General features: G+C 40.8%; 1 protein-coding gene across 1 annotated transcript; it reads left to right on the top strand.

Moving 5' to 3' along the window:
* Nucleotides 1–14,406: 14,406 nt before the first annotated feature.
* CDK15 (cyclin dependent kinase 15) lies at nt 14,407–103,166 on the top strand. The gene is made up of 14 exons (XM_060152316.1): nt 14,407–14,600; nt 15,321–15,470; nt 15,675–15,769; nt 22,299–22,378; nt 36,880–36,974; nt 37,729–37,791; nt 45,862–45,985; nt 47,586–47,706; nt 60,775–60,868; nt 67,438–67,501; nt 81,980–82,028; nt 89,040–89,179; nt 99,765–99,906; nt 102,314–103,166. The coding sequence occupies exons 1-13, from the start codon at nt 14,478–14,480 to the stop codon at nt 99,872–99,874; spliced, it is 1,308 nt and encodes a 435-aa protein (XP_060008299.1). The 5' UTR covers nt 14,407–14,477; the 3' UTR covers nt 99,875–99,906; nt 102,314–103,166.
* The last annotated feature ends 702 nt before the right edge of the window (nt 103,167–103,868 follow it).

Genomic DNA, 103,868 nt, shown 5'->3' with positions numbered 1-103,868 from the left:
GATATGTTGAGACATATATTAATAAATCCTATATTATGACATAGAAGTAACCATTAGAGCAAGCATATATTAATTAAAAAGTAAATATCTATATTTAAATGAAATAAAACCTTGCCTGAATTTCCTTTAAAAAAAATTCTTCTGGATTTGAGTTATTGTTATGTAATATGTGCCTAATAATGTCACACTTCTCTCTCTCTTTCCTTACCTTAGTTTTTTGACGAAACCCATTCTACTGGCATAGCTTAGCTTTCTGATCTCAAGCTGGGCATTACAAGTCACTGTTTTTCCTAAAAGTAAAGAGCAGTAGTTTGGGCTAAAGGGCCACCTTCCTTAGTGTGTATTACACATATAACATGTAAATTGTTATCAATATTTAAAGAAAGCATTTAGCCCCCAGCCTACAAAAGATAGCATCTCAAATATGTATTTGCAGATGAGTTTTTTGAAACTTAGAACATGCTTTTCCATAGTAACAGTGAGGTAAATAATGGATTAGTTCCTGGACTAATCTACAAATGTTATTTGATTTATGATGTCATTCAAATAATGTGCATTTACAATTAAAAATATAACTGAGGTGGGACTTCCCTGGTGGCACAGTGGTTAAGAGTCCACGTGCCAATGCAGAGGACACAGGTTCGAGCCCTGGTCCAGGAGGATCCCACATGCCACGGCGCAACTAAGCCCGTGCGTCACAACTACTAAGCCTGCACTTTAGAGCCACGTGCCACAGCTACTGAAGCCCATGCACCACAACTACTGGAGCCCGCGCACCTAGAGCCTGTGCTCCACAACAAGAGAAGCCACCACAATGAGAAGCCTGCTCGCTGCAACTGGAGAAAGCCCACACACAGCAACGAGGATCCAACGCAGCCAAAGATAAATAAATAAATTAATTAATTAAAACAAAAATATATATATATGTATATATATAACTGAGGGACTTCCCTGGTGGTCCAGTGGTTAGAACTCTGTGCTTCCAATGCAGGGGGTGTGGATTGGATCCCTGGTGGAGAACTAAGGTCCCACATGCCATGCCATGGGGCCTATGTACATATATATATAAATATACCTGAAATCAATACTTCTGCAATATTTTACAATTTAAAAAACAAGAAGGAAAACCCGTTGGTATTGAATGAATAATTTTTCATGAATGCTGGTAGTTAAAGAAAGGCAGGTTTTAAGGGTCAAGGAGAAAAGTTGGATGAAAGTTTTGGATTTCCAGAGTGGGAAGCAGCGCCCCATACTGGAACCCGAGCAACAGGAAAACCCTGCGCCCTTATACCTATATAGATCTAAATATCCTCCCAATCAGAAAAAGTTAATAAAAACCGTATAATTTGGAAAAACATAGATAGATAGATAATAGATAGATAGGAAAAAAATCCCACATTGCCAATCTGCTTACACACCCCTGTCAATCAGCCCTCATAAACTGTCACAGCCGGTTGGGGGGTGGGAGGAAGGGCAGGGGTCAGCAGCCACGCTGTAGGGGCCAGGGGTTGATTGGAAATGACTGCTCTGTGTGTGCAGAGATGAGAGGTCGTAAATAAACAAGCAACAGCTTGTCTTTGTTTAAAATGTTAATACTGTATTCTGTTCATCATGGATTTTTTGCATTAATTTTTATTTTAATTAAAAAAATTTTATGTTTAAAAATATTGCATCAAAAAATATCGCATCAAGATTATTTATCATTTTAATTTGTTTTGATTACTGAGGGTTTGTTTGTTCATTTTTGGTGCCCCCCTTCTTCCCCACTTATGCCTCATCCCAATCGGGCACTGGCTGGTGGGAAGCAATGAGAAAGGAAACTGCACAAGGGTCTCCCCAGGTTAAGGTTTTCTTCCTTTTTTTCTTTTTCTCTCTGTGTCTCCCTCTCCCAACATTTTTTCCTTCTTCCCTCTCTCCCTCTCCCCACCCCCACCTTTCCCTCCCTACCTTTCTTTTTTGTTGTTGTTGTTTTTGGTTTTTTTGCGGTACGCGGGCCTCTCACTGTTGTGGCCTCTCCCGTTGCGGAGCACAGGCTCCGGACGCGCAGGCTCAGCGGCCATGGCTCACGGGCCCAGCCGCTCCGCGGCATGTGGGATCTTCCCGGACCGGGGCACGAACCCGTGTCCCCTGTATCGACAAGCGGACTCTCAGCCACTGTGCCACCAGGGAAGCCCCCTACCTTTCTTTTTAATTTTTTTTAATACCTTTCTTACTCTGGGTCTCCAGCCCATCAGCTTTCCCCTAGCTGTTACTGAAGGCTCTGCCCTGGCCCGGAGCTAACTGGCTTCTGGGGGTCTGGGAGCTGGGGAGGGCTCAGTATTTCTGAGAGGAAGAGGCCTAATCGATTTGCACAGGTTTAAAAACACTTAATTTTTAAAAATCCTCTACATTTCAGAGCCTTGGAGCCAAGTTTGGTTTGCCCAGCCCTAGTAACTGCTAGGCTTTTGTATATGATAAAGGCAATTGGAAGATTAAGAAAAACTTATGAAGTAACTGGGTGAGGAGAAGGAAAAAAAAAGATTTTTTAAAACGGATACATGTAAACTGGAGAAAGATCGCCTGAAGTGGAATCACCGTGGCTGAGTGGCAACGTCCAAAGAAAATTGAGGTGAGTGTGTGGTGGAGGAGGTTGGGGCATTCTCTTGAGGAAAAAAAGACGTTTGGAGGGAGGAAAAGTCGAGTTGGCCAGTTCTCCACCCTGGCCACCTAGTGGTGCTGTCGGTACAAGGCTGGCTGCTTTCCGGAATGAAAGACTAGGTGGGGATCCGGCATCCTGGAGCAGAGATGGGGAGAGGGAATCTCAGAGTGGCCCACACAGTTTGTGGGTATAAGAAATTTACAAGTCAGGTTTTTGTAAGTTGTGTTTATTTGTATTTACAGACCCACAATATACACATATTTTAAAGTAATAGTAAATTGCAGGAGACGGTTTCAAACAGTTCTAAAGCTACTATAATACTTTTAGTACTCTGGAGAGTGCTACGCTTCAGCATGAAAAAGGATGGGTTTTCGGGCTAGACCATTTTACTCTGACAGAGCAAGAAACCTTAGGACAATGTTAAAGAAGATTATGGGAGCATTTTAATCCATTTCACAGAAATTAACAATGGCACGTTGTACAGCGGTAGCATTATTTTTAGTCACCGGCCTGAGCACTTCTTTAGTGGACTAATTGTTCTCATTGTAAACTGACTGTGAGGGGCTACTGGGAAGAGATGCAGATTGTGCTGAAGACCACAGGAGGAAGACACTCACTTCAGCCTCTGCTTTCAGGGATGCATGTTTCCTGTCAGAGAGGAAGTTCTTTCACATGGCTTAGAGTACCATTCTGGGTACCAAGAAACAAAATTCTTGTCCATGTACAAGAGAACACTGTGCTGAGTTAATGGACCCACTGTATGTCAGGGAAAAGGGTGCTCATAGCACCTGGGTGCTCATTGTGTGGAGACATGGTTAAGAGCACAGATCCTAGAATCAATACCAGTGGGTTTAAATTCTAATTGTGACACTTTATACTCTAAAAAATGTGGGGCAATCCTCAGTTTTCTCATCTAAAATTGAGGGAATAAATATCTATGTCACAGAATTAAATGAGATAATATATATGAAGTGCTTGGTTAGAACAGATCAAAAAATGGTAGCCGTATTAGGTGGCAATGCCTGATGAAAGAACAGAGGACCAGGAACAGGCGTGATAAGTCTTTGGTGTGACATTATCTCCCAACTCTTAATTTATATCAAGAAGGAAAATGGTCAAGTAGGTTTAAAGTACAGACATCAGAGCTTTTCTGCTTTGGTTTAAATCCTGGTTCCACCACTTTTTTCTTGTGTGGCCTTGGGCAAATTGTTTAATGCTTCTGACTACAGAACTGTTATGAGTAAATACAGGTAAACCATGTGTTTGCCTTAGTATTATTGTCATTTGTTTTCTACCTTTAGGCAGAAGACTTGGACTAAATGTGTGACTAGTTGCCTCACCATGCAACCTGTTTATGCTATAAATACAAATCTATCTTTATAAAGAGAACGTGAAATCACTCTTTTTGAAAATCATATTATTATTTCATAATATATTAAAAATCAAAAATAAAGGATAAAATTGGTGTCCCCCATTTTATTGGGCACCAAATCATCTCTTCAAGTCATTTCTGGAATTTTCCCTTAATACATTCAGACTCAAGAAATTAAAACAAACAATCATACAAATGCAAATAACAACAGAGAAAACATCTAGTCTGTAGAAGCATAATTTTATTTTTTGCTTATACGGGAAATAGTGTCTTTCCATTTTCCCTGCGTCTACAGATATGCCAAGGATTCCTACAGTTTTAGACAAAGGGTCCTCTTTAGGTATAGCGTTCAGTGTAATTTTATACTTTCATAGGCTAAGCCATTCTGTCACAGGAACACCTTGCAATTAGATTTCTTTACCTGCTTGTGAAATGTCTCTTTTAACCTGTCATTGCTTTCCAGTGGTTTTAAGATATGGACCTATACATATGGAATCACTCAGCATTCCTCAGCGTTCTATCTGTAGTTCACAGTTTTGATTCACAGCACATAAGGCCAGGATGCGAGGAGTCTAGTATCAGAGTCAGGGGCACAGAATTTAAGTCTAGAAAATTGTGACTGGGGCATTTGGCATTTCTGAGCAGAAATTCCCGGGACTCCAAAATTGTCTTAAATCAATGAGAACTTGTGAAATTTGGAAGTATGACCATCTTGCTCCACATACTTCCTAATTAACTCATCAGTTTTGAATTTTACTCTTTCTTGAAGGCAATAGAAATAAAATATAACGCTAGGATTTACACCATCAGCTTCATTGTGAAAACTGAGTACAAGTAAACAAATAGCACACTAATAGGCAATAATAGTATGATGTAAATAAAGACCACAGATGCATGTAAAGGTGCAAAGGAGACCAGATGCCATGTGCTTGCAGTTCTGCTTACTGTCAGCAGACAGCACTCTGAGCATGTGGAAGTGTCAAGTTAAAGAACTCCAGGAAGAAGGAAGGTATGGGATTTCAGAATCGTACTCTAGCTTGTATTGGACCGAAGATGATGTCACATGCCTGGTGATTAACAAACTAGAGTCACTTACCTATTACTGATTTATCCTAAATATAATAACTAATTTAAATGTAAGCCTAATAATGAATAAAGAATGAGGCCAAACAGACAGATTTTATGCTCTTTATGCAGCTACAATTATCAGTGTGTCCTCATTAAATAAAATCTGGGGAGTTTAGTAGTCTTTGAGCAGCTTTATTATCTTCTACTATTTGCTAGTTTAGTAATCTTGGGAAAGTTACTTAAACTCTCTAAGATTCGGTTCCCTCGTGACTGAGTGGGAATAATAATGGTACCTTCTCATTGTCATGGAGTTGGGAGGATCAGCATGGAGTCTGGCACAGAGCAGGCACTGACCTGGTAGCTGTTGCTGTTACTATTACTACTTGACTTTTATCTAAAGCCTCCCCTGCCCTGCCTTGTTGGAAATAGGCAGGGATATAAGGAAATAAATAAATAATCAGAATACATGGATTTCATGTGAATGTATTTTCAAAACTATTATTCTTATTCTACTTTCTTGTTTAGAAAATTCTTAAACAAAAATGAACCTCCATATAGCCATCACTCAGCTTAATCAATTATCAACATTTTTATCAATTTTGGTTTTTTTGTCTCCAGCATTATTTTTCTGGAATATTTTAAAGCAAGGAAATTAAATCATTCCACCTGCAAATACTTTAGCATTCATCTTTTTTTTTTTTAAGGTAGATTTTCTTTTTTTTTAAATTCATTCACTTATTTATTTATTTATTTATTTTTGCTGCATTGGGTCTTTGTTGCTGCGCCGAGCAGGGGCTACTCTTCTTTGAGGTGGTTTCTCTTGTTGTGGAGCACGGGCTCTAGGCGCACGGGCTTCAGTAGTTGTGGCTCGTGGGCTCTAGAGCGCAGGCTCAGTAGTTGTGGTGCATGGGCTTAGTTGCTCTGTGGCATGTGGGGTCTTCTGGGGACCAGGGCTCGAACCCATGTCCTTTGCATGGGCAGGTGGATTCTTAACCACTGTGGCACCAGGGAAGCCCCCTAGTATTCATCTTTAACCATAAGATTGTTTTCAAAACATAATCATCGTGCAAAATTGAAAATGAATTCTTAAGGTCATCTAATACAATATTTAAATGTCCATACTTGTCTAAGAAATGTCATTTTACAGTTGTTACCAGGTGTTAGGGAGTGGGGGAAATGGGGAAATGTTGGTCAGAGGGTACAAAGTTTCAGGTATGCAGGATGAATAAATTCTGGAGCTCTAATGTGCAGCAGGGTGACTATAGTTAACAATATTGTACTGTATACTTGAAATTTGCTGAGTAGATCTTAATTGTTCTCACACACAAAGGTTAACTGTGAAGGGACTGATATGTTAATTCGCTTGCTTGTGGTAGACATTTCACAATGTATACATATATCAAAACATCACCATGTACATCTTAATTACATGCAAATTTTTTGGTCAATTATACCTCAGTAAAGCTGGGGGGAAAAAAAGAAACATTGTTTTACAGTTAGTTTATTCAAATCAGGATCCAGACAAGGTCTACATATTGCATTTGTTTGTCATGTCTCTTGACTGTTTCTTTTTTTTTTTGCCATCAATACTTTAAGAGAAATCAGGTTATTTGTCCTTTCTGATTTAGCTGTTTGCTTCCTTGTGGTATTATTTAATTTTTCTGTCCTCTGTATTTCTCGTAATTTGGTTTTAGATGTAGATATTTAATTAGATTCGGGTTAAACTTTTTTCCGTAGTCAAAAATACTTCTCAGGTGTAAGTCAGACAGGGAAAGAGACATATCACATGATATCCCTTATATGTGGAATCTAAAAAGAAATGATACGAATGAACCTATTTACAAAACAGAAACAGACTTGCAGACTTAGAGAACGAACTTATGGTTACCGGGTGGAAGGATCGGGGGAAAGGATAGTCAGGGAGCTTGGGATCGACATGTACACACTGCTATATTTAAAATGGATAACCAACAAGGACCTACTGTATAGCACAGGGAACTCTGCTCAATGTCATGTGGCAGCCTGGATGGAAGGGGAATTTGGGGGAGAATGGATACATGTGTATGTATGGTAGAGTCCCTTTGCTGTGCACCTGAAACTATCACAACATTGTTAACTGGCTATACTCCAATATAAATTAAAAAGTTAAAAAAAAATACTTCACAGGCAATGCTGTGCAATTTTTGTTGTATCACATCAGGAGGCATATACTGTCTGGATGTCCCAAATTTAGTGAGGCTAAAATTGATCATTGGTCTCAGATGGTGTCAACCTGACCCTTCACTGCAGAATTCCTTATCAATCTTTCACCTAATCATTTTAGCATCCATTGATGATTGTTGCTTAGAACTATTATTGCATTAGGGATTGCATAATAGTGAATTTTCTACTTCTGTCATTTCTTCTGCACTTATTAGCTGGAATTCTTCCATGAAGAAGAATTTCCCCCTCATTAACTACTTGATAACCCTGGAAAAATAATTTGTATAGAAAAGACAAAATAAATACTTGATTTTTTCCTTTTATTTATCAATATTCTGAGTAATGAATTGCTGCACTAGAAACCTCCAAGTGGTCATTTTTATTTAGAATCACTATGAAGTTATGGATTTTATGTATTTGGTGTGTTTCAATCCATTGCAGTCATTATTCTTTTTGGTGTTCAAATTGTCCCATGTTAAGGCAAATGGGAGTCCTTTCAAGTTGGTTCCCGTGTCCTTTTTTTTTTTTTTTTTTTTGTGGTACGCGGGCCTCTCACTGTTGTGGCCTCTCCCGTTGCGGAGCACAGGCTCCGGACGCGCAGGCTCAGCGGCCATGGCTCACGGGCCCAGCCGCTCCGCGGCATGTGGGATCTTCCTGGACCGGGGCACGAACCCGTGTCCCCTGCATCGGCAGGCAGACTCTCAACCACTGCGCCACCAGGGAAGCCCCCGTGTACTTTTTGACGTGACTCCACTGATTTAAGATGAGCATTGGACAAATTCTTGATAACTTTCTAGATTTCATCCTCCACACATTCAGTCACCACTTCTCCATGGATCCTTGATTCTTTTTAATGGAAAATGGCATTTAGAGATCACAGATTGAGCGCCAGAATTGCTCCTTTCTATTGAGTTGTCATTGTTTCTAATATCTCTTTTTGGTTGACAGAGTTTGTTTCTTTTTTTTTTTTAGGGAAAAAATCATAATCAAAATCAAAATATGTATACCAATATTTCCAAATCAAATTTAAGATCATATAATTTTTTTTAGATCATATAATTTTTACTTGATTTCTTCCATCTGATATTTATGTTTATTTTCTCTTAAGCTGAAAAGTTTGGTTTCTAATGACATTAGCATAATTACTTACTTGTCTAATCCTAAAATACACCAATAACAGTTTCAAAATAGTAGTAGTAATATTGCTACTATTAGTAAAACTAACGACTACACTTTATTTTCCCACATTTCTTTGCCACAAAATGTAACACACAAAAGCATTTTGCTTTTTTCACTTAACAATATATTTTGGGGCTTCTCTGGTGGTGCAGTGGTTAAGAATCCGCCTGCCAATGCAGGAGACAGGGGTTTGAGCAACTGGGCCCATGCGCCACAACTACTGAGCCTGTGCTCTAGAGCCCGCGAGCCACAACTACTGAAGCCCGTGTGCCTAGGGCCCGTGCTCCGCAACAAGAGACGCCACCACAATGAGAGGCCTGCACACCGCAATGAAGAGCCCCTGCTCTCTGCAACTAGAGAAAGCCCACGTGCAACAACAAAGACCCAGCGCAGCCAAAAATTATTTAATTAATTTTAAAAAAGAGAAAAGAATCAAAATAAAATAAAATAAAAATTTTAAAAAACCAAAAAAATATATTTTGATGACCACTGCATGTCATTATATAGTTTTTGTTTTCAACTTTTTATACTGCTTTGGACTTTTTAAAAATTTTTTATTGGAGTATAGTTGCTTTACAATGTTGTGTTAGTTTCTTCTCTACAAAGAAGGGAATCAGCTATATGTATACATATATCCCCTCCCTCTTGGACCTCCCTCCCACCCTCCCTCAAGCCTCCCTCCCCAAGCCCACCTATCTAGGTCATCACAGAGCACCGAGCGGAGCTCCCTGTGCTATACAGCATGTTCCCACTAGCTATCCAGTTTATATATGGTAGTGTATATATGTCAGTCCTAATCTCCCAATTCGTCCCACCCTCCCCTTCCTGCCCCCATGTCCACACATCCATTCTCTACGTCTGCATCTCTATTCCTGTCCTGCAAATAGGTTCACCTGTACCATTTTTCTAGATTCCACGTATCTGTGTTAATATACGATATTTGTTTTTCTCTTTCTGACTTATTTCACTCTGTATGACAGACTCTAGGTCCATCCACATCTCTACAAATGACCTAATTTCATTCCTTTTTATGACTGAGTAATATTCCATAGTATATTTACACCACATCTTCTTTATCCATTACTCTATTGACATTTAGTTTGCTTCCATGTCCTGGCTATTGTAAATAGAGCTGCAATGAACATTGGGGTACATGACTCTTTGAATTATGGTTTTCTCAGGGTATATGCCCAATAGTGGAATTGCTGGGTCATATGATAGTACTATTTTTAGTTTTCTAAGGAACCTCCATACTGTTCTCCATAGTGGCTCTATCAATTTACATTCCCACCAACAGAGCAAGAGGTTTCTCTTTTCTTCACACCCTCTCCAGCATTTTTTGTTTGTAGATTTTTTGATGATGGCCATTCTGACTGGTGTGAGGTAATACCTCATTGCAGTTTTGATTTGCATTTCTCTAATAATTAGTGACATTAAGCATCTTTTCATGTGTTTCTTGGCCATCTGTATGTCTTCTATGGAGAAATGTCTATTTAGCTCTTCTGCCCATTTTTGGATTGGGTTGTTTGTTTTTTTGACATTGAGCTCCATGAGCTGTTTGTATATTTTGGAGATTAATCCTTTTTCAGTTGCTTCAACTGCAAATATTTTCTCCCATTCTGAGGGTTGCCCTTTCATCTTGTTTATGGTTTCCTTTGCTGTGCAAAAGCTTTTAAGTTTCATTAGGTCCCATTTGTTTGTTTTTATTTTCATTACTCTAGGAAGTGGGTCAAAAAGATCTTGCTGTGATTTGTGTTAGAGTGTTTTTCCTATGTTTTCCTCGAAGAGTTTTATAGTGTCCAGTCATACATTTAGGTCTTTAATCCATTTTGAGTTTATTTTTGTGTATGGTGTTAGGGAGTGTTCTAATTTCATTCTTTTACATGTAGTTGCCCAGTTTTCCCAACACCACTTATTGAAGAGACTGTCTTTTCCCCATTGTATATTCTTGCCTCCTTTATCATAGATTAGGTGACCATATGTGCGTGGGTTTATCTCTGGGCTTTCTATCCTGCTCCATTGATCTATATTTCTGTCTTTGTGCCAGTACCATAGTGTCTTGATTACTGTAGCTTTGTAGTATAATTTGAAGTCGGGGAGCCTGATTCCTCCAGCTCTGTTTTGTTTTTCTCAAGGTTCCTTTTGCTATTTGCGGACTTTTGTGTTTACAGTTTCCATACAAACTGTAAAATTTTTGTTCTAATTCTGTGAAGAATGCCATTGGTAGTTTGATAGAGATTGCATTGAATCTGTAGATTGCTTTGGGTAGTAGAGTCATTTTGACGATATTGATTCTTCCAATCCAAGACCATGGTATATCTCTCCATCTGTTTGTATCATCTTTGATTCCTATCATCAGTGTCTTATAGTTTTCTGAGTACAGATCTTTTACCTCCTTAGGTAGGTTTATTCCTAGGTATTTTATTCTTTTTCTTGCAATGGTGAATGAGATTGTTTCCTTACTTTCTCTTTCTGATCTTTCAATGTTAATGTATATGAATGCAAGGGATTTCTGTGCATTAATTTTGTGTCATGCAACTTTACCAAATTCATTGATTAGCTCTAATAGTTTTCTGGTGGCATCTTTAGGATTTTCTATGTATAGTATCATATCATCTGCAAATAGTGACAGTTTTACTTCTTCTTTTCCAGTTTGTATTCCTTTTATTTCTTTTTCTTCTCTGATTGCCATGGCTAGGACTTCCAAAACTATGTTGATTAAGAGTGGTGAGAGTGGACATCCTTGTCTTGTTCCTGATCTAGGAAATGCTTTCAGTTTTTCACCATTGAGAATGATGTTTTTTGTGGGTTTGTCATATATGGCCTTTATTACGTTGAGGTAGGTTCCCTCTGTGCCCACTTTCTGCAGAGATTTTTTTTATCATAAATGGGTGTTGAATTTTGTCAAAAGCTTTTCCTGCATCTATTGAGATGATCATATTGTTTTATTCTTCAATTTGTTAATATGATGTATCACATTGATCGATTTGTGTATATTGAAGAATCCTTGCATCCCTGGCATAAATCCCACTTGATCATGATGTATGATCCTTTTAATGTGTTGTTGCATTCTGTTTGCTAGAATTTTGTTGAGGATTTTTGCGTCTATGTTCATCAGTGACATTAGTCTGTAATTTTCTTTTTTTGTAATATCTTTGTCTGTTTTTCACTTAAAAGTATATATTGATGATCACTGCATGTCATTATTTAGAGTGGTGTTTTTTTTACAGCTGCACTCCATTGGATGTAGGTGGATTATTTTTAATGTTTCTGACACAGACTTCACATTATTTTTCATGTTAATATCTGTTGAATGTTTATGATTATCTACATATTCTAGAAAGGTTATAATTAGACCAAAATTCCTAATAATCTGGCTAAATCAAATAAAGACAGAATGCAAGATTAGAAAAAGTGCAAACTCTCAACTAAACTTAGCTGTTTGAATACACACCAATTGAGATAGGAAAAAAGACTCCAAAATTGTAGGATGGGAGTATCTAGCCTGAAAATATTAATAACCTATAATTTTACTGCTAATTTAAAAAAAATGGCTACCATTTGTCAACACAGATTCCTTGGAAACAGAACCTCAAGCAAAAGCTTACATGCAGGGCTCCCCTGGTGGCACAGTGGTTAAGAATCCGCCTGCCAGTGCAGGGGACATGGGTTCGAGCCCTGGTCCGGGAAGATCCCACACGCCGCGGACCAACTAAGCCCATGCGCCACTACTACTGAGCCCGCATGCCTAGAGCCCGTGCTCCGCAAGAGAAGCCACCACAGTGAGAAGCCCGCCCACGCAATGAAGAGCAGCCCCCGCTCACCGCAACTAGAGAAAAGCCCACAAAGACCCAACACAGCCAAAAATAAATAAATTTATAAAAATTAAAAAAAAAAAGCTTAAATGCAAACACTTCATTTTGAGGGGGAAGGGTCATAGCAATCCCAGGGAAGCAGAAATGAGAGGGAAAGGGAAGTAAAGGAGGGAAGAAAGGAGAGCATAAATGGAGCATGTTTCTGAGCTGGCTTCAGCTCCACAACAAACATCGCTGGTTTCATAGTGGAAGTCCTTCCGTGGGACTTCCTGCATTCCTTGATTGTGTCACCTGGCCCTTGCAAGTAGTTGCTAGAGAAGCCAGAGCTTCTGTTGGTCCATTCAGACTGGTGGCAAGACACAGGGGTCTCTCCTTGTCAGCTTCTGGTGTGAGGGATCTTTGGTCTATGAGTAAGAGTGGCCATGCTTCAAGACAGCATAGTGGGTTTCTCCCATTAAGAAGCCAACCAGGCCCTGAGGCAGGTCCAGCCAACCTGGAGTGGCACATGAACTGGGTCTGATTCACAATTCAAAATGAAATCATCGAAGTCTTCTGTCCTTATTCAGAAATCTTTGGTAACAAAAATTGTTTATCACATAGAGCTAGAAAATATCTTAAGTCATTTCCTTGACTTTAAACAAGACCATAAATTATTTTATTTTTGAAAATTCTGAAGGGTATTTCACAATTTCCCTCAGTAGCCCATTCTAGTATCTAAACATACCGTTTTAAACTTTAAAAAAATCAAACTATTCTGTTTTAGCAACTTGAGACTTAGGTCAATTACCCCTAGGCTAATAAAAATGCTAATCTTTTAAAAATTCTGAAACTTACAATAATTAGAGGGTGATAAAGAATAACTGTCTCAAACCTGGTCTGGGGTATAACTTTTGTATAACAAAATTCACACTCTTTTAGGAAGAAATCAGCATTTCTGATAAAATGTATTATAATCAAATTATGTTCAATTCTAATGGAATTTAACATTTTGAGAAACTAGCTTCTCTCACTCTCTGTTGATTATCAGGCAAAAAGTTTAATATTAAAACAAAATATTTTTTTGTATTAGTGTTAACTAGTCTGTTTGTTGTTGCTGTTGTGTTTACTAAATGTCTCTAATTGGAATGAATCTTTGAATTGACTTGTTTTAGGTCTCTTGTGGCAATTTTGAAATGAAACTTCATACATGCTTATAATTAAATTATCTGAAAGGCTTTTCTTGTAAGGTTGAGATATCAAATATATATAAATATTGTTGTGATAATAGACATGATTTATTTTTTCCTTAATGACTGTGTGTGTGTGTTTATATGTGTCTTATTTTCCATCTCACTCTAATTAGCACATTATAGTGACAATGACCTTAGGAGTCTATGAGGGAGAAAAGTTCTGTTCAAAGACTGCAAACTAGCTTGAGGTAGTTCCTTGACATGTCATGGTATTAATATAGTAAACGTTAATTACATTTATGTGGAAGGAAGGAGGCAGGGAGAGGAGAGAGGGAGAGAAGGAGCTATTTCATGTAAACTTCTCTCTCTCCACCATTGTGTAACATTGTTACCTGTTTAGTAATAAGAACAACACAGGTGCTCACCAGATAGTATTTGAATTGGTGAATGAATGAGTACCCGTTGGGACTCTTAGTTACACTATTGCTTAAAGGCAAAGAGATGGAGTAGATATCTAGCTTTCTTCCTGTTTTAGGGTTCTGTGGTTTCTTTGACTACTAAAAGTTGGCTAGGTTGCAAATTTATTTTGAAGTCTTAAAAATAAAATACTTTCAGATGAAGGGCAGGGGGAAAATACTCCTCAACATATCCACTTTAGCACCAGGAAAGCCTAATAAATATTATCAATAATATGGATAAGCAATGTAAATTCATAAAAACCGTGATTACCAGTAGCACAAACTTGTGACTGGAATAAGAACTTTAATTGTGCCAAATTTTATTCTTTCCCAATATTAGCTGTCCTGGTTTCAGTTGCGCACATATGAATGCAGGCGGCCGCCTTTCTGATGTGTAGTTTCTTGCGATGAAGAAAAACTGCTGAAGTCATGAGGCTGCTCCAAGCAGAGCCCTCATGTGAGTCATATGAAAGCTCCAGCATTGCTGACCTCTGGTAAAAAGGGAGTGAATAAGGACAGGAGAGGCAGAGGGAGAGAGGTTCAAGTGCCGGGTTTTCTCCTTGAACCTAGAAGATTATGGGCCAAGAGCTGTGTGCAAAGACTCTGCAGCCTGGATGCAGCTGCCATTGCTGTTGGGAGGGAGGAGATGCACACAGCCGTCAGAGGAGTGCTCCGGTGATGATGGAGGCTGCGATCAAGGTATTTGTATTCCAGGAGCAGCATCCTCCTCTATCCATAAACAGAGGAGTTCAGAGGCTCCCTTTCTGTAGCAGGGTCTGGTTTTCCTGCACTAGGTCTAAATCAATAAAAAGAAAATTCTATTAAAGTCACAGAGAATTTGTGATTGTTGTTATCAAATTTGGAGATTTTCTTTTAAGCCAAAAGGGAAAAATAATCCTATGCTTTGGGCTGCATGAAACTCACTTGACTTGAAATCGAGAAAGTTATTCTCTTGAAATCTCTGAAGTACTAAATTAGAGAGCTGAACCTCAAAAAGCAAGCTGCAGTAATGGTACCCTACGGATTAAAAATTTCAGTAATTAGTTCATGTTTATTAGCAATGTTATACTAGAAAATTTTTCCCCTAAAAAGAGAAATTAAGGGGACATAAAAAAAAAGAGTGTAGGTTTAACAGAGAAAAATTTGAAACCACCCATCAAAGAAATTTAGGTTAATCTAAGTGTTTAAAGATATATTTTTAGGTGAAGAGAAAATGTTGTGTTTCAGCAGTTGATATCATTATTTTATTTATTTATTTTTTAAGGAACTGATGTTCAGGAAAGGTGCCTTTTGGGCGTGTAGGAAGCTTGGAAACCATTTGAAGAGTTAACATCAGGCAAATAAAGAAAAGTGGTTTATGCTAGCCATTGAGTCTTGACTTTGCATAAATTTTATTCCTGCACTTTCCTTTTTCTCTAGCTAACAGACCTAAAAGAAGCATCATGTTCCATGACTTCATTTCACCCCAGGGGACTTCAGGCTGTCCGTGCCCGGAAGTTCAAGAGTAAAAGGCCACGGAGTAACAGCGATTCTTTTCAGGAAGAGGATCTGAGTCAGGGTTTTCAGTGGGTGAGTGAGCAGCTGATGTTGATCAAGAATTTAATGTGTGCTTGTCTAGAGAGGCTGGGCCTTATTTCCAGGGCAATTACTGAGCAGACCTTCCCAAGTACATTCTGCAATGCTGTCTAATTTCTCTGGGGGAAAAAAAAGGCAACACTAAAAAAATGCTCTTTTCTTTCCCCCCTCTCACTCCTCCTCATTCCCCTTATGCAGAGGAAGAGCCTCCCCTTTGGGACAGCCTCATCTTACTTGAACTTGGAGAAGCTGGGTGAAGGTTCTTACGCTACAGTTTACAAGGGGATTAGCCGGTGAGTGACTCATTAGCTGGGAGAGACTAGAGATGAGGATCTCACCCCCAGGATTTGACATTATGAAGCCAGCTGACACAGGACAGAAGTTCAGGACCTATGCAAGACTCCATAGTCAATAGGGAAAGACATGATTATTGAAGTAGCCTTGAAAGAAAACAAACTTCTCCTGCCCCAATTAAAATCAGCCCACTAATTTATCAGCTTTTCCTTTTTTTGATTCAATTCAAATTAAACTTTCTCAACTACTGACCCAAAGAACAATTACTGCTCTTCACCTGGTGGGAAGTACAGTTGATAAGGTGTCTCTACAGATATTTTCATATCCCCCCATTCAGCACAAAACACAATGACAGAGGTTTGCAATGGCAGCCTTGGGTTTTCTCCTTCCTTCTTCCACTTGGCCTTTGTAGAAGAAACTGAAGTTGGTTTCTACAAAGTATGACATAGTATGCAAAGAAGGATTAATCCTGGGTATTCTACACTTGCAATTCTACACAAAATGGCTGGAGAATAAAAAGATTGTTCATCCAGAAAGCAAGTGCCCATTTTGGCTAATAAAAACTTGGTTAAACGTATTTGGAAGATTCACGAACTCCACAGCTTTTAGTCAAGGTGGGATAGTCAGAAGGTCTGATTTCTTTAATTTATGTTACTCCAATGGAGAAAAATAATGGCTCAAAGTAGTTAAATGTTAATTTTAAAAATTTAATATAAATACAAGACTATTATTTATCTTAGGACTTGTGTTATAATTTTTACTTGTTAAAGAGGATATGGGAGGAGATACCATTTTAAATATATTATGTAAAAACAGGATTTAATTCACTTCCATAAACTGTCTTAGGTACTAAGAATATAAAAGATTTCCTTCAAGGGATTCAGCCTAGTAATAGAATGAAAAATACATTACAAATATATACCCTGTCCAAGTGCACAGAGATATATGTAACAGTGTATTAACTGCAGCAAGATTTATAATAGAAAACGTAAAAACCTGGTTACAAATATCCATTAATGGAGGACTGGCTAAATTATCACTATATAATGAAATAGCACGCAACCATCTAGAGTATAAGATGTATGAAAAGATGCCCAATATTTTATGAGAAACAAGCAAGTTACAGAACAATATAAGATCTCATTTAGAAAAAAAGCACTGTTCATGTACAAATTTGTATGTGCCTAGAGGAATCTGGAAAAATATACAAGGGATTATTAAAAGTAGCTACTTCTAGTGGTTGAAACTGGAATGGAGAAAGGTCACTCAAACTTTTCACTTTATTCCTTACCACAAAAGCATTACATTTATAAGCTTGAAACATATAGAGATAGATGTCAAAAAGGCATTTGATAAATTCAACATCAATTTCTAGTTTTTAAAACTCTGAACAAAATAGGATTAGAATGATAATTACTCATTATGTTGTAGAATAATTTCAAATCAATAGTCTACATACTTTTTCTTTGTTAAATACTAGAGACATCACCATTAAGTTAGAGGTAGGGCAAGGCTGCCCACTATTCTCTGTTGTTAAAGCCATTAAGTTAGAGGTAGGGCAAGGCTGCCCACTATTCTCTGTTGTTAAAGATTATCATAAGCATTCTAGCCAATGCAACGAGGAAAAAAAGACTGAATATAATTTTTGTGGATTATAGAATTGTCTACCTAAAAAAACCCAAAAGAGTCATTTAAGAAACTATTAGAAGTAGTGAGATAGAACAATAAGGTGATCAGTTACAAAATCAAAATATACTTATCAAAAGTTGTCTTATGTATTAGCAATAACCACTTAATAGAAAATATTGTAGGGGAAATTATTCTCAAAAAGCAACAACAAAAAAATCATTACAATCAAAAACGGGCAGGATTGGGACTTCCCTGGTGGCGCAGTAGTTGGGAATCCACCTGCCAATGCAGGAGACATGGGTTCGATCCCTGGTCCGGGAAGATCCCACATGCCGTGGAGCAAGTAAGTTTGTGTGCCACGGCTGCTGAGCCTGCACTCTGGAGCCCGTGGACCACGGCCACTGAGCCCGTGTGCCACAACCACTGAAGCACACGTGCCTAGAGCCCGTGTTCCACAACAAGAGAAGCCATTGCAATGAGAAACCTGTGCACCGCAGCTAAGAGTGGCCCCCACTCAACGCAACTGGAGAAAGCCCACGCGCAGCAGGAAAGACCTAACGTGGCCAAAAATTAAAAAATAAAAAAAGGCAGGATTTATATAAAGATTTAGTAAGGGATATAAAAGACTTGAAGAAAAAGCCAGAAAGGCATTCATTCATTCTACTCATATTTATTAAGCACCTACTCTGTGCCAGGCACTATTTTAGCCAATAAGGACTCATTGGAAAACAAAAGAGACAAAAATCCCTGCTCTTATGGAGTGTATGTTCTAGTGGGGGTGAGAGAGGCAATAAACAAATGAACTCTTTGACTGAGTTTGTCAAAGAGTGAAAATGCTTTGGAAAAGAATAAAACAGGGAAGAGGAATAGGGAGTGCCAGAGTGCGGTGGTGAATTACTGTTTTAAATAGTGAGAGAGGAGGCCTCACTGAGAAAGGAACACTCGAACAGAGACTGACAAAGGTGAGGCATGAGCTGTGTGAGTGTGTAGTGGAAGAGAGTTTCAGGCAGAGGGAACAGCAAGTAGCAAATCCCTGAGGCAGGAGGAGGCCTGGCACTGGGCTGGGAGAATGGAAGGATGTGAGGACAGTGAGGAGCTGCAGATGCAGTAGGGCCTTATATAGGGTCTTGTAGATCATTTCAGGGACCCTTGTAAGGATATTTGGATTAGAATATCTAGTAGCACAAAGATGTCAATGATTCTGTAATTTAGAGTTTTAATGTATTCTAAATATGTTCAAAAGCTACGATAATTAAAATAGTGTAGCACAAGTATAAGACAGATCAAAGAAATACGATTTGTAAAAGTTCAGAACAGTCCCAAATCCAAGTATTAGTAAGATCTAATATACAATCATGCTGGCATGTCGAATCAGCAGGGAAAATAAATAAATAAATAAACAGTCCAATAAATGGGACGATTGTTAGCAATTTGGAAAAGGTAAATATACAATATAAATTCCCAGTGGATTAAAGAGTTAAATGAAAAAGGAAACATACAAGAGCTAGAAGAATAAACAGGGAAGTCTGTGTAACTTTTGGACTGGAAAGGTCTGTCTATATGTAACACTTAAGTCAGAACCTGTAAGGGAAGATTGGACATGTCCATGGTGCCCCATCTATCCAAGTACGTTCTAGGGACGCCCCCCGGTTCTGAGACACCTTAATAGAAGTTTCACTGAAACCATTACCATTGTGCAATTGACACGGGTAACCCTAGAACAAAATAAAATGTGATCCTTTATTGTAGCTGCTCTCAGCATCTTTAAAATGTTGATGTATACCATGACTCTCTAAAAAAGATGAAGAGGGCTTCCCTGATGGCACAGTGGTTGGGAGTCCGCCTGCCAATGCAGGGACACGGGTTCGTGTCCCGGTCCGGGAGGATCCCTCATGCCGCGGAGCAGCTGGGCCCGTGGGCCATGGCCGTTGGGCCTGCACGTCTGGGGCCCGTGCTCCACAACGGGAGAGGCCACGGCAGTGAGAGGCCCATGTACCACAAAATAAATAAATTAATTAAAATTAAAAAGATGAAGAAAAATTTTGAAGTGTAAAGCATTTTCTAAACATATTTGAACAGAAAAATTTAGGGTAGGGGATAGGGAGAATTTCACAGAGCTATGTTCCAGGTAAAACATTTTGGAAAATACTGAGCATCATAAAAATTTTTAAGTTTAAAATTTCAAAGATATGATAAGGCAAACAAAAGAAATTGGTGAAAAGTATATGTAAAATATTTCAGTAAAAAATGGGCAAACAGGTAAACCACAAAAGAACAGAAAAGAGGGGGCTTCCCTGGTGGCGCAGTGGTTGAGAGTCCGCCTGCCGATGCAGGGGACACGGGTTCGTGCCCCGGTCTGGGAAGATCCCACATGCCGCGGAGCGGTTGGGCCCGTGAGCCATGGCCGCTGAGCCTGCGCGTCCGGAGCCTGTGCTACGCAACGGGAGACGCCACAACAGTGAGAGGCCCGCGTACCGCAAAAAAAAAAAAAAAAAAAAAAAAAGAACAGAAAAGACCAATAACCTTATGAAAACTCAGTTCCACAGTTATTTAAAGGAATAGAAATTAAAGTGTGATAATCCTTTTTACCTATTAAATAGGCCAAAAAATGAAGATAAAAACATGCCCCCCAAAAAGAAGCCCCACATTTATGGGGATAAAGATACCTAGGAGCCAACTGAAAAAGCTCCCAAAGAACAAAGGTGGAAAAATGTGAGCAACAAAATTAATAAAATAGTATTTATTGGGTTGTAACCCAAAGTATAAAGTAACTATGAGTCCATAGTGCTGTAAATAAGTGGTTCAGTTAATTAATAAATGGGAGAGAAGAGACAAATTTCCAGATAATTTATGCAGATAACCCACCCTCAAGGTGGTGGAGCATAACTTTCCAGTGCTTAAGTGTGGGCTACTCATAGTGACATTCTCCCAAAGTTCAGTATGGAAGGGGGTGGGGGGAGAATAACTTTACAGTGAAGAAACCTGATAAGTATTACCTGAGCCAGGTGATTAAGGCCACATCAAAAGCCATAAATTTTGATGACAGTATGTACCTTTAATATGATGTGATGAAACCAAAACCCATAACTGTGGTCTAATCATAAGAAAAACATCAGAAAAATTCCAATAGAGCGGTATCCTACAAAATACTTGACCAGTACTCCTCAGAACCTTTAATGTCATCAAAAACAAGGAATGTCTGGGAAACTGTCACAGCCAAGAGGAGCCTAAAGAGACATGACAACTAAATGCAATGTGGTGTCCTAGAAGAGATCCTGGAATAGAAAAGGGACATCAGTTAAAAACTAAAGAAATCCTGGTAATCATATTGCAATATGTAAATGTATCAAATCAGTTTTTTCTCCAATGTTGAACATTTCAGCTATTTCTATTTTTTTCTATTGTAACTAACACAGTGAATGATATCTTTCATGCACTTGGAATTATTGAAATCTTTGTTAAGTAACTATTGAGAAAAATTCCTGAGTGTGGTAGTTTTATGGCTTTTCACACATATGATCATGTTGCATTTCCCCAAATTTTACCAATTTACAATGCAACCCACAACAAGCAATACAATTTTACTGCACAAAAAAAAAACCTAAAGAATTCCTAATAAACTAAGGGCTTTAGTTAATAATAATGTATCAATGTTGGCTCATTAATTTTAACAAATGTATCATACTGATATAAGATGTTAACAACAGAGGAAACTGGATGTGAGGTATATGAGAATTTTCTGTACTATCTTCTCAACTTTTCTGTAAATCTAAACTGTTCTAAAATATGAAATCTTAAAGCAACAAGAACAACAAAAAACAAACAATGCTGCCCACTGTTGGCGAGAGGGTGCTAGAATGGCCAGGCTCACAACCAGTTAGTGGTGTGATCACTCTGCGGCACAATTTGGGAACATGTGTTCAAAACAATAAAAATTTGTGCACTGCATACTCTTTGATTTATCAATTCCACCATGACCCTAAGAAAATAACAGAGGCTGTATGAAAAGATTTATCTACAAATATGAACAAATATGATCGTCCAGGCATTTTTATAATAGCCAAAAGTTAGAAACAATGTTAAAATATTTGGAATTGGCAAAATACATTGTACATATTTATATGATGAAATGTTACTATTAAATGTCAAATAATACAAGAATGACTAACAGAAAAAGTTAAATGGAGAAAAAACAGGTTCCTAATAATACGATGTGAATCCCACTGTATTAAAAACAATATAGTTATACTTACTTTAAAATCTTCTCTGTTCTCTGGCATTTAGCTTACGTCAGCAAACAGAACAATGAATAAGGAGAGACTTAAGAGATGAAGAGAGAGAGAATGGTGTGACTGGGCAGGTCAGGTAGCACCTAGGAGGCAATTGTAAGAATTTGGCTTTTATTCAGAATGAAATGTGGAGATGACGGTGGGTTTTGAGCACAGAAGTGACTTGTTTTGACTTTCACTTTAAAAAAGATGCCCTGGGCTACTGTTGGAAGTAGACAGTAGGGGTACAAACATATAAGCAGAAAGACTGCTAGGAGGTCATTACAATAATTCAGATGAAAAATAAGAATGGCTCAAACAAGTGCACAAAGGGAAATAAAAGAAACAATATACATCAAAATATGAAGCTGGCTTTGTGGGGTTATTTTTTTCTGTGCTTTCCCATATTCTCCATATTTTCTGTAATAAATATATATCACTTTGGTAAAGAGAAAACAATGGCTTGATATATACATATGACTTTTTAAACTTTTTTATTTTGAGAAAATTGTACATTTCATATACTGGAATAAATTTTGAAGGAAAGCTACTTTTGTTAAACCATCCTTAGTATAAATTGCTGCTATGGGCCATGTCAACAAATCTGTGCCCTTTCCCCCGACTCTTCTAGGATAAATGGACAACTAGTGGCTTTAAAAGTCATCAGCATGAATGCAGAGGAAGGAGTCCCATTTACAGCCATCCGGGAAGGTAAGAACAGTAGAGTGGACCCAAGAGATATTTTAAGTTTTTGATTTGATAAAAATGCATTGAGCCTATCCATTCAATATCTAGCTTTTTTTTTTTTTTTTTTTTTGCGGTACATGGGCCTCTCCCGTTGCAGAGCACAGGCTCCGGACGTGCAGGCTCAGCGGCCATGGCTTACAGGCCCAGCCGCCCCGCGGTATGTGGGATCCTCCCGGACCGGGGCACGAACCCAAGTCCCCTGCATCGGCAGGCGGACTCTCAACCACTGCACCACCAGGGAAGCCCTAGCTTTTTATATTTATAGAAGTAATGTTATAATTGCAATTTTATTCTTCACACCAGTTTTCCAAATCATTTTATTACTTATTCCTGAGGAAATTAGAATTCAAATCTATTATATTAGTTGACCCAAAGTATGAACTCAGTGAGTATTTACTAAATATCTTCTGCAAGTTTGCTCCCATGCTAAGTGCTAAGGCTGTATCTATATAACCCTAGAAAAAGCCATACAAAAGAGAAAGTAAATAATATACTCACACAAATTCTCAGTAAGCAGTTTGTCTGAAAAAAAGTTGTTGAGATAGCATTTGAAAAACTCCTTAGGAAAACGTGTATTTTTAGTGTTATGCCTGTATTTTCTCTGAACCCTGGACAGTAGAGCAAGTGGGTGAGAAGTGTGGTGGCATCAGATAGACTTGAGCTTGAATCTTAGATATACCAGTTACTAGTGGTGTGACCATGGGTAGATTACTTTTCCTATTTAAGACTCAGTTTATTGCAGAAAGAGGATAATAATACCTATTTCACTGAGTTGTTATGAGGCTTAAATGAGAATATACATATAAAACACTAATCACAGAGTTTTATCTTCATAGTTCAACAAATGTTGGCTATTATTATTATTCCATTTTTTTTACTTTCCCTTAGTGATGTCTTGTTCACTATCAAGATAACTAACAATTTATAATTTAAAAATCAAGAAGCCAGTATAGTGAAAATAAATCATTAAAATGCAATTTATTAACCTTTTTACATAAGCCATTTGAAATAAAATGATGACAGGATTGCTATTCGTTTCATCAAAAACCCAGAGAAATGGCTTCTCCCTGGTCTTTCTTTCTTCCCTTTTAACTACTTCATCTTCCCTTCTTTATGGAGCACATCCTATATGCAAAGCATGCTGCTGGGTGTTGTGAAGAATGAGAAGAAAAAGCCTGATCTTTGCTCTCTATCTTTTCAGTTGTAACAGAGCAGATGATTCAAGTTGCAACCAGTGTTATGATGGAGGTAACAAAGACCTTGTAAACTGAGATGAGAACAAGTCAGTCTCAATGTGGCTAATAGAGTTAATAGATTTTGAACTGAGCTTGGGAGGATGGGTCATGCAAACAGGCATGGAAAAAGGAATTCAGAAAATGAGTTTATAATTGAATTTGATGCCGTTTTCAAAAGTCTTCCAGAGCCCCTGGGAAATACATCATTTTGAATTTTTGCAGAAGGGCCAAATGGCTATCAGGTTAGCCAGGGATTCAGCCTGGTAGGATCAGGTGCATTCTGGAGGAAAGTGTGGCCTTAAGTGTTTAATATAATGGAAGCTGTACTTACTGATGTATGTATTAGTGGTCCCCCTGAAAGGATAATCAGATTTAGAAAGAGATGTGTGGATAGGCTAAAGAGGATTTCTGAGCATAATAGACATCCCCAGGTCACCAGCATAAGGGGAGGGTCTCTAGGCCCAGGTTCACCCTGTTCTCCTGGTGTTTCCTTTGTGAGCTGAGCTTGCCTGTTGCTTCAGGCCTGCCTCGCTCAGATTTTGCCCACAGCCAACTTTTTCGGGATGACATTTGACTTTAACAGTGAAAACTTTTGCCAGTTTTGCTAACAGATGGTTCTTAGCATGGTTCAGAAAAACTGGATGTGTATTGCTCTGTATGCTCAATGTTTCTTTTATTGCATATTTACCGAGGAAGTGCCTCTCCATCACAGGTGTTTGCAATTACATTTAGTATTCAACTTTGGACTTTCTTGGTCTGTTTTATGGACTTACCTTACTGAATGCTTTGCTTGTTTAATATGAAAAACCACAAAGGATTTTTTTGACACATTTGAGGTTGTTAGGCATCCAGTTTCCAACAATGAATGTTTCTTTTTCCGCCAGGGTAAAAGCTGAGAGTCCTTCATAGAGGAGCCCTCTCCCCTCAAGAAGACATGAGGCCTCATTTGAAAACTTTGGCACTGTCCCATTTTTCCTGTAAGAACTTTAAGGATGTGAGACCAGGGAGACAGGAGGTTAAATGAGAAGGGCTGAAAGGCAAAATAAGAACAGCTGTGGGCTTCCCTGGTGGCGCAGTGGTTGAGGGTCCGCCTGCTGATGCAGGGGACGCGGGTTCGTGTCCTGGTCCGGGAGGATCCTGCGTGCCGCGGAGCGGCTGGGCCCGTGAGCCATGGCCGCTGGCCCTGCGTGTCTGGAGCCTGTGCTCTGCAGCGGGAGAGGCCGCAGCAGTGAGAGGCCCACGTACCGCAAAAAAATAAATAAATAAGAACAGTTGGAGTTCATTAGTTAAAATCCAGGGTCACTAGCTAAAAAGACAACTGAAAGCCATGTGCAGCAAAACTAAATGAGCAATACAGACTTCTCTAAAAATCCTTGAAGTAGGAAATACTTTTTCTGAACACTTTGATTGTTCTAATGGTATATCAGCCAAAGATTTATTGAGTAGGATTTTACTACATGTACAGTCTCTCTACATTCAGGTAGAAAACATGCAGCAGTTTATTAATCTTGTCATTTGGAATACTATTTGATTGTAACATGTAATGTTATGAAATTAGCAAAAGTATGAACAGCACTAAGGAAAATACATGTGCCAGATATTTTTCATGTGTTACCTCTTTCAATCTTCTTAATAACCTTTGGAGATAGAGATTATTACGATTCCAGTACAGAGCTATGATTCAAACCAAATCTCTCTGATTCAAAAATCCATACAATCCCTTAGCATTCATTCCATGAGTATTTACTGAGCACCTATTTTGGCCAGGTACTCTGATGGCTGCTAGATACACAGCAGCAGACACAGTAGGCGTGTTCCCTACGCTATTCCTCTGCTAATTAAAAAGATTAGCCACCTTCATAGCAACTTAGAGGATCTTTCATAACTAGCTCTATAATTATATATATTTTTTCAAGTTTGCAAACATTTTCTTTGTTTTCTTTTTTTTATACATCTTTATTGGAGTATAATTGCTTCACAATGCTGTGTTAGCTTCTGTTGTACAACAAAGTGAATCAGCCATATGCATACATATAGCCCCATATTCCCTCCCTTTTGAGCCTCCCTCCCACCCTCCCTATCCCATCCCTCTAGGTGGTCACAAAGCACCGAGCTGATCTCCCTGTGTTATGAGGCTGCTTCCCACTAGCTATCTATTTTACATTTGGTAGTGTATATATGTCCATGCCACTCTCTCACTTCGTCCCAGCTTCCACCTCCCACCAACCCCCGTCATGTCCTCAAGTCCATTCTCTATGTTTACATCTTTATTCCTGCCCTGCCACTAGGTTTATCAGTACCATTTTTTTTAGATTCCATGTATGTGTGTTAGCATACAATATTTGTTCTTCTCTTTCCGACTTCACTCTGTATGACAGACCCTAGGTCCACCCACCTCACTATAAATAACTCATTTTTGTTTCTTTTTATGGCTAATATTCCATTGTATATATGTGCCACATCACATATACCTAAACGTTTCGATGGACGTTTAGGTTGCTTCCATGTCCTGGCTATTGTAAATGAACATTGTGGTACATGTCTCTTTTTGAATTATGGTTTTCTCAGGGTGTATGTCCAGCAGCGGGATTGCTGGCTCATATGGTAGTTCTATTTTTAGTTTTTTAATGAACAACCATACTGTTCTCCCTACTGACTGAATAAATTTACATTCCCATCAACAGTGCAAGAGGGTTCCCTTTTCATCAAACCCTCTCCAGCATTTTTTATTTGTAGATTTTTTGATGATGGCCATTCTGATCGGTGTCAGGTGATACCTCATTGCAATTTTGATTTGCATTTCTCTAATAATTAGTGACATTGAGCATCTTTTCATGTGCCTCTTGGCCATCTGTGTGTCTTCTTCGGTGAAATGTCTATTTAGGTCTTCTGCCCATTTTTTAATTGGGTTGTTTGTTTTTTTGATATTGAGCTCCATGAGCTGTTTGTGTATTTTGGAGATTAATCCTTTGTCCATTGTTTCATTTGCAAATATTTTCTCCCATTCTGAGGGTTGTCTTTTCATCTTGTTTATGGTATCCTTTGCTGTGCAAAAGCTTTTAAGTTTAGTTAGTTCCCATTTGTTTACTTTTGGTTTTATTTTCATTACTCTAGGAGGTGGGTCAAAAAAGATCTTGCTGTGGTTTATGTCAGAGTGTTTTTCCTATGTTTTCCTCTAAGAGTTTTATAGTGTCCGGTCTTACATTTAGGTGTTTAATCCATTTTGAGTTTATTTTTGTGTATGGTGTTAGGGAGTGTTCTAATCTCATTCTTTTACATGTAGCTGTCCAGTTTTCCCAGCACCACTTATTGAAGAGGCTGTCTTTTCTCCATTGTCTGTTCTTGCTTCCTTTGTCTTAAATTAAGTGACCATATGTGCATGGGTTTATCTCTGGGCTTTCTATCCTGTACCATTGATCTATATTTCTGTCTTTGTGCCAGTACCATAGTGTCTTGATTACTGTAGCTTTGTAGTATAATTTGAAGTTGAGGAGCCTGATTCCTCCAGCTCCGTTTTTTTTTTCTCAAGATTGCTTTTACTATTCGCGGTCTTTTGTGTTTCCATACAAATTGTAAAATTGTTTGTTCTAATTCTGTGAAGAATGCCATTGGTAGTTTGATAGGGATCACATTGAATCTGTAGATTGCTTTGGGTAGTAGAGTCATTTTGACAATATTGATTCTTCCAATCCAAGACCATGGTATATCTCTCCATCTGTTTGTATCATCTTTGATTCCTATCATCAGTGTCTTATAGTTTTCTGAGTACAGATCTTTTACCTCCTTAGGTAGGTTTATTCCTAGGTATTTTATTCTTTTTCTTGCAATGGTGAATGAGATTGTTTCCTTAATTTCTCTTTCTGATTTTTCATTGTTAGTGTATAGGAATGCCAGAGATTTCTGTGCATTAATTTTGTATCCTGCAATGTTACCAAATTCACTGATTAGTTCTAGTAGTTTTCTGATGGCATCTTTAGGATTTTCTATGTATAGTATCACGTCATCTGCAAACAGTGACAGTTTTACTTCTTCTTTTCCAATTTGCATTCCTTTTATTTCTTTTTCTTCTCTGATTGCCATGGCTAGGACTTCCAAAACTATGTTGAATAATAGTGGCGAGAGTGGACATCCTTGTCTTGTCCCTGATCTTAGGGGAAATGCTTTCAGTTTTTCACCATTGAGAATGTTGTTTTTTGTGGGTTTGTCATATATGGCCTTTATTACGTTGAGGTAGTTTCCCTCTATGCCCACTTTCTGGAGAGTTTTTGTCATAAATGGGTGTTGAATTTTGTCAGAAGCTTTTTCTGCGTCTATTGATTTGATCATATGATTTTTATTCCTTAATTTGCTAATATGGTGTATCACATTGATTTGCGTATATTGAAGAATCCTTGCATTCCTGGGATAAATCCCACTTGATCATGGTGTATCATCATTTTAATATGTTGTTGGATTCTGTTTGCTAGTATTTTGTTCAGGATTTTTGCATCTATGTTCATCAGTGATATTGGTCTATAATTTTCTTTTTTTTGTGATATCTTTTTCTGGTTTTGGTATCAGGGTGATGGTGGCTTCATAGAACGAATTTGGGAGTGTTCCTCCATCTGCAATTATTTGGAAGAGTTCGAGAAGGATCGGTGTTAGCTCTTCTCTAAATGTTTGATAGAATTTGCCTGTAAAGCCATCTGGTCCTGGGCTTTTGTTTGTTGGAATATTTTTAATTACAGTTTCAATTTCATTATTTGCTATAGGTATGTTTATATTTTATAATTCTTCCTGGTTCAGTCTTGGAAAATTGTACCTTTCCAAGAATTTGTCCATTTCTTTGTGGTTGTCCATTTTATTGGCATATAGTTGTTTGTAGTAGTCTCTTATAATCCTTTGTATTTCTGTGGTGTCAGTTGTGATTTCTCCTGTTTCATTTCTAATTTTATTGATTTGCGTCATCTCCTGTTTTTTCTTGATGAGTCTAGCTAAGGGTTTATCAATTTTGTTTGTCTTCTCAACCAATTTTTAGTTTTATTGATCTTTGCTATTATTTTCTTTGTTTCTATTTCATTTATTTCTGCTCTGATATTTATGATTTCTTTCCTTCTACTGACTTTGGGTTTTCTTTGTTCTTCTTTCTTTAGTTGCTTTAGGTGTAGGGTTAGATTGTTTATTTGAGATTTTTCTTGTTTCTAAGGTAGGATTGAATTGCTATAAACTTCCCTCTTAGAACTGCTTTTCTGCATCCTGTAGGTTTTCGGTCGTTGTGTTTTCATTGTCATTTGTTTCTATGTATTTTTTTATTTCTTCTTTGATTTCCTCAGTGATCTCTGGTTATTTAGTAGTTCACTGTTTAGCCTCCATGTATTTGTGTTTTTTACAGTGTTTTTCCTGTAATTGATTTCCAACCTCATAGCATTGTGGTCAGAAAAGGTGCTTGATATGATTTTAATTTTCTTAAATTTTCCATGGCTTGATTTGTGACCCAAGATGTGATCTATCCTGGAGAATATTCCATGTGCACTTGAGAAGAAAGTGTGTTCTGCCACTTTCAGGTGGAATGTTCTATAAATATCAATTAAATCTATCTGGTCTATTGTGTCATTTGAAGCTTGTGTTTCCTTATTTATTTTCTGGTTTGATTATCTGTCCACTGGTGTAAGTGGGGTGTTAAAGTCTCCTACTATTATTGTGTTACTGTTAATTTCCCTCTTAATGGTTGTTAGCATTTGCATTATGTATTGAGGTGCTCCTATGTTGGGTGCATAAACATTTATATTTATTATATTTTCTTCTTGGATTGATTCCTCGATCATTATGTAGAGTCCTTCCTTATCTCTTGTAACAGTCTTTATTTTAAAGTCTATTTTATCTGATATGAGTATTGCTACTCCAGGTTTCTTTTGATTTCCATTTGCATGCAATATATTTTTCCATCCCTTCACTTTCAGTCTGTATGTGTCCCTCGGTCTGAAGTGGCTCTCTTGTAGACAGCGTATATATGGGTCTTGTTTTTGTATCCATTCAGCCAGTCTGTGTCTTTTGGTTGGGGCATTTAATCCATTTACATTCAACGTCATTATTGATATGTGTGTTTCTATTACCATTTTCTTAATCGTTTTGGGGTTGTTTTTGTAGGTCCTTTTCTTCTCTTGTGTTTCCTCCCTAGAGAAGTTCCTTTAGCATTTGTTTAAAGCTGGTTTGGTGGCGCTGAATTCTCTTACTTTTGCTTGTCTGAAAAGCTTTTGATTTCTCCTTCGAATCTGAATGAGATCCTTGCTGGGTAGAGTAATCTTGATTGTTGGTTTTTCTCTTTCATCACTTTAAGTATATCCTGCCACTCCCTTCTGGCCTGCAGAGTTTCTGCTGAAAAATCAGCTGATAACCTTATGGGGATTCCTTTGTATGTTATTTGTTGCTTTTCCCTTGTTTCTTTTAATATTTTTTCTTTGAATTTAATTTTTGATAGTTTGATTAATATGTGTCTTGGTGTGTTTCTCTTAGGGTTTATCCTGTATGGGACTCTCTGCGCTTCCTGGACTTGGGTGACTATTTCCTTTCCCATGTTAGGGAAGTTTTCCATAATCTCTTCAAATATTTTCTCAGACCCTTTATTTTTCTCTGGGACCCCTATAATTTGAATGTTGGTGCATTTAGTGTTTTCCCAGAGGTCTCTGGGATAGTCTTCAATTCTTTTCCTTCTTTTTTCTTTATTCTGCTCCTCGGCAGTTGTTTCCACCATTCTGTCTTCCAACTCACTTATTCGTTCTGCCTCAGTAATTCTGTTATTGATTCCTTCTAGTGTATTTTTCATTTCAGTTATTGTATTATTCATCTCTGTTTGTTTGTTCTTTAGTTCTTCTAGATCTTTGTTAAACATTTTTTGTATTTTCTCTATCCGTGCCTCCCTTCTATTCCTGAGATTCTGGATCATCTTTACTATCATTACTCTGGATTCTTTATCAGGTAGATTGCCTATTTCCTCTTCATTTATTTGGTCTTGTAGGTTTTTACCTTGCTCCTTCATCTGTGACATATTTTTTTTTCTGTCTCTTTGTTGTTGGGTGGGATTGTGTTCCTGTCTTACTGGTTGTTTGGCCTCAGGCTTCCAACACTGGAGTCTGTAGGCTGTTGGGTAGAGCTGGGTCTTGGTGCTGAGATGAGGACCTCTGGGAGACCTCACTCCAATGAATATTCCCTGGGGTCTGAGGTTCTCTGTAGTCCAGTGGTTTGGACTCGGAGCTCCCACCACAGGAGCTTCAGCCTTACTGAAGCTTGTGAACCAAGATCTCACAAGTGCATGGGGTAGCAAAAAAAGAAAAAAGAAAAGAAAAAACAAAAAAGGAGAACAATAACAAAGAGTAAAGAATAAACTTAGACTAGGAAACTAACAGATATGTTAGAAAGAATATAAAAATAAAAATATAGTTGAAGGTAAAACAGAACCACAATTGTAAAAAAGAGGAGAAGGAAAAAAGAAAAAAAAAAAGGTGGAAAAGGCCTTGGCTGTGGAGGATGATGCCTACGCAGGGGCGGGGTTTGGGCAGTGGGCAGGGCCTATGCTTAGGACCCAAAGGGCTGGAAAAGGCCCTGGGGGGTGGGGGCAGGGGTGAGGCTTAGGCTCAACAGAAGGGGCCCAGGCATGCCTCTGGTCTCAGAGGGTGGGGGACCCAGCCTGGGAGGCCAGCAGGCTTCCTGGCCCCGAGTGGGTGGGGCAAGCACCCTCTCCTGCTCCTCCGGTCCTGGAGGGCCCCTCCCACCTGCCCCTCCTGTTCTCCCCTGCCCTCCCTCCTATTCCCCCAGGACCACTGTGGCCTGGAGGGGGCCTCTGAGAGCATAGGATCTGGCCTGAGAGCCAGGCAGGCTCCCAGGCCTTTTGGGCAGGGGAAACGCTCGTCACACTCCCCCCGATCCAAGACCCCGAGGGTCCCTCTAGGCATGGGAACCCCTCCCCCCTTCCAGCCACCCCTCAGGGGTGCTGGTCCTGTCTGGCCTCCACTTCTCCTTCCTTCTCGGTTCCCCCATGTCCTACCAGTTTGCTTGGGGGTTCCTCCCATCTCCTTGGGCATCGAGGTCCCCCACCAGCATCTGGCAGGTTCCCTATTGTGGGGAGACACGAACTCCGTGTCTTCCCATGCTGCCATCCTGACTCTGCCCCCCATAATTATATTTTAAATGTTTATTTTTGCAACTAGGAGATAACACTTTCATTTGAACAGGCAAATGTTAAAAGTTTTTATATAAGAACAAGTTCCCTAGTTTTATTAACCTATGTATAAATGTCTTAATAATGTGCATTATTTTGAATATCTTTCTGTAAAAATAGAAACTTGGTTTAAAAAGAACTTCCAGGACTTTTAGCCTGTTAGCAGCATTAGTGAGGAAGCAATCATAGAACTAATCTTTTTTGAAGGCTAGGCACATGACATAATCTTCCCCCCAACTCAATCTTTTTTTTGAAACTTTACATCAACTCTAGTTGGTAAAGTGTTATTTTTGTCATAGTGATGAAGGAATATGAACTTCAGAGAGGTTAGGTAACACATCTGAGGTCACAGAGCTAGTAATCAGACTCATTACTTATTCAAATCCATTCTATTATATTCAAAATATCCTTTCTACTTTATTATGATAAATTTAGAAATCCTTAACTCAAGCATTTTTCCTTTTGAAACAGTTAAAATAAAAATAGAAATCTATTTTTATGATACATTTTGTATAAGTGTTAAGCAAAATGCAGGAGAGACATTTTAAAGAAAATAATATACAATATTGTATATTTGTCAATTCTGATTCTTTCGTCCACTCTACAGCACTGTAATTGCAAGTCTTTAAGTTAGAAAACTGTTTCAGCTGAGAATCTTTTAATATCATTCTCTAGTAGAAAACATTACAAAGTAATTATTCCCAGTCCATATATGAGAAAACTGAGCCAAAAATAGACAGAGGCACCTCTGCGAGGTCATACAGTGCGGTGGAGGATAGCAATTAGAAGCACTGAGTTGCTGGTTACCACATATAGATTACGATAGGCCTGGTTGTCAAGAAGTCCTCCGTTAAATGCAATCAAATAACATCAGAGACATAACACATTTATATGTGTATAGTTGTATTTTTATAAAACAAAATAATGCCGTGTGATTGGGATAACAATTCCAAAGAAGTCAGATGATAACTATTATCTAATATTTGTCTTCATATTTTTCTAAATCTATATAGGTGATTTCTTAGAATGTATAACTCAGCTCATTGACTTGATTTGTGACACTCAGGCCAGAGAAAACATGGCATCAGGAACTACAAATTCTTTTCAATTCAATGCCCAATGTGGGTTGGGCCTGAGAATTGACTCCATTATTGACTCCTGCATAAACTCATGACAACTGTCTGGTCTTCATTAATTCACAACACTTACTGAGCACCACATGCCAGGCGTATGCTAGGTGCTCAAGGAGTTCAGAGCCTAGGAGGACTTTGACTACCAGGCACTCACTCTATATAGCTGTGCCCCAGGACTTTGAGAATCAGCCTTGTTCTTTGTCATTGTCGTCTTTACATTTTCTTCTAAAGTAGAACAGAGAGTAACATCAAACATCCTGACCCATTTCACTTGCAAAGCTTCAATTTTCCTAAAACTTCACTAAACCACAAACCCCAATGAAATTAACAAAACAAAGAAATTAAATATTCTCATATCATTGCAAGATGAAAATGATAATTTTTTTTCTAAATTATTACTCTCTTACATATATGAGAATCAGGTTAAATTTCATTAGCTGGAATTTCATTGGTATTTAGTTGGTCATATTAAACACCTTTTGGGACACTTAAAGAAAGAAATACTTTACATTTTTTAAATGAGCTGACTGACGTTTCGTCATGGGTCATTTTTTCTGATTTTGGGTTTATGTTGTTTTCTTCAGGTTTTCTCTTTGGCTTTCTGGGTGTTCTCATGATCATACCAAGTTAGTATATGTAAAATTCTTAGACCAGTGCCTGGCATGTAGTAAATGCTCAATGAGTGTTAGCCATCATCATCATCATCATTATCATTATAGAAGTATTTTAGAAGCACTTAAAGTAATTCTATTGTGATTCCATTCGTCTGGAGCTTTAAAGACTCCCTTGTTTATCTTTGTGTCGACTTTGAAGAAGAACAAAAATAAGTATATCTAGACTACGTGAATTATAAAAACAATAATTTTACAGGAATCAGAATGCTCTGATTTTAGGATTTTTCCTCTTCTCAGTTGGCTTTGCATCCCTCAGCTAATTATCCTGTAGAACACACCATATTCGGCGGTGAAGTTTATGAGGTAGCCTTGAAATTAGAAAAAAAGACCTTTCCTTCCTGGGTTTAAGACCCACACATCTGAGGTGGTAGGCATCTTAGATATCTCTGGTGGATGGACCAAACAACATACCAATATCATGAGAAAACTGCTTTAAACATCATCTACTCTTTCACATAAATTCCCTATTATTACTCGTCAAAAGTCACAGTTTCCGTATAAGTATTTCAGTGGTTCTGGGGTGTTAAAAAAAAAAAGCAGTAGTAGACATGTCATAACACACACGACATTTATAACTAAAATAAACATGGAATAAAAGCATCTTCGGGCTTCCCTGGTGGCGCAGTGGTTGACAGTCCGCCTGCCGACGCGGGGTACACGGATTCGTGCCCTGGTCTGGGAGGATCCCACATGCCACGGAGCAGCTGGGCCCGTGAGCCATGGCCGCTGAGCCTGAGCGTCTGGAGCCTGTGCTCCGCAACGGGAGAGGCCACAACAGTGAGAGGCCCGCGTACCGCAAAAAAAAAAAAAATCTAATTTGGTATATGCTTTGTAGTGTGTGTGTGTGTGTGTGTGTGTGTGTGTGTGTGTGTGTGTGTGTGTGTGTGTGTGTGTGTAGAGAGATGAGAGAGAGGGAGGGAGGGAGGGAGGGGGAGAAAAAGAAAGAGAGAGAGAAGTTCATGAACATAATTTGTAAATAAAAATATACATAAAATACAAGCATTCTCAACCGATTATCCGAAGTCAGTGTTTTAAGTATGGATGGTGTTGAAAACTCTAGCAGAAACATGATATAAACAAAATTTTAAGATGTTAATCTGGGAGTGGAGGTTTAGTGAGGTTCACATTGATAGGGAGGCTTAGAAGCTGATGGCTGGGATACTTTAATTTGCAACAGGGGTGATGCTTTATATTTACACATGGGATCTGATTCCATCCACATGTCAACCCTGTGAAGTCAGGTCAGGAAAGGCATTATCTCCTTTTCACAAGGAGTGAATGGAGACTTGGGTTGGGATTCTTTCCTGAGCTCGCTCGGGTAGAAAGTGACAAGGCCAGGATTCCCATTAGGCCTGTGGCTCTACAGTCAGTTCTCTGTTAAGACACCCAGTAAATATATTTGAAAACATGAAGTGCTTACTGTTGGCTGAGCACTGTACTAGGTAATGTGGCAGCATCTGAAAGAGAGGGAAAGTTGCTCCATTTCCACGTAGTCTTTGGTCTGCGACTAGGGACAGTAAACAGATGCCTGTGAAACAATTTACTACGTTTACAAAGCAATGTACTTGTAAAAGTGAAATAATAAATTTAGCTCATAAGAATTCGGGGGAAAACTATAAGTTAGAACATTAGTCATTCAAGCAGGGTAGGGTTAGCAGGTACAGTAGGGCTCCTATGATGGTAAGATTCCCAGCTCAAACCGAGGTAAAGAAGGAAATTCACTGGCTCACAGATCTGATAACTACAGGCTTGCAGGGTGCAAAGGACGTCACCAGGAATCTGTCCATCACCCAACACTGTTTATCTCTGCCTTAGGTTTAGTCCCAGGCATTGGTAATCTGACCACAGCAGCTCCCGGTTAAATCCTACAAACTCAGCCCTTATACTGGAAAAGAAAGCATGTCTTTCCTAATGGCACAAGCAAAGTTAGAGCTCTCTTAAGGCTTGGATTTTGTGCCTGTCTCTGAACCAATCACTGTGGCTGGGGGATGTTGTGCTCTGATTGGCCAGACCTAGGTCACATGCCCAATCTTAGGTAGGGGTGGTATCAGCCCCATCAGAATAGCATGGGCTGGGTAGGGAGAGGGTTGGTTCCCCAGAGTAAAATAGAAGTGTCCCCACTAGAAAGGAGAATGGCTGCCAGGACGTAAAACAACAGGATCATTACAACAGGATAAGATTCCTGAAGGAAGTAATTGTAAACATTTGAGTGTTTGAGTTAGTCTGTTTTTAATCTTATGGAATTCTGGGAGAGAGTAGGTGGAAGAGATTCATGATATGCAGGCAGACCCTGCAGAACACTGATTTGAGTTTTTACACTTCACTTTTCCTTTCTTTTAAGTCTTAAAGACACTATTTCTTCAAGCAGGGATGCCCTGAGCTGAGACTCACCATCTCCTTATTGTGCCTTTTCTGGTCTCCACCCTCCTGAAGGTCTTCCTATCTCTGGAGCCCCCAGAGTCATCCTTTCAAACCCTCTCCCAGCCACTCACTGGCCTTTTGTGGTGACTTCTCCCCTTTAGAGCTGCCTTTAGTGACCTAATAATAACCTGTTATCGAAGATGCAAGAGACAGTCCTCAGCCCTTCCCACTCATCCGGGCTCCCCAAGTTTGGCCCTCTCCTCTTTTTAAGTGTGAATTTCCTCCTTTCCACAGGTTTTCAATTCTCCCATTAAGAAATCCCATCCACTGTCTATATTATGATTCAGCAATCCTTCATCCCATGTTCTTATTCCTGCCTTCCATCAGTCGTATCTACAGGCCCTGCTGGCCCTCTGTGGGACTTTGAATTTTAGAGAATGGTCATATGTTGCAAAGTCCTACTCTAGAAGGCACAGCACTCCTTTTCCTGCTCCTCCAATGGCCTTTATCTCTCCAGGCTTCCTCTCCTGTAGCTCTGAAGCAGAGATGATAAGCTTCCCAGAGGAAGGCATTTGCAAAGTGCTCTGAGTGCTCTGATGAAATGGATTGGGTAAATGGAAACATATTTTTTGCAACTGCTTTAGCCTGTAAGAAAAATAAGTTATGTAAATGCAATGATTCACCATTTAATAAATAATGAAGATTGTTTTATAGCTTTAAATATTATTTCACAACAAGAGATTTTTTTCCAACATTAAAAAACCAGAATGGTTGATTTGAAATGTTTAAAAAATAAATAGTGCTTGATATTTTTAAAGCAGTACTTCATGATCAATGATTGAATTAAAATTTTGTTTAATTTTTCTAGCTTCTCTCCTGAAGGGTTTGAAACATGCCAATATTGTGCTGCTCCATGACATTATCCACACCAAAGAGACACTGACATTCGTTTTTGAATACATGGTGAGTTGCCCCAGAATTTTATAAAGCATAAGGGAAAAGCCTGGTGCTTGTGTAATGAATCTGTTAATATTTTATGGCATGATAAAACTTCCATTACAATGTGGAAAGTGTCATGGAACTTTTCATTATTGTGAATAGTGGAGCCTATTGTTCTTATGCTCATTCTTTAGTCCTGCTCCTTTACCCGCTATATTTGCTGCCTTTTCCCCCACCTCACCAGCAATAATAAACACTTTGAGTTTGCCTCCTAAATAAAACTTTTGCACTTATTTTTTTAATCTATTTTTAATCACTATCCGAGCAGAACCCAACATTTTTTCATTGACAATAAAGACATAAACCACAAGGTTTTAAAAAATTGTATACAAGTTTACTAAAGAATACATCATTTTGTATTTCTGAAGGAAAAAATTGTTCAAATATTAGCAGAAAGGAATCATAAGGCATGTGTACCTGACTTGCCTCCAAGGACAGTGAAGAGTACAAAATCCCCATGTCATTGTGTTCAGGGGCAGTCATTTAAAATGAGCCTCTCTTGTGCCAAGAAACAGGCTTCCTTCTAAGAGCTTCCAGTTAGGAAGGCACACTGTGTTTGACTTTAACAGTGGTGTCTCAGAAAACCTGGTTGTGTACCTCTTGCACCTTATTCTCAAAAATTCTGAACTTTGTAATACCTTTGAGAGTCAAGTGTGTGGTCTGCTTTGTGACACTGACCAAGCACTGCTAATGTCACTCTCTCCACCATTTTGTGTAGCACACAGACCTGGCTCAGTATATGTCTCAGCATCCAGGAGGGCTTCATCCTCACAATGTCAGGGTGAGTACTTTGAGGGTCGGGACTCTCCTCTGGCTTGCCCACAGCAGAAGAATCTTGAAACAGACTACCATCACAAACTGAAGTTCCATGATACTAATAAGAAGATGGATATCATTGATATTCTAGGGGAAAGTAAAAAAAAAAAAAAAAAGATTTGCCTCAAGATATGGAGCAATGTCTGGCTGTTTTCTGGGCAGCCTAACCTTGTCAGTCATTGTCATCATGCAAATGTGTCTTTAGAAGTATAAACCAATGAAAAAGAATTGCATTACAAGAAAAACTGTGAAGTTAGGCCATCGTAAAATAAATACTTTCTTCATAGCAGACTACTGTGGTCTGTGATAGTTTGTGTTGTACCTGTAGTTCCCCACTACAACTAGCAAACAAAGTACCTTGTTGGATCTTTATCGGTTATCCTTTTGCCTGTTCTATCAGATCCGATTACATGTGGGACCAACTTCCATTTTTCCAGTCATTGGAATAGAAATAATAATAAACTCTTAACTAGCTGTAATTCTACATCTGTTATAAATTTTAGAAAGCATTTGTATTTCATACTTTTCATTCCCTAAGGTTTTATTGGCATTAATTAATAGACTGGCCCTTAACATAACCATATGAGATTTGTATATGATGTACTCATTCATTTAACTAATATTTATGTGTTTATTAATTCATTCATTCAAGAAATATTTATTGACTACTTAGTGCCATGTTAAATCCTGAGGTTTCAATAATGAATAAGTTGTGTTTCTTATTTTCAATGAGCTAAAGCCCAGTAGGATATATGGACTTAAATAGGTAGTGAGAAGAAAAGTTATAAGGGCTATGGCCATGTTAACTAGGAATACTCTGAGGACTCATAGTAAGGGGACCTAATCCAGTCGTGGAGGCAAGGGGGAAAGGAAGGTTTGAAGACAGGGGTTTGAAAAGAGTGAAAACATTTTAAAATAGTTAGAGGAAAATGAAATAGAAAACTAACTAGGGAAACCAAGAAGGAATGTCTAGTAGTGTGTTAAGGACACTGGTGAGGATGAAATCCATTAAATTATCTGCATGATCATGAGATTTCTTTCTTTCTTTCTTTCCTTCCTTCCTTCCTTCCTTCCTTCCTTCCTTCCTTCCTTCCTTCCTTCCTTCCTTCCTTCTTTCTTTCTTTCTTTCTTTCCTTCCTTCCTTCCTTCCTTCCTTCCTTCTCTCTCCCTCCCTCCCTCCTTCTTTCTTTCCTTCCTTCCTTCCTTCCTTCCTTCCTTCCTTCTTTCTTTCTTTCTTTCTTTCTTCTCCTCCCTCCCTCCCTCCTTTCCTTCTTTCTTTCTTTCTTTCTTTCTTCCTTTCTTTCTTTCTTTCTTTCTTTCTTTCTTTCTTTCTTTCTTTCTTTCCTTCCTCCTCCCTCCCTCCCTCCTCCCCCTCCCTCCCTCCCTCCTCCTTTCCTTCTTTCTTTCTTTCTTTCTTTCTTTCTTTCTTCCTTCCTTTCTTTCTTTCTTTCTTTCTTTCTTTCTTTCTTTCTTTCTTTCTTTCTTTCTTCCTTCCTCCCTCCCTCCTCCCTCCTTCCCTCCCTCCCTCCCTCCCTCCCTCCCTCCTTTTCTTTCTTTCTTTCTTTCTTTTCTTTCTTCTTTCTTTCTTTCTTTCTTTTCTTCTTTCTTTCTTCTTTCTCTCTGGCAGTGCTTAGCAGTTCAAATAGAGGAGCAGAGAAAGTAGATAGTTGGATTGATTGATAATTGGGTTTTGCTAGACATGTGAGAGAAAAAGACCAAGTGGGCAAGATATTTGGCGATTGTCAAGAGAGAGGTTAAAGGGATGGTCAGAGGCTTCTAAACTGAGTCCAATCTGAGGGAAGGAAATGAAGATAGGCAGGTTGCTGATAGCTAGGGAGAGGGCAGAAGAGTCAAGGAACTAGAGGTTTGATTAAATAGAAGAACAGCTGGAGAAAGAGTAACTGTGAGAAAGATAGAACATTTTCAGGCTTGAGTGACTCTCATTCCAAACACTGTGCTAAGTGCTTAGCAAAATAGAAAGACATAGAAAACATGATTCCTCAAGGGACATAGAGCCAAAAACAGGAGATAAGACATACACACCAATACTATTACAGGACATTTGTGAATAACACCAAGTAAGAAATAAGACCTAACGTGTAGACATGCAAAGAAGTAAAAGATATCTTCTCATTTTAAGAGGTTTTAATAAGCCAGACCTTTAAAGTTGCAATGCATTTCAAGAGGCTGGAATAGGGGAAGATGTTAGAGGAAGAAGGAATGTTTTCAGCAAAGGTACAGAGCAGGGAAGTAGAGGATGCATTCAAGGAAGAGGACCCCAGAGCCATAGATTGTTAGTGTTGAAGGGACCACAGTGTTTTTCACTCTTCAGGTTCTGACCCACTAGTGGGCTGTGAAATCAGTTGGTGATTAGCAACCAGCATTTAAAAAAATGAAATGGAATGGATGAGAAAAGAATAGAAAATATTATGGTATATTACATTTAGTAAGAATAAGTATTATTTTGTGCAACTTTTTTTCCATTTGAAGCTGTGCTTCTATCTATGTATGAATGTGAAAACTGGAAACATATATATTTCTTAGTGGGGGGTGCAATAAAAAAAAAAAGGCTTCAAAACACTGGGTTGGTCTAACTTTCTTTTTCTGAAGAATTAGAATCCAAGGTTTGAAAGGACAAATGTTTTGCCTGAAGTTGTAGAACCAGCTTTTGCCATTGCTAAAAAGGATTCTTGGTTAAGATTCTTTTCTACCAGTGCCATACTGCATCTCTGGTCCTGTTGGCCTGAAATAGAGACTATCTTAGTGAAATGGAGTGTATTAGTCCGGAGAAATAGATTGGGTAGGTGGCTGAGAGCCTTACTTTCTAAGATGTGGACTTTATCCCTTAGACAGTAGAGTCATTAAAGGGGTTTGATTGAAAAAGAATGACACGATCAGGAGGAAATGTATGTAATTGTGGTCTGTGGGATGGATTAAAGAAAGGAGACTAGAGTCAGGGATTCCAGTTAGGAGTTTATTGATGTGGGCTAGCCTAGTGCCTCTCAAGCTTCAGTGAGCAGATGAATGACCTGGGGATCTGATTCAGTTAGTCTAGGGTGAAGCCTGAGCTTTGCATTTCTAGCATACTCCAAGGTGATACAGATGCTGCTGGCGGAGGACCAAACTTTGAGTTAGCAAATTTCTAGGTAAGAAGTGATAAATTATGGTAGTGAAGGTACAAATAGAAAGGAATGTGAAAAACAAAAACAAGAGTTCAGCCAGGACATGGTGACTAACTGGGCTTGTGGAGGGAAAGGGTGAGGTCAAACATGACTGATTTGGGGTGTGATTTACCTGGAGAATTATAGCTCTATTAACAGAAATAAAAGAAGTCGACTTAGAGAGAAGGCAGAAGAGTCCTGTTTTAGACATGCTGAGCTTCTCATTGACGTGGGATAGCCAGAGGAAATGAGCAGCAGGCAACTGAAGAGGAGACTGGTTCTCAGGAGGAAGGTGTACGCTAGAGATGTAGATTTGCGGGTAACTGATGCATGGAGTTTGCAGTTAAAGACGAGAGAGTGGATAATCAAAAGAGCAAACACAAAGAGAAAAGAACCGATGTTAGAACTTTTGCTTTTGGGGGTGAGAAGAGGAACAGGACAGCAAGGGGCAGAGGGAAGCAGCTTTTAGGAATATAGAAGATCCAGAAAAATGCATTTTTATGGAAGTCAAGGCAAGAGACAGTTTCAAGGAGGGCATGGTTGAGAGTGTCACAAAGTTGAAAATCATATTTGATAGCAAGGACTTTGTGGGTTTGTGAGGGGTACACTAATAAATAGAGGAATTTATTAGGGGTATATGGAAGCACAAAGGAAGAAGTTATCCAATCAAAGCAGATAGGACTAGGGATGTGTTCCCCACAGTAGAGGCAGCAGTGAAAATGCTGGGATGCCAGGGAGGGTATGGTATATTCCAAGAACTGAAGATAACTTAGGAGTTAAGCCTGGATTAGAATGAACAGAGTTGAGGGTGGTTAGAGCTGAGACTTGAAAGGTAAGTAGGAGCCAGAGCATGAAGGGCCCAGCTATGTCATGCTATTCCATATGAGGAGCCATTCAATCATTTTAATAGGAGGTGATAAATTCAGATTTCCTTTTTGTAGAGCTCATTCTGATGACACTGTGGTGAATAGATTGGAAGGTGAGCAATACTGTTTTTTTTGAAATGTTATGGTCCCCTGACCTCACTCTTCCCTTGTTTTTTCTCTACTCCCACCCCATATTCTCATTTCCTCCAGTCATTCTCTAAATGCTGGTGTCCATTAGGGTTCCAACCTTGACAGTGAGGCTAATGAGGACAACAGTGGTGCAGATGTGAATTGATGGTGGAGGAAACTGGATATATGTGCAATTAATTACTTGGCCAGAATTAATGGGAGATGGAAGAGTCAGCAATCCTTTTTCTAACTTTAAGTAATTAGGTGGATGATAGTGCCATTCACTGAAACAGAGAAATGGGAAAATCGATTTTGGAGGGATACAGTGAGTTAAGTTTTGGCATACTGAGCTTGAGGTGATTATGGGATGTCCAGGTGAACTTCAGACTATAGGGGTCTAACAGTTCAGGAAAGAGATCTGAGGTGGAGCTAAAGACTTTCAAATAATCAGAATACAGTTGTTAATTGAAGCAATGTTAGTGGATAAGATGGCTAAGGGAGCATGTAAAGTGATAATAGAAGGTCAAGGATGGAACCCTAAGGAATATCAATATATTAGACATCAGTAGAGAAAGTGGAACCTATAAAAAGAACAGTCAGAGAAGTAGGAGAAAAATTAAGAGATTGTGGTACCAAAGTGGGGAGAGAGCTTCAGGAAGGAAGACGGTCAACAAAGCCAGATGCTGCAAAGAGAAGGAGTGAAAGGTATCCATTGGATTTTTGTAGCAAAAGACATTGGTGACCACAGTAAAAACATTATGAATAAAGTGATTGTAGCAGAAGCCATTTTGTAGGGGGATGCATTTCACATTTCAGAGGAAAAACAATTCCATATGATGGCAAGGCCCAGTGTGTGACCATGGGGAGTGAGGGGCTAAAGTGTGTTGGAGAAGCAGATCGTCGGAGTGTGGAGGGTGACTGGACATGTCCACATGGGCACTGATGTTAGGGAAGCAACAGCTGGGATCCGGGTGCCCAAGTCTTGAGTGAATGATGGAGAGCGGTGGGGAGTCGTGTGGATGACAGTGAGAAGAGGGATAGAGGAAGATGTGGCTCAATGGCATGAAAGTCCAAACAACAAGGGTTTTTACTTGAGGGTGGAGAAGCAATGGTTTTGAAGTGGTATTGGGAAGTCACCCAGTACCCCACCTCGCAGTAATCAAAGGTATGAGCAAGTTGTAGAAGAACTAACATCCACTTGAGAATGCTGTAGGGAAGCAGTGAACTCAAGGTCTAATTTAAGCCAAAGGAGACAGAGGGAAGTTCATCAGAGGGTGGGTTTTAGGAAGTTTTAAAACCAGGATTGAGGAGTGAAAAGTGAACAGTGAAAAAGTTTGGGGGAGAGAGGGACGATGGATGCTGGGTTAAATGAGAGGAAGCAGAGAGCAGTATGGAGATGAGCTTTAGGGAGGAAAAAGGAATAGTCAGAGAGGCTTATATTTTTAGTGACCACAGAAGACAGGATGGGAATCATAGTGAGATTAGCCTGTGTCAGATTTCTAATAGAACAAATCCCAGGAATTCCCTCGTGAGTGGAAGGACTCGGGCTTCCCTGGAAGAGTTGGCTGACTGATCTGATTGTGTTTTTGTGGGACTCCTAGCCCAGAAGGTACTAGCCCAATGGAATTATTTTGTTCCCAAGAGCCTCATTGTGTTGGAAACAGGACTAACCCCTGGGCTATGGGAAACCCCTCTGGAAAGAGTCACGATGTGGATGGTGACTGAGCAAACACCATCAGACTGGGTCGTATTACTGGTGAAGTTTTGGCAGTGGGAAAGGAGGAATACAGGTTGTAAGGGATTAAAGAGTAAGTGGGTGGTGAGGTTACTCAGCACACACTGCAGTTTTGACAAGTGTGGCTATGAAATCCCATACCTTAAGACTGCAGTGTTTTGCCATTTACAAATGCTTGTAGACATGCGGAGCCAGGGAAGAAAGGAGCTAAAGAGCAAGAAGGTGAGCGGCAGGTGTGTGACTAATCAGTGAGACAGTCTATGCTTGGGACGTGAAAGGGATTTCAGGCTGGCCCACTATGAAGCTCTGTCTCTGACTCAGCTAGCCAATTCTCTCCTTCCCTGTCAGGTTTTAATTTTCTAACTTTTCTCTGGTTTCTCAGGATGGTGTCATGGTGTCAGGCAGGTCTGAATTTGAGACCTGGCCCTGACTCTTTTTAGACATGTTTTTAATGTTTCCCTGAGCCTTATTTTTCTTATATATAAATCGAGGACAAGCGTATCTTCCTCACAGGGTTGTTTTGAGGATTACAAAAGGTCCTGGGTATTCAGTACATGTTTTTTCCCCTCCCTTCCTTCTGTCTCTGTCCCTTGCTGGTCACCATCTCTCTGTCTTCTGTCTCTCACCTGTCTTCATCTCCCTCTTTCCTTACTACTATCACACTGAAAAACATATGTTTAAGCACCTACTATGGCATTTTATCTTTTACCTGGAATTTAAGTTGGTCCTTTTTATTGTCTTTTCCATGAACATTTATGTTTATAACCGATCGGAGGGTTGAAATGTCGTTATGGGATTTTCGTGCTTTGGCAGCTGAGTGATGTGATGAGCGATAAAATGAATAATACAGTGTGTGTGTTTGAAGCACCAGGAAGAGGAAGAATTGGGATGAGAAAGACTCATAGAACCAGTGAACATTTGAAGTAGGAGCCTCAAGAAAATGTTAACATTCTTAAACCGCTTGGGGACCCTGATATGGGAACTGCATGGAGCCCATGCAGCCACAGCTGTGCAGTGGGAGGTAAGCTCCCCAGGATCCTGCTTTGGTCAGACCATGGCACTCATCAACTTGATTCCAACGTGTCCAAGTCATTGTTAGGTCATAGCAGGTTCGAGCATCTCTGAAGTTCCTAGTTTCCAAGATGTGATGGAAAAAGTGGATTTATCTGCATGGCTCTGCATCTACTATTTTGCCCGTGTCCCAGGAATGCTGGGGCTGGCCTTGTCTTTTCAAAACTGCCAGAACGTGTTCTCAGTTGGCATAGGTCTTTGTAAACAGTAATGTTGGTGTTTGAATTCTCAGTTGCCAGTGGCACTGGAAAATAGCAAAAGACACTTGGAATACTAGCATTCTTTTTTTTTTTTCCTTAAGCTTGTGTTTTGGTGGGAACCTAATAATGTCTTTCGTTCCTCTGCCTTGTAACCACAAGCAACATTTTAAAATTTAGGCCTAGAATGTATTTTTCCTTTTGTTACCCCCCGCCCCCTTTTTTCTTCTCTATACTATTTATTCCTTATTCTCTTTTGATTTTTTTTTTTGGTCTAATTTATTTTGGTATCTTTTCCCTCTGAATCTCTACTGTATATTTCCCTTGTTTTCACTTTGAACTTAATACTTTAAAAATTCGTTTAAAAAGATAATGGTTCCTTTATTTCCTAATTCCATCTAAGGATATATTTCCCAGTCTGGTCTCCCTGTGTTCTGTTTTTAAAAGGGTTTTATATCAGAGAACCTGGAAAACTTAAGCAGTTGTAAATGTTAGAATATCATTTCCAGGTCAACTTTGATCTTATATGCCAAGTTCATCAGTGGGGAAAAAATTAAATCTTTCACATCTAAATCAATAACTAGTGTTCCAACGGAAACTTCAAAGTTTCACTTTAGATTTTTAAGGAAAGGTAATTCCTTCAGTGTCAAAGGAATGAGATGTCAGGAAAAGCCAGAATCCCTTTGTTTGGGACATGGTCTACTTACTTGACTTTCCTTGTCCTTCTTTTCCTGTTCGAATGCAAAATCTTCCATTTTTTTTCGTCTCTCAAGAGACCCTTTTACTATATTCTTTCAGATGACTGTTTTTGATTTAGAGGAGAAATCAACACATAGTGGCTCAAATCTGCTTAGATAAGGTGTTCATTCCTTCCAGCTTTTCATGTTTCAACTTTTGCGGGGCCTGGCGTACATCCACCACCAACACGTTCTCCACAGGGACCTGAAACCTCAGAACTTACTCATCAGTCACCTGGGAGAACTCAAAGTGGCTGATTTTGGTAAGTCGCCTCCCGAGTCTCTTCCTGGGCTATGAACAATGATGCTTTTGTGTGCACATGTTTAAAGCATCAACTAGGGCTGGCTTTTGAAAAGTGGGAACCGGGGAACATGACGCTTTGTCAGGATTTCAAACAACCATATAGGAAGATTGAGGCAAGAAATAGGACGAGATTGGTAACTTCTTAGGGTTCCATCAAGCCTCAGTCTAATCAGATCCTAAAACTTGGTTACCCCTACTACCTCACTGCCATTTTTGATGTAAAGACTTTTGTAGAGTGAACGTACTTGGTAGGTTTACCTAAATCTAGGTGGATGTACAAATTCCATCAGACTAGATCAAAGTTATCCCAGGATGACATGATAAAGAGGTTAAGCCCAGATTGTAGGATGGACTCCTTCTGGAATGGAGGCTCCAGGACACCTGTTCCTGCTCACCTATGTATCTATATAGTGGGACTGTATGGGTACCTGAGGCTTTTATTCTCATCAAAGTGATGCAGATTTCCCCTGAGTATCACTGTGTCTTTCCATTTTAGCACGTATCACAGTTTATAATTATACATATATACACACATATATACTTCTGTGATGATTCTGTCTCCTCCACTAGACTATAAGCATTATGAGGGCAGCCTGGATCCGTTTTTGCTTATCATTATATCCCTAGTGCCTGGCACCATAGCAGTTGCTCAATAAATTTTTGTTGAAAAACTGGTTCTGTATAAGCTGAGGAACCACCCTTCTCTGTTTGGCAGATGTCAAATGATGCTACTACAGCTGCAGTAAGCCTTTAACAGACATTCATTTATCAAATTCCCCACAACAGTGAACTCATCTATTCAGGTTTTTTTCTAGCTGTAGATCACGTGATCCAGTGAGATAAATAGCTAACTGATGAAAGTACTCTCATTTTGTAGAGGAGCACTTGAGAATGATCCAGCTAAGGTCCTGCCAAATAAGTAATGTGGATCAACAGCCCTCACCCTGTATCTACTAAACTGGGAATTCCTGGACTGCAGAAATGGAGGGTGGCCCTAGTAGTAGTGAATCGATTTTCCATTGCTGTTACAGAAAGCCCAAATTACAGAGGTGTATACATGCTCGAAGCTTCACGTTCTCTCATGTAACAGTCTGACCTAAGCAGTCAGAGCTCTGCAGTGGCCCCATGGTGTTTTGGTCCACTCTCCTTCTGTCATGAGGCCCCACCACCCCTAGGTATTGCCCCACGGCCTATTTCAAGATGGCAGCCACTACAGCCTAGAGGAAGGAGAAAAGAGACCAACACTTAACCCCTCCATGAAGTTCACACATCACTTCTATTCATATCAAATAGGCAAAAATTTAGTTGCCTTGCTACACTTAGCTGCCAGGAAGCCCACATCTAGCTGCAAAGTAGGCCAAATTTTGAGAAATTCATTTGATGAAGAGGTACGTAAGAATCAAGATAGTTGAGTAGCTCTATTAAAAGCACCAAAGTTTGTGTATTATTTTTTAAATGTTGTTTACCCTGCCAATTATACTCTCCTTGGCAGACTGTATCACTGTGGCTCTCCAGAAGGTCTCAGGACAGTGAGTTCTGTGCTTTCCCCCTTCGGTCAGGTCTTGCTCGGGCCAAGTCCATTCCCAGCCAGACATACTCTTCAGAAGTTGTGACTCTCTGGTACCGCCCTCCTGATGCCTTGCTGGGAGCCACTGAATATTCCTCTGAGCTGGACATATGGTAAGAGCTAGTGCCAAGAAAATGTGAGTCATCCTACCCGTGAAGGTTGTTTTATTACCTGTATTACATTTTAGATAATCATTCTAATAATGACAATCACATTTGTATACAGAAATATAAAGTACTTTCAAATATATATCTCATTTGATTTTTACAATGCCCCTCCTTCTAGCTCTTCTCTTCAATCCTTTGTCTTCTCCCTTGTCCTCAGGGAAACATACATATACTCCCAAACCACACACACACACACACACACACACACACACACACACACACACACACACACACACACACACACCTGTCTGCACATGCCCAAACACCGTTCAGAGCCTGGTGAAAAAACCGTAAATACCAAGACTCGGTAGACCTGATTTTCATGCCAATATTTCTAATCAGTTACTCTGCATTACGTTATCTTCAAAAAAGCCATGTATCCTCTTTGTGTCTATGCTTCTTTGTTTTTAAAATAAGGGTAATAAACTCTCCCCATGAGGGGTTAAGGGGGACTGTAGTGCAAATGCAAGAACCCGATAGCGGCTATCAAGTAGAGCCACACTGTTGGAGAGGCTCTTGGATCAACTGGGTGCAGTGGTGAGAATGGGCTCTCAGCCACTCATCATCCTGGAGCAGTGGTGTTATGTAATCTGGCTCTGATCCCTGGAAATATCCCAGTCATCTGTGTGGTAAATTTGTAGTCACAGCCACCTCCTCAAAGGTAACAAAATGTATGGGCTTCCTTCAACTCCTTAGATGGTCTTATATAAATAGAAGGCCCTGCTTAAAAAAAAAAGCAACACTAAAAGGCTAAACTAAGCTTTTGAATTTCCCAAAGAATTGAGAAAAGTTGAAGAGAATTTCCTCCAGTGTATCTGGAGCCATTGATTTCCTGATACCCAGTCGCACTTCTTGAAATATCACCTGCTAGTCAAACCCCCCTGAAACTGTCAGCTCTCACTGCTCTGCACTGTCACTTCAAAGGCCTTCAGCAGGCTCTGGCTTTCTCAGCTCTTAATGATCACTTCCTAGTTGTGCTTCACAGACAGTGAAACTTCTTCTCGTCACTTTTAAACTTTGTTTTATTATAGAACATTTAAAACATTCAAAATATATAAATATGTACATCAGTGATTCTTAACCAGGATCAATTTTGCTTCCCAGGGACCCTTGCAGTGTTTGGAGACATTTATTGTCACAGCTGGGTGGTGGTGGGGTGCTCCTGGCATCTAGTGGGTAGAGGCCAAGGATGCTACCAAATATCTTATAATGCACAGGACAGCCCCCTATGACAAAGATGTAACCAGCCCAAAATGTCAATTGTGTCAAGATTGAGAAAACTGATGTAGATTAAAAGCATAGTAAAGTGAACTCCATGAGCCCACTACCCGATGTAACAACCAGAAACATCATCAGTACTGTCACATCCACTCGTGTCCCTTTCCCATCAGCCTGCCCCTCCACCAGAGGGGCTTCTACCCTGAATTTTTTTCCTTGTCGTCATTCCCTTACCCTTTTAAAAAATAATATTTCTACATTTTTATATATTTTAAAAATATTATTTTATTTTACTTGCTTTTGAGTTTTTATAAAAATGATATTACATTGTTTTTAGTCTTTTGTGACTTGTTTTTTCTTTAACTCAGTGTGTTTCTGAGATTCATCCATGTTGATCTATGTGGCTACACTTTATTTTCTGTTGATGAACATTTCAGTTATTTAGTTTGCCTTTTGTTTTATTTCTTTTTGCTATTTTGAATATACTTGGTACTTACATTTAAGGATATGTCTAGAGTACTTACTTAAGAGTAGATTTGCTGTGTCACAGGGTATATGAATGTTCACCTTCATGAAATAGTGTCAAATTGTTCTCCAAGTGGTTGTAACAATTTATGCACCAGCAGTGTATCATAGTCCCTTACCCACATCCACACTAACTTCATAAAATCAGATTTCTTAATTTTTGCTAAGTTAGTGGGTAGAATGGTAGCATGTTGTGATCAAATTTGCATTTCCCTAATTACTAATGAGGCTGGATGTCTTTTCATGGATTATTTGCCATTTGTGTTTTTTCTCCTATGAAATACCTCTGTGTGTCTTTTGTTTATTTTCTTTTGGTCTCTATGTCTCTGTGTCTCTCCTTTTCTCTCCCTTCCTCCCTTTCTTTCTTTATTGATTTATAGGAGTTCTTATACTCTGGATACTAATCTTTTATCAGTTATGAATGCTACAAGCAGGCTCCCCAGTTCATATTGTCTTTTTAAACAAAAGTTCTTAATTTTAATACTGCTGACTTTATCAGTCTTTTCCTTTATGGTTAGCCCTTTTATTTCTTGTTTTAAAAAATCCTTCCCTCCTTGAGGTCAAAATGATATCCAGTACATTCTTTTAAAAGTTGTAGGGCTTCCCTGGTGGCGCAGTGGTTGAGAGTCCGCCTGCCGATGCAGGGGACATGGGTTCGTGTCCCGGTCCGGGAAGATACCGCATGCCACGGAGCGGCTGGGCCCGTGAGCCATGGCCGCTGAGCCTGCGCATCCGGAGCCTGTGCTCCGCAACGGAAAAGGCCACAACAGTGAGAGGCCCGCGTACCGATAAAAAAAAAAAAAAAAAAGTTGTAAAATTTTTCCTTTCACTTTAAATCCTTAATACATTGGAAATTGACTTTTTCTATGCTAACCCAATGGTCTCACCCTAATTTCTTCAGCAATCTGCATGCCAAATCTCTCATATATCAGGTTTCTATAAATGCATAGGTCTGTTTTGAGCTCTCTACTCTGTTCTACTGGGGTCAGTTTATCTGTCCCTGTACCAACATCCTAATGTGTTAATTTCTATAGCATTATAATAATACTTGATATCTGCTAGGATAAGTCTCACCACTTACTTCATCTTCTTCCTCAGGAGTATCTTGCCTATTTTTCCCGTTTGATTCTCCATATAAATTTTACACTCAGTCTTTCAAGTTTCATGAAAAACCCTAGTGGGATTTTCATTGGAATTGCATTGAAATTATAGAACACTTTGAGGATAATTAACACCTTTGTAATATCCTCTTCCAATTTTTAAACACGGTGTAATTCTCCATCTGTTTAGCTCATTTTTAATGCCGTTTAGTAAAGTTTTATAATTTCCTCTCTAAGCTCTTATATATCTAGAGCAAAGGTCCTTCCTTGTAAGTCCGTTTCTGTTGTTTATTGTTTCTTTTGTTTCTTCCATATGGTATCTTTTTTCCATGTGTGTTTTGTTGTTTTTGACAATGATATGCTAATTATCCTTGGAATTTTATTTGTGGGATTTTTTTTTTTTGAGGGCTCGGATGAAGTGTGGTCTCTCAGAGAGGATTCGCGTTTGATTCTCCTAGGTACATTTTTTAAAAAAGAAATATATTATTGTATTTTACATAAGTGTTGGTCTGCTACTCAGATATTGCTTTCTTAATGCCATTTGCTACTGAAAAGAACTAGGCCTTTTTGGAGAAGTAGCCAATACTGAGGCTGGGTCAGGGAAAGTATAAGATGAGCTGGGAACATCTTGTTAAGCCAGAACATTTTTTAACAAAGTGACCAAAAAATGATGGGAATATGTAAAAAAATGTGGGAAGCAGCTTGAAGAGACTCCCACTGGCCAAAGCTGGTACCTTCTGAGCATCCTAATAGTGAGAGTAATGTAATGTGTTATACCACTGAATAACATAAGAATACATAAGTCCATACTGAAGGTAAACAGATAGATGGAGGGATGGATGGATCAACAGCTAGATAGGAAGGGAAGCTCCTTTATACAGTAGAATGCCAAATAATAACTGGAAAAGAAATGACAGAATTAGAAAATCACTATTTTGCAATATAGTAGTAATTGGTTCAAACAAGAAGCATCATAGCTAAACTAGAGGGGAAGATTTGATGAGGAATAAAATATTTATTTACATAGTTTCAAAGTACCTCTCTACAAACTACTTATTAATTACAAAAGAAAAAAATAGTAACTATAGTAGGGAGGCTTGGCAGACATCACCTTAATCAAGTGATTAGAGTTAGTATTGTTGATAATGGCACTGACTGACATCGTGTGCCCCCTAATAGGACACACTGGAGAGACAGTATCATATACGTGGTTTTCCTGCAGAAAAAGAGCATAACCTGAGTCACATCATGAGGCAGCATCAGATCAACTCAGTCTAAGGAACGTTCTACGATGTAACTAGACTGTACGCTTTAAAAGTGTTGTAGGGAAGGAAGAAGTTTCCTCTGTCCTCTGAGGTTCAATGGATGGGTCTGTGAAATAAACTGACAAAAGACAGATTAACAGGAGAAAAACACACACATTTTATTTTATGTTAAAAGTTTTATGTGACACAGGGGAAGTGACTTCATGGAAAGAAGAGACAATCCCCAAAGAAACAGCTAGCCTTGGAGGCTTTTATACCATTCTTACAAAGGACAATACACTTGTAGAGAAGTAACAAGACAAAGGAAAGGGGTTTCTTTTATTATTATTCTTTTATTTATTTGGCTGCGTCAGGTCTTAGTTGCAGCACACAGGATCTTCATTGCGGCGTGAGGGCTCTTCGTTGCGGTGCACGGGCTTCTCTCTAGTTGCAGCTCACGGACTCCAGATAGCATGGGCTCAGTAGTTGCAGTGTGTGGGCTCTCCAGTTGTGGCACGTGGGCTCTAGAGTGTGTGGGCTCAGTTACCCCCTGGCATGTGGGATCTTAATTTCCTGATCAGGGCACGAACCCATGTCCTCTGCATCGGAAGGCAGATTCTTAACCACTGGACCACCAGGGAAGTCCCGGAAAGGGGTTTCTGGACTCTTTAGGGGTGGTAATTGTGGAAGGTGAATATGTATCTGGAGCACCCTGGTGGTAGATAAGGGTTACTTAGCAAGGTTTGCTTACATAGATCCTTCTTGGTGCCATCTCTACATGTGTTGATAAGGTTATTCTCCCCTCCTGGGGTGGGAATGGGGGAATCTTCATAAGGGGGTTTTATGCCCTCCTTTCAGGCAGCTAGGGAGAGGCAAAGAGCTCATCCGGTGTTTGCTTTTTCTCAGTTTCCTTCAGCTCATAACAGTTCTTATGGCAGGGTGGCATATTTTGGGGTGACATTTTCCGTTCCCCTACAGAGTCAAGGTTTTAAAAACCAAAGAAAAGCTGAGGAAATGTTCCAGACTAAAAAGAGATATGCCAGCTAAGCACAATGCATGGTCCTAGATTGGATGCTGGGGGAGATGGAGCTAAAGAACACTACTGGGACAATCAGTGGGATTTAAATATGGACTGTAGATTAGATAGTACTATTGGGATTGATGTTCAATTTCCTGATTTTGATAATTGCGCTGTTATTATGTAAGAGAATGCTTTTGTACTTAGAAAATACATGTAGAAGTATTTAAGGGTGAAGAGTCATTGTATCTGCAACTTACTCTCCACTGCTTCAGAAAAAATAAATGATAGATAGATAGATAGATAATATGATAAAACCAAAGAGGCAAAATATTGGCAATTGGTGAATCTATTTGAAGGATATAAAAGAGTTCTTTCAGGCTTCCCTGTTGGCGCAGTGGTTGAGAGTCCGCCTGCCGGTGCAGGGGACACGGGTTCGTGCCCTGGTCCGGGAAGATCCCACATGCCGCGGAGCAGCTGGGCCCGTGAGCCATGGCCGCTGAGCCTGCACATCCGGAGCCTGTGCTCCGCAACGGGAGAGGCCACAACGGTGAGAGGCCCGCGTACCGCAAAAAAAAAAAAATAGAGTTCTTTCTACTGTTCTTGCAACTTTAAATTTTTTCAAAATTAAAGGTTAGCAAAAAATTGAGAAAAACCTGGTGTTTCATCAAAGATAGTGAACTAGCACTAGCTTTGTTAGAAGTACTGGCCCAGTACGTGATCAGTGTTTTCAATTATTTCCTATGTGTTCGAGAAGGGTGTGTATTCCTGAATTGTTGGGTACAGGTTTTTACATACGTTCAAAACTTCAAGGTTGTTAATTGTGTTATTCACATTGTCTTTATATAATTTTTGTCTGCTTAAGCTATCAGGGAAAGATGTATTGAAGTTGTTTGATATATTGTTGATTTGTCAACAATGAACAATTCTATTCATTTTTGCTTTATATACTTTGAAGCTATTTTCATTAAGTGCAAATAAATTTAAAACTGTTCATCATTCCTTCATGCACTTTAAATCTTACTTTTGGAATAATTTTCCTTTCTTTGGATATAAATCTTTTAGAACTTTCTTTAGTGTGGGCCTGTTGGTGGCAAACTCTGCTTTTGTTTCTTAAGGTAAACTCTCATTGTTGAAAGGTAGTCATGCTAAGGTTTTAATTGTAGATTGACAGTTATTTTCTCTCAGAACTTTGGCGATACCATTTCCCCAGCTTTGTCTTCCATTGCTGCTCTTGTGAAGATTGCTCTTAGCCTAATTGTAGAGAAGTTTACTTTTAGCCTTCTTGTCTTTCCCTTTTTTCAGGTGATCTCCCATTTTCTCTGGATGTTTTAAAGAATTTTTTCTTTGCCTTTGTTACTATGCAGTTTTCACTATAAGGTGTCTAGCGTGGATTATTTTTTTTAACTTACCCTGCTTGTTGCATATTGTGCTTCTTCCAATTATCAATTCATGTTTTTCATCAGCCATTTTCTTTTTGAGTGTTGCCTCTATTCCATTCTCTCTTTCTGGAGCTCCAATGAAAGATTATTAGACTATGTCTTTCTATCATCCATGGTTCTTATCCTCTCTTTCATATTTTCAGTCTCCTTGACTTTCTGTGCTGCATTTGGATAATTTCTTCAGCTCATGTACCAATTCTTTAAATCTCTTTTAAACTATGTATCCCTTACTTTTTACTACATATACAAAAACATATGTTATTCCATTGATGAATAATGATGACACTTACAGAATAAAAATACAGTTGTAAGTTAAAGTTATTGTCATTACTCTTATTGATTTCATTATTGTTGTTTGTCCAGTAAAACTCAAAAAGTAATGTAGAAATAGAATAATAGGCATTTTCCACTGTTTACTATATTTGCTTACTCTCTATGTAACTGTTAGATATTGGGTGTTTACCCTGGGATTCCTCTTCCCCATTTTTTTTTCTTTTCAGAGTGATAAGAGGGAAATGGGCAGGGAAAAGATTACAACAGAAGAAAAGGGGAAAAAATCCTATTTTGCTAGGCATGCAACCCTGTAGGGTACAAACTGAATGCCTTTGTAGGAGGCAGGTGACAGTGGGTGAGCATTAGAGCCTTTGTCTTAATGAAACTAATTATAACACGTATTGCAAGAGCCTCTCATTCACAGTAAACCCTGGGGAACAAGAGAGTCCGTGGGAAGCCCAGAGCAAACAGTTAGATTATGGAAAATATACAAGTAAGACATATTGGCTATTCCCAACACTTACAACCAGCATCCTCTAATCTCCCAACATCTTTTCTTCTCTTTCTGCTACTTTTTCAGACCTTAAAAGATTCCATTAGCAACTTCGGTGAAGAGAAAAACTCAGTGTTTTAGGATGATTACACTGTTTTTGGTTTTGTTTTTACTTTTTTGTATTGTGTTAAAATATATATAACATAAAAATTACCATTTCAACTATTTTCAAATGTACATTTCAGTGGCATCAAGTACAGCCATCACCACTATCCATCTCCAGAACTTTTCATCATCCCAAAATGAATCCCTGTACCCATTAAACAATCACTCCCTGTTACTCCCTCCTCTCAGTCCCTAGCAACCACTATTCCACTTCCTGTCTCTATGAATTTGACCATGCTAGAACCTCACATAAGTGGAATCATACAATATTTATCCTTCCATGTCTGGCTTATTTCACTTAGTATAATGTTTTCTAGGTTCATCCATGTTGTAGTAAACTGGGTTTTGGGTTTTTTTAACATCTTTATTGGAGTATAATTGCTTTACAATGGTGTGTTAGTTTCTGCTTTATAACAAAGTGAATCAGTCATACATATACATATGTTCCCATATCTCTTCCCTCTTGCGTCTCCCTCCCTCCCACCCTCCCTATCCCACCCCTCTAGGTGGTCACAAAGCACCAAGCTGATCTCCCTGTGCTATGCGGCTGCTTCCCACTAGCTATCTATTTTACATTTGGTAGTGTATATATGTCCATGCCTCTCTCTCACTTCATCCCAGTTTACCCTTCCCCCTCCCCGTGTCCTCAAGTCCATTCTCTACGTCTGTGTCTTTATTCCTGTCCTGCCCCTAGGTTCTTCAGAACCATGTAAACTGGGTTTTAAAGAAGGGTTTATTTTGGTAGACAAGTCCTCTATTCAAAACTAACTGCAGGCAGCTGCTGGATTTAGGACTATGGAAAGTTGTCACTGCCTGAGAGATTCTTTATGGTCAGATTTCTTGCTGCAAACTTCCAAATATAAAGAGTGGCCCAGGGAAAGCAAATGGAAATATCGTGTCACTGCCATATATCATGCTGTTCTGAATTAATGTCAATAGTGAAAAATGAAATACTGATTCACTTCTCCCAACAATGTTCTTATGTACTCCTTGCACCTCCCCAAACCTAAAACTCCTGAGATGGTTTATTTCTCCAGAGATTGCCTAAGGAATTTGAGGAATCTTTTTCTTTCTTATGGAAGAATTTGTTCATGCTCAGAATAGAGAAAAGACTAGGAAGAGAGCCAGAAAAAGCAGAAAATATGTAAGCTGTCTCGTCTAACTTGACTGGAGAACCACAGTTGGAGCAATAAAATGACCCATTGCATCTCTCCCTTCTGGAAGGGTTCACTCTTTGATATCACCAGGTCTTTTTTTCTCCTGCATGTGAAGTTCCACTTCATCTACATGAGCTGCCCCAAGGGTATCTCCACAGAGCAGAAATCCTCTGAGAAGCCTAAAGATATGTAGGGTAAGAAGAGCCACAGGAATGAAGTTTTAAGAGCAAAACAGAGGAATAAAAGGAAATAGGAACTGGTTCCCTATCTAGACCTGAATGTTCAGATTATTTAAAATGTTTGCTTTAAGGCTAGTCTGGGGTGGGCAAAATAGATGATAGCCACACAACTTGTTTAAGAAGCAAATAAAAAATATGAAAGCCACACTACTTGTTTACAAAGCAAATGAAAAAAAAACAGTTCTGAAGAATAAATGAAAAAAATAGGAAGATGAATCATATAGTTTTTGAAGAACAGTGCTTACCTGAAAAATATCTTTCCTTCTCAGACTTAAGGGGTACAGCCTTGTTTTCTTACCAGTGCACTGATATTTATGGTACGGATATTCTAGGTCCTGAAATACAATTGATTTAGGAATTTTGTTTGTCTTGTAAGTGTTCTAAGTGCATTGCACATGTGCACACACACACACACACACACACACTATATATATATATATATATATATATATATATATATATAAAACCTTAGACTCCAGATTGTTAGGTGAGAAAGGTTTTAACCTGCCCCTAAGTGAAGCTTAAAAAGAAAGACTCAAGAGAATGCCTATATGGCACCAAACATACAAATGCAAATACAAATGGGAATTTCAACCAAATATTAGCATTTTATTTCTTAGTGCAAATATCTTGTGTTAGACTGCAGTACTTGCACAATGGCCTTAAAGTCCAGCTTTCTCCAATATGTTTACACCGTTGTGTACACTGTCCTAGTGGTACAGAAGGTAAAGGGCACTAAGAAACTGTGTAACGAAAGGGGCTTCCTTCTCGGCTCCCCACAGCCACCCGTATGAAAGGACATTAAAAAGGCAACAAGCTTTTTCTAAGCCATGAAAGCCTTTTGAGGGGAGAGAAAAAAGTGGACTACAGGTTTCAACCTAGCAATGACTATGATTTGAACCTTGTTTAAAATGCCCGCAGGCCTTCTGGTGATTGTGAGCCCCTGGGTTTCTGGAAGGTGTTAGGGTACTGGATGGAGGGTTGGTTTAAGTCTTCAAAAGCTGTTACATTTCCATTTCTATTTTGTGTCAGTTAATAAACAATTACCTGTGTTTCATACACACAGATACATAAATATGTGTGTGTGTGCGTGGGTGTGGGTGTGTTTTTTGCTTCAAAATGAAATGATTTGAGGCCTTTCAAGTATGCATAGACAAGGCATGAGGGGAGGTGGATGGAGACCGTTTGACGGTATTCACCACCTCAGTTTTTCAGCTGGCTTATCTCACTGTTGACCATTGCTAGCAACCAGGATGTTTTTTAACCATTTGACAGTTTCCTATTACTTTTATTATTCTCCATGTATTGTTTAATTTTTACCTTTTATATCTGTTGCTTTAAAGGCAAGAAGCAAAAAGACCATGGATATTTAAAAACAACCTAGTAAGCAGTCTTAAAATGATAATAATTCTAAAAATTCACCTCAAGATACTGTGCACCAGATTCTTAAGCTATATTTGCCTGATCAAAATTCTTCTCTTTTTTCTTTTTTTGGCCATGCTGGCTTATGGGATCTTAGTTCCCCCACCAGGGATTGAAGCCGGGCCCCAGCAGTGGAAGCGCTGAGTCCTAACCACTGGACCTCCAGGGAATTCCCAAAATTCTTATGTCACATATCAAGATGTCTCTTGTACATGAAAGATCAGTAAAAAGAAAATATCGTGGCCATTTAATCTAAATTAGCTTTTTAACAACTAGGGGTAAAGACAACCTGTTGTTTGAGGGAAAAAAACAAAAAACTACCTGCAAAACTTAGTCTGATACCTCTAATTTATATGTATACAAAATTCTAAGAATTAGCTAATTGATTATTTTACATGCAAACCAAATATTAGGTCATGAAAATAGTTTTTGTGTCTTTTGAGGTGATAAGATACAGTTAAATGTCAGTCTTTCTTTTAATATATATTCTCTCCCCAAACCAGACACAAGATAAAAATTATTCTTAAACTTGTTTATCAAGAAATCTGCTTTCTCCTACACAAAGTAAGTTAAATAGCACGTGTCTACTGTCAGATGGAAAAAGTAAAAATTTGTCATATGTAATAAATACATATGAATAATATTAAAGACCATTTTAAAATGAACTTCATAATAAATCTTTAATAATATCATGATCTATAATAAAATATTTTACTGAGGGCTTCCCTGGTGGCTCAGTGGTTAAGAATCCGCCTCCCAATGCAGGGCACACAGGTTTGAGCCCTGGTCTGGGAAGATCCCACATGCCGCGGAGCAACTAAGCCCGTGCGCCACAACCACTGAGCCTGCGCTCTAGAGCCCGCGAGCCGCAACTACTGAGCCCATGTGCCACAACTACTGAAGCCCACGCGCCTAGAGCCCGTGCTCTGCAATAAGAGAAGCCACCGCAATGAGAAGCCCGCGCACCGCAACGAAGAGTAGCCCCTGCTCACCGCAATTAGAGAAAGCCCACGCAGCAATGAAGACCCAACACAGCCAAAAAAAACAAAAAAAATGTTTTACTGAAATTTTCTTCTTTATCATGCCACAGCAAAACGTCTAGACGATTAAGGGAGTTTGCGAGATTATGTGTTATGGTGAAAGGGATTTGGCATCAAAACTCGGGAAGTATTAGACCATGGGGATAATCTCTGTAATCAGTCACCTGAACCATTCTCAAAAGATTTGTAAGAGTTGAGACTTCCCTGGTGGCACAGTGGTTAAGAATCTGCCTGCCAATGCAGGGGACAGGGGTTCAAGACCTGGTCCGGGAAGATCCCACATGCCGCGGAGCAGATAAGCTCGTGCGACACAACTACTGAGCCAGCGCTGTAGAGCCCACGAGCCACAACTACTGAGTCCACGTGCCACAACTACTGAAGCCCCCATGCCTAGAGCCCGTGCTCTGAAACAAAAGAAGCCACCTCAATGAGAAGCATGTGCACCACAACGAAGAGTAGCCCCCGCTCGCTGCAACTAGATAAAGCCAACGTGCAGCAACAAAGACCAAACGCAGCCAAAAATAAATAAATAAATAAAGGTTTGTGAGAGTAGAAATGTGCATTATTAGCAAAATAAATCTTACTTCTTACTCTTCCTGAGGAATTATCCTCCAGTTTGACTGAGTAGGAAAGAAAATTTATATTTCTCCCTATTTAATCTATTTTAAGTTGCACATTCTCTGTTAAATCAGGATGCATCTTAAAATCAGTAGCATCTTACAGTAGCCGTCAGCCATGCTTCAGTTATGACTGTAGTTACCATTGTACATGTGTGGACATCAAACATGGCAGCATCAAAACTTGCAGAATGGGTGTCAGTAACTTGGAAGACAGGAGACCTCTTTTTTTTTTTTTCTGGTTAACCCCTAGGAACAATGGTTGTGGAGAAGGCGTGAATCAGATATGTTTAGCAACATTCTTTAAGCTGGAGTCAAAAGTGGGCTAACATGTAACTGCAAGGTCAGCTTAGGAGCCCCAGCACCAATGACTCTTGGTTGTTTTATGGCTTATTCTAAGAAATGCTGTATCATCAAACTCCTGACGATACCGTCAAAGGACAAAACCATGGATAAACACAGACATCAAAGAGTCTGAGTCAAATGCTGAATGTCAAAAAGTTTGATGAGTATCTAAACCAATTTCTTCCACTTAATATTCCATTTTTTTTGCATGTACAAGTATGATATATGGTGAGGTAATCTGTCTAATTAAATTTGTAACAGCCCTTTCAATGAATATGTAGGAAACATTCTGATCATCACAGTTTAACTTGTGAGGTTTTTTGTTTGTTTTTCTTTTGGTTTCTTAAAAGTACATACAATAATGATGCTTCTTACAATGATAGCATCTTAGTTTCAGTGAAAGAGGGTATTCAGTTTGGAGATTCAGTACTTTCCCCTCCTCTCAGAAAATAGATTGTTAATGAGCTTGAATGAACTCAAATGCTTGCTTTCTATACTGTGTTCCTAAATGCCCGTTGCGTTCCATTTTAACAAAAAGCTGCAGGCTGTTTTTATTTTTGTTTAACATAGAGACTTTTTCTGCCAAGACTTTTCATACTATGTGGTCCCTATCTAATTGTCCTCAGAGTATTTCTTGGGAGGTGAAATGCTAGTAGTTCAGTTTTGCATGTATAGGTTCCTTGAAAGCATTGGGTTGACTCTTATTTCTTTGTTAGGGGTGCAGGCTGCATCTTTATTGAAATGTTCCAGGGTCAACCCTTGTTTCCTGGGGTTTCCAACATCCTTGAACAGCTGGAGAAGATCTGGGAGGTAAGAGAAGAATTCCTCTTAGAAAGAAAAAAATATATGCATTACAAACTTTGAACCAAATTTTCCTTAGAGACAAACGAAGCAGTCCATCTGCTTTGAGAGAGTAAGCCATATTTTAAGGGTTGTGGAAACTGTGGTATTTGCCAGGGGCATAAGCACCTTGGGAATGAGTGGTCAGGACCCCCCCCCCCCACGTTGTCCCGTGGCAGCCCATGAATCCACTTGCTTCCGGTGATTATTGTCTCAACCTCCCAGGGCAATTTCTGCCATTACTAATTAAACACATCCCTGCCCTGCCACCCCCAGCTCTAAGTCTACAATATATTTGGCCCTGGATCTTTGTCAACTGAAGACAAGGCACTGAATTTTCATAGAACCCTGATAAAACAAAGGCTTCCTGTGTTAGTGTGAGAGAAGTATGCTGTGTATCATGCTCCTCCAAAGCCAGATTCCTAAGGTAACAGGGTGCTTTTGTGTGTGTGGTTCCATTTCTTTATTCATTATTTATCCCTCCCTCATTTGCACCATTATGTACTTCATTTTTATGTCCCTGGTAGCTTATATGCCATGTACTACAGTCATTTATATACTGCTGTCTTTTTTTTGATGATTTTTAAATTGTGGTTAAATATATATAGCATAAAATTTACCATTCTAACCATTTTTAAGGATACAATTCATAGCATTAAATGCATTCACATTGCCATGGAACCATCACCACCGTCCATTTCCCAAACTTTTTCATCATGCCAAACAGAAGCTCTGTATCCACTCAGCCAGCTCCCCATTTTCCCTGCCCCCAGCCCCTGGTAACCTCTCATCAACCTTCTGTCTCCATGAATTTGCCCATTCTAGGTTTTCATATAAGTATAATCTTAACAGGATTTGTCCTTTGTGCTTGGCTTATTTCACTTAGTGTAATGTTTTCAAGATCCATCCATATTGTAGCATGTGTCAAGTGCTTTAAACTGGGGTGGGGGGAGGGTATCGCTTGTATCCTGGATTCTGCTCCCTTTCAAGTTTGCTTGCTTCAAGCAAGCATCTAGAGCATACTTGCTAACAGCTTCCCAATCGGGTATCTTGGGAAATATTGCAGAGTAGGATTTTTGTGTGCAGGTGAGGAAATTTGTCTTTTCTCAAACTTCTTTATGATTTTGATTCAGTGGCCCCAAATATTTTGCCTTTCCAGGAATGGTATAAAAGTTTCATTTTCGAATTGTGTCTCCACTGTGGAGTCCTTCATTTATTAAAAAAAAAAGCTGAGTTTATCTTTAATACACACATGCAGGTGAGGAAAATCCTCAGGGAACATTTAGGAAAAGGGAAGAGCTAGTTGCTAGTGTCTGGAGGGTCAATGGCTCACCGTTATGAAGATGTTCTGTGCAAACCAGTCTAGTGCTACAGGTCCATGACCCAGAAAACATTGTGCTTTGTGAATGTCAAAATAAAGTAAAATGTCCTTTGTGAAATTAAGACATTTTATAGAGATTAATCACTGCCATTAAGCTTTCTTTTGGAAACATTGGGGATATTATGGAGGAACATAGGAAAAACTGGGATGCATTCACAAACTAAAAAAAAAAACACTTTTCAAGCCAAAAGTTTTTTTTTCTCAAAACTACCCTGCAAGACCAAGAACTGCTACCTTCAAAAACTATCATTGGATGATATCATCGTCTAAACTGGAGGCAGCCTAATGTAATTAATGGCTTTAGAGTCGAAGACCAGCATTTGAATTCTAGCCACTTTTTAGCGAGACGAACGTGTACAAATTATGTAGTCCCTCTGAACTCCAGTTTCCTCACTTGTTAAATGGGGCTAGCGATAATGACTTTCTAACCTTTCTGTGAGAATTTCATAAGATCAAATGCATAACAAGCCCCATGTGCCATAAGTGATCGATAAATGTTTGCTTTCTCTCTCATAGAAATTATTTTCATAGAGATGTTTCAATGACCAAACCGTTAACAGGCATTTCCTAATACTTCACCTAATTGTTCTGTTCTCCCGCTTAATATTACTTCTTGTCCACATTAGAGGAAGCTCAGCTAGCACTGCCTAGACCAGACCCTGCAGTGATCTTTTACACATTTGAAAAGTTTTTCCTAGCCATTAAATGAGGACACAATATTTATTGGACACTCATTGTCTCATAAGATGTTACAAGGCCTGGAAAAATGGGAAGAATAGGAAAAATGCATGATCTATGCTTTCACCGGTTGTTCAGTCTAGGTGGGGTGATGGGTGGAATATAAGTAAATATATGTAAAACAAACATAAATCATGTATAGATGCAAAAAGATGTATGTATATATAGATAGTTAATAAAAATTATAATACTAGCTAAATTATAATAATATATAACTTATAAATCTATAAATATTAATTATAATAATAGCTAAGGTATGCTATTAGGATATTTGAAGAGTTATATACAAACTGATTTTTTTACATTACTTCCTATTTTTAAATGATAGTTTTCTTAAAAGCAATCATTTTACAGTTCTTTGCATTTAGCATAGCACTTAGAAATCATGGGACAGAAAGAATGAGTTAGACGTTTCCCAGGACCTGATGGCTCTCTAGTTATTGGTTCAAGTTTCCGGGACTGGTCTTGGTGGCTGACGCTGGCCATCTGAAGATGTTTTAGGTAATTCAGTAAGTGAAAATTTTGGACTTGTATCTGGACATAAAGGACCAAAACATGAGTGATGCAGCCAAAACAAATGTGTCTTAACAAATGGGTCCAACAGGTCCTGCCCAGGAAGCCATGTTCATGTCTACCATTATTCTTATCACACTGCAATAAATCAGAAGGACTTCATTTTGACATTTATGACAATTCATTACAAATATAAAACAAGTAAACACATTAGAAATAACACTGGCTTGGTGTTAATAGACTTGAGTTCTGAACCCAGCCCTAACTTCAGGTTAGGTGGTAACGCAAGTCTCATAATTTATCTCCCTAGGTCTCTAGCATCTTAAAGTATATTTGATTTTCTGACTCCATGAACTTGTGACCTCTTTGAACAAAGTGTTAAGAGAATATTGTAACTGCTCTCTCTTTTTTTTTTTTTTTTGCGGTACGCGGGCCTCTCACTGTTGTGTCCTCTCCCGTTGGGGAGCACAGGCTCTGGACGCACAGGCTCAGCGGCCATGGCTCACGGGCCCAGCCGCTCCGTGGCATGTGGGATCTTCCCGGACCGGGGCACGAACCCGTGTCCCCTGCATCGGCAGGCGGACTCTCAACCACTGCGCCACCAGGGAAGCCCAAGGCCACAGTTTTGTTACCACACATCTGTGGTTCCGTGCTCTGAGGACAAAGAGAGAACCACATTCAGCAGTGTGTTATCTCTTACACTACTACATCCCAAGCAACTTGGAAATTCAAACATTACAAATGGCTCCTGAGTTGTGCTTTACTAAAGGTGGTCTATTTCGGGTTCTATGATACTTGATGTAGGAATTGCTTCTTTGAAAGCAATGGTCTAGTCTACATCTTCCAACCTCTAATCACAACTTTTCTTTACTTTTCTTTTCTTTATTCTGAGATCTCACACTTAGGAATAAAGACATAATAATAAGTCCCGAAGTTTTATTTTACCATCTTTCTGAAATGCCTCCGTGTGTGTGTGTGTGTGTGTGTGTGTGTGTTTACATCTGAATGGCTGTCATCGATTTTTAATCAATTTTTTAGAAATCTAATTCTTTCAATAAGTATTTTTAGCAAATAATACCAGATGTGGTTCTAAAATCAGAATAAAATAAACGATGCAGACTTTAAAGCCATTAATCAAAATGCCTTCAGTTTCCATTCCAACAAAGGCAGAAAACAGCCCTTGCAGCCCACTGTGGTTTCAAACACAGCACTCACTAGCTGCCTTTTAAGAGCTTTCAGGGAGGGAGTAAATCAACAGTTTTTGGTTTTCAGCTTCCCGGTCAGTGAAGCGGAGATTGAGTAATTTTCTCAAGTGAAAATGAATTCAATAACTTTCAAATAAAAACTGAGCATCAAATTTCCAAATAAAGGATATTGAATTTTTGTTTAAACTTTTAAAATCTCAGGCTTAAAGCTTTTAGCACAATATTCCAAAATTGTTGGTACCCATTTTGTTGGCTTTAATTACACAATAATACAAAGTAACCAACAATTCTGGTAACTTTCACCTTAGTGAAAATATGGATATGGTCGTTATTTATTTCCTTTATCGCTTTCTCTTCATTATCTTTACTTTCTTTCATTGTGCTTTGCCAGGCAACAGAAGACGTAGGGGTACATGTGAATCATCCCACCCACTTGTTTACATGCACATCTGTGCAAATACATAAGATGGTAGGTTAACAAAGAAGAATTAGCTTCCCATCCTCTGGCCCTCTCCCACAAAAGAAGAATTAGTCCAGTTGGTTTTTCAAAATGGATTCCAGGATTCTTAGTGTTCCCTCCGGCTCAGGGTGGCTGCTAGGAAAAGCCTGTAATCCTCTCAGTAGCTTTTCAGTTTGTTTAGGGAATGGATCAAAGAAAGAAGCTTCTACCGGGTGGCTTAATTTTTTTATTATGGGAGGGAAAATGGCGCTTCAGTGTCTTTTGTTTGAGGACAAGCTTAACAGACACCAAAGAGTGTACTTCTCGGCTAGAGTCCTGGTCAGCAAGCTGGTAAATATTAAGAGGCTTCTGGATTCCTCATTGATTATTATCAGTCATTGTTGGGCAGTTGACTTCCTGCCATAATAATTGGGCCAGCATCTGTGTCCAGCATTTTACAAATGGATTCGCTAGGCTTTTTCTATGAGAGATGCTTCTATAAAGACTTGTACTGAGATATGCTTCTAAAAAGAGTTATATTGTAGCTGTGTACGAAAACTACTAGTGTTTTATTAATATTTCACAAAAACAATATTATTCTGGCTCCTAGATATAACTGACATTGGGCTTTTATGACTATCTTAAAAGAATGGTAAGATTTTGCCTACAACGGAACTCGCAGTAACAGCACCATCTAAAATCTGAAGTGTTTGTCTTTATACTCCAAAAGACTTTTCATAGTAATTAAAAACTAAAGCTTCAATTTGGTAATCCAAAGCACCCGTGAGCTCTTTTTCAAGTGATGTTGTTAATATTACTATCCACCAGTTAAAAACCAAATACCATATTCCAAGCTGCTGGGCCACAGAGAAAACAAGCAGATGAGATGAATTTGGTAGAAAAGACTAGAGTTAGGTTTGGGATCATTTTTAGCCAACATTCCACTGCTTAAAGGTCAGTAATCTGAATCCTTTTTAATTTGAGCACATCGGGGAACAGCTGAATGCCCATGCTGAGGCATAATTTAAACTGTCAAGTGTCTCCTGTTGAGACATATATATATAAATACAGTCATCTGATGTAAGGCAAAGGGACACTTTATCACTCCTGTCTTTTTCTATTCCTAACTCCCAATGCAGCATCCTAATGTATGGTGATCATGCAGTACAGCAGACATAGCTCGTTTTATTGTGCTTCACTTTATAGCACTTTGCAGACATTGCTTTTTTTTTAACAAACTGAAGGTTTGTGGCAACCCTGCGCTGTCAGATGATGGTTAGCAATTTTTAGTGAGGAAACATTTTTAAATTAAGATATGTACATTGGTTTTTTTAATTAAGTTATGTGCATTGCTCTGTTATGCACTTAATAGACCATAGTATAGTGTAAACATAACTTTTATATGCATCAGGAAACCGAAAATTTGTGTGACTCACTTTACTACAATATTAACTTTATTTGTAGTACCAAACCCATAATATCCCGATGTAGGTCTGTAGATATTTTGGGATGAGAATATGACTTTAAGCAAGGTTATATGATCTGTATTAGTCAGAGATCTCCAGAGAAACAAAACCAATAGGAGATATGTATGTATTTGTGTGTATGTGTATGTGTGTGTGTGTACGTATGTGTGTGTATCTCTTGTGATTCATTATGGGAATTGGCTCATGTGATTTCATGGAGGCTGAGATATGTCCTCTGCAAGCTGGAGAACCAGGAAAGCTGGTGGTATAATTCAGTCTAAGGGGACCACTGGTTTAAGTCCCAGAATCTGAAGGCCAGAGAACTAGGAGCTCCAATGTCCAAAGGCAAGAGAAGACGATGTCCCAGCTCAAGAAGAAAGAGAGAAAATTTGCCTTTCCTCCACCTTTTTGTTCTATTCAGGTCCTCTACCAATTGGGTGATGCCACCCTCATTGGTGAGGGCCAATGTCTTTATTCAGTCTACTGATTCAATTACTAATCTCTTCCAGAAACACCCTCACAGACACCCCAGACATAATGTTTTACCGGCTATCTTGGGCATCCTTTAGCCCAGTCATGTTGACACATAGGACCATAGAAATACACTGCAGTTTTGCCCATGAAACTGCAAATGTTGGAAACACTGAAGTTTCTTTCTTTAACACATCAGCTGGCATAATGTGACATACATTCATTTCTTCCCTCTTCCTCCCTGATGTGTCCTTCATGTCTCCATACCTGCTCCATCCACCTCATCTCCCCCTCATCTTTCTTTGTCTTTCTTTGGCTTTATATAGGTGCTGGGAGTCCCTACAGAGGATAACTGGCCTGGAGTTTCCAAGCTACCTAACTACAATCCAGGTAATATTGACTTGAGCCTCCGAAAGCTCTGAGATTAGCAGTGTGAGAGCACTGGCCCCACAAACAGGGTGTCCCTCTTTAATTGTTAACAGTGTAGATAGCTCTAGACAGATTTTTAGACTCATATTCCCTGACTAATCTTTTTACGAGGAGGACGTCATTGAAATAGTAGTTGAGGTTAGATCAGTTCTCCAACTCTGTAAAACACAAGTAACAAGCTGAATAACAATCTGGAATGACTGTTACTGTGGATTCCACAACCATTTCCAAATACCCAATGGCTTAAAAGGACAACTCAAAAGATGGTCTCATTTTTGAACCCAGTGACTATCATTGAGTTTATTTGCTAGGTTATTGTATCTCATAAAGTATAAAAAGAAAGCTAATACAATAGTGGGGAAGTAAAGGCTCACTGGGCCTAGGACAGGCCGGGTAACATGTCTCTAGATTGTATCAGAGTTCATCCATTGTCTCCAAACCTAACACTTGGTCATTTTCTGTCACACATTTTGTCCTCCAATACTGGCTCCTGGGGGTGGAAGTGTTGCCATGGGGGATGTCTTTGAGAAATGGTCCCAACAGCATGCCGGAGAGGTCAGATTACCCAGTTGTCACTTTAAGGACGTTGAGACAGAAGAGAGGAGGCAAGCAATGAGCTATAGGATGAAGGACCATATCAGAGGTTGAGAAGCAAGTAATGGCCATACCAGAGCTGGACTCTTGCAGGAAGGATTAAAGGGGAGGTAAATATGTACAAATTAGGGAGAATGTGGCCCAAGTCTGATTTTCCAGTCTCTATATTATTCCATTGTCCCATAACTAAAAATGGAATTTCCCCAAATTGTTGTCATTACTAACTTTGGTATGAGGTTATCCTGGAAGGGTTTTATGAGAGCAAGAAATTGTAAGGAGATTTCAAAGACAATTAAAATGGAAAACATGGGCTTCCCTGGTGGCACAGTGGTTGAGGGTCCGCCTGCCGATGCAGGGGACGTGGGCTCGAGCCCCGGTCCGGGAAGATCCCACATGCCGCGGAGCAGCTGGGCCCGTGAGCCATGGCCGCTGAGCCTGCGCGTCCGGAGCCTGTGCTCCGCAACGGGAGAGGCCACAGCAGTGAGAGGCCTGCGTACCGCAAAAAAAAAAAAAAAGGAAAACAAAAGACATAGGAGGATGGGAATTTTTTACTTTTTTCTCCAGCATCTAATAGTTTTGCTCAAACAGCTATACATAGGGTTCAGGCATCTTGAACTGACCAGGATTGTGGAAAACCTACACCAGCTAAAGACCAACTGTAAAGTCATTTCAGCTGCTTTGTGAATGACCTGTATGCATTGCTAAATGCTGTTCGGATCATTTCCAAATAGTTTATCATTTCTAATGATTTTGCTTGAGTTTACTACTTGAGAAAAATGCCACCCTCTCGCTGCAGGGCTTGGAATAACGCCTTTTCCCTTTCACTCTCTGAGTGAAATGGGACCCCTCAGCTTCCTAACATGGATGCAAGCAGAAGTTTAGGGTCACAGATGGGTTGTAGAAAACAATTTGAATGATCTCAATACAAAGCTGCCATGGTGAGCATATGCTGTTCCCCCAAACTTGAAATGTTTGGGTTTCAGGTTGATTCAGGCAATAAACAGTGATCCTTGATGAGAACAATAATGATAGAAACTTGTCCAAAATGCTTCCCTGCCAGATTCTGTACTAAATAAGATAACTGGGTTCCAATAAAACATTGAGAAATATGTTGCATTTTTTATTTTGCTGTCATTTCAAAGTAATATGCAATTTTTTATTTATGAAGAGAATTCTCCAGGCCCAACATCAATAGGTTTCATACTTTGCATTGTTTTTCTAGTAAGGATTCAATTTAATTCAAATAAGTCAAAAATTTCTGAGCACCTACTAACTGCCAGGCACTGTGTAACGTGCTGGGTCTGCATAGATGAATTCGGCACATTCATGGACCTCTAAGAGGTTGTGTTTGTATTCATTCATCCACACTCTTTCACCAGCTCTCCTTATGGGGGGAGGGGTGTGCTCATTTGTGAGCCCCACTTCCACGGGCTTGGGCAGTGTATAGCTGTGGGCCAGGCTAGGCTTACGAAGGGAAGGGCGTGGTAACCTTAGTCACAGCCAAGATGTCTCAACTTTTACTTGTAAATCTTAAAAGTCCAGCATATCTTGGGCATGGGGTCAGTACTATTGATAACTCAATCGCAAGGACTATGTTTTAAAACAGCCACCCACATCCGTGTTCCAGGAACATCCCCTTATATGAATTAAGAAGTCCCTTCAGGCCACCTCCCACCCACCCCTATCCCTGAGCTGTTGCTGCTGCTTCCAGGGACTTGAGCTCCAGTGATTAAGGGACCAGAAGAGGGGACGGGAGCCAGTAAAATGTCACAGAGGAGAACTGTTAACGCCATTCTTGATGAGATTTTCATTCCTCTCCTTTTCACTCTAAGAGCCCCCAAACCTTGAATTCAGCTGCACAACAACTTTGAGGGAGCTGGAGAGCTCAGAACTTAGAGAACCATCCAGTGGCCATCTGTGCCCACGCTGCCCTTACCAGGTCTTGTCTCGACTATGCATGAACAACACAGGTTCTGTTTGTACAGGTTTTAAAAAAACACCTGGTGCTGACCCCGCTGGACAGGTTTCTCTGACCAGTTACCTGTTTTCTTGGGGCGCTGATGAGCAGGGCTGTAAGTTTTCTCACCAGAAATTCAGACTTCTGTGCCTGATTAAATCTGGGTGAGGGAAGAAAGGTATATAATTTTAGACACTGGTCTGGTCTTTCTTTCTTTCTTTCTTTCTTTCTTTCTTTCTTTCTTTCTTTCCTTCCTTCCTTCCTTCCTTCCTTCCTTCCTTCCTTCCTTCCTTCCTTTCTTCTTTCCTTATCTCCCCCAGCCCCACCCCCTGCTTTAAGCAAGCTGGCTGAGAACTCTTGTGTCTTCCACTTCAAAGGGCCAGTTGTCTTATTTTGATGTGGGCAGATTGAGAAGTAGGCTTTGAAAAGTAGGCTTTTTTTTATTTAATCTTTTCTCCTGGGATAGCTTTCAGAGCAATATATCCAAGTGTCAGTGAGGGGTTCTGACGAGCACGGACTCCCAGACTCTCAGCAGGATCATTCTCTAACAGAAATATAAAAGTGAAATATTAAAAACCCTGGAACGTGAGCTCCATCTGTAGAGTAGCCAGTGTCTTGCCTTGCTTGAACCATGGGAAAAAAAGATCTCCTTGAAAAAAGAGGGAAGAGAAAAAAAGTGCTTTGAGTAAGAGGTTTACAGGTTTAGTAGAGCATAGTAACATCCCCTCAAAGAAGTGGGTGTTGCTCTGTGACCCCCCAAAACGCTCCTCCTTTGACTCAGCCGCCAGAACACTCACCCTCCCCGGCAACACACCCCCTTTTCACATGCTAACTGAGGCGCCTGTGATTGGCTGAACAATAAACTGGTCACACTTGCTAAAGGCCTGCCATCTTGCACACAATTAGCCAAGACACATTCATCAAACTGGCGGAACAGGGTCTGTGCTGGCCTCCTGCAGCGGGGGAAGGGAGCAGTTCGGTGATCCTTGGTGAGAGTGCACAGGAAGCAATAATAAAGAAGGCATGCTGGAGGGGATTCTACTATCCGAGAGTCTAAAAAGGTTAAAGCCCCAAATGATGCCATATCTGGGATGCGCTGTGTTTGTGACACAGAGGATCCCAGAAGCTTAGAGCAAACTGGATATTGGTCTTGACTGAAATCTGCTGATACATGACAGTAGTGTGAATTTAAAGGGTGGACCCCTATAGACATTTTGACAAAGTCCCTCAGCCCTCTTAGCTTCCCCTCCCGCTCCCAAGAAAATGCGCTCAGGAGTCCCTCCCCTTTTTAGCCTCAAGCACTTCGGGCCCAACTGGAACCAATAAGAATAAAGTGTATGTAAGAAGTAGAGAACCATTTAGGATGAATTAAGAGAAAGTATTGACTGGCAAGGTATGGGTCCTAAATTAAATATTTGGAGGACATTAAAAAGAGTTAATTTTGAGAGGGGGAAAAAAAAGTTAACATTTGCACCTTCAGTGGTAATATCTTCTGACTTTTCCAAATTCCCTTTCAATAGCTCTCCCAATGGCAATATAGACCCAATAAGATCATACCTTAAAGACCAGTTTGCTACAGACTGGTGTAAGGCTTTTAAGGGAACCAACTAAATATTTAGACATTTCTCAGCTAAAGTAAACAGAGGCCTTACCCCTCTGGAGGTTGTCCAGGCACCATCTCATTAGATGCAAAGATCCTGTGATAAAGAAAAACTTTTTTTTCTGCCCACATGATTGCAGCCCAGTTGTGGTTTTTTAATGTGTCATTGATTGTTTCATCCAACTCCTTTTGCTCCACTGAAAGGGTCTGTCGTGGCTCTGTTTGCTTCCTTAAACACGGTTTTTGAAAGCACTCATGCTGTGTGAGCTCAAATCCTAGCATTAATGTACTGCTGGGTTCATTTCACCACACTCAAAAGCGCCTAGTTTAAATCCCTCTCAATTCCATTTGAGGCACCAGAAGACTTTATCCTTCTCCACTAATGGTCCCAAGTTTACATCTAGATACTGGGGGTCAAGGACAGGAGAGGATTTAGAAATAACAGTGCATGACATTAGTCAATGCATTTGCCAAATTGCCAATTAGTTCCTGATGTGAGCGCAAAGCATTTTATTCCCGTCTCTTTGATGCCTGTTCCCGTTGAGAAGGGAATAGAGTCCACAGAGGCCTTCAAACTTTTAAAGAAATATCTGCTGAAAATCATGCCTGATTTGTGACATGAGCTCAGCTGCAGGGAAGCATCCGGGATTATCTTGGTCCTTTCAGCCCCGGGAAAGAACACTGCACATGGAAAGATTTTCCACTGGAGGAACTTGGTAGAAATCAAAAGGCAGGAAAGCAGTACTAAAAGCCCTGCAGCGACCCAGATTCAGATGTCCTATAAACGATAGGCAAATGGATCCTGCTGACACCTAGTTATTTTCAGGATGCCTGCTTTTTCAACTTTTGACCACCAGGTGGAAGCAAGAAATAATGGGGGCGGAATACTGGCATCAGACAGGCTCACAACACAGCAATCTAGCCTTACCCTGGGAACGTTTTATTTTGACCTGAAATCCAGTGTGAGAGCTTCACTTCATCTGACATCATTATAGGACAGATGATAATTAAAAATCTAAAATGATCCTTGTTCATGTCGGGATTACATAGAGCTACCACGCTTTGGGCTCAAAGAGTTCTGAGTGTGTCTTTGTGTTCCTGCTGTGAACACAATCTAAGCTGTGCATCCACTCAATAGAATGAGCTATTAGCCAAGTGAGTTACTCAGTGGGCTGAACTAAGGGAAAGGATACTGATAAGAGAGGTTTTAATTATTGGCATCAATTCATGGAGCGGCAGATCCACACTCCACCTCGTACTCTCTGGGGGTACTTGAGGAAGTTATTTCTTTCCCAGTTCCCTAATCTGCAAAATGGGAGCAATCCTATCACTTAAAAAGTGTCCCCTGTGTGCCAGGCACAGGACATACATAACAGCTAATCCTTATACTGTCTGCTAGGGTCCCTGCTGGTTGGAGTAGCACAGTTTTACACCTGAGGAAACAGAGGCTTTCTCCCGTTTCCACACAGAGGCATTTCCTAGGTTGGAAATGGGTCAGTTTACAACAAACCTGTTCTCCTTCTGTTAACCATGTTATGTCCCTCTGTCTCATTTTGCAGACAACATAATGATTTGATATATGTATATATTATAAAGCAATAATTAACATCCACAGTGCCTAACTTTTAGGCAATGCCCAATAAAAGTTAGTTCCCATCCTTTTTTTTTTACACGGGTGGAAGTTCATTCAGCTGCTCAGTGACTCACCAGGGTTCAGACTCAATGGTAGTTGTGTGAGAGCTGATGCAATGTCTGTTTCTTTCTGTTTAGCTCCCTTAGAGTTCTTGGCTTCCTTATAGATGTCAGGCACACCTCCTAGGCCAGAACTGACTTTGGTTTTTCCTTGCTTGGGCCTTCCTTTCCTTTGGTTTTCCTTGCTTGGTTTTTCCTTTCCTTGCTGCCTGAATTCACATACCCTAAGAGCTGACCTGCAGTTTTCAAACACCTACCTGAGTCAGTCTGAGCGCCTGTTAAAGCTGTCCCTTCTGGTGAAGGCTCCCTTCTGCTGCCCATCCTAAACTGCTGTGAGATGCCTGCCCACACTGTGGCCACAGGGCTCTTCCCCGGGAGAACCCTTATTATCTACATAATGGTGTCCAGTAAGGGCCACTAAATCACAGTTGGTATTCATGTTGTCATTGTTGGTTTCACCCAAAGCGTGGTACAGTGGAAAGAGTGCTGAGGTTTTCTACGAAGCAAACCTGACCACTTCCAGTGTTTCTAGTATTTTACACCTGCCCCCATAACTGGCACGTAATAGTAAATAGATATTTGTTAGATGAAATCAATGGCCACCTGGGTTCTAGTTCCAGGTTCTAGCACCTTCTGGACTAATAATCCTTGTTCTGCCTGCTTTGCCAAGAAAGTACATGTAAGTTATCATTCACCTTGTTGCTGGGTAAAATAACGGTCGTTTATTGAGCACTAACTATGAATTAGGCACTTTTCATACATCATACTACTTGGATTCACAACGGCTCTATCCAACAGGGGCAACTTTACCATTCCTACTTTATAGACGAGAGAGCTAAGGCTTGGGGAGGTATGTGTCTTGCCCAGGGTCACCTGGCCAGGAAGGGGGTGACCCAGAATATCCAGCCTGTTGAACTCCAAGTTGGTGCTCATAGGTAATTCCACAGTACCTTCCAAGGGCAAATATAATTTGGTAATAAAACAATGCCTTAGGCTGGCATCAGCCAATAACACTTTTCCAAGTTCATTCCCAAATGATTATGTCCTTTAACCCAGACTTGCTTTTAGAATCTGTGAGCTTGCTGACATGTTTCTGAAATGTAATGTGAGTGGAGCTCCCGCCCTGGGACTCCAGCAGGCAACCCCGCCTGCTTCAGGTAATGAAGCCACGATGTTCACCGAATCTATGAACCACCATCAGGCGCATTGCTGTCCCACTTCTGGAGCACGGCAAAAGCTCGTGGGAGTTACTATTAACATCTTTATTAACCCATCCCCCCAGTCAAGCAGTGAAATTCATTTAGATACATGGCCCACTTTGATCTTCATTAATAGTTTCTACATTTATTTTTAGTTTTCTCATCTTTATTTGGTGACAATTATTAGTTTTTATTGAGGGGGACTGGATAATCTTAAAGTAGTTAAGATTAGGAAAAGTTACAAATGAAGGAAAGCAGGTTAAAAGAAATTTTTTTTCAAGTAAACCCTGCTACGTTTCTTCCCAGTTCAGGAAAAAGGCCTTAAGGTCGCAAGCATCAGGGATCTGGGTCAGATCAGAGACTTCTTCCACACCTTCGTGGCCTGTGCCTGGCATCATCGATCTCTGTAAGATACAGAGTGGGAATCACAAGTGGGCTCTCTTGAGTCACTTTTACCTCTTAAGAATAAGGTTTAGTAAATTTCATTTTTTATTTTTCACCTAAGCCTCAATTTTTCATTCATTCAACAAATATTTATTGAATGCTAGGTGCTAAGACTAAGATGCAAAAATCAATAATACATTGATACCTGCCTTCAAGGCATACAGTCTAGAGGGAGAAACAAATAAATACTACAATGTGGAAAGTATTATTATAGCAGGATCCCCTAGGGACCTCTAGGAACACTTGGAAAAAGGCCTTGGCTTGTCTGGGGAATTTAGGGACTGTTTGGGAGAAAGAGACATGAGCTGGGTTTCAGGCATGGTGAAGTGGGCTTTCTCCAGGTGAGCAAGAGGGGGAAGGACATTCCAGACAAAGGAACTTGACACAGAGGAGTAGGAAAGCGGGTGTACCTGGTAATATACACGCCGGTGAATTGCTCAGGGAAGCTAGAATGTCGGCTTTGTGGCCGACCATTGCCGGAGATTAACCTGGAAGGACAGGTGGGGAACCAACTGGAAAGTGATTTGTAATCATCCTAAGGATTTGGACTTGACTAAGAAGCAAAGAGAAGGCATCGGCTGATTGTTAGCAGGGAAGTGATACGGCAGGATTTCAATTTTAGAAAAAATTGCTTGGAAGACTATATGTAGAATTAAATTGGTGGTAGTCAGTGTGGCAGTGCTCTGGATTCTAGAAGCTAAATAGGAAGTGTCAACTAGAGCAGTAGCAATGGATGAAGAATGTTGGGGCAAATCTAAAAAGCATGAAGGAGGTAGAGTCAAGGGGAGGTTGTAACTGATTGGATTTGACTTGTGAAGGAGAAATCTAAATCCAGTGGGTGAGAGAATGATAATACCATTTACTGGCACAGGAAATAAAAGGGGGAAGGAACAGATTTGTGGGGAGTGTAATGAGTATAAGGTTTGAACATTTCAGGATGAAGATATCTGTGAGACCACCAAATGGAGATATCTGAAAAGCAATTAGAAATACAAGCCTGTGGGGAATTGCCCGGCAGTCCAATGGTTAGGACTCTGCTCGCTCAGTGCCGAGGGCCCGGGTTCAATCCCTGGTCAGGGAACTAAGATCCCACAAGCTATGCAGTGCGGCAAAAAAAAGAAAAGAAATACAAGCCTGTGATTATAGGGGTGTAATCTAGAAATACAAAATTGGAAGTCATCTGCTTAAAGTGGTATTTAAAGCTCCAGGGGTGAGTTCAATCGCACGAGGGAGACCGTGTGGAGAAAGGAGACTATGACGGCACCAGGGGGACCAGTGCTGAAGGATCCAGTAGAGGGAAAGGGTTCTTTGGAAGCTGAGAAGGAAGAGTCAGAGAGGCTGGAAAAGACCAAAAGATGATGATAATTACCATCATTGTTGGCATCATCATCCCGTGGAAATCATACGGCTGTAAACTTGGGAGGAGCACCAAGTACCATGTCTGTGCATTTCCAGTGCTGAGCACAACACCTGCACACATGGCCCTCAAACATTTGTAGAGGCTACAGGGGAGTGATAAATGTTGTCAAATGATGCGTCATTAAATACCATGGACACCGAATGGCATGATCAAGCTATAGCTCAAACATCGTCTGTGGGTGTGGACAGACATTAAACACTGCCCCCGGGAGAGGGGAGACTCCTGACTGAGCCTATCACCTCCACCTTCTCCATCCACACACCAGGAGCCAGGCCCGGCTTCCCCTTCCTCTCCAGAGACCACTGCCTTAGGAACAGTCTTCCGAGGATAGATATTTCTTAGAATCCACAAAAAGTTTTGATGCAGGGTTAGAAGAGTGATAAGCCCCCAGTGAGGGTTGAAGTGCCAGGCTCAGATGCCAAGGAGCGCCCCCGTGAGAGCACTGGCTTTCGGTGTCCCGATGACACTCAAACAGGAATGCCAAGTTCAGACTCCTTGAGCAAAAGACTAAGCCAGCTGCCTGAGGAAGAGGGAGGCGAGCAGCTGGGAGGGCTTGAGTGTGTATAACTGGGGTGAGGCTGAGGGTGAGGTAGAAGAGCTACAGATTTTTGCAAGCCGCTTTAAAGTTCCTGCTTGAGATAGCACAGTAAGGCTAACAGCATTATCAACTATCCAAATATATGGTATCTCAAGAATGCATTGTGTTCGGGGAAATTCCAGAGGTGTAGTTCAGTAGACTGCACTATAAGATAACCTTAGGGGGATTGTGGTAAAGCCTATAGTAACTGGAAAATGTTTCACTTTGAGCTAAGGCTCAAAATGGTCCTGGTGATATTTTATCAACCAACCAACAAATCTCTATTGACTTGAATCAGTTGTGAAATGAGCTTTCTTAAAGGTTTATGAAAAAATGCATTATTTTACTATGGTAGCAACAGTTTGGCCCTCATTTTACTTTTACTCTGTTCAGTTGGGAAATTAAAATGTTCAGCTTTTAAACTTGGCTTTTACAAAAGCAAAGTTTACTTTGCTCTTCCTGCCTCAAATTCCAACTGAACTCAAACGAGAACTCCTTTAAAGAGAACTGCAGAAGGAGGAGATGGAGAGGAATCTGGTCTAATGATTAACCATCATCTTTGGAAGGAGAAGGGAAATAAGCTACCTACAGACCTACGATTTGAGAGGCTACTGAAGCCAGAGAAACAGACTTCTCTTGAAATGGCGCTGGGTAAAAGTGCCTGTTTGTGGATCATTCTCTCATTGATCGCTTGCGGTTTAACTACTGGGAAAAATCAATGGGAAGGAGGCAAGGTCACCCAGCGTCAGGTTATCTGCATAAGAGCAGAGGGCTGGCCACAAACGGGTGCTGGGCTTTGGCTCTGCTTCATAACCAGCAACCTGGCTGACGCTGGACACCTCAATCCTCTATCTGGGCTAACGTAGCTACAAAATAGATGTGGGAAGAGAGTCAAGCACAGTCTATGCAAGACACGGAACCTCAAGTTCAATGTTGTCACATTGCCTCCTCGGACCAACTCTTTTTTTTTTTTTTTTTTTTTTAATGCAGTACGCCGGCCTCTCACTGTTGTGGCCTCTCCCGTTGTGGAGCACAGGCTCCGGACGCGCAGGCTCAGCGGCCATGGCTCACGGGCCCAGCCGCTCCGCAGCATGTGAGATCTTCCCGGACCGGGGCATGAACCTGTGTCCCCTGCATCGGCAGGCAGACTCTCAACCACTGCACCACCAGGGAAGCCCTGGGGCCAACTCTTACAAGTCAACCTCTACTGGTAGAATTTACGAGGAATGATTTTTTTCCTTCATCATGCTTCCTCTCTCACATCCTTGAAAAACATGTGAAGTATGCATCAGACACGGTGTTCTGCGATTTTTATGTACATTGATTAACTGAATTTTCACAAGCCTACTTGAGGAAATGAGCCCCAGAGAAGTGTGTGGGAGTTGCTGGGAGGTGCTGGTCGACCCTGCCCTCCTTGATAGACCAGTGTCCTCTGCCTCATTTAGTGCCACTCTAGAAACATCTGGAGACCATTAAACATAACAACAACACAACAACCGACCAATGCTGGGCCCTCCCCAGGCTCGTTGAATCAGACTCTGTGGGGTGAAGCCAGTGCCTCCTTTTGGTTCAAAAACTCTCCCAGGTGATGCTAGTGTGCTGCTTGGCTTGAGGACCACTTGTGTGAGCCCAGGTTGCTTCTCCAAAATGAGAGGTAGAAACCAGAAGAAGAAAAAGAAAAAGGAATAAGACTAACATTGATTGAGCCCCTACTACAGGCCAAGTGCTTAATCTTATCTAATTCTCCCAGGCAACTGGAAAAGTGTTCCCACTTTACAGATTGAGAAACTTCTGAGTTACTTAACCAGAGAGGTGAAGTAATTTCCCCCAAAGCCCAGAGCTCATAAGTGGCAGAAAGGAGATTTAAGCCTGGGCTTGTGTTCATGTTACTACACCACAGAGCTAAGGCACACACCTCTGGCCCACACTGAAAACTCAAAAGAAATTAAGCTAGGCTTGTAAGAACTCAAGCTTGGAACACGTTAGAATTTCAGTAGAATGAAACAGCAAATTATGGGTTTCCAAGGAGAACAATAAGCAGAAACCTTATTGAAACCTGAGAGGAGAAATACATGGTACATAAAACAAGAGAAAGAGGCAGAAGGAAAAAAGGCAAAGGATGAGGAAATACTTATACTTCACTCACTGTGCAGTAGGAGCTATAATTATCTCACTCCGGGCTTCCCTGGTGGCTCAGTGGTTGAGAGTCCGCCTGCCGATGCAGGGGACGCGGGTTCATGCCCTGGTCCGGGAAGATCCCACATGCCACGGAGCGGCTGGGCCCGTGAGCCATGGCCGCTGAGCCTGCGCGTCCGGAGCCTGTGCTCCGCAACGGGAGAGGCCACAACGGTGAGAGGCCTGCGTACCGCAAAAAAAAAAAAAAAAAAAACCAAGTCCAGGTGCCAACTACACATAGTTTGCATTGCCCATCACTTTTCAAAGGAAGAGAAAGAAGGGGAAGGAAATAGGATTTATTTAATGCTCTGAGGCCAGCACGTTACATTCGTTATCTCACTGCATCCATAAATTCAACAAATCACTTAGTCCTTGTGAGGCGACTATGACCTCCAACTTGAGTTATGGAAACAGGCTGGCCATGGCAAAAGTATCTTGCTTAAGGTCACAGTGAACTTGAAGCAGTAGTTTCAAACCCTAGGTTCAGTGTTCAAACCCTAATTCAGCTAATTCCAAACCCATGTTCCACAAGAACAACACTAAAGCCAGCAATTGTATTAAAATACTAAAGGCCAAAACCCCCAGCACATAAAAACAAAACATGGGAGAGTATTGAAATGGATCTCACTATATCAATTGGAAATTGGGATATGACTGAATGAGGAAATATTTTAATTTTGTTTAGCCAGGGAAAACTGTCAGTAGGCAGCAGAAAGTGGTCTGGAAATAAACATTCTGAACAAATGCCAGGTATTCTTATCTTTACTGGTTATTTGAATTTAGGCACAATCACCTGAAGAGAGAGTAAATAACCGGTTTGGGCAAGTGCTTCCCTTAGTGCCCACCTGGGACTATAAAACACCAGCAGAGGGCTTTCCTGGTGGTGCAGTGGTTAAGAATCCGCCTGCCAATGCAGGGGACGTGGGTTCAAGCCCGAGTCCGGGAAGATCCCACATGCTGCAGAGCAACTAAGCCCCTGAGCCACAACTACTGAACCTGCACTCTAAAGCCCACAAGCCACAACTACTGAAGCCCGCGCCTAGAGCCCATGCTCCCCAACAAGAGAAGCCACCACAATGAGAAGCCCTGGCTCAGCAACGAATAGTAGTCCCCACTCGCCGCAACTAGAGAAAGCCCACGCGCAGCAACGAAGACCCAACACAGCCAAAAATAAATAAATTTATTTTAAAAAAATACTGCCAGCAGAGTAGTTCACATTTGATTGCATCTGACCTTGAAAACTCAGCTTAAATCATGTTCTTTGATCACAGCTTTCATTCTACAACTCTTAACACCATAATGTCCATCTTTAATTGAACATATTTTTGAAGTTAGACAAGTAATATGTGCTTTTTATTTAAAAATAAATAAATTTAAGAAAATTAGCATAGAAGTGAGAAGGGTAAGCCCTAGTGACCATTATCACGATCAGGTGAGTGGTCTTCCAGGGCTTTTTCTATATGCATACAGACATGAAAAGGTCAGTATTGTCAAAACCATCTTTTGCCCAACTATGATTAAATTCTTTGTTGGATAAACAGTCTTGCTGTATTCCATTCCTATAGGAGCTGGAGGAAGAGAGCTTTTAAAACCAAGAGAATTACATTTCAGGCCCAAGGAAAATATAAAGCAAAAACATCCTTTTACATGAGAGTTGAAATACTCTTTTCTCAATTTGGAGTCGGAAATAGAAGGATTTGATAAGCAGCATAAGCTTACATCCTTGTAGCCCCTTTTCGCACCCTTCCATAGAGTAAGCATTTAATTAGTATTTCTTGAATGAATAAGAAATTGTCTCCTTTTATAGTGGTTTTATTTTGGGTTAAATAGTGTCAGTATCAAAAAAAAATAGAAACACATGTATCCACATGTAATGTTGTAAAGAGTGCTCCAAAGAAAATTACAAATCTTATTATCATCCATTTTGGATTATTCAAGCCAGGATTCACTTCCACCTTTACTGTAAGTGACATATAAAATTAGTCCCGTTAACTTTTTAACCACTTCTGAGTTTTTAAGACTTTGCTCCCTCATTTGTCACATGAGTTTTCTTGGAGGGGGGTGGGGCAAGCACGTTTTGTTCTCTCAAATGAATTGTAAGCTCTGTAGGAGTGGGGAAGCTTCTTGTGACTTACTTTTGTATTCTCCCAGCACTCGGCACATGTTCTGCACACAGCAGACATTAAATATTGTGACTGTATTATTTTAGTTTGCTAGGGATGCTGTAACAAAGTACTACAAACTGGGTGGCTTAAGCCACGGAAATTTATCGTCTCTCGCTTCTGGAGGCTAGATCTGGACTTGAGGTGTTGGCAGGATTGGTTCTTTCTGAGGGCTCTGAGGGAAGGATTTGTTCAGGCCTCTCTCCTTGGCTTGTACATGCTGTCTTCTCCTTCTGTCTCTTCTTTGTCTTCCCCTATACATGTCCGTCTCTATGTCCAAAATTTCCTTTTTTATTCGGACCCTGGTCATATTAAATTAAGGTCCACCCTAATGACCTCATCTTTACTAATTATATCTGCAACGACCCTGTGTCCAAATAAGGTCAAATTCTGAGGTACTTGGGCCTAGGACTTTGACCTATGAATTCAGGAGAAGGACACAACTCAACCCAGAATGGTGACCTTCCATTTAAACTTAAACTCATTTAGTTTGCCTACCTGATAACTGAATTCCCTGTTACCCCAAGCCAAGAAGAACATTTAGAATTTTAATAATATTTTTGGCAACAGGATTTTAGGGTTGTTTTTGGCTTTTAACGTGTCTATGTATGCTTTCCAGAATGGTTCCCACTGCCTAAGCCTCAGAGCCTTCAGAATGTCTGCAACCGGTGAGTACCGCCTTGGAAAGCTTATCTTTCAGCAGGGTTGAAGGGACATTTCCCTGGGCCTCAACCTGATGAACACCCAGCCCCTGAGCACCTTGATCTGGGGGCCCTCAGCCCCAGGAAGACGCCTCTTGGACAGGCAGCCACCTGTGAGTCTGTTAGTTTTTCTCTGTGAACCATTTTACTTCCCGTGAGTCTGGTCATTAAAATTGTTTTGCGCCCCTCAACCCTGCCCGAGGCCCTGAGAACGAGGGAGCGTTGGCCTGTAAGAAGACCTAGTGGGTTTATTATTCTCCGACACAGAAACCAAATGACGTCACTGAGCAGCTGTTGGGGGGCAACGTGATTCATGGAGGCCACGCTTTCCCAGGCCCTCTCTACGCAGCCTCCGCTCGGACCAGGGCAGACTTTTATTACCAGCTTTCAACAAGTCCCCGGTTTCTTTTGCAAAGTAAAACAGATAATAGAGACATTCCCGGAATAGTTAGCTAACTAAGCCGTGCCAGGCAACCTCAGAGCTAAGAAGAACTCAGTGTTTTCGGACAATGACCAATTACAATAACCAGTATTATTTGATCTGAGAGTAATTAGCCGAGGCTCTGTTCTTTTTGCTTCAGTGAGGAGACAAGGCAGTGAGAAAAACATCAGAGACAGGGGAAAGGGGCTCAAATGTCAAAGAAAAACACCCTCCTGCAGGTGGGGAGAAGAGAAAGAGACCCTCAGTGAACGTTTGAACGTTGTTCTTCCCTGAAAATGTGCTAGGGTTTAACCCAACCAAAGTTTGTTTGATTTTTTTCCCCATACTTACTGTTCATGTGCTTTAAAAAACCTCCACGGAGAGTGGATATCAGAGCACAAAGAGTGAAATAGGTCAGAAGACAGAACTATGAACTAGCAAAGGATCTTTTTTTGGGAGGGCCGATTCTCCCCAGGGCGTCCGCGCGCTGCACTCTTATTTTCAAACGCACTGTATCACCTGAAACTCCCCGTTGTTTTGGAGACAGGTTCCAGGGAACTGCTGTTTATCATTTCATGCAAGACGTGCAAACTTCCTCTTGCCCGCATAGTCAGGCTCCCTAACCCCTAACTAGAGGGATTTGGATTTTCATGCTGCCCTGTGGTTTTCTTCCATTTCACCACTGGCTTCCAAAATAAACGGTAACTCCAAACCTGCAGACCGCCTTACTACCCTGCACTGCTGCTGTCGTCACTGTCGCACGGCAGGAGAAAGCGCCTGCAGCCGCCCAGCCAGCCCTTCCTTCTAGGCTGAGCAGGACGTGGACTCACTGAACATCCCGCTGGCTTTTCTGACCATAGGCAACACCTCGGCCCACTGCCTCATTCCCAGCAATACCTCTGCCTTAGCTCAGACTCCTGGCTTCTCTTTGCTCAGATTCTCAAAGCAAGGAGTAATGTCTAGAGATGTGCTGTCTCATACCATAGCCACTAGCCACATGCGACTATTTCAATTTACATTATTTAAAATTAAATTTGAAATTCAGTTACTCCAAGGATTTACTGTATAGCACAGGGAATTATATCCAATATCTTGTAATAACCTATAATGGAATGTAATCTGCAAAACAAAACCCCCAAAACTGAGTCACTACGCTGTACACCTGAAACAAACACAATATTGTAAATCAACTGTACTTCAATTAAAAAAAATTTAGCTGCTCAGTTGCAGTAGCCACACTTGAAGGGCTCAATAGCCACATGTGAGTAGTGGCTACCATATGGGATGGGGCAGAAACAGGATTTTTCCATCAGCACGGAAAGTTCTATTAGACAGCACTGGCCTCAGTTATCACTTGAGAAACCTCTTGGCGCTGAGAAGGGCTTTGTCATTGAAAGGGGACTAAGGTTAGGTGGGAGGCTTGCTGTGTGCCTAGTAGGGGGCTGTACATGTTATTTCACTTATGCCTCACAAATCTCATTCCCATTTCAAAGAGAAGGAAACTGAAGCTCAAAGAAGTTCAGTAACTTGGCCAAAGTCATCAAGCTAAGTAAGCGGTAGGGCTGGGCTTCATCTGGTACCCAGGTCTCTGTGGCTTTGTCAGTTGAGTCAAGTTGCAAGTGTGATGAGTAAAGAGTAGCCTTGTTGTCACTGGCTTTTTTACAATATTTCTGCCAAGGAGCAGAGGAACTGTGAGCGGACTGGAAATGCACCTCGAGGCCTTGTCTGGGGTTTGATGGGATTGCGATTAACATGGGCCTAGTAAGTGCACAGTCACTTGTTAGACTGATTAGGAAATTATAGGACAGCTTCTCTGATGCTGTTTCTTTCTAGTGTTGGACATATTTCTTTTTTTTTTTTTTTCGGTACGTGGGCCTCTCTCTGTTGTGGCCTCCCCCGTTGCGGAGCACAGGCTCCGGATGCACAGGCTCAGCGGCCATGGCTCACGGGCCTAGCCGCTCCGCGGCATGTGGGATCTTCCCAGACCGGGGCACGAACCCGCGTCCCCTGCATCAGCAGGCGGACTCTCAACCACTGCGCCACCAGGGAAGCCCTATTGGAGATATTTCTTATTGGGGATATCTGCTTTACCACATCCTAAACTGACAGCACTAAAAAAGTACCCACTCTCCTGAAACAACAACAACAAAAAGGTCACCATCGAAAAAAACCAATATTTGATATTTGAATAAAGTCTGCAGTTTAGTTAATAATATTGCCTATTAATTACTTAGTTTTGATAATTTTACTATGACTATCTGAAATGTTAACATTAGGGGAAGCTAGTGAATCATACAACTATTACTCCTGAAACTCTTCTGTAAACTTAAAATCACTTCAAAATAAAAACAAATTGGAAAAAAGAAAGTGACCGCTCTATCCCTGCCCTTTTTCTCTTTCTATGGATCTAGGGGAAAACAACAAAGAACCCAGCTGAACTCACCGTGACCAGCCTTGTGCTGCAAACAGATAAAGCCCTTCCCCCATCAACCTGCTGGCAGCAATGGCAGTGGGAGAGTTTTATACTCAGAGCCAGGCTGTGCAGAGAAATCAAGGCTGTTGCCTTAGGCCCCTGAGAGCCACCAGATTCCAGATATGCTGAGTAACTTTTTATTGTTCATGTTTCTATTCTGGACTTCTAAAATTAAATGTGGATGTCCTCACACCCAGCACATCTTTCAGGATTGATTTACAATTATAATCCTTTTACCACTATCATGAGCAGTGGGGCCCGTGGCAATTCAGGTTGGCTGGAATGAATTTGTTTTCTTTGCACACACAGACAGGAGCTCTCCCGGAATGCTGGTGGAAATGGAAATTGGGACAACTAGCTGATAATCAAAAAATTTAGAGGGCTTCCCTGGTGGCGCAGTGGTTGAGAGTCTGCCTGTCAATGCAGGGGACACGGGTTTGTACCCCGGTCAGGGAAGACCCCACATGCCGCGGAGCGGCTGCGCCCGTGAGCCATGGCCGCTGAGCCTGCGCGTCCGGAGCCTGTGCTCCGCAACGGGAGAGGCCACAACAGTGAGAGGCCCGCGTACCGCAAAAAAAAAAAAAAAAAAAAAAAAAAAATTTAACATGTTGTATAGTATCCTTCAACCTGGGAATTTAAATTTCCAGAATTTATACTAAGGAAATTATTGCACAAGTACACAATGATTTATCTTTGAGGATATTTGTCACAGCATGATTTTAATAGTAGCCCCTTATACCCCAACAAGAAAGGAAACAACTTCAATAAGCGTCTGGCTATGTGGACTATGGTATAGCTACATAGTGAAATGCTCTGCAGTCATTAAAACTATGTCCCAGAAGGCTATTCAAAGTCCTGGGAAGATGATCAAGACAGTCAAGTGCAAAAAGTAGGTTGAACAGCATGTAGAGTATGATCCCATTTTTTTGTAAAACAAAAAATATATCTGTATAAAAATAAAGGACTAAAGAATAAATAAACACTAAAGCAATGGTGATTATCTTTGAGTGAAAAGGGTCATCTCAGAGTGATGAGATAGCTTCAGTTTTCTTTCTCTGCATTTTCTAAGTGTTCTACAACAAATGTATTATTCTGACAATGGAACGCTTCTCAATTCTGGAAATGTTACTAGTAGGAGAGGTTCACCAGAGGATTCTTTGTCTTTATTAACAGACTCCCATTAATTGGGTGGTAGGTTCTCTTAACTTTGCAAGGTACTCCTGGCATGTTCCATAGCTAATATCACAAGCCTAACAAATAATATCTATTAACATTTAGCCTATATGGAAATGTGCTAGTAGGCAAATTAATTTTGCGATGTTCGCTTTTCATGTCAACTTTCATTTCCAAAGCAGGGGTTGTAACCAGTGAAGAATTGTTCGGGTAGAAGTTAGAGGAGGTGGAAAATTGTAGAAATGTGCCAATAAAGGCAATGGATAGTAAACAAGACTATAGATGGCAGAAAGAAGCAGAATTATACAAACATGGAGGTAAATTAACATTTGTGCCCAAAGAAGCAACATCTGTATCCCTAGGGCTCTTTTCTCAGCTCCCAAATAAGAGATCCTAGCAAGGTAGAGATTCTTAGGATGCTTGTCCAGATCAGGTGGTCCTACTATAAGCCTTTTACTATGCTACTAGTAAAGGCTCGTAGTCAGGAGGGCACGTATTTAGTTTATACGGGGAAGACCAATGTGAAATTGTCTCACCCGAGGAAAAGCCTTCATGCGTATACTCCGCCTCTACCAGCTGAGGAGCAGAAGTAGGTGGTGGCGGTCACAGTTTGGAGGCCGTGAGATTGAAATAAGTCCCAATGCCACTAAAAGCCTTGGCACAACCTCGTGGGAAGGGCGGGGGCTGGGGGGTGGGGTGGGGTCGGGGGAAGGTTGGTTAGTTGAAGAGGAAAGTCCTCAAGAAGAAGTCTCCATATTACTGACCGGTTCCCACTCTCCTTTCTTTCATTTGTCCGCCGGAAGTGGCCTGCTCTGCTTCTATGTGTCCCCACAAGCCCCGTAAGCTCCATCAGCCTTTCCTGCCTCCGGCAGCCACCCCACCTAGATACAGTCTAAATGAAACCAGTATGTACGCCCGAGCTAACACGGGTTGGAACAAGTCCCCTAGCCTTCCTTGCCCAATGAGATCGCAGCTCCTAAGCCCCTTCTCCAGAGCAGTTCTGTAACAATTCAGTTGTTATGAGCAAGCTGGGTGGGAGTGTGCCGAGGAAACACATCTCTGACTGGGGTGCAGTGTGGAGGTGGATGCATCGCTGCCCTCCCCCCCCCATAACCACCTGTCCACCCGCCCACCCCCAGAAGTTCAGAGAGGTTTCAGGCCCTAATTTCGGCACGCATCCCACTCCACCACCCTGTAGTGAAAACGGATTTTCCCTGAGTCTCCTTCCAGACGGGTCCTGGGTCCTGCTGATTTGAACCAGCTTCTGCACTCTGGACTCCTATTTCATTGGCCCTGAAAATCTGCGCCTGGGCAGGGCACCCTAGATGGAGAAAAGACCCGCCAGCACTTCAGGCCACAAACGACGAAGCAGGCCTCCACCCCTGGTTCCCTTCTCTTCCAGCTGGCCTGGAAATTTGCAAGGACCGGGGATATGCAGATTTCTTCTCTATTTTAAGTCTGTGAAGTATTTACTCTTGAGTTTGAGGGTAGAATTAGTTATCTGTTTGCAGAAAGAGTTTTATGTCATGGGAGTCAGATACCTGAAAGGTTTTTATGCAAATCTTATGCAAAAATTAGGCAAATTCCAACTCTGGGCCAGGGCTTCCTGCATCACTGCATCATGGCACCTGGGGAGGGAAAGGGTATCTGTTTCTCGCTTCAGGTTGGTATGCACATTCAACCTTAAGGAAGCTCATCTGTTTTTGCTTAATTGGGGAGTTGCATGGCCATGCAACTGAATTCTGAACGTCAGGCATCAGTTCGGCAGGTAACTGTCTCTCTGGATCAGCACAGTTTTCTGTCTTGTGCTTTCCACTTGTAAACCTGTCTGTGGGCTCTAGAGATGGGTGTACTTAAATGATTGGCACTAGATTAGCAAAGACTTTCAGCCACTGTAAGTAAATAGGAAGCATGGAAGACCCACAGGGCCTGCAGGGTCAGACCCTTGCCACCCTCCCCAGCTTCATATCAGGCCCCTCTCCTCTTTGTCCCAGGCCAGCAAACTGGCCTTTCTTCCTTTCTTTAAAATAACTCTTCTCCCTCCCACTCTGGAGGTCTGCAACACCTGCCCCTCCCCTGCCCCAGGTCTTCAGCTCTCAGCTCAAATGCTACTTCCTCAGGAAAGTTCTCCCTGACCACCTCCCAAGTCTGGACCTTTTTCTTCCCAATTGTGCTTATGCATTAGTATGACCATTTGATTAGTGTCTGACTCCTCTGCGAGATTAAGCTGCCAGAAGACAGCTTCCCTGCATCTCCCAGATCCAACCGCCTACATAGTAGTTGCTCAGCTAATGGATTTGCTCAACTCCAAATTTATAATTCAACATAAGGTCAACTTGAGGATTTGTCCTTACTGTAATTTGGGTACTTAATTATCTTTCTTGCCTATGCTCTATCTCAGGGGAAACCAATAGAGCTTCTTAGAGACAAACCCTAGGAGCTGAGCTTCAGAAACACTGTAAATAAGGGTTTTTTCCACTCAAGTTTCACCCTCCAGAGTCTCCTCTTTCCCTCTTCCCCTCCTAGGATTCTGTGCTTGCCACCCTTGGAACATATTTCCATCTGGGCTTTTCTGCTTGCTAGAGGCCGCTGTGTCCCTCAAAGAAGAATCCTTAATTATATATTTCTGTTTCTATTACTACAATTCCAGGTCCTTTATGTACACCTGGTACCAAGAGCCACGGTGGAGGGGGCGGGGGTGGGGGCTGAATGGTGGCAATGCTGAAAATTTCCCTTAATCTTAGTAACAGGACAGGTAAGAGTTTCAACTTGCCATCAACTTTACTAGTCCCAGAAAAATTCTATTTGAAACTCTTCTAGCCATCTCCTTTTCTTTGCTTTTCTTCTTTCCCCCTTGATTTTTCAGAAGTGAGGCCTCTGGAGAAACTCTTTTTCTCTCTCACTTTTCCAGGTTAGACAGGGCTCCGGAAGCTGAAGACCTGGCCTCCCAAATGCTGAAAGGCTTTCCAAGAGACCGTGTCTCCGCCCAGGAAGCACTGGTTCACAATTATTTCAGGGCCCTGCCTGCTCAGCTGCACCAACTTCCTGATGGTGAGCAAGGGAGTGTGTGTGTGTGTGTGTGTGTGTGTGTGTGTGTGTGTGTTTAGTGTATTCATGTACACATATAAGTCTCGGTGTCTAAGTATTTTCTCAGTGCACTGGAGAATTACAGAATTTGCAACCAGAAGTGAGCTTAGAGCTGGGAGAAGCGAGATGGGTTCAAATCTTGCCTGAGGTTTTTTTTTGCGATTTTCTAAAACTCAGAAGTTGAGGGTTGAGGTGACACAGATCTCCTTGTAATGATCCAAACATTTCCCATATACTCACTTACTCTTAGAAACTGGATGAGATGAAAGTTGCCTCTGAGTTTGCTTTCACTAGCATCTGCCAGGAGAAGCAAAACCAAAGTTTCTCACAACTCCCTTTTCTCTTTCAGCAGAGTAAGATGATAGGTGACATGGATATATCAGGAGAGGAGAGCTGGGCCTGTCTTGATTGGTAATCTGATGCTGCCCAAGGAAGTACGGGGTGGGGCATGGGGAGAGGGGAGCGTCCTCCCAGGCTGGACGCTCACGGGAAGCACAAGTTAACCTGAAATCAGCTTTGCTGCCTGGGCATGAAGTCATCCTCCAAACCTGAAAACTTCTGAGAGATCATGTGGCTGGAGCACTCCTCATGTTTCTCAGAAGGTGGCCAGGAAAGGCTGTGCAGAAGTTGTGGGCAGGGCAGTCATGGCCCCTGCTGTTTGTGGGGCACTATCCTTAGGTGGAGTTTCTTTGAAAACATCCAGCATTCAACGGAAAACAGTTTTTAGAAGTCCTGAGCCAGAGAGAAGAAAGCTAATAAGGAAGGTCTAGGGGCTCAGACTGGGGGGAGGGTCCTGGGCTGGGGGGTGTGATGGGGCGAGGATGGGCGTGGGGTGGGGAGCTACTGTTCGGTAGGCTTAGGCATGTGGTCTGGCCAAAGTCTCCAGGGTTTGCAAACGCAGCTCCACTGTAACTGGGACATTGTCCTGCATCAGCCCAAACCTCTTAGTTTGGGATTTCTTGAGGTATTTTATTATTAAAGTGAGTCATTTAGGATCTCCAAAAATAACCATAATCATACAACTGGGGTTAATGTCTTGCTTAATCCTGTAAGAAGAGTCGGTCATCAGTATTTATTAAGTTGCCATCAAGTGTCAAGAACATATTAAGTACTATAAAACTTGAGGGAAAAAAGAGGCTTGTCCTTGACCTCAAGGATCCTATGAAGTGGGAGGAAAAGAGGGTGAGGAAGAGGAAACAGGACACCCTCATACACATATTAGCACAAATCATATCTAAACAGCTAAAGCCTGTGCATAATCAGCTGCAGATGTTCAGAGAATATGTGTGCGCTAAAGGCAATTCTTTGGAGGAACTAGAATAACTCAAGTAAGATGGATGAGACTGGAGGTGACTCTGGAGTAGAATTTGGAAGGAGGGGAGGGACGTGGCTTGGCATATGGGTAGAATAAAGGACATTCCACCAGACCTACAATTCTTACGCCCTTCCTGGTACCTCACCCCAAGCTTTAGCCCCATCCGCTCCCCCACTCCCATCTCAATCCCCTCTTCCCAGTCTGAACCCCTAGATCCCCCCTTCTTAGCTTTCTCCTCTTGGGCTTGGGGCTTCCAGCTACCACTTCACGCAGGTATACACACTGGGGGTGTACACACACACACACATTCACGCTCCCTCTCTCCATTTAAAGAAACTTCTCCCATGGGCCCTCCTCCAGGATTTATTATTCTGTGTACTGAGAACCACTGGGGATCTTCAAAGTTTTCTGGGCACCAGCTTTTCCTTGATGAAGAGTAATTAGGAGAAAATCACTGTGCAAACCGATGTGTTGTTAGAAACCTGGGTTTTGATTCATCCTGGTCATCTGAAGCAAAGCCACCAACACAGGGACTCTGGTGTGTGTGTGTGTGTGTGTGTGTGTGTGTGTGCGTGTGTGTGCGTGCACATGCAGGTGTAGGAGAGGGACCAATCTGTATTCCTTCTCTGTTCACCCAGCCACAGAGCCCAAATCTACTTTGACACTTTTAGAAAAATGAAAAGATGGAATCTTGCAGGAGCCTGCCTGTGCTGTCGCGGAGACAAGGAGTGCTCACAGCAGGAGGGAAGTTGACTTTTCTTTATACATATAGGGGTTTTTCCATGCAGAGTTTAAATTATGCCTGATAAAAGGAGTTTCGTGGATGTTTCAGTTCTTTCAAATTCTCCTGGCTTCCTCCCAATTAAATGAGGTTTGTCAAAGCCACAGGGCTCTGCTGCTGTTGCCTCGGCCGACAAGCACTTCCTGCAGCGACATCTCGAATCCCCGAGGGAGAAGATGAAAGGGCCAGCGCCAACAGACAGGGGAAGGGGGGCAGATCAGGGTGTGTGTGTGTGTGTGTGTGTGTGTGTGCGCGTGGGGGGGGGTGCAGAAATAGGTTTAGAGACAGATCGACAGATAGGACGTGGACAAGAAGACAGGGAAAGCAAAGGTACCAGGAAAATTGGAAAGAAAAATAGAGTAAGAGAGAGCAGCCACTGGGGCCAGTTCGTGCACCTTGAGAACACTGGCCCTCACCAAGGGCACGTCTTCTAAGGGTGCACTCCCTTGGCCGGGCAGTGCCAGCCTACTTTTTCATTGTCCATGGCAATGAGCCTTTATGAAGAGCCTCCTTTGCAGACAGGAAGAACCGGCCGGTTATCACAGTTCCCAACCCTCAGGGACACAGTCTACATCCAAGGGGTGGGCTGCCCCAGGCATAAGAACTGTGCAAAAATAAGACATGCTCTTGTGAGTGGTGTGTAAAGAGAGCTTCCCTGCCATAATTATGCAAGAAATTTTGCTCTCTGGTGGCAGTATGGAATCACTTACAGGGTTATATTTGTATTATTTTATTATTCTGGTTTTATTCCGGTTGCAGGATAACAAAGTTGTCACTTTAAAATATATTCTGTTTCCCCTTTGATCTGGGAGATTCCAGCTCTTATTGTCTGCCCTCTGACGAGGACAATTTAAGCATGAAACCTGAGGCTGGGAACCGTGTGAAGAGTGGAAAGACAGCCTAAATCCCAGCGGAAGCAGGGCACAGAAGTTCCCCACAAAATGCAAGGGTTGCTCTCATCCATCCATGTCTGTTTTCAGGAAGCCGAGAGGTCCCAAAGAACACTGTCCCTAATTTGTGGCAGTAAGCTTATGGCCAGAGGAAATCGGGGGGTCACTTGCCACGAAAATCCAGGAATTCTGGGCTTAGTTCCCTTTCGGAGCACATTCTTAAGTGGAGAAGCATGAATACTAGAATGGCAAGCATGTGGGAATTTCTGCCAAGCGCTGACATTTTCCCTTATTGACTTTTGAACACCTGAAGAAACATTAGTTGAAGGAGAAATAATTGGTAGTCTCTCTCAAAACACACCCAACAGCAAGCTAATTGCTTTTGCAGATGGCCTGGGAGACACTCTACCCACTCAAGTCATCTGCTTACGGCCACACTTGTGGTCCTCATGGCTGAGCCAGCAGTGCAGGACATCAGCTGGGGCAGCTAGGACCTAAAATTAGGCCCTTGGCAACTCTCTAATCTTAGCTGCAGGTTCAGCTTCTTCCTTTAATTCCCTTTGCCCTCAGCATGAACTTGGGCTCTGGGAAAGGAACGGCTGCTTAACGACTTGAGAGTGAGGGGAGTAGAAAATCATTAAGCTGCCCCTTCTAGAAACTGGCTCCACTCCGTTCTTGCAAGGAGCCTTCCAAATGTTACCCTTGGAAAGTTAAGACTGATTTTGGAACCTAGCCATTTTGAACCACAGACACTGATCCACAAAAGTATTTTTTATCTCGGGCAGTAAATGCCACGTGATTTAAGAGTCTGGTCCTTAAGCCATGGTCCTTGATCCTCAGGACATCAAAGGCTGTCTCTCTCTGTGAGTTGGTCCCATTTTGCTTTCTAAATCCCAGACGTGAGTCTCTCCCATTCCTTCCTGGTCTAAATCCCCCTTCTCCTTTAAAACAGGTTTCAGCATCTTAAAACAAAAAAAACAAAACAAAACAAAAAACCCCTACAACTTAAAAGCTTGCAATTGATTTTGTAATTTTGTAAAAATACTTTACCAGAGTCCTTCTTGTCATCATATACTTTGGTACCTACAGGGATGGAAGAAGGCATGGCACTTACCTCTACCCTTCGTCGCATCACCCTAGTAGTTCTTCAGCAGGCCTGATTCATATTGCTCCATTAAAATCTGAGTAATTTTTTTTTTTTTCCTTCCGGTACGCGGACCTCTCACGGCCGTGGCCCCTCCCGTTGCGGAGCACAGGCTCCGGACGCGCAGGCTCAGCGGCCATGGCTCACGGGCCCAGCCGCTGTGCGGCATGCGGGACCCTCCCAGACCAGGGCACGAACCCGCGTCCCCCGCATCAGCAGGCTGACTCTCAACCACTGCGCCACCAGGGAAGCCCGAAATCTGAGTAATTTTTTGTTTTGCTCCAATAAAAGAAGTTCAGGACTTCTTTTAATAATATCTCTTTAATATATTTGAAGATCCCTTGATATCACTTTCTAAAGCTCACTTCTCTAGTCTGACTTCCTTTGACCTCCACCAAACATACCCAGTATAGATTGTTTATTTTACCTTTTAACTGTTTTGCTTCATTATTCTATTCTGAACCGATTCCAATTATTCTACTTATCTCTGAGACTATGGACCCACCCTAGACTCAGGTTTCTAACATACTGGGAGAGTTATTTTCCAGTTCATTCATGGACGATTTACTGAGGGTCTATTAGATATGAGATTGAGGGATACAAAAATGAATTAGTTATGGACTCTGTCCTCCAAGAGCTTACAGTCCTTAAGGAAATGAAACAAGTATATAAACGGCCGTAGACCAAGTGTGAAGTGCTCTGACAATTCAAAGGAGGTGAGATTAAACTCCAGCTGTAGGGGTCCAGGATGGCTTTGTGAGTGGGTCTTGAAAGGTGACAGGGTCTGGATGGTTGGGGAGGAAGGATATCCAGGGAGAGGAATGTCATCCTCCTCTGAATGCCATCTACTATTATCTGAAGGTATCTTCTCTTTAATAAGTACAATCCTGACTCATATTCCATCCTAGGTCTTAGTCCTCGTCATTGTATGCCTTCTTGCAGCAATTTAAACATTCTTTAACATGTACCAGCAAAGCTTAGTTTAGCTCTTTGTGTGCTAATGATTTCAAATCTACTCTGTTTATTGCTTTTATTGTCTAGTCTATTCAAAGTTTAACCAGAATATTTTGTCATTCCACAGGCCAGGTTTCGGAGGTTGGGTTTCGTAGGGAAGAGGGAAGGGAGATTCCGAGCCAGGTCTCTCAATCCTATTCTGCTTCTAGGAGTTTATAACCTAACTCAGACCACTCTGTCTACCTTTTTTTTTTTTTTTTCTACATCTTTATTGGAGTATAATTGCTTTACAATGGTGTGTTAGTTTCTGCTTTATAACAAAGTGAATCAGTTATACATATACATATGTTCCCATATCTCTTCCCTCTTGCGTCTCCCTCCCTCCCACCCTCCCTATCCCACCCCTCCAGGCGTTCACAAAGCACTGAGCTGATCTCCCTGTGCTATGCGGCTGCTTCCCACTAGGTATCTGCCTTACGTTTGGTAGTGTATATATGTCCATGCCACGCTCTCACTTTGTCACAGCTTACCCTTCCCCCTCCCCATATCCTCAAGTCCATTCTCTAGTAGGTCTGTGTCTTTATTCCTGTCTTACCCCTAGGTTCTTCATGACATTTTTTTTTTCTTAGATTCCATATATATGTGTTAGCATACGGTATTTGTCTTTCTCTTTCTGACTTACTTCACTCTGTATGACAGACTCTAGGTCTATCCACCTCATTACAAATAGCTCAATTTCATTTCTTTTTATGGTGGAGTAATATATACAGTGGAATATTACTCAGTCTGTCTACCTTTTAAATCCTCCATGAATCAGTACTTAAGAAGCAAGTTAGGAAGTGTCCTCCATAACACACTTCTTTACCTTCTGTGCTCAGTGTTGTCCTCTACCCACTCTAATACATTAGAATACAAGATGTTGGGTTGAGACATGGCTTAAGATGTTGCGTAGAGTTAACATTGGTAGGAAAAGTCTGGGTAAACCAAGTCCCTCAGCTCTACCAACTGCTTAAGTTGGTTAAATTTGTTAGCATCATGGACTGAAAGAATCTCCAAATAAAGATAAATGCTTCAGGAAAGAGTTAGAGACCCTTTGACAAGAAAAGGATCTTGGGACTCATTATTCCATGTCTTCGTTATATAGATGAGTCCCTAACACCCAGAGAAGAGGAATAGCGGCTGCCGTTTATTGGGCATCTATGTGTTTTACATAAATTCTCATTCAATCTAGATACTAACTCTCAAATCTGGAGTTATTATCCTCATATTACATATTAGAAAACTGGGGCTGAGGGAGGCTAATTGCTCAAAGTCATACAGCTAGTAAGTGGTAGAGGCAATATTTGACTGTAAAGCAGACTCCCAAGCCACTGTCTTCCACTTCTCATCACTGCTTGCTAAAGATCACAAGGAAACTTAGTACTGTAACACAACCAGGATTAGAACCAAGATCTTGACTCCCAGCCCTGCGACATTTCCACTCTCTCGTCGTGCTCTATGTTTATTTTAAAGCCTTCCCAGGAAATATGTCACATGTTCCCAGGTAACATGTTCAAGATCTCACAATTAAGAGGGCTCAATTTTATGTTTAATAAAGACTCAAGCCCCTGACCTCTTCCTTAATCCTTAATGTCATCTGGTCTTAGTTTGTTCTTTCTTTTTCTTTTTTTTTTTTGTTTTTTTTTTTGTTTGTAACACAGTCACCCTTGGGTTTTAAGATTTCTTAATCAGTGCTCGTTATTGTTTTTCCCTTACTATTACTTATTCAGTTTTGTAAGAAAAATATCAGGATCCAGTGGAAAATTGGGTAAAGGCACAAAATAGCAATTTACACAAAGGAAATGAAAAAAACATACCAACACATGGGATAAATAGGCAGTCTAACTAGTGATTAAATAAATACAAATAACTGTTAAAGTAGTTATTTTTTTCCCTCAACTTAATGACTCCTAACTCCCAGTGCTGGGAAGATTGTGGTAAAATGATTCTCTGCAGATGGTGGTGTAAGTTGGGGCAACCTTTGCAAAGCATTTTGCCATACCTATAAGGAGCCATAAAAATGCTAACAACATTCAACCCTATACTTTGGTTCCTGGAAATTATCCAAAGGAACAATCGAACAGAAAAGAAAGAAAAAAAAAACCAAACCCTAGATGCATAGAAATGTTCATTGTGGTGTTGTCTATAATTTTTTCTAATTCAAAAAGATAAAAGAAACTCTAAATATTCAACACAAGAGAACTGATTGGATAAATATTGTTATATTGACCCAGCATACAGTACTATGTAACCATTTAAGATGATAATTCACAGGAGTGTGGGGTAGTATGGAAATGTTTACCTTATGACACAAGCTAAAAGAAAGGATACAAAATTGCATATTACAATGCACCTGTGAAAACGTATTATGCATATCAACAAAACTGGAAAGTAGAGTACAAAAGTAAAAATGCTCTTCTAGTTGAGGGGAATTGTGGGTAATTTTTTTCCTTTTTTCAAAGTTTTCTTTCATGTTGATGTTATATTGCCTTTATTGTTTAAAGGAATAAAGTAAGACAAATGGTACAGGGAGTTCAAGCTCTGGATTGAGAGTTTAAAAACTTGAGTTTTCTTCTTTTTTCCCCCAGCATCACATGCATTATTGGCCCTCATAAACCTCAATTTCTCAATCTGCACAATGGGTTAACACTAGTTTCCTGCACCCCAGATTGACAGAATATTTATTTTATAAAGCTTTTAACTCACTGATTTCAAGGGTTCACATAAATGCCCTCCTGGGAGAATGAGAGGAGGGAGGGAGAGGAAAAGATAAATAGGCACTAATTAATTTTAAACGGAAAGATCATCTGCTTTAATCGGAAATGCATGTGTGCTGTGCCCCTAGTCAGAGTTTTAAGTGCACTCCATGTTAGTTAGCAACTTCAATTTAAAGTACTGTGTGATCCTTTGGGCTTTGAAGATATGAAGCCTATATACATACACATGAGCTAAAATTACCGCTCAGTCACGGAGGCTGTGTGCACTATGAATAATTAAATGCACTAAGCAACTCCAGCTGATGGATTGATGATGTGCAAGAGTAGCACGAAAACCACGTGACAAGGAAAATTACAAGACATTTTGAAATGATGGTTTAATTTCCAAGCTTTCTTTTCAACTTGTGCTTTCTCTTTCGGTCATTACAGGCAAGTAGAAGAGATTTGATTGTCTTGTTTCCTGTGAAAGGTTATTTAGCTCCTCAATGCCATTAAGTCACTTTCTGCACTCCAGTGCACTGAGACTTCAGCAGGTTATCAGCCCAGGAAGAGTAAATGGAGACACCAGGATCGGATTTCTAAAGGAAGGAAAGTTAAAGCAAAGTTTGAAAGCGGTGACAGCCAACAGCCAGGAGCTTAGGAACTCAATTAGACTGAAAGACAACTATCTCATTATCTCATTCCGAAATGATCTAAATACATAAGAATCTCAAAGTTTTAAATAAACTTGTCCTACTGACTGTCTAGATGACTGAATTTCCCTTCTCAAAAAGTTTTTAAACACCCACTTTTGTATTTATTTATTCTAAGCGCAAAGCAGCTGCAATAATTATGCTGTCAGATTCAGAAAGCTAATGAGGAGTCAGCAAATGGAGGGTTTTGCATTTGTGAGATGCTGCAGGAGAACCACTCGGCTGCTTTTTTCCTTCTTTCTTTTTTTTCCTCTTGTTTTCTTTTTCTTTTTCTGTGAGTTGGGAAGGAGAGTCGGGCAGTCCATGGCCAAATTGAAATCCCTTTGATTAACTGGTTGCTTTCCCAGCACTGTTCTGCCACATGTTTCTCTCTCTCTCTCTCTCTCTTTCTCTCTCTCTCTCTCTCTCTCTCTCTCTCTCTCTCTCTCTCACACACACACACACACACACACACACACATCCTCCTCCCACCCCCACCCCCGTCTCTCTTTCTCTTCCTCTCTCTCTCTCCCTCTCTCCCTCTCTCTGTCTTTGTCTCTTTCTCTCCCTCCCTCTCTCACTCTTTTTTGCTCTCTCCCTCTCTCTCTCCGTCTCCCCCCGCCCCCCGCCTCCCTCATCGCTATTGAGGAACTATTGCTTTTGAGGGACATCTTCATGCCACTGTCCCCAAGGTAAGAGGACACTTCTTCCTGAGAGACGTTCCCAGAATGGTTTGGACTTGAGTCGATTTGAGAGTAATCTGCAAAGTTTAATATGCACGGTTTGTTTGAACTGTTTGACTGTTTACACTATGACCCGAGCCAAAAGAAAGTAGACTACAAAATTGCGCGTTATAATGTACCTGGGAAAATACATTATGCATATCAACAAGACTTGAGGTCTCCCCTTTCCAGTCTAGCAAATATGTAACTCCAAACCGAAGGAGTCAGGGCCACAGCTTACCCAAGGTAGCCAAGACAGAGTCAGCATTGCAGGTTTATTTCTTCCCTTTGGGTGTGAATAGCTTCCAGCAAACAATATTATTATGGCATTTTATGCTTTCGGTGCACCAAAGCTGGAGCTTCTCTTTTTTGTGAAACTGTGTGGTATTTACAGCAACCCAGTTTGTGCAGCTTGTGAGCCTTGGAAAAGCAGTGCCCAAGTGGAAGGATGTCCTGAGCAGGTTTTGTGGATGTGCTTTGGTGACGATGTGGCTGTTGCCCCGGATGTTTTTCTCGGATGGTATCTGTGCTAATGCTTGTAACAATGGCTACTGGTTATTAAAGATATATGGTGTATCAGAGCAACTCAAGACGTTTGGCACGTATTATCTTCTCTAAGCTGAGAGCAATCTGCCCGCAAGTTTTCTTATCCCCATTTTGCAGATGAGCCCCTTAAAATGTTAACTTTTAGAGGACGTGGCCCATAAGTTTAGCATAGTAAAGCACCCAGGGACAACACACGTTTAACAAACACAGGCATTTATAAAAATGCAAACTGTCAGCATTCTGTGAGTCTGAGGGCATAGGTAATATACACATATTTCAAAAACATTTTTTAATCTACAAAAGTTGCACCTTAGAGTCTATTTAAATGGATTGCCAAATGTATCTAATGTAACAGAAATTTGAAACTTTCCAAAACATTATGTAGCCCAGCGCCATGCTCACTGCCTGTCATCACCGGGACTCGCGTCCAGACTCCTTGGCTTGATTTTGGCCCTTGTTGTTAGTGTGTGTGTGGCTTCCAGTTCTGCTCCTGTTTGGACCACCTTCCGCACCAAGGTGCCTTCACCCAAGTGTTCATTTGGTAAATGTGCATTGAAGTGAATTGAACTGAAGTGAATTGAATAGGAGGCACCTGACAGCTATTCAGTAACGTGAGTTATCCATGAGTCAGTATAAATTATTGATGTATGAGTCTGGCTTACATTTTGATGTCTCTTCGGGTGACAGATATTACAACAGACATAAAAAAATACACCGTGAAAGATCCCAGGAGATAATATGTTGGTGCTTTTCTCTTTTCTTCCCTACAGTGGAGTCTCTATTTACAGTTTCAGGAGTGAGGCTAAAGCCAGAAATGTGTGACCTGTTGGCCTCCTACCGGAAAGGTCACCACCTAGCCGGGTTTAGCAAGTGCTGGTGAAAAGAAAGGGCAAGATCACCAAGATTTTCCAGGTAAGTGGTTACAACTGTGTGGCTCCTTATGGATGGAATTGAAAATCAACCACTGTCCAGTGAGGACCTGGTTCATGGGTTCAGAGCACCTCTGTCCTGGGCCCGGCTCTTCATTCCCACTCTGGGCACAGAGGCCTAGGCCTCACAGGCTGTGAAAGGAGGATGGCAGTGTGCATCAGCTCCCACTGCCAGGGGACTGATAGGACTCCTGAGACAACCCTTACACGTCACTGTAAGGCCTTGAGCTGACACATTGGAATACAGGACTCCACTGACATGTTAAATTCCCTTAACTACGTAGTTCTCGCTGTCAGCTGATAGGACAAAATCAGAGGTCAGGATGACCAACTGTCCCCACTTGCTTGAGACCAAGGGGTGTCCCGGGATGTGGGATGTTTGGTGCCAAAGTTGACACAGTCCCGGGTAAACCAGGACGGTTGGTCACCATAGTACTGCAAATTACCCCAGCCTGCCCCCAGGTGCCAGAGCAGACCTGGTTCAGTCCAGCGCCACCCAGGAGGTGGTTTTGGAGGCCTATGAGTGCCCAGTCATCACTGCTACAGGCTTCTTAGGCTACACCTTTTTGCACCATTGCTTACAGGGAGTCCTCTCCAGGCTGAGCTCTGGGAACCATGAGGACCCGATAGGGAGGGAGGACCCATCCACAAATGTCACAGACTCAGCTGCTCTCAGCAGTCTCCTCCATGAGCCCAGGGCAACCCAGCCTTCCAAGGTAATCTTGAAGAGGAAGGGGCGCTGTAGAGGACTTCCCCAAAGCTACCATATCCTAAAGAGTTCTGCTGGTAGGCACAGAAAGCCAGGTGGGACAACTCCAAAAGCCACCATAGTATAGACATCCCTAGATCTTACAAGAGCACTCATCCTGGGCCTTCCATGGTGGGTAGAGGGGACAGCAATCTAGATAGAGGAATCAAGGTGAGACCCAGGCACACAGCCAGCCAGTCAGCCCTGTAAGCGACCCTGGCTATATCCCAGACCACAGTCATTAACCTACGATTTGGCCACGCATCTGGCAACCACAGCTTGCCGTGCTTCCTAGCAGAACTTTTGGGGCCTAGATGGTAATGACTGGCGTACTCCCTGCACCACCCCTGCCCCGGCGTCATTCACATGGCAGGATTCAGCTGTTTGCCAGTTTCTCTGTTAAAGGCATATACGCATCAAGAACGTCTGCCTTTTGGATCTTCTGAGATCACTGTATTTAGAAATTTGGAAAGATCAGGGAAGTTTAGAATGATAGCTCTTCGTCAGAGCATTTTATGAAATACTGAAGTTTATATTTTGACGATATAAAATTGGAATTACAATGGGCCATACAATCATAACATGGTATTTCCCAAGTAAAATATTTTCTAGAGCAGAAATTTTGCTGTGTAATTATGCCATTTTAAACCCACCAGTTATGAGAACAGGGTATACTTTAGGATTTGCCCTTCATAAAATTATCAAAGACATTGATGGAAGTGGTCTCAGATGGTGGTGCCCCGTAAGACATAACAATTATTTCTATTGTTATTTTGTTTTACGAAAGCCGCCAGGAGGTAGGGAGCTTACCCTGCCTCTCTGAACTACAGTCAGTTTCCGCAAAGAATCATTCATTACCTGCAGATGTAAATTGGTCACAATAGAAAATCAATTAAAAGGAGCGTGACAGACGTGGCGTCTGTGCCAGCTGTTGAGGAAGGGAGGGGGCAGGCGGGATGTGCACTGGAGTAATCCCGATGTCCCTGGGCCCTTGGTACTAATGTAAGGCGATAAAACCCACAGGAGATGAACCACAACAGGGAGAAGCTGGAGCAATTAAACTGCTTATTGAACGGCTTGGGATCAGCAAAATCTGGGAGTGCTGGAGTCAGGGACTAAAAGTGGTAATCACATGGACACTTGGGGCCTGTAAATCTTTTCCACTAAATTGAATTTATGTTAAAATATTCACTTTTCAGGAGATTCAAAATGTAAATTGGGATATTAGGACTTATAACTAGCAGCAATGCCTGAAAATTAAGACTCTTAAAAGATCCTCAGAATGTCAGTTTCAGGTAGGAAAAACTGTATGCTAATGTCTACGATAGAGAAATGGAACTAAAATGTACTGGGTATATACCATGTGCCAGGCACTTTACACATATTATTTCAAAGCTTGGTGTGTTTTGAATAGTTAGGGTGTGGTGAGGTATAACGATAATTTGTGCATTTGGAGATAGATTTTGATTACCAGGGGTAAGATGCTGGCTCTGTTAAAATTTATTATCACCTTTTCTATCTATCTATCCATCTGTATTTATATATAATTCCATCAATAACTTTGCAATAATATTTAACAGGATTCCTTACTCAATCTGTTATTCATGATTCTGATTTTTTTTTATTCTTCATTCACTTCCAGGACTACCTGTATTACTGTTTCCGTTTTAATTTGCTTCCACTTACTAAGAAGCTTCAAATCTAACTCCACACTGGACCAAGGGTTTTATACCATCACCTGTGATGTGGAATATTTTAAATATGATGTCCAAGGCAACAGTGCATAATACTTGAGGAAAAAGCAATGAAAGGTTATTGCTGCTGTCATTTGCCTAGAACTTAACAGTGATTGGCTCAAAAATTAGACATAGATTGAAATCATCTGAGAAGAGAACTTCTGAATAATTTCATTCATTTCGTTATTTGATAGAGTGATCCTTGGGCCAGAAGGCGAACAGGACAGAAGGGAGACAACAATTGAAAGACTTTGGAGACAGAGCTGGTGCTTGCAGAGGCCTGTCACTCCTGTGGTCACTTACAATTTCCCGCAACAAAAGGACTTCTGTGGCAAGGAGAGGATTAGTCTAAAGTTTAGAAAAGTCTACAGGGAAGGTGGTTTCTTGGGTAAAGTTGTCAACGAAAGGAGTCTTGCTTAAGACTCTTTGTTATGATTTCCTAGGGGGCGCTTCTTCCTTCACTAACTGGATTGTCAAAACACATTACCACCCCATCCCAGCCAGATTTTGGGAGTTTGGATTGAGCTGCTGGTTAGAATTAAATTTCAGGCTGTCTCCTTCTACTGAATCCTAATTGTCTGTGATGACAGCAAAAGTGATGAGTAATCTCAGCTCTGACTTGATGGCAGAGATACTGAATAGATAGATAAGAGCAAAGAGTTCCAAAGTTGTAATTCAAGTCCTGTTGCACCATGAGATACACATGCTTGTGTGCACACACATAAGCCTCAAATAAAATGAGAGATCTGTCTCGGCTAACATGTGTTTCATTTTCTACAATGGGTCCTTCTAAAAGAAGCTGGGGAAACTCAAATTACTTCATCTGGGGATGATCTACTCAGGAAATGTAGTAGCCTAGAAACCAGAGACCGCTATATAGCCTTTAGAAGAACAAGGAGGAACTAATTAAGAGAGAATTTAAAAATAGTACCTATGCACTCAGAGTCTGAGATGGAAGGAGGAAAAATGTACACAGATGGTCCAAAGAAATCTACCTTACTGAGTATTTGATTTTAGTAAGGCATTTGACAAAGCCTGTCCAGATACACCTGAAAGATGAAACTGTGTGGGCTGGATGGTGAGGCAGATCTATGTGTTCAAAGAACAGTGGCCTGACTGGAGAAAGGCCAGCAGTGGTGTGGTACAACTTTCAGCCCTAAGTCCTATTCTGGTCAAATGTTTTTATTATTAATCACTTGAATAAAGCTGGAGAAGGCACACAGTTTATTCGTATAACTCATTAAAGTAAGTACTGTTATTACTCACTTATTACTTCCACTTTACAAAAGAGGAAACTGAGGCTCAGAGAAGTTAACTAACTCCTTTGTGGTAGGACAGCAGAGGTAAGGTACACACCTGAGGTCTGGCAGTCTCCAATGTCTATGATCTTTCCAGTAATCACATACCTATCAAATCTGTAGAATACACAACTCTTGAAGAGGCAGCTGACATCTAGCATTG

Source organism: Lagenorhynchus albirostris, chromosome 6, assembly GCF_949774975.1.
Source record: "Lagenorhynchus albirostris chromosome 6, mLagAlb1.1, whole genome shotgun sequence".
Classification (NCBI taxonomy): Eukaryota; Metazoa; Chordata; class Mammalia; order Artiodactyla; family Delphinidae; genus Lagenorhynchus; species Lagenorhynchus albirostris.
This window is presented reverse-complemented; position numbering and strand designations above follow the sequence as displayed.

What these genes read in the sequence shown, in the direction of transcription:
- CDK15 (XM_060152316.1), top strand. Translation starts at nt 14,478, where the DNA reads ATGGGCCAAGAGCTGTGTGCAAAGACTCTGCAGCCTGGATGCAGCTGC. An exon ending in ATTTACAGCCATCCGGGAAG is followed by an intron (nt 22,379 to 36,879) that starts GTAAGAACAGTA and finishes TAATTTTTCTAG; the next exon opens with CTTCTCTCCTGAAGGGTTTG. An exon ending in CTTCAGAATGTCTGCAACCG is followed by an intron (nt 82,029 to 89,039) that starts GTGAGTACCGCC and finishes TCACTTTTCCAG; the next exon opens with GTTAGACAGGGCTCCGGAAG.